This window comes from Eleutherodactylus coqui, chromosome 4 (genome assembly GCF_035609145.1).
Source record: "Eleutherodactylus coqui strain aEleCoq1 chromosome 4, aEleCoq1.hap1, whole genome shotgun sequence".
Lineage (NCBI taxonomy): Eukaryota > Metazoa > Chordata > Amphibia > Anura > Eleutherodactylidae > Eleutherodactylus > Eleutherodactylus coqui.
In genome coordinates, this window is record NC_089840.1 from 40234821 (window position 1) to 40357271 (window position 122451).

The 122451-nt window shown below is 43.6% G+C and overlaps 3 protein-coding genes across 11 annotated transcripts; 1 reads left to right on the forward strand and 2 right to left on the reverse strand.

The window, feature by feature from the left end:
- Positions 1-29747: 29747 nt before the first annotated feature.
- CFAP44 (cilia and flagella associated protein 44) lies at positions 29748-85394 on the reverse strand. 5 transcript variants are annotated; one of them, XM_066599313.1, is made up of 36 exons: positions 85358-85392; positions 83107-83205; positions 77439-77900; positions 76197-76286; positions 75956-76100; positions 75457-75619; positions 75044-75146; positions 74750-74966; positions 74525-74639; positions 74208-74372; positions 73965-74120; positions 72857-72904; positions 70678-70777; positions 68569-68663; positions 67016-67225; positions 64884-64994; positions 64504-64656; positions 60887-61114; positions 60148-60296; positions 57375-57654; positions 57176-57231; positions 55839-56001; positions 53018-53148; positions 48976-49169; positions 47893-48052; positions 45018-45195; positions 44287-44781; positions 42656-42859; positions 42385-42580; positions 39172-39282; positions 37755-37885; positions 37436-37552; positions 36056-36257; positions 35795-35955; positions 33959-34093; positions 29748-30085 (listed from the first exon to the last, which is right to left on the reverse strand). In XM_066599313.1, exons 1-36 carry the CDS (start codon positions 85386-85388, stop codon positions 29897-29899), a joined length of 5943 nt encoding a protein of 1980 aa, XP_066455410.1. In that variant the 5' UTR covers positions 85389-85392; the 3' UTR covers positions 29748-29896. The 5 variants fall into 5 exon arrangements, with proteins under 5 accessions (XP_066455410.1, XP_066455409.1, XP_066455411.1 ...); XM_066599312.1 differs by having other exon boundaries at positions 47893-48061; XM_066599314.1 differs by lacking the exon at positions 83107-83205 and having other exon boundaries at positions 47893-48061; positions 85358-85394.
- Positions 85395-85655: 261 nt separating this feature from the next.
- COX17 (cytochrome c oxidase copper chaperone COX17) lies at positions 85656-92929 on the forward strand. 3 transcript variants are annotated; one of them, XM_066599320.1, is made up of 4 exons: positions 85656-85732; positions 90334-90473; positions 91362-91472; positions 92765-92929. In XM_066599320.1, exons 2-3 carry the CDS (start codon positions 90355-90357, stop codon positions 91444-91446), a joined length of 204 nt encoding a protein of 67 aa, XP_066455417.1. In that variant the 5' UTR covers positions 85656-85732; positions 90334-90354; the 3' UTR covers positions 91447-91472; positions 92765-92929. The 3 variants fall into 3 exon arrangements, with proteins under 3 accessions (XP_066455417.1, XP_066455416.1, XP_066455415.1); XM_066599319.1 differs by having other exon boundaries at positions 85714-85732; positions 90285-90473; XM_066599318.1 differs by lacking the exon at positions 85656-85732 and adding an exon at positions 85776-85824.
- A 2005-nt stretch (positions 92930-94934) lies between these two features.
- SPICE1 (spindle and centriole associated protein 1) lies at positions 94935-110523 on the reverse strand. 3 transcript variants are annotated; one of them, XM_066599323.1, is made up of 18 exons: positions 110456-110523; positions 109365-109463; positions 108651-108698; positions 107143-107289; positions 106624-106726; positions 106334-106455; positions 105752-105867; positions 105453-105589; positions 103501-103638; positions 103081-103340; positions 102802-102933; positions 101888-102029; positions 101523-101702; positions 99691-100037; positions 97672-97840; positions 96303-96396; positions 96084-96147; positions 94935-95077 (listed from the first exon to the last, which is right to left on the reverse strand). In XM_066599323.1, the coding sequence occupies exons 2-18, from the start codon at positions 109461-109463 to the stop codon at positions 95027-95029; spliced, it is 2349 nt and encodes a 782-aa protein (XP_066455420.1). In that variant the 5' UTR covers positions 110456-110523; the 3' UTR covers positions 94935-95026. The 3 variants fall into 3 exon arrangements, with proteins under 3 accessions (XP_066455420.1, XP_066455418.1, XP_066455419.1); XM_066599321.1 differs by having other exon boundaries at positions 97672-97843; XM_066599322.1 differs by lacking the exon at positions 110456-110523 and adding an exon at positions 109534-109575 and having other exon boundaries at positions 97672-97843.
- Positions 110524-122451: the final 11928 nt, after the last annotated feature.

The following is a 122451-nucleotide window of genomic DNA, read 5'->3' on the forward strand; positions in this document are numbered from 1 at the left end:
TTATATTCTTGTACATAGGGGGCAGTATTATAGTAGTTATATTCAAGGACATAGGGGGCAGTATTATAGTAGTTATATTCTTGTACATAGGGGGCAGCATTATAGAAGATATATTCTTGTACAGAGGGGCACTATTATAGTAGTTATATTCTTGTACATAGGGGCACTATTATAGTAGTTATATTCTTGTACATAGGAGGCAGTATTATAGTAGTTATATTTAGGGACATAGGGGGCAGTATTATAGTAGTTATATTCTTGTACGTAGGAGCAGTATTATAGTAGTTATATTCTTGTACATAGGGAGCAGTATTATAGTAGTTATATTCTTGTACATAGGGGGCAGTATTATAGTAGTTATATTCTTGTACATAGGGGGCAGTATTATAGTAGTTATATTCTTGTACATAGGGGCAGTATTATAGTAGTTATATTCTTGTACATAGGGGCAGTATTATAGTAGTTATATTCTTGTACATAGGGGGCAGTATTATAGAAGTTATATTCTTGTACAGAGGGGCACTATTATAGTAGTTATATTCTTGTACATAGGGGCAGTATTATAGTAGTTACATTCTTGTACATAGACAACAGTAGTACAGTAGTTACATTCTTGTACATAGGGGGCACTATTATAGTAGCTACATTTGTGCACATAGGGGGCAGTATTATAGTAGTTATATTCCAGTACATAGGGGACAGTATTATAGTAGTTATATTCTTGTACATAGGAAGCGGTATTATAGTAGTTATATTCTTGCACATAGGGAGCAATATTATAGTAGTTATATTCTTGCACATAGGGGGCAGTATTAGAGTAGTTATATTCTTGAACATAGGGGGAAGTATTATAGTAGTTATACTCTTGTACATAGGGGGCAGTATTATAGTAGTTATATTCTTGTACATAGGGGCAGTATTATAGTAGCTATATTTTTGTACATAGGGGGCAGTATTATAGAAGTTATATTCCTGTACATAGGGGCAGTATTATAGTAGTTATGTTCTTGCACATAGGGAGCAGTGTTATAGTAGTTATATTCTTGTAAATAAGGAGCAGTATCATAATAGTTATATTCTTGTACATAGACAACAGTAGTACAGTAGTTACATTCTTGTACATGGGGGGCACTATTATAGTAGGTACATTTTTGCACATAGGGGGCAGTATTATAGTAGTTATATTCCTGTACATAGGGAACAGTATTATAGTAGTTATATTCTTGTACATAGGGGGCAGTATTATAGTAGTTATATTCTTGTACATAGGGGGCAGTATTATAGTAGTTATATTCTTGTACATAGGAGCAGTATTATAGTAGTTATATTCTTGTACATAGGGAGCAGTATTATAGTAGTTATATTCTTGTACATAGGGGGCAGTATTATAGTAGTTATATTCTTGTACATAGGGGGCAGTATTATAGTAGTTATATTTTTGTACATAGGGGCAGTATTATAGTAGTTATATTCTTGTACATAGCAGGCAGTATTATAGTAGTTATATTCTTGTACATAGGGGGCAGTATTATTGTAGTTATATTCTTGTACATGGGGGGCAGTATTATTGTAGTTATATTCTTGTACATAGGGGGCAGTATTATAGTAGTTATATTCAAGGACATAGGGGGCAGTATTATAGTAGTTATATTCTTGTACATAGGGGGCAGCATTATAGAAGATATATTCTTGTACAGAGGGGCACTATTATAGTAGTTATATTCTTGTACATAGGGGCACTATTATAGTAGTTATATTCTTGTACATAGGAGGCAGTATTATAGTAGTTATATTTAGGGACATAGGGGGCAGTATTATAGTAGTTATATTCTTGTACATAGGGGCAGAATTATAGTAGTTATATTCTTCTACATAGGGGGCAGTATTATAGAAGTTATATTCTTGTACAGAGGGGCACTATTATAGTAGTTATATTCTTGTACATAGGGGCAGTATTATACTAGTTACATTCTTGTACATAGACAACAGTAGTACAGTAGTTACATTCTTGTACATAGGGGGCACTATTATAGTAGCTACATTTGTGCACATAGGGGGCAGTATTATAGTAGTTATATTCCAGTACATAGGGGACAGTATTATAGTAGTTATATTCTTGTACATAGGAAGCGGTATTATAGTAGTTATATTCTTGCACATAGGGAGCAATATTATAGTAGTTATATTCTTGCACATAGGGAGCAGTATTAGAGTAGTTATATTCTTGAACATAGGGGGCAGTATTATAGTAGTTATACTCTTGTACATAGGGGGCAGTATTATAGTAGTTATATTCTTGTACATAGGGGAGAGTATTATAGTAGTTATATTCTTGTACATAGGGGCAGTATTATAGTAGTTATATTCTTGTACATAGGGGCAGTATTATAGTAGTTATATTCTTGTACATAAGGGGCAGTATTATAGTACTTATATTCTTGTAAATAGGGGGAAGTATTATTGTAGTTATATTCTTGTACATAGGGGGCAGTATTATTGTAGTTATATTCTTGTACATAGGGGGCAGTATTAGAGTAGTTATATTTTTCTACATAGGGGGCAGTATTATAGTAGTTATATTCTTGTACATAGGGGGCAGTATTATAGTAGTTATATTCTTGTACATACGGGAGAGTATTATAGCAGTTATATTCTTGTACATAAGGGGCAGTATTATAGTAGATATATTCTTGTACATAGGGGGCAGTATTATAGTAGTTATATTCTTGTACATAGGGGCACTATTATAGTAGTTATATTCTTGTACATAGGAGGCAGTATTATAGTAGTTATATTTAGGGACATAGGGGGCAGTATTATAGTAGTTATATTCTTGTACATAGGGGCAGAATTATAGTAGTTATATTCTTGTACATAGGGGGCAGTATTATAGAAGTTATATTCTTCTACAGAGGGGCACTATTATAGTAGTTATATTCTTGTACATAGGGGCAGTATTATAGTAGTTACATTCTTGTACATAGACAACAGTAGTACAGTAGTTACATTCTTGTACATAGGGGGCACTATTATAGTAGCTACATTTGTGCACATAGGGGGCAGTATTATAGTAGTTATATTCCAGTACATAGGGGACAGTATTATAGTAGTTATATTCTTGTACATAGGAAGCGGTATTATAGTAGTTATATTCTTGCACATAGGGAGCAATATTATAGTAGTTATATTCTTGCACATAGGGGGCAGTATTAGAGTAGTTATATTCTTGAACATAGGGGGCAGTATTATAGTAGTTATACTCTTGTACATAGGGGGCAGTATTATAGTAGTTATATTCTTGTACATAGGGGAGAGTATTATAGTAGTTATATTCTTGTACATAGGGGCAGTATTATAGTAGTTATATTCTTGTACATAGGGGGCAGTATTATAGTAGTTATATTCTTGTACATAAGGGGCAGTATTATAGTACTTATATTCTTGTAAATAGGGGGAAGTATTATTGTAGTTATATTCTTGTACATAGGGGGCAGTATTATTGTAGTTATATTCTTGTACATAGGGGGCAGTATTAGAGTAGTTATATTTTTCTACATAGGGGGCAGTATTATAGTAGTTATATTCTTGTACATAGGGGGCAGTATTATAGTAGTTATATACTTGTACATACGGGAGAGTATTATAGCAGTTATATTCTTGTACATAAGGGGCAGTATTATAGTAGATATATACTTGTACATAGGGGGCAGTATTATAGTAGTTATATTCTTGTACATAGGGGCAGTATTATAGTAGTTATATTCTTGTACATAGGGGCAGTATTATAGTAGTTTTAGGCTTGTGCAGAGGGAACAGCATTACAGTAGTAATAGTCTTGTACATAGGGGGCAGTATTATTTTAGGTTTATTCTTGTACATAGTTGGTAGTATTATACTAGTTATATTCTTGTATATAGGGAGCAGTATTATAGTAGTTATATTTTTATACATAGGGGGCAGTATTATAGTAGTTATGTTCTTGCACATAGGGAGCAGTGTTATAGTAGTTATATTCTTGTAAATAAGGAGCAGTATCATAATAGTTATATTCTTGTACATAGACAAGAGTAGTACAGTAGTTACATTCTTGTACATAGGGGGCACTATTATAGTAGTTAAATTTTTGCACATAGGGGGCAGTATTATAGTAGTTATATTCCTGTACATAGGGGACAGTATTATAGTAGTTATATTCTTGTACATAGGGAGCGGTATTATAGTAGTTATATTCTTGCACATAGGGAGCAATATTATAGTAGTTATATTCTTGCACATAGGGGGCAGTATTAGAGTAGTTATATTCTTGAACATAGAGGGCAGTATTATAGTAGTTATATTCTTGTACATAGGGGGCAGTATTATAGTAGTTATATTCTTGTACATAGGGGAGAGTATTATACTAGTTATATTCTTGTACATAGGGGCAGTATTATAGTAATTATATTCTTGTATATAGGGGGCAGTATTATAGTACTTATATTCTTGTAAATAGGGGGAAGTATTATTGTAGTTATATTCTTGTACATAGGGGGCAGTATTATTGTAGTTATATTCTTGTACAGAGGGGCACTATTATAGAAGTTATATTCTTGTACAGAGGGGCACTATTATAGTAGTTATATTCTTGTACATAGGGGCAGTATTATAGTAGTTATATTCTTGTACATAGGGGGCAGTATTATAGAAGTTATATTCTTGCACATAGGGGCAGTATTATAGTAGTTATATTCTTGTACATAGGGGGCAGTATTATAGTAGTTATATACTTGTACATACGGGAGAGTATTATAGCAGTTATATTCTTGTACATAAGGGGCAGTATTATAGTAGATATATACTTGTACATAGGGGGCAGTATTATAGTAGTTATATTCTTGTACATAGGGGCAGTATTATAGTAGTTATATTCTTGTACATAGGGGGCAGTATTATAGTAGTTATATACTTGTACATACGGGAGAGTATTATAGCAGTTATATTCTTGTACATAAGGGGCAGTATTATAGTAGATATATACTTGTACATAGGGGGCAGTATTATAGTAGTTATATTCTTGTACATAGGGGCAGTATTATAGTAGTTATATTCTTGTACATAGGGGCAGTATTATAGTAGTTTTAGGCTTGTGCAGAGGGAACAGCATTACAGTAGTAATAGTCTTGTACATAGGGGGCAGTATTATTTTAGGTTTATTCTTGTACATAGTTGGTAGTATTATACTAGTTATATTCTTGTATATAGGGAGCAGTATTATAGTAGTTATATTTTTATACATAGGGGGCAGTATTATAGTAGTTATGTTCTTGCACATAGGGAGCAGTGTTATAGTAGTTATATTCTTGTAAATAAGGAGCAGTATCATAATAGTTATATTCTTGTACATAGACAAGAGTAGTACAGTAGTTACATTCTTGTACATAGGGGGCACTATTATAGTAGTTAAATTTTTGCACATAGGGGGCAGTATTATAGTAGTTATATTCCTGTACATAGGGGACAGTATTATAGTAGTTATATTCTTGTACATAGGGAGCGGTATTATAGTAGTTATATTCTTGCACATAGGGAGCAATATTATAGTAGTTATATTCTTGCACATAGGGGGCAGTATTAGAGTAGTTATATTCTTGAACATAGAGGGCAGTATTATAGTAGTTATATTCTTGTACATAGGGGGCAGTATTATAGTAGTTATATTCTTGTACATAGGGGAGAGTATTATACTAGTTATATTCTTGTACATAGGGGCAGTATTATAGTAGTTATATTCTTGTATATAGGGGGCAGTATTATAGTACTTATATTCTTGTAAATAGGGGGAAGTATTATTGTAGTTATATTCTTGTACATAGGGGGCAGTATTATTGTAGTTATATTCTTGTACAGAGGGGCACTATTATAGAAGTTATATTCTTGTACAGAGGGGCACTATTATAGTAGTTATATTCTTGTACATAGGGGCAGTATTATAGTAGTTATATTCTTGTACATAGGGGGCAGTATTATAGAAGTTATATTCTTGCACATAGGGGCAGTATTATAGTAGTTATATTCTTGTTAATAAATAGCAGTATCATAGTAGTTATATTCTTGCACATAAAGAGCAGTATTATAGTAGTTTTAGGCTTGTGCAGAGGGAACAGCATTACAGTAGTAATAGTCTTGTACTTAGGGGGCAGTATTATTTTAGGTATATTCATGTACATAGTTGGTAGTATTATACTAGTTATATTCTTGTATATAGGGAGCAGTATTATAGTAGTTATGTTCTTGCACATAGGGAGCAGTGTTATAGTAGTTATATTCTTGTACATAAGGGGCAGTATTATAGTAGATATATACTTGTACATAGGGGGGCAGTATTATAGTAGTTATATTCTTGTACATAGGGGCAGTATTATAGTAGTTATATTCTTGTACATAGGGGCAGTATTATAGTAGTTTTAGGCTTGTGCAGAGGGAACAGCATTACAGTAGTAATAGTCTTGTACATAGGGGGCAGTATTATTTTAGGTTTATTCTTGTACATAGTTGGTAGTATTATACTAGTTATATTCTTGTATATAGGGAGCAGTATTATAGTAGTTATATTTTTATACATAGGGGGCAGTATTATAGTAGTTATGTTCTTGCACATAGGGAGCAGTGTTATAGTAGTTATATTCTTGTACATATGGGACAGTATTATAGTAGTTACATTCTTGTACATAGGGGCCAGTATTATAGTAGTTACATTTTTGCACATAGGGGGCAGTATTATAGTAGTTATATTCCTGTACATAGGAGGCTGTATTATAGTAGTTATATTCTTGTACATACGGGCAATATTATAGTAGTTATATTTTTCTACATAGGAGCAGTTTTATAGTAGTTATATTCTTGTACATAGAAGGCAGTGTTATAGTAGTTGTATTCTTATACATAGAAGGCAGTATTATAGTAGTTATATGCCTGTACATAGGGTGCAATATTATAGTAGTTATATTCCTGTACATAGGAGCAGTTTTATAGTAGTTATATTCTTGTACAGAGGGGCAGTATTATAGTAGTTATATTCTTGTACAGAGGGGCAGTATTATAGTAGTTATATTCTTGTACAGAGGGGGTAGTGTTACAGTAGTTATATTCTTGGACATAGGAGCAGTTTTATAGTAGTTATGTTCTTGGACACAGAGGAAGTATTATAGTAGTTATATTCTTGTACATAGGAGACAGTATTATAGTAGTTGTATTCTTGTACATAGGAGGCGGTATTATAGTAGTTACATTCTTGTACATAGAGGACAGTATTATAGTAGTTATATTCTTTTACGTAGGGGCAGTATTCTAGTAGTTATATTCTTGCACATAGGGGTAATATTATAGTAGTTATATTTTTGTACATAGGAGCAGTTTTATAGTAGTTATATTCTTGTACAGAGGAGGCAGTATTATAATAGTTATATTCTTGTACATAGGGGGCAGTATTATAGTAGTTATATTCTTGTGCATAGGAGAGAGTATTATAGTAGTTGTATTCTTATACATAGAAGGCAGTATTATAGTAGTTATATGCCTGTACATAGGGTGCAGTATTATAGTAGTTATATTCCTGTACATAGGAGCAGTTTTATAGTAGTTAAATTCTTGTACAGAGGTGCAGTATTTTAGTAGTTATATTATTGTACATAGGTGTAGTATTACAGTAGTTATATTCTTGTACATAGGAGGCAGTATTATAGTAGTTATATTCTTGTACATAGGGGGCAGTATTATAGTTGTTATATTCTTGTACATAGGGAACAGTATTATAGTAGTTATATTTTTGTACATAGGGGGCAGTATTAGGCCTTAGTCAGACGGGCGTTTTTTGCCGCGATTTGCGGATCGCATGACGGATGCGCATCCGCAAATCGCGTGACCGGTGCGCGCAAGTCGCCCGCAAATCGCCCGAAAATCTGCTCCTAGCCGCGTTTCATTAGAAACGGGCCGGAGCTGTCCAGCGCATTGCATTCAATGGAGACGGCAATACAGCCGTCTCCATTGAAAGCAATGCGCTGCGGGCGAGCCCGGGATGAATTGTCGGTAAGGGCTTAAATATATAAGCCCTTACCTGCAATCCATCCTAAAATGTGTTGAAATAAAAAAAAATTGCATTCTCACCTTCTGCCTGCAGCTCCGGGCAGCCGTCCTGCAGTGGGTGTGAAGGGGGTGTGAGTCAGACCTGCCCCCTGATTGGCTCAGCGCTGAGCCAATCAGAGGCATGCCTCACTCACACCCATTCATGAATTCATGAATGGATGTGAGTCAGACCTGCCCCTGATTGGCTCAGCGCTGAGAGGCAGCAGTCACTCACCCATTCATGAATTCATGAATGGGTGTGTGAGTGAAACCGGCCTCTGATTGGTCAGGCTGTGACCAATCAGAGCAGATCATTCAGCAGGCGGGGATTTTAAAGCCCCGCCGGCTGAATAGTGCCGAGAAGCAGTTCAGGAGAACTGACAGCGGCCGCGGCTGGACTCCGGCTGCAGCGGAAAGGTGAGTATACAATTTTTTTTTATTTTAACACATTTTAGCATGAATTGCAGGGAAGGGTTTATATATTTAACCCCTTCCCGACAATTAACCCCGCGCACGCCGGCAGCCCATTGCTTTCAATGGAGCGGCTGTATTGCCGCTCCATTGAATTCAATGGGCAAACATCGTTCTTCTCTGCCACAGCTGTTAGAGCTGTGGCAGAGAAGAATGATTTGTCTTCTATATGTTCTCAATGGGGTCGGCGCTGCTGCCGCCGGCCCCATTGAGCGCATATACAGAAGCGAACAGGAATCGCAGATCGCAGATAGGTGCGATCTGCGATTTTTTGTTCTATAATTTTTCGGACGAGCGCATAAAAAGCGCTCATGTGTCCGATACCATTGCGAAGCAATGGTTTTAAAAAATCGCGGGACGCATGCGCATGCGCAAATCGCGGCAAAAAACGCCCGTCTGACTAAGCCCTTATAGTAGTTATTTTCTTGTACATAGGGAGCAGTGTTATAGTAGTTATATTCTTGTACAGGGGGGAAGTATTATAGTAGTTATATTCTTGTACATAGGGGGTAGTATTACAGTAGTTATATTCTTGGACATAGGAGCAGTTTTATAGTAGTTATATTCTTGTACATAGGGGAAGTATTATAGTAGTTATATTCTTGTACATAGGAGACAGTAATGAAAACAAAGATCTGGTACCGTGTTAGCCAGTAGAGCAAAATTTAATTGTTCTCAGCAAGAGAAACGACGTAATCTTGTAGATATGATACCTTTTAATGGCTAACAAAAATACATGATGTAATAATAGCGAGCTTGCGAACCAACGCAGGGTTCTTCTTCAGGCTTATGGATTGGATCTGAAGAGGCATCCCTCTGACACACAAAAAGGAACTTCTCCCTGTAATGTAAGCAGCTGGAAGACCTGCTCACATATACTGACTGCGGACAGGATACGGATACCCAACACACAGCAGGACTATAAGATCCCAGGGACATTCACATGTTCCTCATACAATGTTGTGTACCTGATCATGTGCAGTAAATGTCCTGTTGGGGGTCTTTATGTTGGAGAAACAGGACAGAAACTGAAAGCTAGGATGAGATCTCATCGCCACACAATTGAACACAGGAAAAGAGAATTACCTGTGGCCGAGCACTTCTCTAACCATGGACATAACATAGGAGATATGAGAGTTTTGATAATGAAGGGTGGTTTCAAGTCACAAAACCACAGAAGAATTTGGGAATATAAATTGATAACAACCTTTGACACGCTGCATACTGGGTTAAATTGTTCCCCAGGATTTATGCGTGAATGGGAAGTGTGAGACATTTATTATACAGATAAGACCCCCATCAACAGTAATTCAGGGACCTTAAACTTTCACTCCCTTATCAGTGTTTAGCTAAAAATGTTTGTGTACCTCTTGTAGCATGCTGACCTCCCCCCCCCCCCTCCAACAGTAATTTAGGGACCATAAAACTTTCACTCCGCTATCAGTGCCTAGACAAAAAAAGTTTGTTTGCTGTTGCAGAATTCCTTTTAAGTGCGAACCAATCACATCCATATCTGTGCCTTGTCATAAGTATGTATGTTATAAGTGTGTATAAATATGCATGCCTCTTCAGATCCAATCCATAAGCCTGAAGAAGAACCCTGCATTGGTTCGCAAGCTCGCTATTATTATATCATGTATTTTTGTTAGCCATTAAAAGGTATCATATCTACAAGATTACGTCGTTTCTCTTGCTGAGAACAATCACATAGGAGACAGTATTATAGTAGTTGTATTCTTCTACATAGGAGGCGGTATTATAGTAGTTATATTCTTGTACATAGGGGACAGTATTATAGTAGTTATATTCTTGTACATAGGGGCAGTATTATTGTAGTTATATTCTTGTACATAGGGGGCAGTATTATAGTAGTTATATTCTTGTACATAGGAGGCGGTATTATAGTAGTTATATTCTTGTACATAGGGGACAGTATTATAGTAGTTATATTCTTGTACATAGGGGCAGTATTATTGTAGTTATATTCTTGTACATAGGGGGCAGTATTATAGTAGTTATATTCTTGTACATAGGAGGCAGTATTATAGTAGTTATATTCTTGTACATAGGAGGCAGTATTATAGTAGTTATATTCAGGGACATAGGGCGCAGTATTATAATAGTTATATTCTTGTACATAGGAGGCAGTATTATAGTAGTTATATTCTTGTACATAGGAGACAGTATTATAGTAGTTGTATTCTTGTACATAGAAGGCAGTATTATAGTAGTTATATTCCTGTACATAGGGTGCAGTATTATAGTAGTTATATTCCTGTACATAGGAGCAGTATTATAGTAGATATATTCTTGTACATAGGGGGTAGTATTACAGTAGTTATATTCTTGGACATAGGGGAAGTATTACAGTAGTTATATTCTTGTACATAGGAGGCAGTATTATAGTAGTTATATTCTTATACATAGGGGGCAGTATTATAGTAGTTATATTTTTGTACATAGGGGGCAGTATTATAGTAGTTATATTTTTGTACATAGGGGGCAGTATTATAGTAGTTATGTTCTTGTACATAGGGAGCAGTGTTATAGTAGTTATATTCTTGTACAGAGGGGCAGTATTATAGTAGTTATATTCTTGGACATAGGAGCAGGTTTATAGTAGTTATATTCTTGTACATAGGGGAAGTATTATAGTAGTTATATTCTTGTACATAGGAGACAGTATTAGGGCTTAGTCACACGGGCGTTTATTGCCGCGATTTGCGTTTGCGCATGCGTCCGGCGATTTTTTTAAACCATTGCTTTGCAATGGTATCGGACACATGAGCGCTTTTTATGCGCTAGTCCGATAAATTAGAGAACAGAAATCGCAGATCGCACCTATCTGCGATCTGTGATTCCTGTTCTCTTCTCTATATGCGCTCAACGGGATCGGCGGCAGCAGCGCCGACCCCATTGAGAACATACAGAAGACAAATCATTCTTCTCTGCCACAGCTGTAACAGCTGTGGCAGAGAAGAACGATGTTTGCCCATTGAATTCAATGGAGCCGGCAATACAGCCGACTCCATTGAAAGCAATGGGCTGCCGGCGTGCGCGGGATGAATTGTCGGGAAGGGGTTAAATATATAACCTCTTCCCTGCAATGCATCCTTAAATGTGAAAAAATAAAAAAAAAGGATGTACTCACCTGCTCCCGGCAGCTGGAGATCCCCGCGGCCGGCCTGCAGTGGGTGTGAAGGGGTGTGACTCAGACTGGCCCCTGATTGGCTCAGCCTGAGCCAATCAGAGGCAGATCTCAGTCACACCCATTCATGAATTCATGAATGGGTGTGACTGAGACTAGCCTCTGATTGGCTCAGTGCTGAGCCAATCAGGGGCAAGTCTGAGTCACACCTCCTTCACACCCACTGCAGGCCGGCCGCCGGGATCTCCAGCTACCGGGAGCAGGTGAGTACATCCTTTTTTTTTATTTTTTCACATTTAAGGATGCATTGCAGGGAAGGGGTTATATATTTAACCCCTTCCCGACAATTCATCCCACACTCGCCCGCAGCGCTTGCATTCAATGGAGCCGGCTGTATTGCCGGCTCCATTGAATGCAATGCGCTGGACAGCTCCGGCCCGTTTCTAATGAAGCGCGGCTAGGAGCAGATTTTCGGGCGATTTTTGGGCCGATTTTTCGGCGCCGGTCACGCGATTTGCGCATGCGCATCCGTCATGCGATGCGCAAATCGCGTGACAAAACGCCCGTGTGACTAAGGCCTTATAGTAGTTGTATTCTTCTACATAGGAGGCGGTATTGTAGTAGTTATATTCTTGTACATAGGGGACAGTATTATAGTAGTTATATTCTTGTACATAGGGGCAGTATTATTGTAGTTATATTCTTGTACATAGGGGAAGTATTATAGTAGTTATATTCTTGTACATAGGAGACAGTATTATAGTAGTTGTATTCTTCTACATAGGAGGCGGTATTGTAGTAGTTATATTCTTGTACATAGGGGACAGTATTATAGTAGTTATATTCTTGTACATAGGGGCAGTATTATTGTAGTTATATTCTTATACATAGCGGGCAGTATTATAGTAGTTTTATTCTTGTACATAGGGGGCAGTATTATAGTAGTTATATTCTTGTACATAGGAGGCAGTATTATAGTAGTTATATTCTTGTACGTAGGAGGCAGTATTATAGTAGTTATATTCTTGTACAGAGGGGCAGTATTATAGTAGTTATATTCTTGGACATAGGAGCAGTTTTATAGTAGTTATATTCTTGTACATAGGGGAAGTATTATAGTAGTTATATTCTTGCACATAGGAGACAGTATTATAGTAGTTGTATTCTTGTACATAGGAGGCGGTATTATAGTAGTTATATTCTTGTACATAGGGGACAGTATTATAGTAGTTATATTCTTGTACCTAGGGGAAGTATTATAGTAGTTATATTCTTGTACATAGGAGGCAGTATTATAGTAGTTATATTCTTGAACAGAGGGGCAGTATTATAGTAGTTATATTCTTGTACATAGGGGGTAGTACTACAGTAGTTATATTCTTGGACATAGGGGAAGTATTATAGTAGTTATATTCTTATACATAGGGGGCAGTATTATAGTAGTTATATTCTTGTACATAGGGAACAGTATTATAGTAGTTATATTTTTGTACATACGGAGCAGTGTTATAGTAGTTATATTCTTGTACAGAGGGGCAGTATTATAGTAGTTATATTCTTGGACATAGGAGCAGTTTTATAGTAGTTATATTCTTGTACATAGGGGAAGTATTATAGTAGTTATATTCTTGCACATAGGGGACAATATTATAGTAGTTATATTCTTGTACATAGGGGAAGTATTATTGTAGTTATATACTTGTACATAGGGGGCAGTATTATAGTAGTTATATTCTTGTACATAGGAGGCAGTATTATAGTAGTTATATTCTTGTACATAGGAGGCAGTATTATAGTAGTTATATTCAGGGACATAGGGGGCAGTATTATAATAGTTATATTCTTGTACATAGGAGGCAGTATTACAGTAGTTATATTCTTGTACATAGGAGACAGTATTATAGTAGTTGTATTCTTGTACATAGAAGGCAGTATTATAGTAGTTATATTCCTGTACATAGGGTGCAGTATTATAGTAGTTATATTCCTGTACATAGGAGCAGTTTTATAGTAGTTATATTCTTGAACAGAGGGGCAGTATTATAGTAGATATATTCTTGTACATAGGGGGCAGTATTATAGTAGTTATATTCTTGTACCTAGGGGGCAGTATTATAGTAGTTATATTCTTGTACATAGGGGGCAGTATTATAGTAGTTATATTCTTGTACATAGGGGGCAGTATTATAGTAGTTATATTCTTGTACATAGGAGGCAGTATTATAGTAGTTATATTCTTGGACATAGGGGAAGTATTATAGTAGTTATATTCTTGTACATAGGAGGCAGTATTATAGTAGTTATATTCTTATACATAGGGGGCAGTATTATAGTAGTTATATTTTTGTACATAGGGGGCAGTATTATAGTAGTTATATTTTTGTACATAGGGGGCAGTATTATAGTAGTTATGTTCTTGTACATAGGGAGCAGTGTTATAGTAGTTATATTCTTGTACAGAGGGGCAGTATTATAGTAGGTATATTCTTGGACATAGGAGCAGTTTTACAGTAGTTATATTCTTGTACATAGGGGAAGTATTATATTAGTTATATTCTTGTACATAGGGGCAGTATTATAGTAGTTATATTCTTGTACAGAGGGGCAGTATTATAGTAGTTATATTCCTGTACATAGGAGCAGTTTTATAGTAGTTATATTCTTGAACAGAGGGGCAGTATTATAGTAGTTATATTCTTGTACATAGGGGGTAGTATTACAGTAGTTATATTCTTGGACATAGGGGAAGTATTATAGTAGTTATATTCTTATACATAGGGGGCAGTATTATAGTAGTTATATTCTTGTACATAGGGAACAGTATTATAGTAGATATATTCTTGTACATAGGGAGCAGTGTTATAGTAGTTATATTCTTGTACAGAGGGGCAGTATTATAGTAGTTATATTCTTGGACATAGGAGCAGTTTTATAGTAGTTATATTCTTGTACATAGGGGAAGTATTATAGTAGTTATATTCTTGCACATAGGAGACAGTATTATAGTAGTTGTATTCTTGTACATAGGAGGCGGTATTATAGTAGTTATATTCTTGTACATAGGGGACAGTATTATAGTAGTTATATTCTTGTACCTAGGGGAAGTATTATTGTAGTTATATTCCTGTACATAGGAGCAGTTTTATAGTAGTTATATTCTTGAACAGAGGGGCAGTATTATAGTAGTTATATTCTTGTACATAGTGGGTAGTATTACAGTAGTTATATTCTTGGACATAGGGGAAGTATTATAGTAGTTATATTCTTATACATAGGGGGCAGTATTATAGTAGTTATATTCTTGTACATAGGGAACAGTATTATAGTAGTTATATTTTTGTACATAGGGAGCAGTGTTATAGTAGTTATATTCTTGTACAGAGGGGCAGTATTATAGTAGTTATATTCTTGGACATAGGAGCAGTTTTATAGTAGTTATATTCTTGTACATAGGGGAAGTATTATAGTAGTTATATTTTTGCACATAGGGGACAATATTATAGTAGTTATATTCTTGTACATAGGGGAAGTATTATTGTAGTTATATACTTGTACATAGGGGGCAGTATTATAGTAGTTATATTCTTGTACATAGGAGGCAGTATTATAGTAGTTATATTCTTGTACATAGGAGGCAGTATTATAGTAGTTATATTCAGGGACATAGGGGGCAGTATTATAATAGTTATATTCTTGTACATAGGAGGCAGTATTACAGTAGTTATATTCTTGTACATAGGAGACAGTATTATTGTAGTTGTATTCTTGTACATAGAAGGCAGTATTATAGTAGTTATATTCCTGTACATAGGGTGCAGTATTATAGTAGTTATATTCCTGTACATAGGAGCAGTTTTATAGTAGTTATATTCTTGAACAGAGGGGCAGTATTATAGTAGATATATTCTTGTACATAGGGGGCAGTATTATAGTAGTTATATTCTTATACATAGGGGGCAGTATTATAGTAGTTATATTTTTGTACATAGGGGGCAGTATTATAGTAGTTATATTTTTGTACATAGGGGGCAGTATTATAGTAGTTATGTTCTTGTACATAGGGAGCAGTGTTATAGTAGTTATATTCTTGTACAGAGGGGCAGTATTATAGTAGGTATATTCTTGGACATAGGAGCAGTTTTACAGTAGTTATATTCTTGTACATAGGAGACAGTATTATAGTAGTTGTATTCTTCTACATAGGAGGCGGTATTGTAGTAGTTATATTCTTGTACATAGGGGACAGTATTATAGTAGTTATATTCTTGTACATAGGGGCAGTATTATTGTAGTTATATTCTTATACATAGCGGGCAGTATTATAGTAGTTTTATTCTTGTACATAGGGGGCAGTATTATAGTAGTTATATTCTTGTACATAGGAGGCAGTATTATAGTAGTTATATTCTTGTACGTAGGAGGCAGTATTATAGTAGTTATATTCTTGTACAGAGGGGCAGTATTATAGTAGTTATATTCTTGGACATAGGAGCAGTTTTATAGTAGTTATATTCTTGTACATAGGGGAAGTATTATAGTAGTTATATTCTTGCACATAGGAGACAGTATTATAGTAGTTGTATTCTTGTACATAGGAGGCGGTATTATAGTAGTTATATTCTTGTACATAGGGGACAGTATTATAGTAGTTATATTCTTGTACCTAGGGGAAGTATTATAGTAGTTATATTCTTGTACATAGGAGGCAGTATTATAGTAGTTATATTCTTGAACAGAGGGGCAGTATTATAGTAGTTATATTCTTGTACATAGGGGGTAGTACTACAGTAGTTATATTCTTGGACATAGGGGAAGTATTATAGTAGTTATATTCTTATACATAGGGGGCAGTATTATAGTAGTTATATTCTTGTACATAGGGAACAGTATTATAGTAGTTATATTTTTGTACATACGGAGCAGTGTTATAGTAGTTATATTCTTGTACAGAGGGGCAGTATTATAGTAGTTATATTCTTGGACATAGGAGCAGTTTTATAGTAGTTATATTCTTGTACATAGGGGAAGTATTATAGTAGTTATATTCTTGCACATAGGGGACAATATTATAGTAGTTATATTCTTGTACATAGGGGAAGTATTATTGTAGTTATATACTTGTACATAGGGGGCAGTATTATAGTAGTTATATTCTTGTACATAGGAGGCAGTATTATAGTAGTTATATTCTTGTACATAGGAGGCAGTATTATAGTAGTTATATTCAGGGACATAGGGGGCAGTATTATAATAGTTATATTCTTGTACATAGGAGGCAGTATTACAGTAGTTATATTCTTGTACATAGGAGACAGTATTATAGTAGTTGTATTCTTGTACATAGAAGGCAGTATTATAGTAGTTATATTCCTGTACATAGGGTGCAGTATTATAGTAGTTATATTCCTGTACATAGGAGCAGTTTTATAGTAGTTATATTCTTGAACAGAGGGGCAGTATTATAGTAGATATATTCTTGTACATAGGGGGCAGTATTATAGTAGTTATATTCTTGTACCTAGGGGGCAGTATTATAGTAGTTATATTCTTGTACATAGGGGGCAGTATTATAGTAGTTATATTCTTGTACATAGGGGGCAGTATTATAGTAGTTATATTCTTGTACATAGGAGGCAGTATTATAGTAGTTATATTCTTGGACATAGGGGAAGTATTATAGTAGTTATATTCTTGTACATAGGAGGCAGTATTATAGTAGTTATATTCTTATACATAGGGGGCAGTATTATAGTAGTTATATTTTTGTACATAGGGGGCAGTATTATAGTAGTTATATTTTTGTACATAGGGGGCAGTATTATAGTAGTTATGTTCTTGTACATAGGGAGCAGTGTTATAGTAGTTATATTCTTGTACAGAGGGGCAGTATTATAGTAGGTATATTCTTGGACATAGGAGCAGTTTTACAGTAGTTATATTCTTGTACATAGGGGAAGTATTATATTAGTTATATTCTTGTACATAGGGGCAGTATTATAGTAGTTATATTCTTGTACAGAGGGGCAGTATTATAGTAGTTATATTCCTGTACATAGGAGCAGTTTTATAGTAGTTATATTCTTGAACAGAGGGGCAGTATTATAGTAGTTATATTCTTGTACATAGGGGGTAGTATTACAGTAGTTATATTCTTGGACATAGGGGAAGTATTATAGTAGTTATATTCTTATACATAGGGGGCAGTATTATAGTAGTTATATTCTTGTACATAGGGAACAGTATTATAGTAGATATATTCTTGTACATAGGGAGCAGTGTTATAGTAGTTATATTCTTGTACAGAGGGGCAGTATTATAGTAGTTATATTCTTGGACATAGGAGCAGTTTTATAGTAGTTATATTCTTGTACATAGGGGAAGTATTATAGTAGTTATATTCTTGCACATAGGAGACAGTATTATAGTAGTTGTATTCTTGTACATAGGAGGCGGTATTATAGTAGTTATATTCTTGTACATAGGGGACAGTATTATAGTAGTTATATTCTTGTACCTAGGGGAAGTATTATTGTAGTTATATTCCTGTACATAGGAGCAGTTTTATAGTAGTTATATTCTTGAACAGAGGGGCAGTATTATAGTAGTTATATTCTTGTACATAGTGGGTAGTATTACAGTAGTTATATTCTTGGACATAGGGGAAGTATTATAGTAGTTATATTCTTATACATAGGGGGCAGTATTATAGTAGTTATATTCTTGTACATAGGGAACAGTATTATAGTAGTTATATTTTTGTACATAGGGAGCAGTGTTATAGTAGTTATATTCTTGTACAGAGGGGCAGTATTATAGTAGTTATATTCTTGGACATAGGAGCAGTTTTATAGTAGTTATATTCTTGTACATAGGGGAAGTATTATAGTAGTTATATTTTTGCACATAGGGGACAATATTATAGTAGTTATATTCTTGTACATAGGGGAAGTATTATTGTAGTTATATACTTGTACATAGGGGGCAGTATTATAGTAGTTATATTCTTGTACATAGGAGGCAGTATTATAGTAGTTATATTCTTGTACATAGGAGGCAGTATTATAGTAGTTATATTCAGGGACATAGGGGGCAGTATTATAATAGTTATATTCTTGTACATAGGAGGCAGTATTACAGTAGTTATATTCTTGTACATAGGAGACAGTATTATTGTAGTTGTATTCTTGTACATAGAAGGCAGTATTATAGTAGTTATATTCCTGTACATAGGGTGCAGTATTATAGTAGTTATATTCCTGTACATAGGAGCAGTTTTATAGTAGTTATATTCTTGAACAGAGGGGCAGTATTATAGTAGATATATTCTTGTACATAGGGGGCAGTATTATAGTAGTTATATTCTTGTACCTAGGGGGCAGTATTATAGTAGTTATATTCTTGTACATAGGGGGCAGTATTATAGTAGTTATATTCTTGTACATAGGGGGCAGTATTATAGTAGTTATATTCTTGTACATAGGGGGCAGTATTATAGTAGTTATATTCTTGTACATAGGAGGCAGTATTATAGTAGTTATATTCTTGGACATAGGGGAAGTATTATAGTAGTTATATTCTTGTACATAGGAGGCAGTATTATAGTAGTTATATTCTTATACATAGGGGGCAGTATTATAGTAGTTATATTTTTGTACATAGGGGGCAGTATTATAGTAGTTATATTTTTGTACATAGGGGGCAGTATTATAGTAGTTATGTTCTTGTACATAGGGAGCAGTGTTATAGTAGTTATATTCTTGTACAGAGGGGCAGTATTATAGTAGTTATATTCTTGGACATAGGAGCAGTTTTATAGTAGTTATATTCTTGTACATAGGGGAAGTATTATATTAGTTATATTCTTGTACATAGGGGCAGTATTATAGTAGTTATATTCTTGTACAGAGGGGCAGTATTATAGTAGTTATATTCCTGTACATAGGAGCAGTTTTATAGTAGTTATATTCTTGAACAGAGGGGCAGTATTATAGTAGTTATATTCTTGTACATAGGGGGTAGTATTACAGTAGTTATATTCTTGGACATAGGGGAAGTATTATAGTAGTTATATTCTTATACATAGGGGGCAGTATTATAGTAGTTATATTCTTGTACATAGGGAACAGTATTATAGTAGATATATTCTTGTACATAGGGAGCAGTGTTATAGTAGTTATATTCTTGAACAGAGGGGCAGTATTATAGTAGTTATATTCTTGGACATAGGAGCAGTTTTATAGTAGTTATATTCTTGTACATAGGGGAAGTATTATAGTAGTTATATTCTTGCACATAGGAGACAGTATTATAGTAGTTGTATTCTTGCACATAGGAGGCGGTATTATAGTAGTTATATTCTTGTACATAGGGGACAGTATTATAGTACTTATATTCTTGTACCTAGGGGAAGTATTATTGTAGTTATATTCTTGTACATAGCAGACAGTATTATAGTAGTTATATTCTTGTACATAGGGGGCAGTATTATAGTAGTTATATTCTTGTATATAGGGGCAATATTATAGTAGTTATATTCTTGTACATAGGGGGCAATATTATAGTAGTTATATTCTTGTACATAGGGGGCAGTATTATAGTATTTATATTCTTGTACATAGGAGCAGTATTATAGTAGTTATATTCTTGTACATAGGGGCAGTATTATAGTAGTTATATTCTTGTACATACCGTAGTGGGCAGTATTATAGTAGTTATATTCTTGTACAGCGGGGGCACTATTATAGTAGTTATATTCTTGTCCATAGAGGGTAGTATTATAGTAGTTATATGCTTGTACATAGTGGGCAGTATTATAGTAGTTATATTCTTGTACAGCGGGGGCAGTATTATAGTAGTTATATTCGTGTACATTGGGGGCAGTATTATAGTAGTTATATTCTTGTACATAGGGGGCAGTATTATAGTAGTTATATTCTTTTACATAGGCGGTAGTATTATAGTAGTTATATTCTTGTACATAGGGGGTAGTATTTTAGTAGTTATATTCTTGTACAGCGGGGGAAGTATTATAGTAGTTATATTCGTGTACATTGCGGGCAGTATTATAGTAGTTATATTCTTGTACATAGGGGGCAGTATTATAGTAGTTATGTTCTTGAACATAAGGGGCAGTATTATGGTAGTTATATTCTTGTACATAGGAGGCAGTATTATAGTAGTTATATTCTTGTACATAGGGGCAATATTACAGTAGATATATTTTTGTACATAGGGACAGTATTATAGTAGTTTAATTCTTGTACATAGGGGACAGTATTATAGTAGTTATATTCTTTTACATAGGGGGTAGTATTATAGTAGTTATATTCTTGTACATAGGGGGTAGTATTTTAGTAGTTATATTCTTGTACGGCGTGGGAAGTATTATAGTAGTTATATTCGTGTACATTGCGGGCAGTAGTATAGTAGTTATATTCTTGTACATAGGGGGCAGTATTATAGTAGTTATATTCTTGAACATAGGGGCCAGTATTATAGTAGTTATATTCTTGTACATAGGAGGCAGTATTATAGTAGTTATGTTCTTGTACATAGGGGCAATATTACAGTAGATATATTTTTGTACATAGGGGGCAGTATTATAGTAGTTATATTCTTGTACATAGAGGGCAGTGTTATAGTAGTTATATTCTTGTACATAGGGGGCAGTATTATAGTAGTTATATTCTTGTACATAGGGGGCAGTATTATAGTAGTTATATTCTTGTACATAGGGGGCAGTATTATAGTAGTTATATTCCTGTACATAGGAGCAGTATTATAGTAGTTATATTTGTGTACATAGGAGCAGTATTATAGTAGTTATATTCTTGTACATAGGGGGCAGTATTATAGTAGTTATATTATTGTACATAGGGCAGTATTATAGTAGTTATATTCTTGTACATAGGAGGCAGTATTATAGTAGTTATATTCTTGTACATAGGAGGCAGTATTATAGTAGTTATATTCTTATACATAGGAGGCAATATTATAGTAGTTATATTCTTGTACATAGGAGGCAGTATTATAGTAGTTATATTCTTGTACATAGGGGGCAGTATTATAGTAGTTATATTCTTGTGCAGGGGGCAGTATTATGAGAGTTGCTTACCATGTATGATATATATCTACGCTTCACCTTAAGGTATGAATGGAGTGATGTGTAGAATAAGTACATTAAGTATTTGGATATATTCATGGTATGTGAATTCTTCCCTTTGGGATGGTGACAGTATCACAGATTGTAAAATTAGTTGTCTTTAGTTGCATGAACATGGCTGCCTATGTCATTACATTGATGGATGCTGAGCATTCGGACATTATATGGTGCAAGTGACGTGATTATATGGAAACATTTTTGTTGGCTGTGGACGCTCCCTGAAGAGTCATGAGGGGGTCTCCACTTGAGGCCATGTTTGCTCAGAGTATATTGAATCCAGCTTAGAGATGTAGTTAAGCAAACAGCTCTCCTGTAAAAGGATCACTAATGTCCTCAAGGTCTGGGGATGGAGCCCCCTCCTCGCTCATTCCAATTGCTGGAGGGGAGGGGGGGGGGTCACTGTGTGTTACAAAGGGAACCACATGGGGCTTATTCTTACTCAAAATACGCAACTTAACCCCTTCTACCGCTGGAGCATGAGAGGAACCGCTGTCTATAAAAACATATGGAAACTATTCACATCAGTTATTATACCACTGACCTCTGAGATCTGCAGAGCATTGCTCTGCTCCCTCCACCTCCTGACTGATCCATATTGATCTATTCTGCAGATTATTACACTGCTGACCTCAGATCTGTAGAACATTATTCTCCTGCCTCTATCTTTTGAGAGATACTTAGTGATATTTCTGCAGCTTATTTCTCCTTTATTTTTCTCAGACATTTCCAGCCATAATCTTCATTTTGCTGCAGATTTCGTTGCAGATTTTGGTGCAGATCTGCAGCAGATTTCACCCCTTCAGGGCTTAGTCACACGGGCGTTTATTGCCGCGATTTGCGCATGCGCATGCGTCCGGCGACTTTTTAAAACCATTGCTTTGCAATGGTATCGGACACATGAGCGCTTTTTATGCGCTCGTCCGATAAATTAGAGAACAGAAATCGCAGATCGCACCTATCTGCGATCTGCGATTCCTGTTCTCTTCTCTATATGCGCTCAACGGGGCCGGCGGCAGCAGCGCCGACCCCATTGAGAACATATAGAAGACAAATCATTCTTCTCTGCCACAGCTGGAACAGCTGTGGCAGAGAAGAACGATGTTTGCCCATTGAATTCAATGGAGCGGCAATACAGCCGCTCCATTGAAAGCAATGGGCTGCCGGCGTGCGCGGGGTTAATTGTCGGGAAGGGGTTAAATATATAACCCCTTACCTGCAATGCATCCTTAAATGTGAAAAAATAAAAAAAAAGGATGTTCTCACCTGCTCCCGGCAGCTGGAGATCCCGGCGGTCGGCCTGCAGTGGGTGTGAAGGAGGTGTGACTCAGGCTTGCCCCTGATTGGCTCAGCCTGAGCCAATCAGAGGCTGAGCTCAGTCACACCCATTCATGAATTCATGAATGGGTGTGACTGAGACTTGCTTCTGATTGGCTCAGCGCTGAGCCAATCAGGGGCAAGCCTGAGTCACACCTCCTTCACACCCACTGCAGGCCGACCGCCGGGATCTCCAGCTGCCGGGAGCAGGTGAGTACATCCTTTTTTTTTATTTTTTCACATTTAAGGATGCATTGCAGGTAAGGGGTTATATATTTAACCCCTTCCCGACAATTAACCCCGCGCACGCCCGCAGCGCTTGCATTCAATGGAGCCGCTGTATTGCCGGCTCCATTGAATGCAATGCGCTGGACAGCTCCGGCCCGTTTCTAATGAAACGCGGCTAGGAGCAGATTTTCGGGCGATTTTTGGGCCGATTTTTCGGCGCCGGTCACGCGATTTGCGCATGCGCATCCGTCATGCGATGCGCAAATCGCGTGAAAAAACGCCCGTGTGACTTAGGCCTCCTTAGTCACACGGGCGTTTTTTCACGCGATTTGCGCATCGCATGACGGATGCGCATGCGCAAATCGCGTGACCGGCGCCGAAAAATCGGCCCAAAAATCGCCCGAAAATCTGCTCCTAGCCGCGTTTCATTAGAAACGGGCCGGAGCTGTCCAGCGCATTGCATTCAATGGAGCCGGCAATACAGCGGCTCCATTGAATGCAAGCGCTGCGGGCGAGTGTGGGATGAATTGTCGGGGAGGGGTTAAATATATAACCCCTTTCCTGCAATGCATCCTTAAATGTGAAAAAATAAAAAAAAAGGATGTACTCACCAGCTCCCGGCAGCTGGAGATCCCGGCGGCCGGCCTGCAGTGGGTGTGAAGGAGGTGTGACTCAGACTTGCCCCTGATTGGCTCAGCGCTGAGCCAATCAGAAGCAAGTCTCAGTCACACCCATTCATTAATTCATGAATGGGTGTGACTGAGATCAGCCTCTGATTGGCTCAGGCTGAGCCAATCAGGGGCCAGTCTGAGTCACACCCCTTCACACCCACTGCAGGCCGGCCGCCGGGATCTCCAGCTGCCTGGAGCTGGTGAGTACATCCTTTTTTTTTATTTTTTCACATTTAAGGATGCATTGCAGGAAAGGGGTTATATATTTAACCCCTCCCCGACAATTCATCCCGCGCACGCCGGCAGCCCATTGCTTTCAATGGAGTCGGCTGTATTGCCGCTCCATTGAATTCAATGGGCAAACATCGTTCTTCTCTGCCACAGCTGTTACAGCTAGCAGAGAAGAATGATTTGTCTTCTGTATGTTCTCAATGGGGTCGGCGCTGCTGCCGCCGGCCCCATTGAGCGCATATAGAGAAGAGAACAGGAATCGCAGATCGCAGATAGGTGCGATCTGCGATTTCTGTTCTCTAATTTATCGGACGAGCGCATAAAAAGCGCTCATGTGTCCGATACCATTGCAAAGCAATGGTTTTAAAAAATCGCCGGACGCATGCGCATGCGCAAATCGCGGCAATAAACGCCCGTGTGACTAAGCCCTCAATCTGAATTTAAATAAAAGCGTGAAATCTGTTGCAGATCTGCGCCAAAATCTGTGACAACCTTTAGGCCACTGTCACACATGCTTTCAGAAAACACCACTAGAAATTGCAGCATTTGTACCACAATTTCGAGCAGCGCTTTTGAACACATGACACATCGATTGACAGCACTTTTTAACGCACCCCATCATTTTGATGGGTGATGAGGTGCGTGAAAAAGAACGCGCAAACGCAGAAGAATAGAACAGACAGGACTTGAAAATTGAGCGCATGTCTGCGATGCCCCATTACAATTAATGGGAACGTTGTACCGCGACTAGCGCAGTGTCCCAATCGCGGTGAAAAATGTCCGTGTGAGAGGAGCTTTATGCAATATTGACAGGATATATTATAAAAGTCTGATGAGTGCAGATCTTATATCTAAGGCTACCCACACACGGGCGAGCACAATATCGGACCAAGAAACTTGGCCCGATATTGCACTCGCCAACGTGCGTTTTCACGCTGATCACTTCTGTGGAGTAGTGATCCTTTGGCACGGCTTTCAACCGTGTTACATGATCGGCAAGTGTTTCAATTGTTTTCAATCACTCGCATGCGATGTGTTTTACTGTCCAATTAAAGACAATGTATGATGCGTTCCGAGTAACACGAAAAGATAGGACATGCCACGAAAACATCGCTCATGTACATGACTCCATTCAAAGAATAGGATTCATATTCGGGTGAGTTTTGTGCCTCTCACAATGCACCAAACTCTAGCGAGATTCTCGGCCGTGTGAAACTGGCCTATTTCAAGAAGTGAGCCCAATTACCCATAACTCGGCTGTAATTGGTGGTCAGGAGTTCTGGAAATACCAGAGCGGACTGTCTAACGCTGTTTCCATAATTCCCATTGAAGTGAATGGGAGTTATGAAAGCAGTGCAGCTCATTGTGCTATGTTGTCTCTGTAGCTCCCATTCACTTCTATGGAAGTTATGCAGTGGCTGTTTCCATACTTCTGGCCCCGGCGTACACAGGGGTGTTCTCATGTAGGCCAAGGTGAGAATACCCCCTTTAAGATCTGCAGAGCATTCTTTGCAGATGATAGCAGACAGAGGTTAGATTGTACAGAGCATCCCACAGGCAGGAGCCTCTTCTTCCTCGGCCTGCAGATTACTCATTTCCTCTAATAGGTTAAGTTACATAATGTGACCATAACCTGGTCAGAGCACTTGTCCACCTCACCGCAGCAACCTCAACCACAGCGCAAATTACCCTCTTGCTTCACGGCCCACCATTTACGCCTCCACTACAGAAGTGCTCTGTTCTCCCTCAGCTTTCTACCTGCCGGCAGCAGCAGAAGTTCTCGTGACAAAGAAAACCAGAAAGTGAAGTCAAGAAAGTGCAGAAAAAAACTTGTCACACAGCTTTCCTGTACTACCGAATGGCAAGTCTACCTTGGTATGCAGGAACTTTGGAGTGGGGATGAATCACTAGGTAGATTTGTGCTTCAGAAACCTATGAAAGCCAAGTGACAACCAATATGGCTGCAGTTTTTACCACAGTGCTTTCCTGGGACCCTGATTGAGAAATCTACACTGAGTGATCACAGCATTAGGGATAGCTGGCGAGTGACATCTTGTGATCAGTAACGCGGTACGACGTGATGGGCACATCATGATCTACTCTCAGATAATAAAATTACCCCTTCTCTGGTGACTTGAATTACTTTGACCGTGGGCAGATTGTTGGTGCCCGTAGGTGTGGTGCCAGTATTTCTGAAACAGTTGCACTTGTTGGCTGTTCCCGAGCAAGAATGTACCAAGACTGGATGAACTATGGACAGACATCCAATAGAGGATCACGCAGTGGTGGGCCACGTTTGGTTGATCCTAGAGGCGAGAATCAAATGTCACGCCTGGTATCTCAGCAATGATGTGCCACATTGGACCTACTAACCCAGCAATACCACAGTGAGGATTTCCACAATGACCATGCAGCATACCTTGCGAATTCTCCACACTGCCTTGGACCCTATACTTACTGTCCTATATAACCCCATTGACCATATTTGGGACATGCTGGAAAGGGCAGTGAGATCTGCTCCCACGGTCATGGGTCGAGTTGAGTGTGGAGGATGTTCGCCACCTCGTGGAATCTGTTCCCCAATGTTTGAAAGCTGTAATCAGCCAAAAAGGTGGACCAACCTGTTATTGAATATGTATTCCTTATGCAGTGATGTACAATCTTTCTTAAAAAAAAACACACAATCCCGTCCCTTTTTTCACACAGTCACCAGAGTCTGAGAGGGGCGCATTTTTGGGATGCAAGAAGCTGGATGGCCGTATCAACGAATTGCCGCTACCGGGCCGTTCTGACCAGACTGTTAGGAGGTGTTAGGACAAATGGATATGTAAGGGCACACAAGGTGACCGGGCTCAGGATCCCCGACAGACCACCAGTAGAGAGAATCATCTGATTTTCCAAGAAGTGCGAGCAGCTCTAACGTTGTCTGCCATCCAGAAACAGGCGGCACCATCTTTACAAGCCACTGTGTCTGTCTGAACAGGTGCTTGGCTGAAGGCAATTTAGCTTTACAATTGCCGTTATATGTACGGCCTTTGACACCCACCATCGGCCCTATTTGCGGTGTGTCGTGAACGATGAAACTGGACTACTATGAAGGGGAACTTGGTTGTCTTCAGCGATGAATCCAGGTTTAGTTTGGGCACTGACGACGGACGGACGTGTTCGAGTCTGGAGACGTTGGGGCGAACGGCTCAGTTCTGCCCCCTGCTAGTGTGATGGTCTGGGGGACCATCGCATACAACAGTCGGTCCCTCTAGTAGTGGTACGAAGGACAGTGACAGCTCAGCGATATGTTCAAGACATCCTGCAGCCACACGTGTTCTTCTCATGGCAGCTTCCAGCAGGATAATGCTCGGCCGCACACACAGGGGGTCACAGGAAGCCCCCACAACATTGTCACACTTCCATGGCACCCTGGTCTCCAGATTTATCGCCAACAGAACATGTATGCGACCATCTGGGAAGCCAACTTGGACAGCCTACAAAGTCTGTCGGATCTAGATGCTCAGTTCCAGCAAATGTGGGGTGATACGCCATAGTATACCATATGGAACCTGTATGTCTCCATGCCCGCCCGTACCACATCTTGTATCCAAACTAGAAAAACTTTTATTTGATTCCAACAACTCCTTCTAGGCACTTAATTTTTTGATAATGAGTGCAGTAGCCTGTCTCGTATTATTTAAAAAATGAACTGAATTCAATGGGATCTGTGCCCGCAATACCAACGCTGGGCCCTGCAAAGTATACGGCGCTGTCTGCTTCCATACACAGTGACAGCTGAACAACGTGGGTCTCAAGTGGCGGATCCCCAATGATCAACTACTGAGGCCTCGTGTGGTGCAGAGTGTTAAGGCAGCAGAATGCAGTGCTCAGCTGGGAACAGGAAAACAACAGTGAAACTTGGAATGCAGATTTTCCTGCACTGATACACTGTAACAAAGCATCAGCATTGTGATCTCATTGTGATAACCTGTGACTTCTAGCAGGATTTTGTGTGTATGAGATAGAAATCATGAAAATATTACTTTTGACACTATTTTTTTCCCTGCATTCAAGCTACGGATGCAGCAATCGTTAACATGACAGCCGCATCCTGATAACTTGATTTGCAGCGTTGTAGCACATTGATACTGTCACAGCTGATACTGGCATGGATATCAGCCAACTGAAAGACGCAGTGCAAAACTGAAAAACATGGAGGGAGCTCAACTTTAGGGTCACCGAGGGTCTTGAACGACTGAATGGCTAACAACAAGAAGTACATTGCAGTTCTGTTATCATTGTGCAGTACATGCCGGTTCGGGTTTGCCTCATCTGTACTTCCATCTCCCGCAGACTTTGTGAGTCCCTTCTTCTATGCCATAGTTATACGTTCTTTGCTGCCCTCTGCAGTGTGAAGTGTGCTGACAGCCAAATGGTTGGAGCGCCACCTGCTGTCTCAGAGGTAAAAAGACAGTTTTCTGTACTTTGGAAGTTTTTAAGCTAAGGAATTAAATTTCAAGTATTTGTCTGACATACCGCTACCTGTTCCCACTACTATATACAGAGTGGGGGTTCTCCTGCGATCCCTCAACTGGTAAGACAATTAACCAAAGTATCATTTAACCCAATGTTCTCCAAGTTCTGGCTCACTAGCTGCTGTGAAACTACAACTTCCAGCATGACTGCCAACTGCAGGAGGTCAAGGAATGCTGGGAGTTGTAGTTACCCTACAGCTGGAGAACAGCGCTTTAACCCTTCAGATGCCAGGGCATTTTTTTTTCTTTGTTTCGCTCTATACTCACTTTTTTTTGTTGTTGCATGAGACAACTCAAGTACACTGTGATGTCAGGACACCGTTAAATAATTATTTAACCCCTATTCCACCTTGACGCATGTAGAAGTCCTTGGTAGTAAACGGGTTAATGTAGCTGTCTAGTTCAGGGAGCAAGAAAGAGGAATCCTCGCGGCTGAACGGTTCCATGCCTGGATGGAACCGTGCAGGTCCAGACGGCCCTCATTGACTATAATGGGGTCTGCCTACTTTCCGACCATTTGATCAGAAGAATATGCGTTGCATGCAGCGCTTTTTCTTCCAGTATTCTCAACCGGATCTCTGACAAAGTCTCGGGCCAGAGGAGGTTCTGACGCAGATGTGAAAACGGGGATTGTCTCTAAACACCCCTCCAACTCCTACCCCCACCCCAAAAAAAAAGACTTTAAAAAAAAGAATAATAATGATAATAAGGGATAAGATTTAATTTCAGTGCAAAGTGCAAAGGATTTACATATCCTTGTGATTGCTAGCTCATTGATCACTAGTTCAGGGATATTTGATTTCCACGGCCCCAATTTATACAGCTCCCTATGGAAAAAAAGCGGCAACTTTTTGCAGTAATCCTGCAATATGACTGCGAGTTACAAGTGACGCGGTGGAGCCTGCGCAGGATTGTTTAATGTTACTCAGTAGCAGAAACACGTTGGATACAACCTGAATTTTCGGGGTACATTTGGACTTTAAGACAAGGTGTTCATAGCTGTGGAGCTTAAGAGAAGGTGCAAACAAATGGATGGTGGGGATAATGATCAGACCAGAGAGCCAGCGCTGTGGGCAGCGGGCGGGTGTGCGGGTGGCAGAATGTTCCCTCCTTTCTTGCTGAGCAGTAAAATCTCCTCTTTCAGACTGTCAATCTCTTGAGTTTGCATCTCAACCAGTTGGAGTAGCTTCTGCCTCTCCCGAATGTCAGCTTTCCGTGGGCCCTGAAATTCTTCACCCTGAGCAGCGACATCAGAGAGTCAGATTTTAGAAGAAAAGTACGCTTTTAATATACACTGATCTGCCAAAAGTCATGGGATAGCAATATGTATTATGAAGTGGTGTTGCCTTAGGTGATGAACGCCCACAGATGTATAAGTTGGGGACACCGGGCAGCGTGCTCATGGGAAGGAGACGTGGATAATTAGAGTTTGATCGAGGCCTGATATTGGGTACCAAATGGATGAGACGTTCCATTTCCAAAGTTGTGTGGGCATTTAACATTCCTCGATCCACAGTATCATGTGTGTTTCGCGTATACATCATAGAAGGCATTACCACCCTCAGTGAACAGCGCAGTGGTCATTCACAGGTGCTTAATGATGGCGACCGGCGGTGTCTGGCTAGAACTGTCTGTGTAGACAGACAAGCAACTGTGGCAGTAATCACATCCGTGGTCACTGCAGGAGATGCCACACATCCCACAGGTCACTGCTGCGTTCTTTTGCTTCCATCGACATGGGAGCAGAAGACCCAGCAGAGCGCTCCTGTTAATACCATGACTTTTGACACAGAGTCTCATCTGGGCTTGTGAGGTTGCTAACTGGACCCTAGAGGACTTGCAACATGTAGTGTGGTCCAATGAGCTATGGTACCAATTGTTTTGAGCTGATGGTAGGGTTTGTGTGTGCCACAGACCCCATAAAGCCACGGACCCCAGATGTTAAGAAGGCACTGTGCAGGCTGCTGGTAGTTCTATACTGGTGTGGGGTGTGCTGTAATGACTTGTGTTGGGTCCACTGGTCCGCCTAAACACGTCATTGACTGGTGCCGGCTACATTTCTCTGCTCTGGTAACCATTTGTAGCTCTTCATAGACTTCATGTACCCCACAATAATGTGATATTTCAGCAGGATAATGCACCGTGCCATCAGGCCCACGTTGTGCAGAATCGGTTCGAGAAGCATTGTGGGAGTTTCTATGAATGGTGTGACCTGCATGTTTACCTAACATGAGCCTAATTGAGCATTTATGGGATGTGTGGTCCATTAACACCCGGGATCCTGCACTACAAATACCATGGAGCTAGGTGTGGCTATCCAGATTGTATCACTCAACATCTCTCCAGATGTCTTCAATCTACTTGTGGAATCAATGCCGATGTAGAACGCGGCAATCCTGACTCACGCCTCACACACGCTTCATCCGACGGTGCTCTAGAAGTGCTGAACGGCTGTGGAGGAGGTCGCAAACGTCCGCGGACTTTCTCCACTACAAATTAATGCTCAAAACCTACAACCTCGCCCTCCAAGACGCCAAACAAGACTACTTCACCTCTGTCGTCTCCTCACTATCGCACAACCCTAAACGACTCTTTGATACTTTTCATTCCCTTCTCAGCCCTAAACCGCAGCCCCCGGTGACGGATCTCAGTGCTGAAGAGCTGGCTTCCTACTTCAAAAAGAAAATTGATGACATCCGTCAGGAAATAACTTCCCAATCCCAGACTAGCCCTGACCCTAGTCTTGATAGCACTGCATCTAGCTCCTGCTCACTGTCTGTACTCAGACCAACGACAGAGGAAGAAGTCTCCAAATTGCTCTTCTCTGCTCGCCCCACCACCTGCGCTAGCGACCCTCTCCCCTCACACCTCCTCCGATCCCTCTCCCCAGGGGTCATTTCCCATCTCACCACTATATTCAACCTCTCTCTGAGCTCTGGCATCTTTCCCTCTTCTTTCAAACACGCCACCATATCCCCACTGCTAAAGAAGCTGACTCTTGATGCAACTGATGCTGCTAACTACCGACCCATCTCTAATCTCCCCTTCATCTCCAAACTACTAGACGCCTGGTTTACTCCCACCTTGTAAGCCATCTATCAGAGAACTCTCTCCTCGACCCCCCCCACAGTCTGGCTTCCGACCCCAATACTCGACAGAAACTGCCCTTACAAGGGTATCCAATGACCTACTGACAGCCAAATCGAGGGGCGATTACTCCCTACTGATCCTCCTTGACCTCTCCGCAGCATTTGACACTGTTGACCACAAACTCCTCCTCAGTATGCTTCACTCCATCGGCCTAAAGGACACTGCTCTCTCCTGGTTTTCCTCCTACCTATCTGACCGCTCTTTCAGCGTTTCCTTTGCTGGCTCTACCTCTTGTCCTCTTCCCCTTGCTGTTAGGGTCCCCCAGGGCTCGGTCATCGGCCCCCTCCTTTTCTCTATCTACGCAGCCCCTATTGGCCAAACCATCAGGAGATTTGGTCTCCAAGACCACCTCTATGCTGACGACACCCAGCTATACACCTCTTCCCGTGACATCTCTGCACCTTTCCTCCAAAACATCACCGACTGTCTGTCCGCTGTCTCAAACACCATGTCCTCTCTCTACCTAAAACTTAACCTCTCTAAAACTGACCTACTGGTATTTCCACCCTCCACTAACCGACCTCATCCTGACATCTCTATCTCAGTGTGTGGTGCCACCATAACTCCTAGACAATACACCCGCTGCCTTGGGGTTACTCCCTACATCCAATCTCTGGCTCGAACATGTCAGCTGCACCTCAAGAACATCGCAAGAATCCGCTCTTTTCTCACTGTAGACACGCTAAAAACGCTTATTGTTGACCTCATCCACTCACGGTCCGATTATTGCAACTCGTTGCTGATCGGCCTCCCCTGCACCAGACTCTACCCTCTCCAGTCCATCCTGAATGCGGCAGCCAGGCTCATCTTCCTGTCCACCCGATACTCGAACGCCTCTGCCCTGTGCCAGTCACTGCACTGGCTGCCCGTTAAATACAGAATTAAATTTAAACTCGTTACCTTCATCCACAAAGCCCTCCACAGCACAGCACCACCCTATATTGCCTCCCTCACCTCAATCCTTCACCCAACCCGGGCTCTCCGCTCTGCTAACGAAACTAGACTGTGCACCCCTCTAATTCAAACTTCTCATTCCCACCTCCAAGACTTCTCCAGAGCAGCACCGGTCCTCTGGAATGCACTACCAAAGGCTACCCGGGCAATCCAGGACTTGCAGAACATCAGGCATGCTCTAAAAATGCACCTCTTCAGGGAGGCTTACCGCATTCCCTAAACAAACCCCTCTATACGCCACCTGATAACATGCTCCCTGACCTACTGACTGCAATTCCTGCTAGCCATCATAAACCGCTCCTGCAGTCATACTGATTCTGCTGTCACACGGCCAAATATCTGACCATTGTCTGTGTATAGTATCCCTCACTCTCCACCTCGCCATACCGGGCACATCTCCAGCCCCTTTACCTTCTGTATCACCCCATTAATTGTAGTATGTAAGCTCGTTGGAGCAGGACCCTCACCCCTATTGTTTCCATCAACTGATTACTATGTATGTTGGTTCTGCAATTTTTGTATTTTTTGTCTTTCTTTATTCCCCCTGTCTATGTAAGCGCTGCGGAATATGTTGGCGCTATACAGATAAAGATTATTATTATTACGTTAACTTGCTGGACTTAACTGGGCTAGAGGAAGGGTCATACTTATTAATTCCTGTCCCTTTTGGCACATCCGTGTATATGGTTTGTTTGAAAGATTTGGACATTCCTTAGGAGGTCCAGAGTTAACAATCTCACCTGGGTCTTGTTGCATGAGGAGACCCAAAGGCCCCTCTGCCACTCAAGAAGATACCAGTATTTTATATGGCATATGGTAGGTGAGGGTCCTGGTACAGATCAGCAGCTTCAACTAACATCTCTGTTCTAACCACTGTTATCTTAGAGTATTTGGGGCTGGAGCAGAGCTGTTAGTTGAGGGGGCCGCAGATGAGAAGAAAGTGACACAATATTGATCTCCTGTGTATATTTACAGAGTGGAGTTTTGGTTTTGCCCTAAGACTTACCACCACAGTTTGTCGGGCATCCAGTTTGGCTTCTATACTCTTCTTCTCTGTCAGCAGTTCGTTCAACCTTTCCATCTTCTTTGTCTGATCGCATGTGATTTCCATCAGGTTCCTCTTGGTCTCCATCACCTTGAGCTTTTGAAAGCAGAATAGAAGAATATGGCGCGAATAGGATGGGTTTCCCACAGTCTGCAGGAATGGGGCTATTTTGTTGAATTCCTAGACAATCTCTTTAAAGGGAGCCACTTTAAAGTCATCACCTATGAGCACTAAGCTGTGGTGCTCATGGGGCAGGTCCTAAGGAGTCTGGGTTGTACTTTTTATACTTACCTAGCTCTTCATTCCCACGCTGTCATTTGTGAAAGTCCATGCGTGGACAGTACAGTGGACTCATCTCTGCAAGCTGTGAGCATGCACATACATTGCTTTCTATGACAGCATGGGAAAGGAAAGCTGAGGAAGTATGCACTCCCCAGGACCTGCCCTATGAGCACTATAACTTAACTTATGGTGCTCATAGGTGATGACTGGTTCCCTTTAATGATTGGGCAGAGCGCTTCTGACTTGCTCCCAAGCTGTGTAGCTGTACAGTAGTTGCTCCTTCCTCTCTATCCCCTCTCTGCACTCATCATTATAATCAGTGCAGAGACAACGCTGGAGCCAGGAGATGTAACCTCTGGACTCCAGGTATGCTGCATTAACCCTTTTTACTGTGTTAGAATTAAGCAATGTACTGACCTAGATCAGCAGAGATCCTTACGTTAAGGCCTTCACTGTCCTACACGGTCAGGTATACCGATATTGACTTTTTCCTTGTCCTAGACTACTAGGGATACCTAAACTCACCCATTCACTGACCTAGACCACCAGAGATGCAGATAGTAACCTTGGCAGTACTAGATCACAACTTCTGTTTAATACTTTTGGATGTAATGTGGGTCTGTATATCAAGCTGCTTTAAAGCTAACTATTAGGAGGCTGTAGGTTAATATTTACTTGATGCAGTTCTGTATCACAGGGATTAGAGGGAAGAGCACCAAGGTCCCAGACTGTCCAGACTAATGGTCTTTTTACATGGGCTGATCAGGCCCGAATGTTCCTCTAAACATTAATTCGCCCAACAATCAAGCTGTGTAAAAGGACCAAAGGTCAGCTGACGAATGAGGGAAGACTCGTTTGTTAGCTGATCGTTCAGTTACAGCGAGCATAAAAATGCTCACTGATTGGTTGTAAATTTCCCTGTGCGAATAGAGATCACTCATCCTATAAGCCGATTCTTGGTCTGTGTGAAGGAGAGTTAAACGAGCGCCATTCGATATGCTTTTGAATCAGCGCTCATTAGATTGAGCTGACGACTCAGGGAATATTGGGGGATACCTCTCATATAACAAACAAACTTTTCCAATGTCCAAATGGGGCAATAAAAACTGTTCCATGGAAAGATTCAAATTCTGGTAAATATATGCCTGCATATATACAATTTAACACTGAACTTTATTTAATATTTTCCTTCTTCCTATGCTGAGATCTGATTCCTTGGCTCAAAGACTGAGGCTGCACTACTGAGTGATTCTGATGGTGTGCCCCCGTGTCTCATCATCCACATCTGCCACTTTTCAATTCAAGTAATGTGGATGGTGATTTGGACCCACACAAAGTCTTCATGACAGCCCTAAGTCTGACAGAAATCAGAAGAGGACATGGTATCAGAATCTCTCAGTAATGCAACCTCAGGCCTTAAGTTGGTAACGACAAGAAAAAAAGACCTCAGCACGTCAGTAAGAAATTATTTGTTTTTTAATCCTCACTGAGACCTTTTGTAAGGTTCATCCTCACCTCCCACTGTGTGATCTCACGGTCCATCTCATCTTGCCTCTGTGCGGACTTCATCTTCAGCTCCTCCAGGCTGGTGTTCACAGACAGGGTCTGGAGAGTTTCTAGGTCCACCAATCGGCCAAACTTCATCATCATCTGCTGGCGACATATCTCCTCCAGACCTGGGGTACAGTGACAACATATTACCGCCATATAAAACTAGAGTGTGATTTACCAGTGGAGTCGTGGGTGGCCCTCACTGCCGGTCCCTTGGTTACTCACTCTGTATTTTAGCCTCCATTTCTTTCTTTTCCCGGATAAGTTGCTTGTGCTGCTCCTTGGCCTTTTTATACAACTCTCGCTGCTCCACCTTCTCCATCTGTAGCTCCCTGATACGATGCTGTAGACTCTCCAGGGAATGGTTGGTAAAGACAAGGGCCTGGGACAAGTCACTGGGAATCTCTCCATTGATGACATAATCAACCTGTACGAGATAAATAACAGGTCACCCCAAGAGTCTCCCAATAAGAGGAGAAGGAGCTTTAGATTCAAACTGTGTCTGCTGCACCCCAATAATATAAGGTATAATACACAGAGCACATACAGCGTTACTTAGGACGCAGATCAGAGACTACTGTTGTAGTGTGGTGTACAGCAGATACCTGCAGAATGACGTCCAACAGGTATGTGTGGTGTGGTGTCCATCAGATAGGAGGTACATTCAAGTTCTAAGGTCTCCTCATTTTTTTCTCAGGAATAGGAGCAGATTCTGCATGGTTGCATCCAAAATTTTAGAAGACGTCGGCATTCTTCAGGGAAGTGAGACAGATGGCAGCATCATCCATTACACAGAACACACATGACAGCGGTTGGCGTTGGATGGGTTTTGTAGTACTTAGAATGGCAACATTCACATTCTAAGAACAGCGTATAATCATCCGTTTTCTTCACATTCGAGGAATGACAACCATTAACATTCGTCATTTGAGTAAGACCTGCGATGAAGGTGCCATGTATGTCAAAAATGTACATTCATTGATGCAACAGTTTAAAGAAGGCCAAACGTCATGTCCGAAAGAACCAAAGGAGCCTCAGCCACGCACCAGCTGGTCCTACAACGTGATCGCGCAAGTAGAGTAAGTGCCTATGGAGGACCGCCAATTGACGGAAAGAGATTGCCTGCAAAGTTGTCATTAAGCCGGATTCATGCACACCATCTTACATGATGACCTGAAGATACGGAAAGTTTCCTCCAGGTGGGTGCTGAGAATGTTGACCGACGATCACGTCTTGACACATAATGATGGCATGAACGGTCCCTTCATTCCATTGATTGTCACAATGGTTGAGATGTGAATGAAGGACGCTCTCCATGGTTGCACGTTTTCTAGTCGTGCCGCTCTTGCATCACTGATTTTCCAGTGGACAAAACAGAACCCTAAAGAAGCATTCACAGTGACCATGCAATCATGGCATCGACATTGTGAAAAATGTGTACGTCAAGAGGGAGATTAGGTTCAGAAGTGACAAGACATTTAACTCTCTGGGTAGTAGTTTTTCAGAAAAAAATTAGAAGACCTTAGAACTTTGTATGTGCCCTGTGGTGTCCAACTTATGTCCAGTGTCCGGCAAGTGGATGTAATGTCCAGCTCTGCGCGTTACCTGGTGGAGCTTTAGAGGAACCACCACGTACAGCTCGTTGAGCTTCTGCTGCTTCTCCCGCTGGAAGGCTTCTAGTTCAGCCTCCGCTGTCTTCAGGTTCCCTTCCACTATCTTAACCTGCAGAGACAACCAGATGTAAAATCCATCACACAGAAGCTAAGTAATTTTGCCTTATTTACTATGTTCCGCGTTACATCATATCTTATACTCCAGTCACATCCAGAGCTGAATACAAAAGTCTACTGGCTACCAGTTTGAATAATGAAGGGCATTCTGTGAGATCTCCCCCATTAAGATCAGACCACATCCAAGGAGTCACCTTCTTGGTCAATGAATCACATTCCTTCTTCAGATTTTCCATCATCCTTTTCTCTTCCATCAGTGCCTCCTCAATATCCAGTCTTTTCTCTCTTAGTTCTAAGACGTTATCAAACAATTTGGGATCACAGTCTGAAAGAAAGAAAGAGACACAAAATGTTTATTATAATGTATCAATGCAGGAAAGTGAATCATCCTGAGGATGATTGTTGTTTGTCTATTGTTTAGATCAGAATATTTTCTAGATTACGTTTGATACAAATGTAACAAATTCTCAGGTGTTGGAAAGTACAATCAAAAGCCCATCAATAGGGAGAACACGGAGGGCTGTTTGGCTACAACGATATGCCATCAGCTATGGGCAAGAGGGTCAATTAGACATATCACTGGCTTCAGGCAGCAGGGCTCATGGTGACAACTCACATGGGTAACGGTCACCATAGGGTGATCCCAATTTTAGTTGCAAGTGTTAAGCTGTTTTAGAGCGACCCTCTGGGCCTGGACAAACAAGTATGGCCGAACTGCTTCTCTGACTACCTGATGCACATTGTAAATGAGTATGCATTGATAGTCTAAGGCCTCCCTCACACAGGCGTTTGTAGTAAATGCATCGTTTTTTGTGATTTCAGCACAGCTGATAACGCAGCCAAAGAAACTGAAAAAAATAAAATAAAATACTCACCTAGTAGGTGCCGTCTGCTGTCCCTGCAGGCTCCCAGGCACTTGTCTGTGGCTGCAGAGCATCTCTTGCTGGTAACGGGGTTTCAAGACCATGCCTCCAGCACTAGATTGCTCTGATTGGCTGAACCGATAGCCATTTATTAATTGAATGGCTGTGATTAGCGCATCCAGCACTGGTTGCAATTGGCGCTGGATTAGCCAATCAGAGCAATCTCTTGCTGGAGGCGGGGTCTTCAAATCCCATCACTAGTAAAAGATCGTCTGACAAGTGCCCTAAGCCCCGGAAAGCAGTGCCAGTGACCTGCACAGCGCCAGAATCGTGAAGCATACTTTTTTCTGTGCCGCCCTTTCAGCAGCGCTGCTAACGTTGCCCATTCATTTCAATGGGTGATGCAGGGCTGAAACGGCCAAAGATAGGACATGCATCACTGTCAAAGCACAGAGTTTTGACGCTTGTGTGAACAGCCCCATTGAAATGAATGGAAGCGTTGTACAGCATTTAGCGCTGAGCTCAAAAGGCAGCGCTAAACACTGTAAAAAATGTCTATGTGAGGCAGGCCTAAGACACTTCTGGCCAGCACTACTTACTATCACAGCAGGTGTATTGTCCTAGACCAATGATACATACTAATGCACAGTGAGCATCAGGTAGTCAGAGAAGCTGGTATGTCCATCCGTGTTTGTCCAGGCCCGAGGGGCGCTTTCAATTATGTAAAAGACAATCAGACAATACTCACTGTCTGGGCAAACAGAATCATCAAAAACGCCTTCTTCAGACTCGGACTCCTCATCGTCACTCTCATACATGGACTCTTCATCCGAATCGTCATCACTGTCCTCGTCTTCCTCTAAGAAAACAAATAATGCTTTTGTAAGTAAAGTGAAATTCCCATCATGATCAGTCAAAGTCCATAAAACACCAAACACCCCAACGGATATTAAGCTATATCTTTAAAGGAACCTGTCACTTGTTTTCACCCCATTAAATCATCCTTAGTGCACTCTTATAAACGAAGCCACCTTCCTAAACATGTCCATTGCTCCCATATACCTTGGGAAACATACTTTCTAAAACTCCAGCACCCTATGTTAATGAAGGCTGTACAGTCGAATGGACGTGCCCAGACCCTCCCAGCCGCAGGAAGAGTTCTTTGTATCCCTCCGCCTTTGATTGACACGAATGACGTCCCCTATTTTTCCACAGGCTTGTGAAGATGCTAATGTCCTATTAGTTAGAGCAGGACCCTTGCATGTGTAGAAGAGGCTAACGAGATTGCCCACGACAGGCCTGGCTCCTCCACTGTACGGTGGAAATAGTTGTGTGCAAAGTATCTAATATAAAGAAGCCTACAGGCTTTTTCTTGCACCACGCTTTGCCCCCTTTGGTGGATGATTTTGGTGTCATTAGATTTGGTACATCCTCACCGCCGCCATAAAATCATAAAGTCTGAGTCTGATACATTGAGTGACCGATCAGGCCTGGTCAAAGTTCCTATGTTAAGTCTAGTGGCGCTATTGTGCTTCAGCCAACAGCGCCGCTAGGAAGAGTCATGCATTGCTTTGCGACGTTTATATCAAACTGTTGCCATGTCCCTAAAGCGTAGAAGACCGTGCCGCGGACGGCGAACAGTTCAAGCCGGATCCTCATAACCATAAACATTTATAACCATCTTTCCAAACATTTTATGTTCGTGTCAGCCTAGTGATTTATAAGTACTGCTTGTTGGTATTAGATCTGTACAGTACAGTATGGACATTGTTTGCTGCCATTATTAGGTGCATGGATGCGTGTGCAATCTGTAAATTTATAGAAACATTGCATTTTTCCAGTATTTTTATTCACCAATTCTGGTCCTTTCCACCACAAAAATAAGTTGGACACAATCTCTAGAAATGAGAAAGTCTACGGGCTCTGTTCCACGGAACAATTATCGCTAAAAACAATCGTTGGATCGTGGGATGTGAATGTTAAACATTTGCTTCTCGTTCATCGTCCATTTTATGAAGGCGTGAAAATAATCGTTCGCACGTGTGAACAGCGATCATTTAGTCACTCGCTGGTACGCTGAATGCGAACGACTGAACGATATGCAAGCAGTTTGTCTGCCTGTATAAACTGGACAATTTGTCGCTCGTGCAAACGATTTATCGCTCCGTGTAAATGGAGCCTACGGATGGCCTTACACGGGACGATCACTCAATTAATCGATCAAAAGAGCAAATGCACATAGCAGTTGTTCAGTGTAAACACAGCCATTAACCCCTTAATGACATGGCCTATTTTGGGCATAAGGGCGCAAGGATTTTTGGCGGATTTTCATCTCCATTTTTCAAAAACAATAACTTTTTTATTTTTCCGTGGCGCAGCCGTATAAGGCCTTGTTGTTTGTGTGGCGTTTTTTATTGCTGCCATTTTTGGGTACATAAAACTATATTGTAAAACTTTTATTAATTTTTTATGATTGCAGGGAGAGAAAACACATCAATTTTTTTCTGCGGGTCGGTACGATTACAGTGATAACAAAATTCTTCTTTCTTTTTGGTTTTTCCATTTTTCCGCAATAAAACCCTTTTTTAGAATTTTTTTTTCCCTAAATCGATGCATTTAAAGTCCTATAACTTTTTTTACTTTTCCATGGACACAGCTCTGTAAGGGCTTATTGTTTGTGAGATGAGCTGTAGTTTTTGGTACCATTTTGGGGTACATACTAGAGATGTGCGAACGTACTCGGTAAGGCCGATTTCGCAATCGAGCACTGCGATTTTCGAGTACTTCACTACTCGGGTGAAAAGATTTGGGGGGCGCCATGGGTGAGCGGGGGGTTGCATAGGGGAGTGGGGGGGAGAGGGAGAGAGCTCCCACCTGTTCCACGCTGCTACCCCCCCTGCTCCACCACGCCTCCCCCCGCCCCCCCGGCGACCCCCGAATCTTTTCACCCGAGTAGTGAAGTACTCGAAAATCGCGGTGCTCGATTGCGAAATCGGCCTTACTGAGTACGTTCGCTCATCTCTAGTACATACAGATTTTTTGATCACTATTATTGCTTTTTTTGGGAGGCAAAATAAAAAAAATAAGCATTTTGCCCACTTTTTTAAGGGTTTTTTAAAAGCTTTTTGCAGGATAAACAGTGTGTTCAATTTAATGTACGCGTTGTTACAGATATGACGATACCAAATATGTGGGATTTTAATTTTTATCTTTTTTTTTTTTTTTTTTTACACTATTTATGTCCCTGTAGGGGGACTTGTACAATAGCAGCTTTGATCACTATGATAAGGCATTGCAGGACTTCTGTCCTGCAATGCCTTATCGCTTGTATTAGCGATCATAGGACGCCTGTAGCTGTCGTCCTTTTGCCATGGCAACCCGTCGAACTATCCGTTTCATCTACATAGATCACAGCAGGAAAGGGGTTAACAGCGGAGGTCGCTGTCCCAATGCACCCCCGCTGTTGAAGCAGGTGGCCGGCTATCAGTGATAGCCGTCTCCTGCTGTCGGACAGCACAGGATCTCTTCAGTTCTTGCACTATCAACAGGACGTAAGTGTATGTCCTGTTGCATTAGGTACCCCTCTGCCAGCATGTAGATTTACGTCTTATGGCGTTAATGGGTTAATGGGGTGATTACCAATAATTCGCTCACATAAGTCGCTAGTCATTTTATTTCAGTTCACCCTAAAAAATAGTTGCTGGTTGATCAAAAGTAGTCTGGTGTAAAGTCACAGCTGTATTTGAATGACTTATGAATGACTTTGCATGGAGATTCCCTCTATGAACGATATCTCGGTGAACAACTAATGAGCAACCATTGATTTGTGTAAAAGCTTTCATTTGGTGTGTCGTTCATACACTTCAGTGACTTTTCTGAGCGACTATCTGAACAATGGTTGCATAGTATAAAGGTACGCTAATGTCCAACCAGAGAGAGGAGACACAAGCTGGACACCAACCTTCATCTCCACGCACCTCCTTCTTCTTCACCCGCTTGATCTTCTTTTTAAAGACTTTGGTGAGAAATGTGGCAAATTTGTTGCCCTCTCCCAGAGACGTCTGGAAGGCAGAATGTAATGCCTTCTCCCTCTCCTGCAGCCTCAAGACTTCCTTCCTCTTGGTCTCCAACTGCTGGAAAAAATCTTCAGACTTCCTCTACAAGAAAAGACAAAGAACAACACTGTGATGTTTAGATCATCACAACTTCTCTCTGGGCACTAGTAGACCTACCTTTATTTCATCCAACTCTGTGATTCGGTCATTGACTTTCTCCTGCAAGATGTCCTCTCGCTTCTCAAATTCCTTCAGCAGGAGAAGCTCTTCAAAAAGTGTGATGTGCTGCAAGTCAGCCATCTTCATCTGCACATCCAGCTGCATCTTCCTATGTCGTACAATGCGGAGCTCCGCGTCAAAATCTATGGCCAGTTTGTTCATCTGTTATAAGGTGGAAGGAGGAAAGACTGAGGATTTCCACTTGGACCAATGAGAGGAGTAAAGTGGAAGGATAGAATATGACTACTATGTATACAAAATGGAAGTGGTACTGTACATCCACTGCCAACCAATGCAACACCGCCATAGCATTTCTTACTGCAATTGCCAGTTATCCTGAGTCAAGGGCATGTCAGCCCTGGAGCATGGGTAAAGAGTTTTCATGTTTATGCAACTTTGCTTTTCTTGTACCGTGTACATCATAGCTGCAGTCATAATTCTATAGCTTCAGAGCTGTACTCTTCCAGCCTCCCCTTATTCAGTGTCGGCACAAAGTTTCCTTTGCATTTGCATTCTAGGAATTGTTATCTTTACATCAGGCACTGTACAGTCATCTGATGTAGGAAGAACTAAAGGCCCATTTACACACAAAGATAATCTTTCAAACAATTGAAAGTTTTAGCGATCTTTTTGCATAAAGTGTTAATGGCCACTGATGACCATTAACACTTTATCATCTTCATTTGCATGTAAAAGGGCCTCCAGGAGCTGTCTGCAGAGCCCAGTGTGTGATTAATCACACGCCCAGCTGTGCACACAGCTGCATTATTCTCCTGATTGGTGCCAGCAGAATACAATGTGAACTGCCAGCTCCCCATGGAGATAACAGCCTGCAGTCTACTGAGAGATAAAGGTGTTTGCTTTATCTCCAGTAGCTGAATGATGGATTTTTAAGTTCACCTTAAAGTCATTGCTCAAAGGAAAAGTGCCCGATGCCCGTGTTTACATGTAACGATTATCGCTCAAGTTCAGTCGTTTAAAACGAATTTTGAGCGATAATCGTTGCGTTTAAATGGGCCTTAACTGAGCCACATAAGGTTAATGCCATGCAGACCATGCAGTTAAACTCTGGGAAGATTTCCGTGGACAGCTCTAGTGCTGAAATGTGCAGAGCCATGAGCTGTCATCTGAAATCTTGGGGGTTTTAATTGCATTGTTGACTCATTTAAAAAACCTGCCCTGTGAGGCATGACATGGTAATAATAAACCTGCCACCAAAGGGGTTCTCAGAGACTTTAACACTGAGGGCCATCAATGTTTAATTGTGGGGGATCCAACCTCCGGGATCACCAAAAGAGTAGCAGACTATGCAGTACCAGGCATAGTGAAAACCAATGACTAGGATAAATACATATACAGTACCTGTAATTGGACTGATGGGGTACATATGTACTCTTGCAATTCTTCCCTGGTGTAAAAACCATTGACCAACACAAAGGATCTCCCTAGAAGTGGAGTAAGTATAGTGCAGGCAGAGTCTATGCGACCAATAATGGGGTGGTGGGTGCACTGATTTGCCTTTCACTACAGTAGGGCTCACTATAATAGATACTGCTGTCATATTCTGTGTTCCTCCCTCTATATGTTACCTGTTGGATAAGATTCTCCTGCATGTATAAATTCTTCATTTCCTCTCTCCGCAGGGCCTCTCTCTCCAGGTCAGACAGCTCCGTATTTTGTACATTGCGATTCTGGGAAGACGCCATCCGGTAAGAACTCGTAGTGCCCGTGGTGGACGGTCTGGAATGCGGCTCTGATTGCTTTTCTGTTGTTTGCTGTTTTCCTCCAAAAGTGTCAAAGGCACCAAAACCTCCTCCCTCCGTTGCTGGTTGTGCCTGGATCCGGTTCTCTTGCTCCAGCTGGAACTTGCGGAGTGTCTCGCTGTCGTACTGGAACTTCTTCTCTGGCGTCTCGTCAGCGAGCACTAAAGGGACTCTCGGGATGGGGAGGTGTTTGGATGGGTCCAATGCCTCCTGGATAATTCTCACCTCTCGGCCCAGACTCTTCATCTTTTCTATTGTTTCTAGCTTGAGATCGCGCAGCGCCATGATGGAACGGTTCATGGATGATTTATGCTCATGTATCTTTAAAAGGAAACACAAATCACGGTTATATGGAACCTTTAATGCAAATTCTATACAGTCATCAGTAATACATCAATAATCTGATACTGATCCATGTTAATCACTGAGTAGCGGTGTCAAGAGATCCGTGAAGGGCTTACAGTATCAGATTTGTATGACCTGTTTGACCTCTACTCATGTCCTATGAACACAGTCACACCCCGGGCTTTATATGTTTGTGTTACACACAGATATACCATGCTTTCTAACATTGCCAGCTCCTTCCGCTTTCTTTCCGCATTGATTCGCAGGTGCTCGGGGACAGTGTAATCCTTGGCGGTCTTCAGTTTAAAGTCTCCCATATTCTCCTTGGCATTTTTGATGGCCAGAACATCATCTGGGTCCTCGTAGTCCTCGCTGGGCTTAGTTTTGTACCTGGAAACAAACAGCAGAAATGCTGTTACATGTAAAGTAGGGAATATGGGTACATTTACAGAAAGGTGCAAAGAGAGGTATATGCAGTGTCCCTGGATGTAAAGGTACCCATACACCTTCACAAGTGTCGGATGAACAGTCTGACAGTATTTCCTCCAGCCCTGCCATACACAGGAATGTTCAAATGTCTATGGAGGTAATGGCCCTTTTACACTAAACGATTCGTTCATCATGCAGTTTCTGCAGGCATAAAAATCAAATGATGATTGGCCTGTGTAAACATGAATAACGGCCTGTTTACTGTGGAGTGAGGTGGGCGGCCGGAGCAATCCCTGGCCCGCTCTGCCAGCATTCACTGAGTGATGCTCATTCCTATGCGGAAGCGCCCAACAGCCATCCCTGTTGGTTGCTAAAAAACGTCTCTGATCCTTCTTCCGGAATCCTCTGCCAGGGAAGTGTTGAGCTGCACCCATACAGATCAGACAGTCCGACCAGGATATTATTAAGGGGTTCGGATGATAAAAGTCCAATGCATGCAGTGTTCCTAAATATACAGTACTCTTCTGTGCATGTCGTGCTCCTGGTATGAAGTAGTCTTCAGTGCGTACAGCTCCTGCTATGAAGTAGTCTTCAGTGCGTGCAGTGCTCCTGGTATGAAGTAGTCTTTAGTGCGTGCAGTGCTCCTGGTATGAAGTAGTCTTTAGAGCGTGCAGTGCTGCTTGTATGAAGTAGTCTTCAGTCCGTGCAGTGCTCCTGGTATGAAGTAGTCTTCCGTCCGTGCAGTGCTCCTGGTATGAAGTAGTCTTTAGTGCGTGCAGTGCTCCTGGTATGAAGTAGTCTTTAGTGCGTGCAGTGCTCCTGGTATGAAGTAGTCTTTAGTGCGTGCAGTGCTCCTGGTATGAAGTAGTCTTCAGTGCGTGCAGTGCTCCTGGTATGAAGTAGTCTTCAGTGCGTGCAGTGCTCCTGGTATGAAGTAGTCTTTAGTGCGTGCAGTGCTCCTGGTATGAAGTAGTCTTTAGTGCGTGCAGTGCTCCTGGTATGAAGTAGTCTTCAGTGCGTGCAGTGCTCCTGGTATGAAGTAGTCTTCAGTGCGTGCAGTGCTCCTGGTATGAAGTAGTCTTCAGTGCGTGCAGTGCTCCTGGTATGAAGTAGTCTTTAGAGCGTGCAGTGCTGCTTGTATGAAGTAGTCTTCAGTGTGAGCAGTGCTGCTTGTATGAAGTAGTCTTCAGTCCGTGCAGTGCTCCTGGTATGAAGTAGTCTTTAGAGCGTGCAGTGCTCCTGGTATGAAGTAGTCTTCAGTGCGTGCAGTGCTCCTGGTATGAAGTAGTCTTCAGTGCGTGCAGTGCTCCTGGTATGAAGTAGTCTTTAGAGCGTGCAGTGCTGCTTGTATGAAGTAGTCTTCAGTGCGTGCAGTGCTCCTGGTATGAAGTAGTCTTCAGTGCGTGCAGTGCTCCTGGTATGAAGTAGTCTTTAGATCGTGCAGTGCTGCTTGTATGAAGTAGTCTTCAGTGTGAGCAGTGCTGCTTGTATGAAGTAGTCTTCAGTGCGTGCAGTGCTCCTGGTATGAAGTAGTCTTTAGAGCGTGCAGTGCTGCTTGTATGAAGTAGTCTTCAGTGCGTGCAGTGCTCCTGGTATGAAGTAGTCTTCAGTGCGTGCAGTGCTCCTGGTATGAAGTAGTTTTCAGTGCGTGCAGTGCTCCTAGTATGAAGTAGTCTTTAATGCGTGCAGTGCTCCTGGTATGAAGTAGTCTTCAGTGCGTGCAGTGCTCCTGGTATGAAGTAGTCTTCAGTGCGTGCTGTGCTCCTGGTATGAAGTAGTTTTCAGTGCGTGCAGTGCTCCTGGTATAAAGTAGTCTTCAGTGCGTGCAGTGCTCCTGGTATAAAGTAGTCTTCAGTGCGTGCAGTGCTCCTGGTATGAAGTAGTCTTCAGTGCGTGCAGTGCTCCTGGTATGAAGTAGTCTTCAGTGCGTGCAGTGCTCCTGGTATGAAGTAGTCTTCAGTGCGTGCAGTGCTCCTGGTATGTAGTAGTCTTCAGTGCGTGCAGTGCTCCTGGTATAAAGTACTCTTCAGTGCGTGCAGTGCTCCTGGTATGAAGTAGTCTTCAGTGCGTGCAGTGCTTCTAGATATAACCTCTTTTTTTTATTAATCAGCTAATTTTTTATGATTCTTTTTGCAGAAGAACAAACCATTACAAAATAACTTCCCCCGACATACAACAACACAGCCCGCACTCAGATGTGTACTGCACACACACAAGGTTATGAAAAGCATCCAACATAAAGGGTTCACACAAGCAAATGATGGCATAGTCGTTGGCTTTAAAATACAGCCAGTTTTCACACACAGATAAATCATTTACATTTTTCTTTCCTCAATCGCGCCGTTGTTTAGGGCATTGTAGGGAGCGTGAACTACTGACCGGTCGCTGTTTACACGTAATGAACTGTGAACGATGGTTTTTATGCCTGCATAAAATGAATGATAAGCATACAGATTTATTGTTTGTCGTTTAATCCTTGGCTGTCTTTACGCTTAATGATTATCGTTCAAATTCGCACAATCCAACGATTTTTTTGAATGATAATGATTCTGTGTAAAAGGGCCTAAAACCACAGAACTCGGGAGCGTCCGTATCACACGGTCATAAAGACCCAAGCAGAGAACGGAACCTCTCCTGGATACAAGCTCTAACACTTACAGCTTATCCCATTCCTGCTTTCTTTGTAGGATTTTGGATTTTGCCTTTTCTGCTTTCTCAATGATCTTCTGGATTCTTTCCACACGTCCCTCCATGCGTCTGCCCCCCCACCGCTGTCTGTGCTTCTGCCCCTGTCCCATAGCACTAAGGTCGTCCGCTCCTGTAGTGGCTGCAACGAGATGGGACACAAGGAATGATCGTTGACCATAAAGATCACAGAGTATATTGTAGGCCTAGTAACAGTCCAGTTACCTCCAGCAATCTCCCGATTGATCACCTACCTAACAGCAGATTATCCTCAGTAATTTGCCAAGTGATAAACTACCCAAGACTAGACTGATCCCAGTAATCTCAGCTGTGGTAACCTGCCTGAGAACAGATCATGGTCACTGATCTCCCCTATGGTAATCTACCTGAGAACAGATCATGGTCACTGATCTCCCCTATGGTAACCTGCCTGAGAACAGATCATGGTCACTGATCTCTCATATGGTAACCTACCTGAGAACAGATCACAGTCACTGATTTTCCCTATGGTAACCTGCCTGAGAACAGATCACAATCACTAATCTCCCCTATGGTAACCTACCTGAGAACAGATCACGGTCACTGATCTCCCCTAAGGTAAACTACCTGAAAACAGATCACTGTCATGGATCTTCCCTGTGGTAACCTGCCTGAGATTGGATAACAGTCACTGATCTCCCCTATGGTAACCTACCTGAGAACAGATCACTGTCACTGATCTTCCCCATGATAACCTGCCTTAGAACAGATCATGGTCACTGACCTTCCCTATGGTAACCTGCCTGAGAACAGATTATGGTCACTGATCTTCCCTATGGTAACCTACCTGAGAACAGATTATGGTCACTGATATCTCCTCTGGTAACCTGCCTGAGAACAGATCACGGTCACTGATCTTCCCTATGGTAACCTACCTACAGATCACGGTCACTAATCTTCCCTATGGTAACCTATCTGTATAGTCTCTGTGCCTACCTAGTTGAGTATACATAATCTCTATAACACCCTTCTTTATCCTCCCTACTGTATTGCCCCAATACTATAGATGATGCTCACCTGATTCTCGACTCTCTTTAGTGACATCTGCCTCTTTCTGATAAAGATCGTAGCGGGTCATCCTTCTCTTCCCATCCATCCCCTGCACTTTACAGTACTTCTCGGAGAGTAAGAGGAGGCGGTACGTGGACACCTGATGCTCGCTGTTGATTGCGCGGACGATCACTGTGTCAAATTCCACCTTATCCCGGAACCTGGAACATAAAAGTCCAACATGACAGATCAAAGAGAGCACATTCCTACCTCCCATGTTCTGGTCAGTCACTGGTGACTTTTCTTCACTCTAATGCACACATTTGACCAGCAGGGGTCTCACCACCTATATAGTCTACGATTTTTTTAAATGGTTTTTATTCAATTTTTTTCTTGGAGCTGCGATGACCAAGCACAATTCTGGTGGTGTGTTTTTTTTCTGACAGTGTTCACTGTTTGAGATAAATAATGCTTTATTTTAATAGATTGGACATATATGGACGCGACAATACCAAATATATCTTTTTTATGTTAAAAATGAGAAAAGGCTTTTTTTGTAAATGTTTTAATATATTTTACTTCTGTAATAATTATAAATACTTTAACTTTTTTTTGTAGTCCCAATAGGATACTTGAACTAGCGCAATACTGCAGCACACATGCTGCTGGCATTCTATTAAGTCTTGCTACAGGTAGGGCTTAATAGGCATAAATACAAAGAAAACCCGGTGGCCTACACAGCTGCCAAGATACACGAATGGCCAGCCATGATTTCATTGTAGGCGAGCCATTTCAAGTGACTGAGGAAGCTCCTTTGAAGTGCCGCTGTCAGACCTGACAGCAGCATCTAAATGGTGAATGACTGAGATTAGAGCTATCTCTAATGGAGGCCCTTGCCGCCAGGTGTCAGCTGTCAAAGACAACTGACAGCTGCCGTGTATGCATATCTGATATCCCCAAGGGCTTTAACCCCTTAACGACGGCCCCATCGGGAAACTACGTCCTGGCCGGCTGGGCTTTATTCCTAGAGGACGTAGTTTTATGCATCCTCTAGGAATGACAGCCCTGCAGGCTCAGGACGTGATAGCTCCATGCTGCCGGTTACCGGAGGTAGCCGACAGCATGGAGCTGTCATCCCGGGCCGCGGGACCCCACCCCCGATAACGCGATCACCGGTATCCACCGGATACCGGCGATCGCGTTAAACTCAATGAAAAGTTAAAAACAATTAAAGTTTCAGCTCCCCTTACGGATCGGATCCGTAAGGGGAGCTGAGAGTACTCACCCCCGGTCCTCCGCAGCGTCCGGATCCTTCGGTCTTCTCCCCAGCACTGCCGCCAGCATCTGCGCATGCGCGCCAGCCGAATTACGTCACGCGCATGCGCAGAGAGCCGGGAGGCCCGGGAAATTTAAAAACTCCCTGCTCCCGGCTAGAATGAGTAGCCGAGAGCTGGGAGCTGTCACCGGGAGCCGCTGTATGCGGCTCCCGGTCACATGATCGCTGCTATCCAATGGATAGCAGCGATCATGTAAAAGTAAAAAAAAAGTTTAAAAAGTGTAAAAAAAGAAGATAAAAAGTTTGTTTCATCTCCCCTCATGGATATGATCCATGAGGGGAGATGAAATTAGGTACCTTAAGCCCCCAGATTTAACCGCAGACCTTGCCCGGCTTTTGCGCACGCGTCCGTCGCCAAAATGGCTACTAAATGGCTACTAAATGTAGCCAAGAGCCTGGAGATTTCATGGGCGGCCACGGTACGCGTTTCCCAGTCACGTGATCGCCATTATCCAATGGATAACGGCGATCACGTAAAAGTAAAAAAAAGCTCAATTTTCACCTCCCGTCACGGATCGGATCCGTGAAGGGAGGTGAAATTACTTAAATAAGGCCACCAGCGAGGTTCCCTGACGGGATCCTTATCCACGGACCTTCCCCCAGTTTTGGCGCATGCGCCCGTCGCCAAAATGGTGGACGCAAGCGAAGAAGCTGGGGAGGGCAAGAGAAAATTTAAAATCTCCTTGCTCCTGGCTACTAAAGGTAGCCAAGAGCTTAGAGATGTCACGGGGGGCCGCGGTGAGCGGTCTTCGGTCACGTGATCGCCATTATCCAGTGGATAATGGCGGTCACGTAAAAGTCAAAAGACAGTTAAAGTTTGACGCTCCGTTCAGTTTGGGCCCCGTTGTGCATCCAGACAGAAGATTAGGGCCACAATGCATATGTTTCTGAACACGGGACAAATGGGGGTATACATTTTGGGCTGAACGTCTTCATTCCTATGTATGCTGTACAAAAAAAACTATTTTTAAAATTACATAATTGCCAAAAAAACAAAAATCGTAATTTTTTCCTTCTGCTTTGCTTCAATTCATTTAAAACCGGTGGGGTCAAAATACGCAGTACACCGCTAGATGAATGCGTTAAGGGGTCTAGTTTTTAAAATGGGGTCATTTGTGGGGGTCCTCTGTCGTTTTGGTCGCTCACGGGTTCTATAAGTGGGCAATGGGGCCTGAAACACCTTCAACCAAAATGTCTGTTCAGAAAACCACCCGCTGCTCCTTCCAGTTTGGGCCCCGTTGTGCATACGGACAGAAGATTAGGCCCACAATGGGTATGTTTCTGAACACGGGACAAACGGGGATATCCATTTTTGGGTGAAAGCCTCCATTTATATGTCTGCTGTCCAAAAAAAAATGTTTTTAAAATCACATAATTGATAAAAAAAACAAAAATCGTAATTTTTTCCTTCTGCTTTGCTTTGCTTCATTCAAAAACTGTTGGGTAAAAATTTGCAGTACACCCCTAGATTAATGCGCTAAGAGGTCTAGTTTCCAAAATGAGGTCATTTGTGGGGGTTCTCTATCGTTTTGGCCGCTCGAGGGCTCTACAAGTGACCAATGGGGCCTAAAGCGCCTTCAAGCAAAATGTCTGATCTGAAAGCCACTGGCTGCTCCTTTCGGTTTTGGCCCCGTTGTACATACGGACAGAAGATTAGGGCCATAATGGGTATGTTTCTGAACACGGGACAAACGGGGGTATGCATTTTGAGGTGTAAATCCTCGTTTTCATGTGCACTATAGAAAAAAATTCTGTGTTAAAAATTACGTATTTGCAAAAATATGAAATTGTATTTTTTTTACTCTAAATTGCATTAATTCCTGAAAAGAAACTGTGGGGTCAAAATACTCCTGACCCCCCTCAGTGAATACACTAAGGGGTGTAGTTTTTAAAATGGGGTCATTTGTGGGGTTATCTATAATTCTGACACCTATGAGAATTTACAATCTTGGCTTGGTGCCGGAAAATAAAGTGTTCCTCAAAATGCTGAAAAGTAATGTTAAATTTGTACGTGTCCTAAATGGTTAAAAAAAAACGAAAGTTTTTCAAACGTGCGTCCAGAATAAAGTGAACAGATGGAAATATATATCTGAGCAAAAATTTGTACAGTATGTTTGCACATATTTGGGATATTACAGTTGAAAACGTGAAAAAATGACAATTTTTTCAAAATTTTCCCATTTTTGGGGTTTTTAATAAATATACACAAATTCTATGGGTCTATTTTTACCACCTAAATGAAGTACAACATGTGGCGAAAAAACAATGTCAGAATCACTTGGATATGTAAAGCCTTCACGGAGTTATGATATGTTAAGTGACACATATCAGATTTCCAAAATTTGGCTCTGTCACTAAGGCGCAAACAGGCTTCGTCACTAAGGGGTTAATAGATTTTTTGGGACTTATTTGTTGACGACCTATCCTTATGACCACTGATGATCTGCTATAGATAGGTCACCAAAAGTATTGGACCGGAAAACCACTGTTGAAAATTTGCCTACTTATTCCAAAATTTGGACTACAATTAAATATGTAATTAACTTCCCCTATCCAGCAGCATTCTTATAGTAGACCCCACTGGTTATTACAAGATATCTGCAATGATTCTCAGTGTGAAGAAAGTTTTCCCCTGTAGAATGAAGCCCCCTTGTTCTCAGGATCAGTGGTTGAACCCAGACCCTTTAATAGCCCTGAACATATTTATATCATAAAGGCTAGGTTTCCACTTGCCGAGCCTGCAGCTTCTTCAGGCCTATGCTGTGCTTCTCCTGTTCCCAGGCCAGCTCTTTCAGCACGGTGCGGATCCTCTCGGACGTCTGTCGTTCCATTTCTTCTCGGATCCTATGATCCATCTCAAACTCCTGGAAAGAGGAACAAAAAGTTGTAGAGTTTTTTGTACTCCAACAAGTTTCAGCATTCTGGTCATATCAGTCTCTGACGTTGTAAGTGGGTGGACTAGCTCCACCTGGTTGCAACCAACCAGCGGTGACGTAGCGATTGTATAGCATTTGCTTGGCATGCATTTACACTGAGCAATAATTGGGTAGTTTGATCATTCGTTGGACCAGAACTGCGCCTCTAGTCAGCCTGTCTGCCGCTGCTTTCCTTTCAACAAATCGTTACGACGTCTGTTTATACCACGATTTATAGGTCCACGTGAAAGATCCAATCAGCAATAATCTAACTATTTAAAACTGATCGTTCCGCCGCTGCCAGCGTTTAAACCTAACAATTATTATGCAAACCACTCGATCTAACGATTATTCGCACAATAACTGCTGTGGAAAAGGGCTTTTAGTGAGCCTCGTGTGGCTCAGAGTGTAAAGCTCTCGCTCACGACCTGAAGGTTCAATCCCCGCTTGGTTCAGGTAGCCGGCTCAAGGTTGACTTCCATCCTTCCAAGGTGGTAAAATGAGTACCCAGCTTGCTGGGAGGTAAACGATGACTGGGGAAGGCAATGGCAAACCACCCCACACAGTATGCCAAGAAAATGTCATGATGGGGTGTCATCCTAGGAGCCGGTCATGTATGGAGCTCTTGGTATCAGCACATATACTGCACAGCAGGGAACTGAGACTGTTAAATGAAGTAGAATGATTGTATAACCAAAATGTTACATCTTTCTGATACTGAGGTATTAAAACACAAAGTGTATTTCCAAGATCTCTGATCGCAGGATGTTAATGGGCGGTCCAATCAGCCTTTTTTTCAGTCCATGTGCAAGTAGCCTAAAGGGACCGTTCACTTGGGTGGGATTTTATGCGCAAAAATCTGCACAGATCTGCGTGGATTTTGATGTGGAACGAATCGCTTAAATCAGCTTGCAATTCTGCATCAAAATCGCTAGCTGCATTCCTGGCTGAAATATTCCGCCCGTGTAAAAAGGTCCCTAAGGCTAATTTCACATGGGCGTGTGCGACATCAGGCCGTGAAACTAAGCCCGACATCGAGCTCGCCCCCATGCGGTGTCTCCACGGACATTTTTGTGTTAAAAACGTCTTGCAACACTTCAGTGAAGTAGCGATCCTCCGCCGCAACTTTTAGCCCCCACAGAGGATCAAGGAGTGTTTCCCATTGTTTTCAATAAGAAGCCTCAATGCTTCTCTGGCCCCACTGAAAACAATGGGCGATACAAGGTGTTCCGAGAGAACACCCAAAGATTAGACGTGCACAATTTTTTTCCCATGCCGCAATGCAGGAAAAAAAATCACTTATCTGTATTACCTCATTCAAAAGAATGGGGCTCATATTTGTGTTTCGATACGCCACTGTCTCTTGTTGATAAAAGTTATATTTTTGGGTATTATATTTAGTCCCTACTGCTTTGGTGACTTCCTGAAAGCCGCAGCATGTCTATTTATCTTGCGGAAACTGCGCATATCTGCTGCGGATTTTCTCCATAGAGATCAATGGGAAACAGAAAATCTGCACCAAAAAAAAGTTTTGTTGCGGATTTTGAAGCGCTTTCACTGCGGAAACACGCTGAATCAGCATTTGTTGATGTTTGAAAATAAAGCTTGCCACTGTGGCCTCAGGAACAGGAACTACCGCTAGCATATAACTAGAACAATACATTCCACAGCAGAAAGTCCACACATTAAAAGTACATGTACAAAAACCACATCATTGATTCCCGCAGCTTGCACTAAATCCTCGCCCTGCCATCAGCACGGGGCAACAAAAGTCTGAATTAAGCTGACCAGGTGATGTTTTTCGGCTGCTCAGTGATCCAATTTCTGTGCTCCTTTGCCCACTGAAGTCTCACCTCTCTGTTTCTATTAGGGCTCCCTCACACGGGCGCATGGGGCTGCATGTTATGTGCACAGTGTTACATGCGTAACACGCAGTACACACAGTAAATATGCATGTAGCATTCGTATTTCCTGCATATGTTAAATCCCCATAGCCTAGATTATGAACCAAAATAGGACATGCTGTGTTTTTTTTTTTCAAGCGTGCAAATATGAGTGGCCCAATAGAAATCAATGGGCTTTTAGCACCCCGTATTACACGCGTGAAAAATATGCCAGCCACATATGTGTGAGTGGGGCCTTACAGAGCAATGGCGCTGGAACTGATCTGAACATTTGGACACTTTAGTTGGAGCGTAAGCATTAAATTTGGCTGCAATTTGATTGACTGTTCAGTGTGTGTCCATCAGAACAGTTCTTGATATCCTCCTCTGACCCCTTTTGTCAACGAGTTGTTTACATCTACAAAATCTCCTTTCGCTGGATGTTTTCCTCGATCTCGCTATACTCTCCACACTGCTGCATGCGAAAACCCTACAAGGTTGGCCGTGTATGAAATTCTGGCCTCGGCTAGTCTAGCACCGGCGACCAGGCATCGTTGGAAGTCACTGGATTTTCCCATTCTAATGAGATTTCACACTAAAACTGATCCACGGAAAATGTACTTACTTGACTATATGCTGCACTCCGGGGTGTCAGGTCTAATTTCAATGCAGAGGTGTCTTTAACAAAATAGCCATTCAGTGTAATTGGCTGCCATGCAGAGGAGTCATCTCTGGTCTCTGACCCCTGATACGTACCACTCTGCTGAGCTGCATGTGAGGCGGTAGCGCCATGTTCTTTTTCAGTAGTTGCTTGAACTCCTTCCTTAGCATCTCAAGCTCTCGTCTCCTGCCGACCTTCTTGCTTTCCGCTTGCTTCATCAGAAGGTCGTGCTCTCGTTTCTGCTTAGCATTTTCTATACTGAAAGGAATTGCATCGATAGTGATTTTAGTACATCTAAGTCACCAATAGTCACATAATACGCAGAGCACTACGGACTCTTTCACGCGGAGGCATAAATACGCAGTGAAGAAAACTCATTGATCTCTATGGGTTTATTCACCTGTGCGAACTTACACTGCGTATTTTGGTCACGTAAAAAAAAAAATGCAGCCTGTCCTATTTTATGCATATTTTGGTGTGCAGTGGGGTTCCTGATCAGTTGTATGCCACAGGATGACAAGTCAAATCGATGGGTTTCCTTATTGATTATAGTGGGTGAAGGTCATCCAGTGCAAAAACATGGGGATAAGAAGAGGGCGTCTCAGGCGATTAGTCCAAGGCCTCTTTCACACAAGCGTTTGATCGCAGCTATTTTGCCGTGATAAAACACCAACCAGAAATCACAACCATCTGAAGCATTAAATCCCAATGCATCCGTTCAGATGGGCGATTTTCCGGTGCATAAAATCGGCCAGCAAGAAAGATAGCGCATAAGGTGCGCATTCTGGCCAGCCGCTTTTACGCGCAGTCGGAAAAGATAGGACTTGTCCTATCTTTTTGACGGAATATGTAGCCGGTTTCCATAGACTTCTATGGGAGCCTATGAGAGCCGTCAGACAAGGGGAGGGGGGAAGGAGGTAAGAGGGTGTTTAGCAGAGGCTTGCGTTGCTAAAATCCCTTCCCCTCCGCTTGCCGGCAGCTCCCATAGGCTTCTACGGGAGCTTCTATTGCTGCGATCAGCTGGCAAAGGGAGGGGAAGTGAGGGGTAAAGACTTTAGCAGCGTTAAAGTCTCTCACCCTGGCCAACGTAAATGCAGGTTGCGGTGTATATACGCTGCACGCAGGCTGTCTGAATGGGTGAGAAAACAAGAGATTTAGGCGCGACTTGGTCGCGGCTTTCTCTTGTCCATGCGATTTTCGCGGCTGAAAAATCGCAGTGCTTGTGTGAAAGAGCCCTAAGCTTGTACGAGGCATTAGCATCTACTGGATATATCCAACTGTGGGCAATTACATACTGTTGTCACATGGCCTAGTTTGGGGATTACGATACCATGATCTAATAAGTCATTTCTATCATGACAAAGAAATATTATATTGTATTGTGATATAAAAAGGAATCTGCATTATAATAGTACATTACATGGGACTTCACCTGTAAGCATCTGGATCCTCAATATCCTCCACAGGCTTCTCTTCATTCAAGCTGAGCTGCAGATACCAAAGTATGTATGAGACATCTGATAATTTGCAAAATCCCCATTATACTCTTGCGCTCGGGCACTATACAGAAGTGAGCGCTGTATTTTATCTACAGTCTGATTTGCTGAGAGGAACCATGTGATGTTACCTACCCTAGGAGAAGGCACTTTAGCTTTCTTCACTTTTAGGTCCCTATTGATGTCCTCCATGGAGAGAATGCTGAAGGTGAAGATATTGCCGTCGGCTCCGCAGGTCAGAAGATACTGGTTATCAAAGCTGGAGCTGATGGCTTGGATGGCTCCATACTGGTTATCATGGACCCCGAGAGACCAGTAATTGCTTATAGATTTAAGTAAAGGGTCGTCGGGCTGGAGAGGGTAGACCCGGATGGCTCCATCCTGCATCCCACAGAACAACAGCTGCCTGTTGGAGCTATGGATGAGAAAGACATAAAGACCTCAAAACCATCCTAGTATTACAGACCAAGCTCAATAAGTATGTATTTATGACCATCTGACTGTGAGATAATGAGGGTTTCAGCAGAAAGATCATCTAGCCACCAAAGGAACCTGCCTCCAGTTTGGAGAACCGCTTAATACCCTGAATTCTAATGCAAGATGTCAAGGACTATGGTGTTATGGAGATGCATTTTAATGCAGCACAGTCTATAGACCAACGCACCTGAGGTGCCAATAATAACCACTATGCTATAGATACTGGACATCTCAGCATATAGTATACACTGAACAATCACTGCAGTAGCAACACCTGCTCAATAATGGGTTGGTCCACCTTTTTGGTCAACCTGTTGAAAGAGGACACTGTGGTCGGGGAAGACTTTCTGAAGATGTGGGTGCAGATGGTCAGCTAACAGGTTCCTATAGCATTCACCATGCACGTATTGTGGTATAATGACCAACAGTCCTAGGTCATGCCATGAAAATGCTCCCCAGGCCATCACACTGCCACCACTGGTCTGTTGAACCCCAACTGTGCACCTACAGAATACAGCTTCATGCTGTTTATGCCAGATGCGGGCCCAGCCATTGGTGTGGTTCAGTAATAAATGGGACTCATCACTCCAGACGACCTTCTGCTATGTGTTCAAGGTCCATTGACATCTTTATGCGAGGCGTTGTTGGCGATGACATGGAGTTATCAGGTTTTTAGCTATTGAACCCCAGCTGATGCATGGTACATTGCATGAGCACCGTTGGAAATTTGTCTATCTTCCCTGCTGTTATACTGTTAGATCTGTTGGTCCACTGTGGCAAATTGTTGCTGAGATACCAGATGTGTCACCTGACATTCGCTTTTAGCATAAAACACACGTGGCCTGCCGCCAGATGATCTTCTATCAGATGTTTGTCCATGGTTCATCCAGTCTTGGTACACTCTTAATACCGGGGTTTGGGAACAGCCAACAAGTGTGACTGTTTCAGAAATGCTGGGACCACACCTCCGGGCACCAACTATCTGCCTACGATCAAAGTCACTCATGTCACTGTGATTACCCATGACTGCCAGATGTTGCCTTCGGCTAAGAACAAGAGGTCAGCACATTATCTGAGGGCAGATCGTGACACGGCCATCACATGGTACCGCGTCACTGATTACAAGCTGTGATTGTTCTCAGTAAGAGAAACCAAGTAATCAAGTTTTCGGGTCTTCTATCGACCCTTCATCAGGCTAAGGCCCCCTGTCCATGACAGTGTTTTCGCCGACGGTAAACCACTGGCGAATCACGCCGGCCGATGATTCCCATAGCGTTGCTATGGAAAGCGCCAACACCTGTCCATGAGCGGAGAATCATTGCGATTCTCCGCGGCCAGCCTATCTATCAGATAGGGCTGACCAGCGGAGATTCGGCGGCAGCTTCTGCTCCTGGGCGGCGGCTCCTGCGGCAGAGATCTGCCACGGGACTTTGCAACGCCCATGGACAGGGGGCCTACATAAAACTGGTTTGGATGGGGCATATATATAACATAAAAATGCAGAGAGAACACCCCTCTTGATCTAAAAACAAATGTTCACACACAGAAATTTGAGAATGTTTTGCACTAAAAACTTACAACACCAGACAAATGAGTTGAGAGATAAATACTTAATCAGTCCACTGAGCTCAGGAATGTTACAGTTTTATGATGTGTGTTATCTCCCTTTTAACCTGCACATAGAAGGAGATGGAACAATACCTCTGCAGCACCACCTACTGGATGGCAACATTCTTACAAATCATTTTCAAAATTTTTATGAAGTTTAAAAAAAAAAAGCAAAAAAAAAAAAAAAACAATGGACATCCCTCTTGACCTCCTTCAGACCTTTCATATTCTCCAGTTATGGTTTTGAACATTTTTGCGGTCAGGGACACAGCATGCAGCAGATGGTAGTTATCATACTGAAGGGCAGCTTCAAATCGCAGCATCACAGAAGAATTTGAGAGTATAAATTTATGGCCATGTTCGATGCCCTCAAGAATGGAATGAACCTCGGCCTGGGATTCTTGCATAAGTGGAGAATAAGAAAGGTATGAAGGAGGTCAGGAGGGATGTCCTCTTCCCAATTATTAGCTTTTTTTGTTTGCTTGTTTTTTTAAACTTCATAAAAATTCAGAAATTAATTTGTAAGAATGTTTCCATCCAATAGGTGGTGCTGCAGATATCTCGTGCCAGCTGTTCCTAATGCAGTGATCGTTCAGTGTACATTTTTGGTGTACAAAATACCAGGACAGCACGCTTTACGTATTGTACATACACTGCTGCACCTAATATCAGGGGAAATAGGTCAGAAATAAAGAAAAATATAGCATATGCAATAAGTCATTATTTCACAACCAGAAAGTTTGGAGGTTTCCCCATGGTAAAAGGCAGAACCTCTTTGGGTTGGGAAACGTGATATGTATGGAGATAAAGTGAAGTTCTCTACCTGAAGTGCATTTTGTGGATGGGATTGTTACTGGTGTTATCGACTGACAGAGCGCTCTCTGGTTCATCCCTCCTCAACGTTGGATCCCCAGGCTGTCCTTCAGCATCCGAAAACTTACAGAGGTAGAGGAACCCTGAGTCATAGCCGTCCTGATAACGGGAAGGATAAAATTAACACATTAGAGAGCGTTTATAAAAGTGTCGTAACGTTGAGAGATTTTAAGTGCCAAAAATGGCTGAGCACTAGAGATGAGCGAGCACCAAAATGCTCGGGTGCTCGTTATTCGAGTCAAGCTTTTCGTAATATTCGAGAGCTCTATTTGAGTAACAAACCCCATTGAAGTGAATGGGAGACCCAAGCATTTTTGCAATGGACCTGCCAGGTGCCGAACCTTTTTTTTTTATTTCTTTCTCTCTCTCTCGAAATGGTAATGCGGTGAAGGGTCAAAACAGGGAGGGGTCGAAGACGGTGTGGTAGTCGCTCGAGTAACGAGCACAATCGAGTATGCTAATACTCGAACAAGCCTCAAGCTTGGACGAGCATCTTCGCTCACCTCTACTGAGCACCATATTCAGAAAAATTGCACTTGGCTGTGTGTGAGTTTGGTGCATTATGTCTTCATACAGCCATTAAAAATCATTAAACAAGGTCAGAGGGAGAGAATAGAGTCCTGGAGCAGAAGGACGATAATAGGGGTGATGATGATGATAATGATGATGATATGACACATGATACATACCAGGGATAACCAGAACTTCCCAGGACTGGCATAGAACCCACACAGGATGGGACTTGGTTCTTCTGGAACAAATAGCTCCGGTAGCTTCTCCTCTTCATCATCTGTGATTGGCGGAAGGTCCTCCTCTGACAGTTCCACTCCCAGCTTCTTCTGTTCTTGTATCCAGGCTTCCCGCTCCTTCTTCTTCTGCTCCAGGTTCTTTCTTATGCGCTCCACTTGCTCCTCCCTCTGGAATGCAGACAAGATGAAATTGTAAGCAAATAAAATCTAATAACCCAATGGCGATATTTACAATGATCCATTAAACTTCAACAACAAGCTCTGTGATGTCAACACGCTGGTGTAGGGGCAATGAGCGGTGCCAAGAACCCCGTTATAGAATCCAGTGGCCCGACCACTTCGATTGGCAGCTCTGAGGCTGCAGCATTAGGCTCTGCCCCCTGCAGGGACTGTGTGAGCATGCAGTAAGAGAGACCAGCAGCCATAGCCATGCTTCTTAAAGGGACTGTAGTGCCAGGATTTATAGCACTAGCAGAGCTGTGTAAAAAACGCCACCATTGGCTAAGTGACATGGCAAGAGTGGGGAGTGGAAGGAGTGCAGAGAACAGCGGGCTAAGTCTGCCACCTCCAAAGGTTCTAGAAGCTACTAGGATCCTATAAAAAATAATTGCAGCTGCGTCACAGCAGCCAGTGATGAAACACAGCTGAGTGGGAGGAGCAGCTGTGAGCAGCGGTACAGAGGAAGTGGCGGAGGCCGTTCCCTATCCGAGTTCACATGCTGAGCATGGATGGGGAGCACTGACGAGAGGAAGTGTGGCCTGGGGGTGCTAGATAGAGAGAGGTGCTGGCCCTTGGAGGGAATGAGTGATTTCTGGATCAATGAAATAGGTCATTATGGCAGATGAGGAACCCTAGGGGTGTTAGTTTATTTTTGCTATGGACATATGGGATTATAAAGTTGGATATAGTAATGCAGGTTTGGTACATTGAGAAAGGATAACCATGGATCCTAGATTTTTCAAACTGGATCAACCTGTCAAGATGTATGGCCATCAATTTCTTGTAAAGAAGTATGCAAATTGATACCGTACATTAAATGAGTGAATCAAAAGGGAGTTGTTTTTTCCCACTGCTGTGCTATATGAATACTGGCGGCTATGGTGATATATTGCAGGAGTTTGAATGGAGCGTTGTGAATACCACTAGCTTTATTACCCAGTAACAGAATAAAGGTGTTAAGTCTTGGGGAGGTGCCCACTACTGAAGCCATGAGGCGAGCTACTTTTTTTTCAGAATACGTGAGCTACTGGGCAGGACAACCAAATGTGAAGTTGTGATCCAACACTTTCACAACCTATGAAACATAAATTAGAGACTTCAGGATGAATGGCATGGATTCGGGTTGGGGCAAGGTATGATCTATGCAATATTTTCGGTGATGGTTCTGTTATGGTAACTTGCCAGCCATTCCTGCTTAATCCTTCACAACAATGATGCCATCTCTCCAACATCAGAGTGAAGTTCAGGTCTTCTTCCCATTGGAGCATATATGGTAATAGGGCATATAGGGTAATAAGTTTGTTAGTTTGCCAGCACATAAATAAGGGGGCATCTAACCGCTGGATTAGAAAAAAGGAGAATAAGTGGAGATGGGCCTGAGTGAGGGAATAGTTGACTCACACTTGACACCAGTGTAGCATAAAATAGAAAGAGAAAGGTGCAGTGGGCTGAAAATGAGTTGGAAAGGCTTTACTAGTCCAAAGAAGGGAACAAAATGGAAATTGACCTCGCTAAGCTTTTGAACATGGAAAGGGGTATTACAGAAGAGAATTTCTGACTTGGACTGCTTAATTTTAAGTCAAGAGGCTACACTTAAATTTTTCGAGGAGCACTATTAAGTTAGGGAGGGAGGTAAAGTTTGGTAAGGGTTAAAAGAAGATCACCGCAAAAAGGCTGTGTTTTATATTATTATTGTCAATGGCGAAAGTATATGGGAATCAGGGTAGCACCCCTACAGACATGAATGGTGTGACAATAAGTAATATAATGTAGTGGACTTACCCTGGTACTCAGTGAGGTCACTGGAGTGCCCCACCGGTACCTCCAAGTCCAGGAAAGCCTGTAAGAGTGGCGGTCCTCGGTCCCAATCCTTAGTAGAGAGCAGCTCAGATCTTTGTGTCCCCCCAATATGGGGGACCCAATGGTGTATATTCCAAGGATAAAAGAAGAAAAAATGATCCAAGCGCTTCCCAGGAGAGAAGTAGATCCACTCAGAAGTTATTTTGTCAATTGTGTGTCAGACTGTTGTCCCGTGGGAGCCGCCATCTTGGGGCGGAGTTTCACATGGGAGGGTCAATACGTGTGACATCAATGCGTCTTGATTGCAGATAATAAAATGATGGTAATATAATTAGTAAGATCGATACCCAATAAAAGATCCTATAGGATAACTCGGATGATTATTAACTTCAGAGTGGATCTACTTCTCTCCCGGGAAGCGCTTGGATCATTTTTTCTTCCTTTATCCTTGGATTATTGTCAATGGGGACGTCAAATATATTGGGATTATCATGGATGGCAATAGCTTAAGGCTCCACTGCGAGGCCAATAATTGTCAGTGAGAGGGGGCATCCCTCTTGGGGGCCACTTAAGATGTGTACCGGGGTGGGTTGAGTAGAAAGTATTTTAAGGTATGCTTAAGGGTTAGAATAGAGTGCCGAAATAATGTTCAAGAAGAGACCACCAAACCCCATTTTTTTTTAAGTGTCAATTGTAAATAAGACCAGGACGGTCGCGGTGTCCCAGAGACATTCGCAACATGGATTAGATTTAGGATTTTTCCTACATAGTCCGGCGCTTGCCTACCTGAATTGAAGCCTACTTGGTCGTGGTTGACCAGTGAGGTCAATAGTTTATAAACTCTCGCAGCAATTATAGCCATGAAGACTTTGAGATCAACATTAAGGAGAGAGATGAGCCTGTAATTAGAGGTCAGGGTGTGCTCTTTTCCAAGTTTGGATATAGTTGTGATAAGAGCTTATAGGAAACCATCATGCAGGATATAGTTAAACAGGTCCACCAAGTAGGGTTGTAAGGTTGGGGTGAACTTCTTATAGTATAGGGTCATGAGACCGTCTGGGCGTTGCCCCTTTTGAGACATTAGATGGGCCAGTCTACATCTTCTGTGGTTATATCTGATTGAAGGGTTATTAAGGCAGAACTCGATATACGCGGAAGACTAAGTGGTGAGAGGAAGTCAAGTTCAGAAGATTTGGTAGCGGAGTAAGAAGCTGTATAAAGTTTTTGATAGTATAAATGATCCATAGACTTTAGCAATATGTGAGACTCTACTATGCAATGACCTCCAAATATATTATCCTTCGTTATGACACTTGCATTCGTTTAACAATGCAACATAGAAGTCAGTGACCATTGCAAAGTTTTGACTGTCTTCATTGCTGTCCATGGTAATTTCAAAAGCGTTCACTACCACCGAAGTCCAACTGCACCAATACTTTCTATGACTGCCCTAGAAGAAGTATATATGGCGCAGATGGGTTCAGGAAACAACAGGTCTCCAGACAGGATATAATATGTATACCTTGCTGTGTTTTTACCTCAATCTTTGACTTGATACTACTGAATCTGAAGTAACTTAGGGGAAGATTGGAGACTTCATAGGTGGAAATTGGGTCCATCTTCACAGCGGCAGGGGCTGGGATCTGCACCGCGAATCCATTCTCACAGAGAACCAGCAGAGTGCTTTGTTCCTGCAACCAGATACAATAAGAAGAAAATGCAAAGGGAACCAAAAATAGCAATGACAAATATTGATATGTATCTATCGTATATCGGAAGATCAGATTGGGCTAACATTTTTGCCTTAAAGCAGCTCTGGCTTATGAGATATAAACATCTATGGGATTGAGTTTATATAGATCTATACAATGAGAATATAGAAATCGAATGGCAGTATTCATTCCAGACTGCTACTCACATGGGACGGGGGGGACCAGTGTAACTCCCTGACAGGTCCTGGAAGACGCACAAATCCAATCGGTTCGTAGGATTCTCCAACGGCAAAGAAAAAGACAGTTCTGTCCAAACTCTATAAGGTAATCAGGAGGTATAGATAATCATTATCACATTATATATATATATACTCGAGTATAAGCCTAGTTCTTCTGCACATTTTTTTATGCTGAAAAAGCCCCCCTCGGCTTATACTCGAGTGAGGTAAAAAAAACCTGCAATACTCACCTCTCAGCCGGCGTCTGTGTCCCCGATGCGATGGTCTTCCCGGCGGTGCGGCAAGCTGCTTGAGAATTTTCCCCGCTGTCATCTCCCTGCTCAGCTTTGAATTCCCAAGCCATCAGCGCTGTGTAAGTAAGCGCTGTGATTGGATCGAGCGCCAACCAATCACAGCCAGCGCTGATGGTGGGGGAATTCAAAGCCGAGCAAGGAGATGAGGCTCTTTTACACGCAACGATTATCGCTCAAAATTCACCCAAACGGCTAAAAATGAGCGATAATCGTTACATATGATTGCGGGCATCGTGCAGTTATCGTTTGAACAATGGATTTCAGTTGACTTAAAATCCATTGTTCAGTCGCTGAAAGACCGAGCAAATACATTCCATTTGAATGCATTTCACTCATCTTTCAAAAGACTGAAGGATGTTCTCCCTGTGACATGTTTACACTAGCCACGAGGAGAACAATACAATCTGTTTGCACAGCTGGGAGTATGTTTAAACACACGCTGGGCTTTGCAAACAGCGTCCCTTTACATGCAAATGAAGATGATAAATGTTAATTGACTTTAACACTTTATGCAAATAGATCACTAAATCTTTAAATCTTTCAGTCAGTCATTTGAAAGATTATCTTTGCTTGTAAAAGGGCCTTAAGGCCCATTTACACTGAAAGATGATCGTTCAAAAAAAAAAAAATCGCTCAAACGATAGTTTAAGTGACAGTTTTGAGCGATCATCTTTGCATAACTCTTAAGTAGCTAATTAGCTACTTAAAGAGTTAAATAAAGGTGGAGCAGGACACCGCTTACAGCTCCGAGAACAGCTGCTTTGTTCTCGGAGCTATTGCTGAGGGATACCAGCTGAAAGAATACTATCAGCTGGTATCCCGTGGAGAACTCAGCTCGGCGCAGATAAAAGTCATCGCTGATTTTTAGCTTGCTAAAAATCAGCGATGAACGAATGGTGCTCAAAAAATGCACGATGGCTGCGCACTTAGACACAACGCTTATCGCTCAAAAGATGGCTTTTGAACAAATTTTGAGCGATAATCGTTGTCTAAATGGGCCTTCACTGCTGTCCTCTGCTCGGTTTATTGTCTGTACACATCCACGGGATTCATTGTGTCAAATGAATTGTTTGATGTAAGAAAAAAACTGCTACATCCCCCACAATGCAGTGTAGCAAAGCACAATGTATTAAAAGGGTTTTACAGGCAAATACTATTGATGACCTATCCTCAGGATAGGCCTCCAGTAGAGATGAGTGAGCATGCTCGGTAAAGCCTGATGCTCAATCGAGCATTGATATTTTCGACTGATTATTCGACCGAGCGCCATGGGGGGGGGGGGGGGGGGGGGTAGAGAGAGAGAGAGTGTGAGAGTGAATGAGAGAGAGAGAGAGAGAGAGGGGCTTAAACGAGCATGCTCGCTTATCTCTAGTCTCCAGTATAGGCCATCAATAGTTGATCAGCAGGGGTCCACCATTTGGGACCCCTGCCAATCAGCTGATTTGGAGTGTGCTGTCAGCACCACAACACATAGGGGTACGGAGCAAAAGCAGAGATACTCTGACCCCTGTGTAGTGGGCAGAGCTTGTAACTGCAGGTGCAGATCCTGTTAAAATCAATGAGAACTGCGCATGCAATTACGAGCGCCTGCCACCACACAGGGGGCAAAGCTAAGTACTGCCACTCAATATCCCTGTAAGTGGTGGTGCTAAGAGCAGGCACTCAATCAGCTGATCAGCAGGGGGCCCGAATGGTGGACCCCCGCCAATCAATAATCTATATTGATAGTATTTGCCTAGAAAACCCCTTGAAATGATCTTAGCTAAACTGTTTAGCATGTGTCAGCGGTGCAGTTCCAGACTTTACCCCAGTGGCGAGGATCTCTCCATTGCGCTCATATGCCAAAGCCGTAACAGGAGCGTTGTGCGGTTTGAAAGCTTGTCTCAGATTTATTGCGGCATCTTGGGTACCGCTCCGTCCCATCACGAGCCTCATGCCTGTGGCATTGTATACCTCCAGAATGCGGACAACCCCGTCTTCAAATCCCATTGCAAATAAGCCGCCTTTTGGATTAACCTGTGGAACAGAGAAGGGTGGATCGATGCAAGCCAAAATCTGGCGCAATGCAGAGAATTACCGCTACAATTTTTCCTTCAATGGAATCAGACCCGCACTGCGCTGCCAAGGAGGCATCACAATCGTACTATGAGCCTGTGGCTTAAGGCCATTTTACGTGGGCCGAAAATCAAGCATGAATATTCACATGAACGCTCGCTTGCCCGACTGTTGACCCGTGTAAAACTGCACCAGATTAGCCGATGAACAAGTGAATGTTTATCCATCAGCTGATGACATCTCTGGTGCTGCGGAAAACAAATGATCCTTGTTAGCTGCACATGAGGGATATTCTGCCGACATCAATGATTCTCTATGTGGGACGAAGAACTGCATGAAAAATTCTCTGAATCGGCCCATGTAAAGGCAAGGTAGATGAACGCTAATCTTGATGATCAACACTCGTCTACTAGAGCAAATTGCTCCATGTCAAAGGACCTTATGCTAGATTCACATAGGCGATCACAATTTTGTTGTGGCAAAATCGCGTCTTTGTTCCTGCGATTTTTGGGTATCAGCAATCTCGCATCACATTGCTGCCTTTTTTATCACAAAAGTTAATAGGACTTTTTAATGTTAAAATCACAACGCAAGTTTGTTGTGTTGCGATGCGCTAAAAAGGAGGCTCCATAGGGAAACATGGGAGATGATTAAAACAAAAAACGCACATCGCAGAAAGATTGAGCATGCTGCGTTTTTTTTTTGTTCTCCCAACATCGATTCAGTAAAAACATTGCAGGTGGGAAGGAAACCATTGTAAATCGCTGATTTCATAATCTCCTTTTCTACTGACTCTAGCACCAAGCGAAAATCGTGCAATTTTCTCATCCGTGTGAAACCATCCTTAGGGTATATTCACACATGGCAGATTTATTGCAGCATTTCTGTGAATGTACCATTCACATGCATGAGGCTTGTGGATAGCCATGCACCGGCTGCTGAAGCAACAACACCATTCAAAACTACCGAACAGTTACAGAAAGTTCTGCAAAATGTCCTTCCTAACTACAGAGAAATCTCCTTATCTTGAATGGATTGGAGGTCCCTGCAGCATCACGTGCTGGACAAATCTGAAAGTTAGGGCTTTTTGTTTTCTTGGGGTCTCCTTTTCTCATCATTGTAGATAGGCTAACAGTAATTCTGGGGGGTGGAAACACCCCAACAATCTCCTCTGTGGGCGATTGCTAATGAGGCTGACAATTTGTAATCACCAGAATCATATTTTCCCTTTTTGGATGGAATAAATAAAGTTTTGAGGGCCCAGCAGACTTTAAAAAGGATAGAACAATGTAGAAGGAACTGACCATGCGAGGAGCCCACGTCAGTGCGGTGCCGCCTTGCTTAAACTTCATGTCCACAAGAGGAGCCATCCCAACAAAGTCATAGATCCTCAGAGATCCTGGAGGAGAAAGAGCAGCACTGACCGTTAGCAATAACCTGACTGCACAGACTAATATAACCCTCAGAACTGACAGAACTGCAAAAACGGTAGTGACATTCATGCACCAAAAATTCTTAACTCGACAAGATCTATTATACCATTCCTCATTGTTGCTACCTGAGACACAGCATAGAAAATATATCCTCGGCCGTACAGATGATGATCCAGCAGAAAGTGTATTTTCTATCAAAGGTGCAGCAAACATAGCAGTTGCTATAGAGCCCAGAAGCTTAAAGGACTCAGCCCCACTACCAAATTACCAAAGGTAAACTAACTTGCATCCTTAAAGAGTCCTATTAGAGTATGTGAACATCATAGAGCTGGGTTCTCTGCTTGGGACCCTCTTCCATGAGTCAGAACAGAGAGACGCTTTATAAAACTGATCCCGTTCTGGCGGACTTTGAGCCTCCTTTTTTTACGGGATGGCTATTCATCTGCATGTAATACTGCATTTCCCTTGTGGTGGATGCTGGAAAGAAAATACTTGGCTGGCGCGGCTTTCCCCAGCAAACTCAGTTGCTTGCTGAGGGTGATGAGAGTGGGGCGCTGGGCGGACATCTGATCACCCTGGGCCCCCCATTCTGAAAGGAGATGTCTCTGATAGGACAACCCATTTAAGGGGGAGAACATCTGATCACCTAGGGACCCGCATTCTGAAAGGCGATGTCTCTGATGGGACAACCCCTTTAAGGGGGCGAACATCTGATCACCCCGGGCCCCGCATTCTGAAAAGAGATGTCTCTGATGGGACAACCCCTTTAAAGGTGCATTGATATGTAGCGGATTTGCTGCGGATTTTCCTCAGTGGATAATCTGCATAAAAATCTCTGTGAAATTCCACACCAATGGTGCGAATTTTAACGCAGATCCGCCGCAGACTTCATCCTCTAAATTGGAAGGGTGAAATCTTTTGTGGATCTGCAGCAATATACTTGTCAAAATCTGCACCAAATAGTTTGGATTTTGATACAAATTTTGGTGCAGTTACACACTAAAATGCACTGCGTAAAAATACTGCAGATTTTGGTGCAGATCCACACCCTAATTCGTCACTTTGAACGTACCCTAAGACACATGGATCAAGTGCACAACTCCAAGTAGCTATTGAGCTAATCATTTGGGGAGGGGTACTTGAAGCTCCAGGACCCCAATGCAGAATCTGTAACATGGCCTACCAACTGTGACACATTATTTATACTACTGATCTCTTGCCCCCTTCAAGCTCTAAGGCCTTGGTGTGACCATAGTGTTTATACCACCTAATGTCATTGGGAGGAGATGAAGGGCAGTGATCACTATACTAGTCCTGGAAAGGTGAAGGAATCCAAATGGTGGAAGAGAAGAGAGGACTTGGGAGTGCAAGGAAAGGAGAGGAAAAAAACAAGGAAGGGACCCAGGAGACAGAGTAAAGACAGTAATAAGTCCACAAATAGCAGTCTTTTTGCCACAGATTTGGCTGATAATTCACGATATTTCACTGTAAATTAGTGCATCAAAAATCCACACCATTTCTGCGGGATGGGAATTCATCATAATGGTAACCAGAGATGAGCGAGCATGCTCGTTTAAGCCTGATGCTCGATCAAGCATTGATATTGTCGAGTAACTGATTACTCTACCGATCATCTCCATCTCTCTCTCCTTCTCCAATTTACCCAAGCATCGCATGGTTCTCGGTCAAGTAATCAGTTACTAGACAATATCAACGCTCGATCGAGCATCAGGCTTAAACGAGCGTGCTCGCTCATCTCTGATGGTAACCCCAATTCTTGAATTCATTTGCTACTGATTGTGGCACTGAGTGCAGCCCGATTCCAAGTCTTACTCTTTGGGCTCCATGTTACTCCCCTGAGGAGTCATGCTATGGCTTCAGCATAGCTAGGGAGTGGAAAGGTATCCTCTAGTTAGGAGGTGACCATTCACATCTGTCCTGCCCTCTGAACATAGTATGTGTGTGATATGGGGAACTTACTGTCCAGAGATGTAGTCGCCATGATAAATGTTGAAGGAGACACATCCAACGCATTGATCTTTCCAGAGTGAAAGGAGAAGATGCATTCGGGGTCTTGTGTCTACAGAAATAAGACATTGTAATTTCAATGCTGAACCGGGAAATAAAGATCATTTTAGATGGCCAGATTATCACGTCCGAACATTTTTCCAAACTCTCAATAGCGGGCCATGTAAAGGGACCAACAATCAATTTTGTTCAGTTTGTTCGGTTTCAGCAAGCATGAAAACACTCGATCGGTGGAGCATCTGCCATGTGAACAGGAAAATGTACAGCCGGCCCAAACTGGATGAAACCTCGTACTACGGTAGCAATTGTTCATTCCCACAAGCTAATTCTCGGGCCATGTAAAATAAAATGAAATGAGCGCCAATTGACATGCATGTTGTTCGGTGCTCATTAACCCCTTGAGTGGCGGGTTTCCTACCACCCTGTCGTGCCCACCAGGGCAGGTTTTTTAAAATGGTCTAATCATTGAATTTCAACTAATTTTGCAGTTGCGTCTCAAGAGCCATAACTTTTTCATTTTTCCATTGACACGGCCATATAAGGGCTTGTTTTCTGCGGGACAAGTTGTGATTTTTTAAACAGGAGGGAGGAAAAAAAGAAATGGGGAAAAAAGAAAAAAAGGGGCCATGTCATTAAGGGGTTAAATAATGTATTAAAGGGGTTGTCCCGCGCCGAAACGGGTTTTTTTTTTGTTTTTTTTTTAACCCCCCCCTTCCCCGTTCGGCGCGAGACAACCCCGATGCAGGAGTTAAAAAAACAAACCGGGTAGTACTTACCCGAATCCCGGCGGTCCGGCGTCTTCATACTCACCTGCTGAAGATGGCCGCCGGGATCCTCTCTCTCTCTGTGGACCGCAGGGCTTCTGTGCGGTCCATTGCCGATTCCAGCCTCCTGATTGGCTGGAATCGGCACGTGACGGGGCGGAGCTACACGGAGCCGGCATTCTGCATGAGCGGCCCCATTGAAGACAGCAGAAGACCCGGACTGCGCAAGCGCGGCTAATTTGGCCATTAGAGGCCGAAAATTAGTCGGCTCCATGAGAACGAGGACGCCAGCAACGGAGCAGGTAAGTATAAAACTTTTGATAACTTCTGTATGGCTCATAATTAATGCACAATGTACATTACAAAGTGCATTAATATGGCCATACAGAAGTGTATAGACCCACTTGCTGCCGCGGGACAACCCCTTTAACTTCCTTCTCTGGGTCATTACGACGCACGGATACCACATGTGTGATTGTATTTTTGATTTTTTACAAAGTAAAGGGAGACAAGTGTTTTTATAATTTTTTTCTTTAATAATTTTGTAACTTTTTTTTTTTTTTTTAACTTTTTTTTTTTTTTTTTTTGTCCCTTTAGGGGACTTCCACAGGGACCCATCAGGACCCCCTGATCACATTCCGGGGGTCTGATGGTGACAGCCCTTTACATGCTGCAGTGACAGCCCTTTACATGCTGCAGTCACATAGACTGCAGCATGTAAAGGGTTAACACAGCAGAGATCGGAGGTTTTCTCTGATCTCTGCTGTAAGAGCTAGTACCTAGCTGTCCTCTGACAGCTAACAACCAGCTCTCCCTGCCACAGAGACCATCGGCTTGCTTCTGACAAGCCGATGGTCTCTATGGCAACCTGTAAACAAACCAGTGCAGGAGATTGCCGACATGTCGGCAATATCTTCTGCTGGTTTTTCAAAGCCCTTGCTTTATTCTTTGTGGGTCTGTGCAGGCAGAGCACACTGTCATAGCTTGTGGCATTGTGCTCCGCAGCTCCCATAGTGATACATAGCCCGGAAATCTTCCGGGCTATGTCACTATGAGCAGTGGAGCTCGTCCCGGAAAATTTCCGGGCGTGCCACTCAAGGGGTTAAATTGGGCTGAGAACTCAGCTCATCAGAATGGACCTTAAATCCCTTCTCTGACACCAACTATGACAACACAGTACTAGCAAACCGTAGTGGTCTTCATCTACTGTCCTAGCAGTCTGCCATGGACTGGTGTACCACCTATACACAACCAGTTGACTTTTTAGGAAGGATATCTGATTAATTGGATATTGGCCGTTTCCTGCACATTGTAGATAATGGAACTATAATCACTGCAGTTTACAGAAAGTGAAGAATAAGACTTACTATATTGGAAAAGGATAGATCCAACTTCCATATTCCTCCACTGGCATCCTGAATGACAAAGAAAGTAAGACAACGAATACTAACACTAACCCGCAGAAGTAGACTTATGTTACTGGCCCAAAGTACTGATGAGCGAAGTTTTCAAATGTTCAGTTTGGCCAGTTTGCAGAATTTGGGCAAAAAGTTCAGTTCGGTCCGAATTAGTTCGAACCGAACCCAAACTTCACTGCTACCTCCAAAACAACAGAAAAAGGAGGAGGGGGGAGAAAAGGAGAAGCAGGAGAGGAAGAAAAAAGAAGAATGAGAAGAAGAAATATTGCCATTTTAATGGATTCGGCCGAGACGAACCGCCTGAGATTCGTGATTGCGCCGAACCAAACTTTTAGCAAAGTTTGACCTGAAACAGGATTCGACTGTTTTGGTTCACTCAACACTAGTCCAGAGATATAAAGAGCCTTTACTCTCCAACTGCAGGATAAGAACGATTGCCATAGAGCATCCCTTTAGCACAGTCCCTTGAAAGGTGTCGTTATGTTGCTTTAGGAGCAATGGGGTTCCTTTGCTTATAGGGCCTCCATGCAGCTGCAGAGGCTACATATATGATATGTGCTAACAGGCTTAGTGAGGCCAGAGTACCACTGGGGATTATATATTAGGATGCTCGCTTTAGAGTATGTCCACATGTACCATAAGCCTTGAGGATTTACAGAGCAGAGCATGCAAAAAATCTCATCTACATGCTGAAGAAGAAACCACTGCATAAATCGACCTGTGGTGAAGATCTTAAGTCTGCAGCAGATCAATATATGCAATGCAAAGAGTGAAGAGCCACAGCATTTCTACTCTGAAATCGCTGACAAAAATGACACAATTTGATGCAGCTTTTGCAATTGTGGTTGTTCTGCAAATTTGCTACAGATTTTCCACTGCAGAATGCCTGCAGCTGATCTGCCACGTGTAGCTGTGCTCTGGGTTCCTGGGTTCAAATCCGAATAGGGGCAATACCTGCATAGAGTGAATTTGTGCTTTCTCTGGATACTCCATCACTTTCACACACTACAAAAACAAATTGGCCCATAGCCAATAATGTGGCAAGAGTCTGGCCTACCTGAGCAAACCACACCGGAGAGTCCCCATCCATGGTCTTCACCATATATCGGAGGTTTACATTCTTTCCAACAAGAAGTTCGTTCATAGGTTCCATCTCTAAAAGACCAGTGTCATCCACAGAGTCTGCAGTATCCACTGTTTCAAAATCCCAAACCTGAAGGAAAGCGATAAAAAGCAGGACTATAATCAACAAATCTTAATTTTCTTCTCACAGTCAGATATATACAAGAAGCACACCTACCCTGACAAAGCCATCCACGCCAATGGTGATAAGTTCTCCTTCATCCAGGACGAACTGATGAATAGGACCGCTATGACATGCTCTTTGACCTTTTCTACATATCTCCACCTTGATGAGACCACCTTCCCATAGCAGCAGGTTGCCCCACTCTGACCCGGATATCACCTGCAGGACAAGGGTGGACTCTTATGACGTGCCCATTGCGGTGCCTATCGTTTCACTGTGTTTTTTGATAATTTTTTATGTTTTTAGCATAGTGAATTATACGTAAAGTCTGAGCATGTGACTTTTATAGTATAAAAAGTTCACAAATCTACCTTTCCATCTGGCAACTCCACATATCCTTCTATGTCTGTCAGTGTCGTCTTTCCAAATCTTCCAAGTTCTCCTTGCAGTTTCAAGCCGGTGAATGTGCGAGCCATCTTCCAAAATCTACACAAAAAAAGGTAGATGCCAGGCAATATTAAATATGTTCCGTATGACTTGAGGAGGTGCAAAACAAACATGGTCAAATTGTGAGACAAAAGGACAGCACATGTCACCTGATGTGTCCCGTCCCACAAGTAGTAAGTTGTTCCTCATTTTCTGGCGAAAAGGTGACTTGAAACACATCTTGAGAAAATGCCTTGGATCTCAGCATAATATTTTCCTGCTTCCAGTCCCAAATAGTTAGCATATAATCAGGGCTGCTGCCCACACTGGCAAGAAGTGTTCCCGACGTATTGAAGTCTATGAAGGCGTAGGCTTCCTCTGTGCCCCCTGAACCAGAGAAAATTGACTGTGAATAATCAGATTTATAGATTTCTATGACTAATAAAACTGAGCTGATGTCTCACCTCTGAGGATCCGATGTGGCTTTAGAGATGGGAACTCATACAGGATAATATTTGGTTTGTGTCCCTTTTCTGCTACTGCAAAATAGCTCCTGTTGGGATGAACCTAGAGGTAAAGAAGGGGTTAACACTTTGATAGTCTTTTTTTTCAGGTCTCTATTATATATTAAACTAATAATAACATCTGTCTTGACCTCTGAACAAAAGTCTATGTCTGTGACACTAGGACATTTGGTCTAGACGTAGTTTTATATTCATCTGTTATTTTAACCTTTTTGGCATTGAGTTGGTGCCCATGGCGGTACATACAAAATGCTCAATGCAAATTTATATAAAATACTTACTATTCCCTATGTACATGTTTAGAAGATTTTAGCTACTGAAGAAAGGCAACAGCAAAAGGACAGAAAACTTACCGCAACAGCTCCGATGCCCTGACCACTGCTGCTCCTCAGATATTGTTGTTCATGAGTCTTAAGTCCTAGGATGATGACCATAGCACCAGCTACAAAAAGCAAGGTTTGGTCATCCAGCAAGTGGAGATTTGCCCGTTTTGTACAGTCATAGCCAAAAGAATACCTGAGACATATTAAGGAATGACAACTTCTGAAAGTACTTTCTGATGGTCGGGTGGAAGTGTTGAGCTTCTAATCATGTATAATGCATTAGATGTGGGGGTTCATGTTTTTCTTCCATTTTCCATCCCTTAGTTCACTTTGCTGTGCTATATAGATACATTAACATTATTTATCCTACATACATTTTTGTTTTACATTTATCTGCCATTTTTAAACTTTTGGCATTTCGTTGGTGCCCATTGTGGTACCTACAAATCATTCAGTGCAAATTGGTAGATTATTCTTATTATTGTTTCTTAGCATTTTTGGAAAATCTTAGCTACAGGAAGAAGGATACAGAAGACGAAGGACCCCACTGGGAATCCCTGAGTCAGGGGAGATGTATGGCTGAGAGCAGATAGTATCATAGTCATAGAAAAAGTCATCTGGGATCTTCTTGGTCTCCTCCATTTCTTCTACATCACTTTCATGTTTTTGGTGTGCTACAAAAGAAGATTCCATGAGATGACTAATCCATATGCAGATAGAAGAATCTCAAATAGGAAACTTATGCTATAGAAAACAGGCTCTGTACTGACTATTCATGGATGATTCTTCTGCAGGTGCATCTTGCTTTTTCTCCATATCGGGGTATGAGACTTCAGCAGCAGCATCCTCTGAAGGCTCGTCTACAGGAAAATATAGAAATTACAAGCATGCAGCAGCCAATCTTATACGATATGTAGACAAAACATTAAGGGCTCATGCCGACGGCCATGACGGACTCTGCCAGCGGAATATCGCAGCGGCGCCCCCCAAAATCCCCATACTTACCACTCCGGATCCGCTGTACCGTGTCCCGCATGGAGGGCCGGCGCGTAGTACAGCGCGTGATGCGCCGGCAGTGTCAGATGACGTGGCTGGCGGTGGGCAGGGCCAAGTATTCACGCGATACTTCCGCTGTGCTACAGCGGAAGTATAGCGTGATGGCCGGCTTCCATTGACTGCAATGGAAGCTGGCCGTGCGTATTCCCACTGCAAATACAGCATGCCGCGTTTTCTTTCATGCTGTGGAATTCTGCAGCGTGAACATTGAGCTATTAGGCTCAATAGAACCTAACAGCTTCGTGGTGATGCCGCGGATTTCCGCCGCGTAAAACAAGGCAGAAATCCGTCCGTGGGCATTAGCTCTTAAATTGAATTTCCAGCTTTTGTCATCCTGTTATTTTTCGGTCCAATATATTACACTGATTAGTTTCTGAATTCATCTGTACAGCAGTCTGAGCTCTATTTTTCTAATACACTGCTCCAAATCTACTACATGTGTATAACATCTATGTGTATAACATCGCTCACTCTCCACCTCGCCATACCGTGCACATCTCCAGCCCCTTTACCTTCTGTATCAGCCCACTATTCGTAGTATGTAAGCTCGTTGGAGCAGGACCCTCACCCCTATTGTTTCCATCAATTGATTACTATGTAACCGTGGTTCTGTAATGTTTGTACTTTTGTCTTTCTGTATCTCCCCTGTCTATGTAAGCGCTGCGGAATATGTTGGCGCTATACAAATAAAGTTTATTATTATTTATTATTACTACATTGCAAGCAGACAGAATGCTAGCATGTAATTCTGTCAGTCACCACTAGAGGGAGCTTACTGAATATTGTGCCATTAGTGAACTCAATGTGTGCAGTGAGCGCCCTCTAGTGGTTGGTCCAGGCTGCCTGGATTTTATAATTTATCTCTATGCCTATGTAGGGGATTTGAAGCTTTGTATCACAAAAGTATGGCAGTATTAGAATTACAAGTAAGTTTGCAAAAAGTGTAAGTTACATACTAGGCGGTTCAAAATCGTCTGGAGGAGCCAAATGACTACGGTCATCAGTAGTGTCCATGGTGCTCGGGACAGCTTCTTCTGTGCTTTCCACTGCAGCACTACCTCCATCCTCCACAGCGGGTGCTCTCCTCACAATCTGGGCTCCTGGTTCATCACTGCTGCTGGGACACTCCTCTGTGAGCTCCACCACATCTTCAGCCTCCTCTCCTTCTTCTCCACCACCACCAGCTTTTGGTGAGGTGAGGACTATCCCATCCACTCCCGTAGTATGCTGCTCATCACTGATGGTCTGATCACTGGTGGTCTGATCACTGGTGGCTTCAGGTAACAGGTGGCGCTCGTCTGTGTGAGGGGCTGAGTTATTAGCTGTGGAGGTGTCCAGTGTGTCTCCCTCTTGTACATGTACAGGCGTCATGTTCTCCTGTTCTACATTCTCTTGTGGCTCATCATGTACAGGGTCAGCTGTGGGAATACAGAGAGTATATGAGCCATGTGGACCCCAAGTCTTAGCGTGTCATTATCCTGCTCCCAAGAGTCAGTGTGTCATCATCTTGTGGCCAAGTGTCAGGGCATCATTCCCTCGTATACCAAGTGTTATTTCCTGTTGTACCCAAAAGTGTTGGTGTGTTATGTTCCTTTTCCCCAAATTTCAGTATTGTATTGTCCTGTACCTCAACTATCAGTGTATCATTGTCCTGTACCCCAAGTATCCGCGTGTGATTGTTCTGTACCCCAAGTATCAGTGTGTGATTGTTCTGTACCCCAAGTATCAGTGTATCATTGTCCTGTACCCCAAGTATCCGCGTGTGATTGTTCTGTACCTCAAGTATCAGTGCATCATTTTCTTGCACCCCAAGTGTCAGCGTGTCATTGTCGTGTACCCCACGTATCCGTGTGTGATCGTTCTGTACCCCAAGTGTCAGTGTGTCATTGTCCTGTACCCCAAGTGTCAGTGTGTCATTGTCCTGTACCCCAAGTGTCAGTGTGTCATTGTCCTGTACCCCAAGTGTCAGTGCCTCATTGTCCTGTACCCCAAGTATCAGTGTGTCATTGTCCTGTACCCCAAGTGTCAGTGCCTCATTGTCCTGTACCCCAAGTATCAGTGCATCATTGTCCTGCACCCCAAGTGTCAGTGTATCATTGTTCTGTACCCCAAGTATCAGTGTGTCATTGTCCTGTACCTCAAGTATCAGTGCATCATTGTCCTGTACCCCTAGTATCAGTGTGTCATTGTCCTGTACCCCTAGTATCAGTGTGTCATTGTCCTGTACCCCAAGTGTGAGCGTATGATTGTTCTGTACCCCAAGTGTCAGCGTGTCATTATCCTGTACCCCAAGTATGAGCGTGTGATTGTTCTGTACCCCAAGTGTCAGCGTGTCATTATCCTGTACCCCAAGTATCAGTGTGTCATTATCCTGTACCTCAACTATCGGTGTATCATTGTTCTGTACCCCAAGTATCAGTGTGTCATTGTCCTGTACCCCAAGTGTCAGTGCGTCATTGTCCTGTACCTCAACTATCGGTGTATCATTGTTCTGTACCCCAAGTATCAGTGTGTCATTGTCCTGTACCCCAAGTGTCAGTGCGTCATTGTCCTGTACCTCAACTATCGGTGTATCATTGTCCTGTACCCCAAGTGTCAGTGTCATTGTCCTGTACCTCAAGTATCAGTGCATCATTGTCCTGTACCCCAAGTGTCAGTGTGTCATTGTCCTGTACCCCTAGTATCAGTGTATCATTGTCCTGTACCCCAAGTATCAGTGTGTCATTGTCCTGTACCCCTAGTATCAGTGTGTCATTGTCCTGTACCCCAAGTGTCAGCCTATGATTGCTCTGTACCCCAAGTGTCAGCGTATCATTGTCCTGTACCCCTAGTATCAGTGTGTCAATGTCTTGTACCCCAAGTATCAGTGAGTCATTGTTCTGTACCCCAAGTATCAGTGCATCATTGTCCTGTACCCCAAGTGTCAGTGTCTTTGTCCTGTACCCCAAGTATCAGTGCATCATTGTCCTGTACCCCTAGTATCAGTGTGTCATTGTCCTGTACCCCAAGTATCAGTGTGTCATTGTCCTGTACCCCTAGTACCAGTGTGTCATTGTCCTGTACCCCAAGTGTCAGTGTGTCATTATCCTGTACCCCAAGTATCAGCGTGTGATTGTTCTGTACCCCTAGTATCAGTGTGTCATTGTCCTGTACCCCAAGTGTCAGCCTATGATTGCTCTGTACCCCAAGTGTCAGCGTATCATTGTCCTTTACCCCTAGTATCAGTATGTCAATGTCTTGTACCCCAAGTATCAGTGAGTCATTGTTCTGTACCCCAAGTATCAGTGCATCATTGTCCTGTACCCCAAGTGTCAGTGTCATTGTCCTGTACCCCAAGTGTCAGTGTCATTGTCCTGTACCCCAAGTATCAGTGTGTCATTGTCCTGTACCCCAAGTGTCAGTGTGTCATTGTCCTGTACCCCAAGTGTCAGTGTGTCATTGTCCTGTAGCCCAAGTGTCAGTGTGTCATTGTCCTGTACCCCAAGTGTCAGTGCCTCATTGTCCTGTACCCCAAGTATCAGTGCATCATTGTCCTGTACCTCTAGTATCAGTGTGTCAATGTCCTGTACCCCAAGTATCAGTGCATCATTGTCCTGCACCCCAAGTGTCAGTGTATCATTGTTCTGTACCCCAAGTATCAGTGTGTCATTGTCCTGTACCTCAAGTATCAGTGCATCATTGTCCTGTACCCCTAGTATCAGTGTGTCATTGTCCTGTACCCCTAGTATCAGTGTGTCATTGTCCTGTACCCCAAGTGTGAGCGTATGATTGTTCTGTACCCCAAGTGTCAGCGTGTCATTATCCTGTACCCCAAGTATGAGCGTGTGATTGTTCTGTACCCCAAGTGTCAGCGTGTCATTATCCTGTACCCCAAGTATCAGTGTGTCATTATCCTGTACCTCAACTATCGGTGTATCATTGTTCTGTACCCCAAGTATCAGTGTGTCATTGTCCTGTACCCCAAGTGTCAGTGCGTCATTGTCCTGTACCTCAACTATCGGTGTATCATTGTTCTGTACCCCAAGTATCAGTGTGTCATTGTCCTGTACCCCAAGTGTCAGTGCGTCATTGTCCTGTACCTCAACTATCGGTGTATCATTGTCCTGTACCCCAAGTGTCAGTGTCATTGTCCTGTACCTCAAGTATCAGTGCATCATTGTCCTGTACCCCAAGTGTCAGTGTGTCATTGTCCTGTACCCCTAGTATCAGTGTATCATTGTCCTGTACCCCAAGTATCAGTGTGTCATTGTCCTGTACCCCTAGTATCAGTGTGTCATTGTCCTGTACCCCAAGTGTCAGCCTATGATTGCACTGTACCCCAAGTGTCAGCGTATCATTGTCCTGTACCCCTAGTATCAGTGTGTCAATGTCTTGTACCCCAAGTATCAGTGAGTCATTGTTCTGTACCCCAAGTATCAGTGCATCATTGTCCTGTACCCCAAGTGTCAGTGTCTTTGTCCTGTACCCCAAGTATCAGTGCATCATTGTCCTGTACCCCTAGTATCAGTGTGTCATTGTCCTGTACCCCAAGTATCAGTGTGTCATTGTCCTGTACCCCTAGTACCAGTGTGTCATTGTCCTGTACCCCAAGTGTCAGTGTGTCATTATCCTGTACCCCAAGTATCAGCGTGTGATTGTTCTGTACCCCTAGTATCAGTGTGTCATTGTCCTGTACCCCAAGTGTCAGCCTATGATTGCTCTGTACCCCAAGTGTCAGCGTATCATTGTCCTTTACCCCTAGTATCAGTATGTCAATGTCTTGTACCCCAAGTATCAGTGAGTCATTGTTCTGTACCCCAAGTATCAGTGCATCATTGTCCTGTACCCCAAGTGTCAGTGTCATTGTCCTGTACCCCAAGTGTCAGTGTCATTGTCCTGTACCCCAAGTATCAGTGTGTCATTGTCCTGTACCCCTAGTACCAGTGTGTCATTGTCCTGTACCCCAAGTGTCAGTGTGTCATTATCCTGTACCCCAAGTATCAGCGTGTGATTGTTCTGTACCCCAAGTGTCAGTGTGTCATTGTCCTGTACCCCTAGTACCAGTGTGTCATTGTCCTGTACCCCAAGTGTCAGTGTGTCATTATCCTGTACCCCAAGTATCAGCGTGTGATTGTTCTGTACCCCAAGTGTCAGTGTGTCATTGTCCTGTACCTCAACTATCGGTGTATCATTGTTCTGTACCCTTAGTATCAGTGTGTCATTGTCCTGTACCCCAAGTGTCAGCCTATGATTGCTCTGTACCCCAAGTGTCAGCGTATCATTGTCCTTTACCCCTAGTATCAGTATGTCAATGTCTTGTACCCCAAGTATCAGTGAGTCATTGTTCTGTACCCCAAGTATCAGTGCATCATTGTCCTGTACCCCAAGTGTCAGTGTCATTGTCCTGTACCCCAAGTGTCAGTGTCATTGTCCTGTACCCCAAGTATCAGTGTGTCATTGTCCTGTACCCCTAGTACCAGTGTGTCATTGTCCTGTACCCCAAGTGTCAGTGTGTCATTATCCTGTACCCCAAGTATCAGCGTGTGATTGTTCTGTACCCCAAGTGTCAGTGTGTCATTGTCCTGTACCTCAACTATCGGTGTATCATTGTTCTGTACCCCAAGTATCAGTGTGTCATTGTGCTGTACCCCAAGTCTCAGTGCGTCATTGTCCTGTACCCCAAGTGTCAGTGCGTCATTGTCCTGTACCTCAACTATCGGTGTATCATTGTCCTGTACCCCAAGTGTTAGTGCATCATTGTCCTGTACCCCTAGTATCAGTGCATCATTGTCCTGTACCCCTAGTATCAGTGTATCATTGTCCTGTACCCCAAGTATCAGTGCATCATTGTCCTGTACCCCTAGTATCAGTGTGTCATTGTCCTGTACCCCTAGTATCAGTGTGTCAATGTTTTGTACCCCAAGTATCAGTGATTCATTGTATGTACCCCAAGTGTCAGTGCATCATTGTCCTGTACCCCAAGTGTCAGTGTGTCATTGTCCTGTACCCCTAGTATCAGTGTGTCATTGTCCTGTACCCCTAGTATCAGTGTGTCATTGTCCTGTACCCCTAGTATCAGTGTGTCAATGTTTTGTACCCCAAGTATCAGTGAGTCATTGTTCTGTACCCCAAGTGTCAGTGCATCATTGTCCTGTACCCCAAGTGTCAGTGTGTCATTGTCCTGTACCCCTAGTATCAGTGTCATTATCCTGTACCCCTAGTATCAGTGTGTCATTGTCCTGTACCCCAAGTATCAGTGTGTCATTGTCCTGTACCCCTAGTATCAGTGCATCATTGTCCTGTACCCCAAGTGTCAGTGTGTCAGGGTCAGATACTCCAATCGTGGGGGAGTCACTGCTGTGTATTTAGTGAAGGAAGAGTCGGACTGATAGAATAAGTTTCTTTACATCACTCCATTATTCCTCGGTTACCCATTTCACCAATACCAGTATGCTGGGAATTACTATATAAGCGATTCTATATTCTCCGGTGTAATAACACAGAGATGAGAGCAGAAAGAAATACTGATGAAGGCAGCCATCGTGAAGCCCTCCTGAAGGTATCTGCCGCCCCCTCCTAAGCTGGCGGATGTTGCTGTATCTCCAGCCTGCACAGTTGATCTTAGTTCAGTAATCGCACTCGTACCCCGCTCCTCCGCTGTTGGTCCTGCGCTCTCGTTGTCTACGGCTGGGGCAGTCGGCTCCCTCCCTCCATGACCCGCATGTTCTTCAGAAGTGTCCATATCTGCAAATATTGTACATATAAAGGTGATGATGATGATGATGATGATGATGATGATGATGATGATGAAGAAATGTAGTCGGCAGGATTTCCTCAGGGAGGCGCAGGTTATGACACCCGGAGCGCTCTCCTGTTTGTATCGTCTGCTGGGACCTCCGGTTTTGAGGATTGGAGTAGACACAGCGAGCCGGCGTTTGACAATATTCCTAGTATCTTTCTTATGAGACGTTTTGGAATGTTTTTTATATTACCGCATGTTTATTTCTCACAGATGATACTAAGTGAACCCAAAGATCAAGAGCGACCGAACCAATTAGGTAGTCTAATGGGTCAGAAGAACCAATCATATTTAGTCCCACTGACATTCTAATAATCGTCAAAGGGGTTGACCAGTTGTAAACTATTGGCGGCCTATTCTTAGGATAGGTCATCAACAGCAGATAGGCGGGGGTCTATCGCCCGGGACCCCTGAGATCAGTAGGTCATCTAACCGGTGTGCTTGTGTACTGAGCTAATTTCTGCAGGAAGCAGACAGCTCCGTTCTTACTGCAGTGGCCAGGCTAGGTATTGCAGGCAAAGTTCCCATTTATTTCAATAAAAACTTGGCCTGCAAAACCAAGCCTGGCCACTGCAGTAAGAACGGAGCTGTCTGCTTCCTGCAGAAATCACCTCAGTGCATCAAACGTAGCACAATCCCAGCAAACAGCTGATTAGTGGGGGTCCCAAATGACAGACCCCTGCCAGTCTACAACTGGGGGCCTACGCTGAGCCAGCAATAGTTTACAACTGTTCAACTCTTTTAATGATAATTGCTGTCTAAGTACGCTTCAGGGTCCGGACGCACGTAGTGGCGCTGTGCTGTGAAGAACATCGAGTTAATATGCACTTTTACCACAAATCAGAGGGGTCTTCAAATGATTGTTAACCCCTTCTCTCCAGGGCACGTACCTGTACGCCCTATGTACGCAGGGTTAATATGGCGCACATGTGGAAGCTAAACACGCCCCATCCACGGCCGGTGTCAGCTGTCTTTGCCAACTGATACACTGTCAGAACAGCAAAGATGGAGTTCACCCTTTAAATGGCGCTGTCAATTCTGAAAGTGGCATTTAAATGTCCCGATCGAAAATCACGGGTACTGCCTCCCCCTCCCCCACCAATAAGATCACGGGGTGGTGGCTGGGAGTCATGGCGGCCAGGAAACTTCTGAAAGACCCCAGGGCTGCCATGTATTTCGTCCTGTAAGGGGCCCTTCACACTTTCGATAAAATCAAGCAATGCGAGAGTGAAAACGCAGAATTATGAAACCAACGATTTTCAATGACTTCATTCCCATTTGTGACGTTGCGATAAAAAATATTGCAGCCTGCCGTATCTTTCTGCGTTTTGCGACTTTTTCTTTTTAATCGCCCATATTTCACTATGGAGCCTCCTTTTTATCGCAGCGCGATGCACAAAATTGCGATTTCCGAGCGATGTGATGCGTTTTTAACCTTAAAAAATTCCTATTGACTTTTGCGCTAAAAAAGAAAAAAAATGCACAATTTTAAGGCGGGCGGCAGAGACACGAGGTTATTATCAGGAAAAAGCATTGCTAACGATCAAAAATCGCAAAGACGATGACGCGATTTTTTTGCAGCAGCAAAATCGCAATCGCCAGTGTGGAGGCGCCCTAAGCCGTGCGTGCAGCTCGACTTAAATGATTGCCTGCAGGAATACCATATACTGCAAAACAATGGCGAGTTCAAGGCCCCCTGTGGGAAGCCAAGAGAAGGAAAAGTGAAAAGAGGTTTTTATTAGTTTAACGTATTTATAGTAAGGACAAAAAAAAACATATTTGGCCCGGCTGCGTCCGTAAGTCTGATCTATCAAAATAACGCAGGATTTATCCCGCACGGTGATCTTAGTCAGAAAAAAAAAGCACAAAGCCAGAAATGTACGTTATTAGGTCAATCGTGTCTGCAGGAAAAAATGTAAGAAAGCTGACCAGGCGGTCGTATTTACTCAAAAGGTGTACAATTAGAAACCACCGAAAAAAGCCCTCACCGCGCAAAAATAAACAGTTATGGCGGTCAGACGTTGGAGGCAGAAAATATATTTTTTCCTTGTAAAGTATTACAACAAGGCGTTTATCAGGAGCCTCTTTTCTCTTTACCTGTCCCCTCTGCTTCCCCCGTGTCCGCCATCTTTGTTGCCACGGTTGCTAGGATACTAGGTACCCGGCGTCTCAGTATCACCCTAGCTACCGCGTGATTGAAGACCGTGCAGCTCACCAAACCACGCCCCCGGCTTCCTGGTATTAGACGGTTGAGTAATCAGTGGGCGGTTCTTTTAGTAAATTAGCGCCAGGGCTGCACTTACAGGTACGGCCACTAGATGCTGCTGTGGAAATACCGCGCTGCTGGAATGCCTGCGTACGTAAAACAAGAAACTACATTTCCCGATATCCTTAGCGAGTGCCCTACGGTTCCCAGTATTCCCTGCGAGCGCCTGCGCAGTACAGCGGTGTCCTGGTTGCCTTATATAACACGTGAGTATTAGAGGTGTGGGGGTGTATTCTGTATATACTGTTATATGGGACGTGGGGGGAGGGGGATATCGGAGCCGCTGGTCGCATCGGAGGTAATATGGCTGACCATCTGGATTTCGTCTTGACTATATGGTCATGCAGCCTTCTAATGATACAGATATTAGTACTTCCTAGACGCATGCAGCGCTCCTCCAGTGTATAAAACCTCATCGATGTATTATGAAAAGTTCTGCAACTTTTATATCTTAGTTCCTCATTGATTTCAAGATCTCTGCTTGCTTTCATCGAATTGGAATGTTCTTTATAGTTAGAGGCTGAATACTTCTCAGAGCTGCGGGTTTGTTACAATTGTGTCCAGTCTAGACATTCTCCTTCTACACTGATACATTGTAACAAACCCTCAGCTAGAGACATTAATGGAACTTCTGTAATTAGTTACATGCATGAAATGTGGCAGATAGCGGTAAGGACTCGCTCACATCTGCGCTCTCCGGGTTTCCAGTCTGCTGTTCCGTGAGAGGAGCGGCAAGACAGAAAAAACTTCTGTTTAGGCCCCCTGCACACGAGCGGAAATTCCACGACTGGATTTCCCGCGGAATTTCCGCTGCTGGAAGCCTTTATGGGTTTTCTTAACAAACGCAATCCTATGCAGACGGCCGCGATTTGGCCGCGCGAAATATCACGCAGCAAACAAACCGCGGCGCGCTCTATTTCTGTGCGGGGCTTGCAGAGCCCTGCACAGAAATGTCACTTACCCGGCTCCGGTCTGCGCATGCGCCGGCTGCCTGGCAAGCCAGCACATCAAACAGCCGGAGCCGGCGGGTGCGGGTGAGTACGCGCTTGTCCCTGTAGGCGCTCGGGTCAGGTCCCGTGGTGAGAATTCTCGCCGCCGGATCCGACCCGCCTGTCTGCAGGCGGCCTTACTTCCATCCAGTTCAGTGGGATTCTCTCCGCTTCCTTTCTGCTCCGGCTGCTGATTCTATTTTGTCTCTTTCAGCTTCAGAGATTACTTGGAAATTTCCATTTTCTTGTATGGGGCGGCTCCTCAGTGACCGTGGCTCAGTGGTTAGCACTGTTGCCTTGCGGTGTTTGAGTCCCAGGTTCAAATCTTGGCAATGGCAGCATCAACTTTGAAAAACTCCATACAGACATCACCCTCGGGCAGAATTGAACCTACAACTCCAGAACTGCAGGGCGGCAGCAGTAAGGACTGAGCCACCAGCTTGTTCTCTCTTCTCTGGAGGAGAACACAAAGGGAACGTACAAACTCCGTGCAGATGTTGTCTTTGGTCAAAATTGCACCTAAAACCTCAGCGCCCATTTATACGGGACGAATGTCAGGCAGATGATGCCCGGCACTCGTCCTCACATACACTCGCTACCGTACTGCTACACAGGAGCTAGTAGCGTTGACTCTTACAGAGCAGCCAGCAGGGAGGCATGACAGCTGTAGAAGATTTCTCTCCCCGCTCTCCCCGCCCCTCTCCATTGACATAACACAGCGACCGTTCAGTACTGAACAGCTGCTATTTACACTGAACGATGAGCGATCAGCGTTCAGGATTTTATGCAGCATAAACGATGGACAATAAGCTGATCGCTCAGTGTAAATAGCAGCTGTTCAGTACTGAACGGCTGCTATGTTATGTCAATGGAGAGGGTCGGGGAGAGCGAGGAGTGAAATCTCCTCCAGCCTCCCTGCTGAGAGCCAGCGATACTCGCTCTTGTGCAGCAGCACAGGAGTGAGTACATGTGGAGACGAGTGTCAGGCATCATCTGCTTGACAGTCGTCCCTTGTAAGTGGGGCTTTAGTCACCATGCTCTTATGTCTCCTCCAGAGTAGATGGTGAAGGAAAAGGAGGTGAATAAGATCTTCCTCCCCTTCTTCTGTTGATGGCTCAGTGTTCGGCACTATTACCTTATAACATCGGGGTTGTAGGTTCACATCTGACTCTGGACAACAACTGCATGGAGGTTGTATGTTCTCATTGTAATTCATCTTCTTGTCCTCTGGAGTAGCAAAAAAAAAAAAAAAACACCTGGTGGCTCAGTGGTTAGCACTGTTGCCTTACAACACAGGAATTGTAGGTTCAAATCTGACCAGGGGTGACATCTATATGGAACTTTTCAAAGTTGGGAATGGAAATAAACTGATAGAAATGGTCTTTTTTCACAGATTTATCTGCTACATTTGTTAAAGAATGGTAACTATAATTTCTGTTTGGTTCATTTTTAATGTGGCTTCACTATCGGTTTCATTTAACCCCTTGAGTGGCGGGTTTCCTACCACCCTGTCAGACCCACCAGGGCAGGTTTTTTAAAATGATCTAATCATTGAATTTCAACTAATTTTGAAGTTGCGTCTCAAGAGCCATAACTTTTTCATTTTTCCATTGACATGGCCATATGAGGGCTTGTTTTTTGCGGGACAAGTTGTGATTTTTTAAAGAGGGGGGGAGGAAAAAAAGAAATGGGGGGGAAAAAAGAAAAAAAGGGGCCATGTCATTAAGGGGTTAAATAATGTATTAACTTCCTTCTCTGGGTCATTACGACGTATGGATACCAGATGTGTGATTTGTATTTTTGATTTTTTACAAAGTAAAGGGAGACAAGTGTTTTTTATTATTTTTTTATAATTTTTTTACTTTTTTTTTTGTCCCTTTAGGGGACTTCCACAGGGACCCATCAGGACCCCTGATCACATTCTGGGGGTCCGATGGTGACAGCCCTTTACATGCTGCAGTGACAGCCCTTTACATGCTGCAGTCACATAGACTGCAGCATGTAAAGGGTTAACACAGCAGAGATCGGAGGTTTTCTCTGATTTCTGCTGTAAGAGCTAGCACCTAGCTGTCCTCTGACAGCCAAGCACCAAGCTCTCCCTGCCACAGAGACCATCGGCTTATGGTCTCTATGGCAACCTGTAAACAAAGCAGGAGATTGCCGGCATATCGGCAATATCTTCTGCTGGTTTTTCAAAGCCCTTGCTTTGTTCTCTGTGGGTCTGTGCAGGCAGAGCACACTGTCACAGCTTGTGGCATTGTGCTCTGCAGCTCCCATAGTGATACATAGCCCGGAAATCCTCCGGGCTATGTCGCTATGAGCAGTGGAGCCCGTCCCGGAAAATTTCCGGGCGTGCCACTCAAGGGGTTAAAAGATAAATAGATCTTTTATAAATGGAAAGCAAAACGCTGATGTGAACGATCCCCAAAAGTTATTTCTACAGTAGTGGAAAATCCGTATCCAATTCCCTTCCAGAAATAGTGTCAAAATTTGAACAGATTTTGTGCGCCTCTTCATTTGAAAGGGTGAATTGGGTGAAATCTGCAGTGGATCTGCATCAAAACCATGTGAACTTTTTTTTTTTTTCTTTTAAAGGGATTTTCCTTGATAAGATTTTTTTTTTTTTAAACACGTACAAATAATTAGTAGAGGCCTTTTTCATCGCAGGTCTCCACAGCTCCAGCGCCATCTCCCCACTAGGTCTGCTTACAGGCTGCTGCCAACTGCTGATTGGCTAGAGCAGCCCATGGAGAGGCAGCGCTGGAGCTGCGGGGAACCGGGACGGGTGAGTGTAACCTGTTTATTATGAGGAGCTAAAAGAAAATCTAGTAACAATTTGTCTGTTTTTATTCGGAAGCAGAAATTGTATTGCGGTTAGTAGAAAAATGTGGGTGATATGAGGGCGCCGCTGTACAGGGAGCCCATGCTGCCTCCAGCCGTGACATTGTAGAGTCATGCTGAAGGTCACAAGGATTAAGTCAGACGGTACAAGACATCTGTAGAGGAACAGGAGAGGTGAGAAGTAGCCTGAGATCAGATGGCAGCCACGAGGCTTTGGGGCATGGTGCCAGCAGTAGAGACGGGCACAGGTTAGGTGCAACCACGAGGCTTTGGGGCATGGTGCCAGCAGTAGAGACGGGCACAGGTTAGGTGCAGCCACGAGGCTTTGGGGCATGGTGCCAGCAGTAGAGACGGGCACAGGTTAGGTGCAGCCACGTCCTCATTGATATTTAGGATTAACATGCAGCAGCCTGTATATAGCAAACAGTATATGGTCCCCCCCCCCCCCCCTTCCCCGGATTGGCGCACGACGCAACTTCCTGTGTTTACAGGAGAGGAGAAACACGACGGAACAGAGAAGCTGCTTTTAGATCATATGAACATCACTAATCTCTCTCCTCTCCTGATACACTGGCCAGCCGAGGATTGTTAGACTGCATACAATTGTAACAAACCCTCAGCAAAAGTTTTCTGTGCCAACTTCAGAATTCTTGTTCCAATCGCCTTTTAGGGCATACTTGATAGGTGATAGAGGTTAATCTTGGGGTACACCTTTAAGCTTTTATATAAACTACAGAACCCCTTTAAACCCAGTGGGAGCCTTGTAGTTCCGGCCCCAATCCGCCATTGAATTACATTGCAACATGGCTGTCTCCTGTTCCACTGAGTGCCGTCTGTGTCCTGATATCGGTGTAGTTCCCTCTTCACACCACTAGGGTCGCTCTGCTATGGCTGCCTTGTATTACATGTATTAAAGTTTATATTGCAGTGCTCTGCAGTTGAGGGTCTTTTTGACCATGTGCCGTTTTCCCTCTAAGTCCTCCACAAAAAGTCCCATCATGTCCGGTCTTTCTGCTGCAAGCTGTGAGTCGACCCCTGTGAGCTCTGAGACCCCAGAGAAGAAGCCCCTGAAGCCGTGCTGTGCCTGTCCAGAGACCAAGAAAGTGCGGGATGCCTGGTGAGTGAGCGGAATAAGTTGGCCACAATACACCGACAAGATCCAGCCCCCCCATGTACACTAGGGATAGTGATGGCGCCTCAGTAGGCAATGGTGTAAATATATGATCAGTGGAGGTCCATGGCGTCTGGGATTGTCGCATGTGCAGTAGGAATGGGTGAATCTGCCCACAACAGGGGTAGATGTGCTGATCTCGGATGTCGTGACACATGCAAGAGACTTTAACCACCGCTGTGATGACGTGGAGAACATCTTCACCTCTCTTGCCGAGAGAAGGGCGGTGTTGGGGGAGTTATGAAGGTTCCTGAGACTGTCTGGCCCCTATGGCATGAGAAAATCAGTCTTCACTTGCAGTTGTTTGGCTCATTGAGGACAACAAAGTCCTTTTGAAATACACGTTCCATCTGCGTTTAAATCGTATAGACTGACTACAGAGGGAAAAGGCTTGTACCAAGATATAAAGTTATCCACAGGATAGGGGTACTAAAGGTCCCCGCATGAATGGAGCAGGGACGTACATGCGTGCAGCTGCTCCATTCATTACAGCGACAGTGCCGGAACTTGCCAAATATGAGCACTCAGCAATCTATGGCACTGCAGTGACTGGAGCAGCGGCACGCACCCTCCACCCTCCGATCCACTCAAGCAGGGACCTTCGGAATCAGTGTGGCCCCAGCGGTCACATCCTGTGGATACAGAATAACGTCATATCGTTTAGTTTTACGTCAGCGCTGTCAGTCATTCTGCCGTTCCGTGCCCTGTTAACAATTGGCGCAACACAGCAGACAGACAGCCCCTGCATCGCCACCCCTCATATGTTCAAGTCACCCGGCTGCTTTCTGATGCTACCACTGGAATAATATTCATGGCTGATCCGTCTTTCCCCAGCATCATTGAGAAGGGAGAAGAGCACTGCCAGGATCTGATCGAGGCCCACAAGGATTGTATGAGAGCCCTCGGCTTCAGAGTGTGACCACAGCGGGCAGGTCTGGGCGTTCGGTAAGACGTCTGCACTATGGCTTCATTCATACGGAGGGGGGGGGAAACACTTGGGATTTGCAGCAGCAGGAGTAGCTGTGGGAATATGCAGCATTCACAGTACAGTATAGTGGGTGGGATGTTCTCCTCTTTCTGCTGTAGCCATTTTTCCCCCTCCGTTTTTTTTTTTCTGGCGACATCGCTACATGAGGGCTTGTTTCTTGCAGGACGAGTTGTATTTTTCAATGGGACCATTTAACGTAGCATAAAATGTATTGGAAAACTTAAAAATTTTGGGAGAAGTTGGAAGAAAAAAACCCCCACAATTGCAACTTTTTGGGGGGTTGTTTTCATAGCATATACAATGCCGTTAAAATAAAAAAATATTAAAGGGTTTTTAAAGAGAAATCCTTTCCCCAAGTCATTGCATAGAAAAAAAGTTTCCATAAAAGTGCAGTTTAAGATATCTCAGTATTAGGCTTTATTCACAAAAGCGTAAATCGGCTGCAGTTTTCATGGCGGCCGATATACGCTACCATCTAATACATCACATCAGAGGGTCGTATTCCCGCGGCATAAAGGCACCCGGCTAGCCAATATAGCGCCGGGCACTTTTACGTCAGCCAGGAAAGATATAGTTCTGGAACTATCTTCCTGGCCGGAATGCATCGGCGGCTGCATAGACTCCCATGGGACTGGTAAACTTCCTCCCCTTCTCTGCTCCTCTTGCCGGCTGTTTGCAAGTTGCTAAGCTCCCGCCCCCTCCCATTGCTGGCTACCGGCAAAGGGCGGAGAGGGGGTGGGAGCTTAGCACACTACCTCCCGCCTCCTCCCTTTGCTGAGAGCCGGTGAGGGGGAGGCAGCTTAGCTGAGATATGTCTCCTCCCTCCCGCCCAATGGCATTGCAGGCCCAGGCCGCCTGAACGGGGGCACGAACATTAACTTTGCGCCCTCATTCACCTGTTTTTCATCACCGGTGGGCGAACGTAAAACTGCTGATGCCCGTGTGACGAAGTCCTTAATCATGCACACTAAATGCCAGCAGAAAAAAATAATGCAATGCTAGAATTGTTTTTTTTTGGCTATACCGTCTCCAAGAAAAAAATTGAATAGAAAGTGATCAATAAGTTGTATGTCCCGAAATAGCTGTCAGCTAGTGGATACCCACCATGTAAGGAGCGGGCTCTGCTCCTGGCACCTGTATATGAGCATGATGGGAAGGGCTATTACACATGCAGACTACTCGTCCCCCCCCACTAGGGGCAGCGCTCACATAACATACCCCTCCATTACAGCGTGCCTTGTTCTTTCAGGGTGTGTGTGCTGCTGGGAGAAGTTAACTTATTTCTTGATGTGAGAATATTGCTGGAGACCCGGAAGGGGAAGATGAGTGGAGATTTCAGCTACATGTATATCAGACCTTCCTGCAAATCTAATAAAGTTTATTTTTAAATTATAATAAAAGTTCAGGAAATCTCCGTTGTCTGTTTCCTGGCGTCTCATAGCAGCAGATTCAGAGTTGTTCTCTCGCAGTCCAGATTCTCTGTTCTCTCCCCGCCCCTACATCACGGCTGACTTATCACCACACTGGAACAAGTTTTCTAACTTGCCGCAAGGCGTTGTACAATCCTACGATGTTGAAACCGCTACGCTGACATCCATGCCCAACGGATCATGCGATAATGGAAAGCTCCTGCTCAATCGGTCCAGTTACTGCAGCTGAGCAACATGCTGTGGGTTTTAATTCCTATCTCTTTGTAAGATCTCTGCTTGTCATCAGTAAATGAACATTCTTGGGGTTTAAGGTGGGCTAGGTCTGCATTAAGAGCACAAATTATGCCCGCCTGGATCACTAGTAAACAATACTGTGTTGTAAACAGTCGGGACGTCAGCCTGCTGTATTGTAGCCGGAGAGAAATTAGTGCAACTTGCTAAGTGTTGTATAGACTGATACACTGTAACAAAGCCTCAGCTGTAGGGGTGAGAAGGCCTGGAAAAAGTATAGATTATTTTCCTTTCCAATGATAAACCATATGGTAAAGTTCCCTGCTGCAAGCACAGAGTCGTGACCATCTCCTAGGGTGACGTCTAGAGATGAGCGAGTATACTCGCTAAGGCATATTACTCGAGCGAGTAGTGCCTTAGCCGAGTATCTCCCCGCTCGTCTCTAAAGATTCAGGAGCCGGCGCGGGTGACAGGTGAGTTGCAGCGGGGAGAGAGATCTCCCCTCAATTGTGAATGAATTGGTGTTGGATTTTCAACTAAAATCTATATAATTTTAGATTATAACAGATTAGGTGTCTGAGCGTGCTTAACGCGAGTATATTGACAAAATTCAGTTACAGCAGAGCTGAGTGGGACCGGGTGGACATTGTCACATCACCATGGGAACTCCGCATATATCTCAGTAAGGATGGACAAAATGACTGCGAGTGTCCTCCCGAGACTTCAAAGTCCCACGCATGCCTAGATCCTCTGGATCAACACAGTAGGATAGACAGGCTGGACATTGTCTTCATTCGGCCTTACATACTATGTTACTATGTTAGAAGAGAAACCTGCTGAGACACTGATGTGACGGGAGCATAGTGGGAGATTTGCACTAGGCCCTGTACAATCCACATCAGTGTCGGGTTAGGCAAGATAACCGCCGCTAATCTCACGGACGCCCGAAATCTCACGCATGCGCATTTTGCAGTTATACAAACTAGCGCTTAATGGCGGCTGTAGTCGCAGTGTGGAGTGTCACAGGTGCTAGAAGTCTCTTCTTTGGATTGCCATTTACATGCCAGCCTATGGTAAGCATGAGAAATGTGTTTTCACATGTGTGAGAGATTTTATGTAATTGTGATATGTTGATTGGTTATTTGTTTCTATTTAAAACATGAGCTAAGATGGTGTATGTTATACCAGCGTGAGAAAGCCCCCAGGGGGTGGGTCGAAACGTCGCTGTCTTTGACCATGGAATTAAAAAAAAAAAAAAAGCCTACTTTTTGAAAATATCTGGCTAACTTGGAATTCTTCACCTTTGATGCTGCTTTTATCATTGATTTGAGTAGAAGTTAGACATGATGGAAGTAGTCTTTCCTGCTGTTGGCTTCAACTTCGTTCATGGTCGGTTTTACATGGCCTGAAATAGCGGTCCGTTTCTACAGAGAACATCCGTAACAGAATACAGCAACAAGCAGGTGGAGATTTTTATCATCTACCAGCGATTGACCCGAGGATCATTTCTATTGCACACACCGTCCTTCTGAGCGGTTTCACGTGGGCGATAAAAATCACGGGATGCGAGAGCACGTGAAAACACAATTATGAAACCCCTGCTTTTCAATGCTTTCCTTCACACGTGATATCAAGCTCGCCCATGTGAAACCAGCCTTACACAGATTTTGCTGTGGAGAAATCCGCCATGTAGGAAGCTCCCCTTTTGCTGTACACCAACAGCTGCAGATAGTCCTACAGCAATTAACAGCCAGGGGAAAAAAAACAAAACTGATTTTATTAAGAAACTGTAGTATAAATTAATTACATACAAGTATAAAACACTGATGAGACGGGTCAGAATCACAGAGTTAGGAGATGTGGGTGGAAAGTGCAAACCAGCCCTCCTCCTTGTCCTTAACCTATGGAAGAAAGAGAGAGCAGTCAGCGTACAGCTGGTACCTGTAGATCACAAATACAGCATCGCAGTAGATACAGACTATCAGTTCTCCTGGCTTGATCCAGTTTACTGCCACTTTTGCCCATGTGCAAGCCAGGCATAATGCACTACAATACACAGCTATTGCAGTGCATTATTAAAGCAGTCAGTAGACTGCAGTTGTAAATATAGTGTACATTAAAAAAAATAAAAAATGCTGCTACACAAGGTTTGAAAAAAAAAAAAAATAAAGTGAGTTTAATTACCGTTCCATTTTACATTCTCAGTCTAACTGCTGCTCTAATGGAATTTGAAAACTCTACACACAGCAATTATAACTCAAAAGCCATAATTTGAGCAATAATCGTGAGTAAATCTTTCACTCTTCGGCTGAACGATGATTTTTAGGTGAGCATAAAATCCATCATTCAGCTGGTGGTAAGATAAGAGACCATAGGCTGTTTGCTGTCCATGGTGCTGTATTCTCCATGGTAGTGCTGATTACATTGTATTCAGCAGAAAGCCCACAGCAGAACAGGAAGGAGCTGAATGCAGAGAACAGACCAACTGCTGTTCTCTGCATACAAGTCCTAGAGGCTCATTTACATGCAAATGAAGGTGATAAGTTGCTAATAGACATTAGTGTTCATTAGCAGCTTATGCAAACCAGTCACTTAAAACATATCTTTTGAACAATTATCTTTGTGTGTAAATGGGCCTTTACACTATCTTTATCAATGCATAGGTCTTCATCCCACCCCCACAAAAAATAAAATTGATACATTTTTTCATTAGAATGGTGGTCCCACTTCTAGTTGCAATACACAGGCAGAAGATGCAGCCATTTGAGTGGGCCCTAGGGTGAAGCCGTGCAGGAACACCGCTGAGTTAAGAGGAGAATTTAAGTCCATTTCTTGAGAATACCCCCCTACCCCATCTGTTCTCTACACGCAGCCTTGTAATGAAGGATTTCAGTCCTCTATACCTACCTGTACTCTCCCTCCTCTGGACGAGCTGGTCACTGATGAATTGGACCTCCGAGATGCACTCGACCTAGAAAAGATTGAAAATAGGAATTCTGCTGCAGCGCATTTTAGGAGATGTGTTTACCCCAACCAGTGTCCGGTGCAAGAAAACTTCTCTCAGAGTGCAGGTTTACTCCAAAAATTAACTGAGCAAGAGAGACCGAAAAATCCATCTAACCTTACCTGCGACCACTGGCTGGGGATGGTGTCTCCCCTATAGAGGAATCGGTGAGCTGCAGCATTGGGAGCACCGCATCGATCTGTCGCACTCTTCTTCCTAGAAACACATGGTGGGATAAGTTACATGGCGGCTAGGAACAGACTTATCACAGTGAGCAGATACAGAAGAGGGTATAACTACACTATGCCCACCTGAGTGCGTGCCCTCACACTAGGAGTCTAAGGGCAACAGTCGCCTTCAGCAGATGTTCACAGAGAAATCTCCACGTGGAATCCGCCCAAAAAACCGCAGCAGAATCTTTGGCTATTGTGCCGAGGATTCACACGCGACTTTAACATTGTCAATGAGCAAGATTAGAATTTCCAACATATTTCTGTACGAAGCGACAAGAAGTAGCGATAGGTCACCAAGTGGATCTGCACGCAAATGCTTAAGGAAGTCTGCACGCAAATTTTGTCCATTACTAGGGTAAAGGCCGTGCTCACAAAATGCTGTTTTTGCAGCATTTTACTGTTATTTCAAAGACATGTTATAGCGTTTAATGCACCCATCACAGTGCTGGGTGATGAGGTGCGTTAAAACGCTCAAATTGCATTGTTAGAAATGGCGCGTTCGAGCACAGCCCAGCAAAGCCCCACTGAAATCAATGGAGGAGTTTTACCCGGTGGTGTTTGAACTGCCATACTACTAACAGTAAAAAGCGGGCTGTGCGAGAGCCGCTCAATTCTGTTCGCAGATCTGTGGCAAAAACCACAACAGAATAGCCACGGATTTCTTCCACAGTTTTACGGGTAGGTTCAGTGCATTAAATTCTGTGGCGAAACCCGCCGTGTGATTACTGCCAATAGATGGAATTATAACATAGCATATAATATGGAATTGCTGGTTATGTAGTTCCTTTATATTCGTCTAAATTCGAGTTGAGTCCGAGAGTCTTGGGCGCAACTCACATCAGACAGGAACTAGACACACATCCATGCGCGGTCCGATCTGCTGGAACACTCCGTGTGCTACTCTTGTCTGTGATGTGGATGAGACTAGGACACGCAGAGACTTTTTTTTTCATATGGACCAAATGTCCGTGTGAAAGAGCCCCTGTGTGTAATAGCCTCATAGGGAACACATCTGTGTGCGGTCCGTGAGATACATGAGCAGCGCAGTTTGAATAAGGCCTTAGTGTGCATTCACAGTATATGAGCTGTGCGGTGCCCATACCAAGTCACTCAGCTCTGTGCCCCCGCTGCCAGCCTTCAGCTAATATTTTACATAACAGCACACAGACCTTCCTGTTGAAGCAACTGTTAGGAATGCAACAGACCCCACACAAATAATGAAGTGAAGGCGTAGCTTATCCCCTGCTGGGCGCAGTACCTGGCTCCTCCTGCTGTGGCGTGATGGGCGAGATGGCGGGTGAAACAACCAGGTTCTGTTTCTGCTGCTCGATGAGTCTCAGCAGTTTATCCCGAGCCTCCACGCTCTGCCGGTTCAGCTCCGTGATCCTCATCTCTAGAGTGACTGGACTTTGTATACATGATACCTCCTGCTGGAGAGAGATGGGAATGACACCAAGCTTAATCACTGGGAACAAACAATCAGCTTCAAAAAGTGTTTTCATTTCCTAAACATGATGATTTGCCACCTCTGTTTGCAGTCTTCCAATAGGAACCTTCACGGTTTACCTAACCCCTTCCCATTGCAGTCTTTTTTTTTTTTTTTTAAATTAATTCCCCCCCATCCCATTTAATTTTTTTAAATTTTTCCAGATACAAGAACTTTTTTAAAAGTATCTTAAAAATTTCTTAGCGAGACGTAACGGAAGTTAGTAATTGCACTATTTTGGTGGGCTTTGTTTTTATAGCATTAACGGTCCAGTAAAAATAGCATTTTTCCCTAATTCTATGGGTCCGTACGATTGCAGTGATACCAAAAATAATATTTTTTTTCTAATGCAGTACTAATTAAAATATAAAATAACACAAAAATCAATCAATAAATGATTTTTGTTGCCATTTTTCGACCCATTGTTTTATTTTTACCTTGATGGGGTTGTGGGAGGCGACTTGTAGTTTGTACTGCCACCATTTTTGGGATACATATGACTTCTTGATTGATTTTTAATTCAGTTTTTTCTTGGAGACAGGGTCACTAAGTAAACACAGTTCTGGCATTGCGTACAGCATTTTTTCCCCGACAGTGTTCACTGTGCGAGATTAATATATTCGACATTTACAGATGAATTGCTACCAATTTAACAGTTTTTTGATCTGATGACTGGAAAAAGTTTGTTTTTCTTGAATCTTTGAAGAAAAAAAAAAAAAGTATTCATTTGTAAGTCCCCATAGGGAACCTAAATTTGCAATTGTTTAATCGCTTTTACAAAATACTGTAATACTATGGTATTGCATTTTATCAGGCATTCATGGCAGCCCTGAGCGTCAGAGGGCCCCAGCTGTCATGAGACCCAAATGGGGGAAAGAAGGGGAGAGAGGGGGCGATCGTGGCTTTTCAATCCCAATTGGGACATTTAAATGCCACCATCAGTCAAAAGTGGCAGTAACATTTAAAGGCTTAATTGAGGTGCTCAGTGTTACCTCCGATCTTGGCTTTTGCAGGCAGGTGTCGGCTGTCAGCAGACACCCGCCGTGTATTGAGCAGGCCTGGCTTATGAGCTCGCTCACACAATGACACCCACCGTACATGTATGGCACACATTGGAAAGGGGACAATAAGATACAAATCTGTCCTGGCCATCCATGGCTTATTTCAGCTAGCAGACATCTTTACATGTGTGTCCATCACATCACCAGGACAGATTTGTATCTCTGGAAGTAAACATGGAAGGTTTCAATTTACTGACCTCAAGCAGAAATCTGTAAAATTTTGAGGAATTGACGCATGAAGTACATCAACAACTGGACCATTTCTCATTTTACAAAGAACAATATTTGTTGAAGGTGTACTACCCTTTTAAGATCACAGTTCTCCTAATCAATTCGAAGAGTTATGGAAACCGGGCGCCACTCATCACCTGCCTATTACTATCCCTACAGTGAAGCATGGTGGCGGCAGCATCATACGGTGAGTGGGGGGGGGGGGGGAGGCTGTAATTGCTGACAAATGTGCTTCAACTAAGTGCCGAGTACAGGGTGGAAATACTTATGTCAATGCAAAATGTTACTTTTTTATGGTTTTAAAAATTAACAAAGATTTCTAACATTTTGTTTTCACTTTGTCATTATGGGGTACTGAGTGCAGAATAATGGGCATTTTTTTCTTAAATTCGCACAAGGCCAAAAAAAAAAAAAAAAAAGGGAAAGGGTCTGATGACTTTCCCAATGCATGCTAGGATTGTGTGATCAGCAGCACTTTCCTTCATCCATTTGCAGTTACCTTATTTTCTGCTGCCAGTTGTGAAGCCTCCATGCTGTTGCCAGCTCTGCCCATCTTATCACCCAGCTGCTTGAGCTGAGCCTTCAGTGCGTTGTTCTGACAGGTCAGTTCAGCCATGAGGGACACTATATCATTATCAGTGGTCATGGTGGCGTTGGGTCCATTTGGCACCTGGCACTCAGTATGGTGGGAACCGACTGATGAGTCTCTCGGAGGAGCAGTGACATAAGGTGAACGCTGAGTGCAAGATAGTAAGCTCCGCCTCTGGGCAGCTGGGTAGGAACGGGCGGCATCAGGGAAGTCTTTACCAGATGAGGAAGATGACATTTCATGGCTGATGAGAAGCGCTGCAATAGATGAAAGATATCACAAGGGAAATTAGACATCTGAGAAACGTGTGCAGAAAAGTAATGGATTAGAAAGAATTGCACCCGGTATCTCTAATCATTCCGACTCGGAGAATATATTTTATCGTGCCAGCCAATCCACAGAGGACGCTGTAAGGGCGAAAGCCAAGAAAATAACGGTAGAATTTTTCTCTAGATATTTTTCCATGGACACGGCCATACGAGGGCTTGGGGTTTTTTTACGTGGCGAACTGTAGATTTTATTGGTTCAGTTTTTGGGTGTATATAATGTATTTTTAGAAAAAAAAAAAAAAGAAAAATTTGAGACCAGGAGAGAGAACACAAAATTCTGCCATTTTTTTAAACAGCGTTATTCATAGAGCATAAATGATATGATGATTTTTTTCCGTGGGTCGGTACACTTACAACACAAATATTTTTTAGGTTTTTCCACAATAAAATCCTATTTTTAAAAAAATTATTTACACATTGCGGCATTCAAAAGCCCATAATTTTTCTACTTTTCCATGGTTGGAGCTCTGTGAGGGCTTGCTTTTTGCGTGACGAGCTGTAGTTTTTGTTAGTACCATTTTTATTTATTTTTACAGTTTTTGCCGTGTGGGATAAATAGTGTGTTCAATTTATTGTACAGGTCGTTATGGATCCGAAGATACCAAATATGTGGGATTTTTTAAAGGTTTAAAAAAACACACAAAAGTGCACAAAAACAGTCTTTCCCAAAACCATTTTTATTTTTTTTAAATCCCTGTAAAGAAATTGAAGCATAACAGCTATGATAATGCATTGCAGGACTTCTGTACTTACAATAGCAATCATAGGCAATGGTAAGCCAGGATGCCAGTATCTGGTGACCTGTTGCCGTGGCAACCCATCATCCCTCCGCGATTACATTGATCGCGGCATGTAGGGGGTTAACTGCGAGGGATTTCGGTTCTTCTGTATCCATGCTGTTGCAGAGGGAGACCAGCTATCGGTAACAAACGGCTCCCGCTACGGGCTCGGCTTCTGATCCTGCGCTATCCATATGATGCAAGTTTACGTCCTGGTGTGTCAAGTACCACTCAGTCAGGACGTAAACTTACATCCTGTGGCATTAAAACCGCAAGTAGCATTAAAAGGAGTTTATAGCCTTATCCTCGATAGCCACAGAAAATACAAGGACTTTATTAGTCTGACCCCCCACAGATCCCAAGAACCAGGGTCCCAAAGGTCCTCACATGAACAGGGACAATGTGTGTATCCTCTGCTCCAGTCATGCAGGGATCTTCAGGACCCACCGCTATCAGAATCTAAGTGATCGCACCCCCAACAATATGAAGTTATTCCCTATTCTGTGGATAACTTTATAACTTGGCACAACCCCCTTAAAAGGGTTAATAAGAGCCATTCCAATAGTTACATAAACCACTACAGCTGCAGGATAATGGTTTCCTTTATACACCACATGTGACTATAAATACTTACACGAGGACTGGTCCCCAAAATGCGACCGAGTTTCCTGTCTGGGAGGAGATAACATGATGGCGGGCTGGAAGTTCACCAGAGGACTCACATCCACAAACGATGTCATCTGCGTAATGCTGGACACATCATAACCAGAGTGAGGCGCTGCCGAGTCTCTGTGCTCTTGTACATTTTGTGAACCTGCAAGCAACAGATACTCATATATTTCTCTGCTCCTGTTAAACGACCCAGTGGTGGCAAATTTACCATTCAGGACACTAGAAAAGCTGAGTGACAAATCCTGTGGGAACTCGAATGGCAGCCATATTGGTTGTCAGTCAGCTTTCCCAGAAGCAGACAGAATTAGGACATCAGCTTTAACTTACCACGTTCTGTCATGAAACCCACCACATGGGCAGAGCCGGTGTTGGTTGGGGCTTTGGTCTGCTCTGGGCTGGACATGGGAAGACTAGTCCTCGCCTCTCCAGGAGAAGCCTGTGACTGGTCCGACCCTAGACGTTGACTGCCCTATGGAAGATGGAAGCCCAGCAATGAGACCATGTAATGCAACAGATCCCAGCTACCACTGTGTGAAGCATGTGCCACTAGAGACCTCAGTACTCTCCACCTGTAAAGTATAATGGCGTTGTCTAGTCTGGACATCCCATCTTCATGTAGCGGGGGTCCCCCTGGGACTAGCAGATTACAGTAGTCGTGGCCCACTGTAATAGTGACATCAATTAAATGCTGGGTCCTTGAGAGCAAGACTTCTCTACTTTTGTGTTAAAAAGTGGGGAGGGGGGGCTCAATTTGTGGCATTTTACAAGGCGTGTTTGAACCTTTGAAGTTGTTTTCTAAGATAGAACACAGATTTCATATCCATATAGTAGCCCATCAGTGGATGCCACAAAACGAAGGGCTTGCTGCACTTGCAATACCCAACACAATGCAGTCCTTGTAGCTGTATACGGCACTGTAGCTCAGCATTCAAGTAAATGTAGCTGAGGTGCAGTACCATACAAAGCCACAGAAGATAAGAGGCGCAGTGTTGGGTACTTCAGTGAAGGTATGGTGGTGCTCCGACAAGCACAGCAGCCCCTTTATACTCTAGGCTGGTGGGTTTTTCAGGATTCAGAACCGCCCCCTGCCAATAAGACACTAATAGCCTATCCAGTCTGGTTAGTTTTGGATCATTTCTTGGCACTCCACAGCAACCAATGAGGCCCCCCAACATATAGAGGATGTGCAGTATAAAGTCTGTAACATCTACTGATAGATATAAGACAGTAACTGACATTACCGGGGACAGTGAGAGGCCATCTTTTATAGCAAGAATTTCCGCAGTTAGGGCGTCTATCAGTAGCCGCTGTTCACCGAGCTCATCCTTCAGCCGCTGCCTCTCCAGAGACTCCTGGCGCAGCTGGCGGTCACTCTGTAGAAGAGTCGGAAGACAACGGTCAGTGATACAGATCATCAGTGGACCTACCTGACCTCCATAGGGAAGTATGTTTGTCTTACTGAAGAAGTAAACCCAACAGAACCAAATCCAAGCCCGGCCCATTCACCCACCCAATCTTACCTCCTTAAGGTAGGACACCAGTCGCCTTATAGAACTGACCAGGGACAGAGTGAAGCCAGTTAGTCCCTGAGGGTGTGGCATGGTGGGCACTTCCCGGCCAGTCTCCCTCTCGTAGGTCTCCAGTTCTCTCTCCACCTCGCGGATCATCTGGTTGAGGATATCCAGGCTGGACTGACTACACTCCGACAGCTCGTGTGTAGAGGTGGCCGGGGGCGCTGCTCTCTGACTGCTGGCAACGTGGGAAGGTCTCTTCTTCTTTCCTTCAGTAGAACAAGCAAGACCCAGTTAAAATTTGTACTAGTTTCTATTTCTATTGCCCTGCTGTGTAATAGGATATGAGTTTTGGGATTGGACTGGAGAAAAAGGTGGTGGTGGTGGTGGAATACGGTTTTATATTTGAGGGTTCAGCATTGCACCTACCTTTACTCTGGAGCTTATAGTGGCGTTTGGGCTGCGAGTTCAATATGCACCCGTTAACAAAACTGGTTTCAGACTCCTCTTGTTCCTCCTCGGTAAGGCGCGTTTTAACCTTGTTCACTGCTGTGGTGGCGTTTAATGCTGTAGAGAGAAGGACAAGTGAGAAACGTAACATTGTAGGCGACTACTACACTATATAGCAGGTAACGGCTCGGCTCACAACACGGCCGACACAATTCTGTTTCCCTGCAGGGTATGCGTCAGAAGAAAAGAATTCACTGGGAAAGAGGGAACTTAAGAAGTATGAAGCCCTTTCACAGAGAAAAGTAGCCTAAAAACATAATTCTTTATTAGTATATATGCTAAAAACTTTGGGCTAAGGACCAAGACGACGAACAGACAGACAAGAATTCGTGTATCAATGTGAGTTACACTTAGATGTTTCAGACTTTAAAACAACAGAAAAATGAAAAAAAGTGTAAAACATCCACCTCTTATTAGTTTGTGGGTAATTAGACTCTCAGCATCTAACGATAACAGAGATGCGATCCTAGTAACCCACTTGGTCCTCTCACACCTGGATGGACCCCTGATGTGGAGCTTTCTGTAACAAGTGGTCCTCTCACCGCCCAGAAGGACCCTAGGGCACGACGATCTTATATTACGCCTGTTTGATAGATTAATCCTGCTAAAACTGACCAGCATCTATAATTCTTCAGTAGGGGCAAAGATTAAGGAACTTATTCATGGAGACCTGACAAAAAGTTAAAGTCTGGTTGAGAAACACCCTAATCTAGGGGGACAAGTCCACCAGACTAAATGAGGAGGTACAAGGTGGTTCAACGCATCAGGAACCAGGCGGTCTAAGGTCATACTATAGGGGAGCTTGATGTAACTCACACCCCTATCTATCCAAATCCCCAGACCTACATCACTGGTCTAGGGCATCACTCCAGGATAAAACAGCTCCAATGTAGAGGAAGGTTTATGCTGCAAGATCCCTGGATATTACTGTATTGCTTCCCTATTCTTGGATAACTAGCAACAATGACCCTCGAAGACTGCCATACTGCAGCATCGCCACAATATCCCTGGATGCTACTATATTGCTGCAAAATTCTTGATTCTCAGGTTACAATGACCTCAGATACCTACAATAAAGAGAAACCCTACAGCTGCCGTCTTTTCTGGATTCTCATCTATTCGCCTGAACAGGGTGCAATCCCCTGCTGCAATCAAAAATAAAGGAGATAGAGAGAGCAGAGTAGCATAGCCGCCAGCCCTGTTGGTGGAGTGGCGGCTGCATCACGGCATGCTCTATTTCACCGGGTATCACGCAGTGTGAGCCCTATAATGGTCTATGGGCAGCGTATGCAACGCTGTTCATATGTAATACATTGCATGGAGCAGGGAATTAAAGAAAAAAAATAAAAGACAAAGTTACACTGCAGATGACCCGCGTGCCTGTGATACACGGTCATGTGTAGTGCACTCGTTGCCATATGCGGTCTCTGCCGGCTCGCACAGACCGGCAAAATGCTTCATGACCTTCGTATGAATGAGCCCTAAGCAGGAGTCGTTTAATGTTAGAATAACTCCCGTTTACTATAAATGGAGGCAGGTGGCCGTAAGATCTCCAGTCCACTCCACCTCCATTCCTTAACAGACTATCACTCCCATGGAAAAGCACAAGAGCGATAGTCGTGGGACAGTCATCCCATGTGAACATATTTTAACTCTTCCTTCTGCCACCTTTTATTTTCTGCAAGTTATCAAGAAAGTACGCAGGGAGTTGAGTGTAAGACGACAGACTACACAGGATGTGTGTGCGTGTAACCATGGAGACACATACATCTGCATAGGACCTGTATACACAGAACAGTAGATTTTTCATGAAGAAACGTGGAAAAAAGTTGCTCCATTGCAATAATCAGCTGTTGTCCAAATGTTCTTACCAATCTGTCCATTCGGTGGGTGACCGGCACCCTTGGGTGTTACAAGGGGGTTCTCCACATTCAGCACTTTATCTCTGGTCCTGGAGCACAGTTCAGATGTGAGAGGAGAACTCTCTCCATTCAATATCTGGCGAACCCTAAAAAGTGATTAGCAATCATCAAAAAAAAAAAATTACTCAGAATGCAGAGTCTTCACTACATATCCCAAGTGGCTACTTAACACAACCCAGGACCCCCGGGGCTCCCCCATCTGACGGCATCACAGTCTTGTGATTCTAAGTAGCGCAGGGCTGGCTCACTTGTCTGTGTGAAGGCTGGGCTGGAAGCTGATGGAGACCTCTACGTTATCATCCTCCTCCTCCTCCTCCTCCTCGTCCTGGTCCTGAGACTGAGTATCTTCCACTTCATTCAGAGCCTAAGAAAAAAAAAAAGGGGAAGGTCACGCCCTTCCTTAAAATCATCGTTTAGAGTGCGTTCACACATAGCGGAAATGCTGCTGATTTTTCGGATTGGAAAACCCTCACCATTGTTGCAGATGTGAAGCAGACTTCATCCCTTCTATTGAAAGGGTGAAATCAGATGCAGATCCGCACCGCAGTACTGCGGAATTTCACGAACGGCAATAGCCTACTGAAGCCCGTAATTGGCTGAGCTGTCCACTAGTACAACAAACACATGACAGCTGCAGAATCTTCCGGAATTGGAGTGGCAGTAACAGGATGTCAGCACTGAGCTTGAGGCCAATTAAGGAGAGTATGGCTTATTTCTCTTTCTATACCCTTCGCTGTCCGTCATACAGTTTTCAGTCCCAGAAAATCCCTTAAACTTCTGCATCTGTGATTAGAAGGCTCTTCAGAGCGTGCAATCCCTGGTCCTATTACCTGAGAGTCCATGATACTCTCGCTGAGGATGGACAGGCGGGTAGGGGGGTCCTTCCTATGAGCTTTGGGACCACGTGAAGTTTCCAAGTGACAGGATGGAGCCATGGTCACATTTGGAAAACCTGAGGGAGAAGAGAGAGATAAAGATACATGAAGGTATCATATGGGCAGGTGAGCTAACAATCTAATGTGTACAAGGGCAACTCAATACTCAGTTCTGGCGAACCAGGGCTGGACTATAAGCATGCGCATGATCACAAATACATAACAGGCATTAAAGGCATCATTACCTGTGTGCCTGCGAGGAGCATCTCCAAAGAGATCCTTCACAACAGCCATGGCCCTGTCTGAGCGCTCCAAGACGTCTTTCATCTGGTACTGATCTGAGAGTATCTGTTGAGAGAAACAACCCCGGCTCAGTTACATAGTAGAGTTACTAGACTTCACCCAAACTCCAGATAGGGCTGCAATTCTAATTTAAAGGGACAACCCAATGACAAAATAATACCCCACCACTCATTATAGGTCTCCATAGACACTCCAAAGTACAGGAAAACCATTTGGGCAGAACGGTATATTACTACACTGGGGGACTGGAGGGACTGATAGCGGTATCAACTAGTTCTTTAGAAGAGACCTAAAAAAATGTCCTAGCCTAATGTACCCCATCTTTACAGGTCAGACTAACATTTGAACCCCATTTCACTGTTTACATATATAATTCATCTAACAAGTTGACTATACGCCAGAGCTGCACTCACTATTCTGCTGGTGGAGTTACTGTGTACATACATTACAGCCTGTATTACCTCCATCATCAGGGCCAACCGTTTGTCCTCTAAGGGGTCCGGCGTGCCGCCATTTTGCCTCCTCCATTCATTCTTTAGCAATTTATTTTTCAGCTCCCATTGGGCCAGGCTCTGATTTTTTGACTTGTGGATCTCATGGCGATGCACCTACAGGGGATGAAATACAGCATACAGGAAAATGAGCATGTGCTCCGAAATGACGCAGGATTGAGCAGAGTCACCCACACGGGGCCAGAGAAGTTGAAATCATGGAAGTCAGTCACATGTATGAAAGATTTTCAGCAACAAATCTACCGCTTGCGAATATCATTTAAGGGCCACTTACACGGACCAAAAAAAATGGTCACAAAAGGTCGTCCGAATATTCGTATGCCTGATCATCGGACCATGTAAAAAGCTGATTGGCTACACATCTGCCTGGGCAATAGGATCCTTAAAGAGTTTGTTGAGTATTACATTAATGAAGCTTAAAGGGGTATTTCAGGCATGTACTATTGATGACCTATGCTCAGGACAGGGCAACAAGAGCTGGAAGTCCAATCAGCTATTCATTACGGTCAGGGCTGGAAGTGTAATAGGAAGCATCGCTCCTATTAATTTCAATGGGATTGAAGCCAGCCAGCATTACACTTTCGGCCCTGACCACCGATCAGGATATCCAACCCTGCTGTGCTGACAGCCAATTGTTGGGTACCCCAAATGGCAGACTCCCACTGATCAACTATTGATGGCCTATCCCGAGGCTAGATCAGTAAATGGCTGGGATACCCCTTTAATTGTTGTATAAGGAAAAGTTCAAAGACTTTCTAATAGATTGTGAAATGAATTTATGAGTACTCATGCCAAACTTCAGCTCAGAACAGCCAGAGATAGGACACATTTATTAAGAGGCCTGTGCCTCTTAAAGGGACACCCTGGCAAAAACACATTTTTCTATCCCTGCCCCCCACTACCTTCCACCCACTCTGGTGGCCTCTTCTGTGTATTACAGCCCCTTTCTGCAGTGCTGCCCCCTATTTGATGTTTATCAGGCACCACCTTGATGGTAAGAGTGAAACCAAAATCATTCACCGTCCATCCCATGATGTATCAGCACAGCATTAACTAGAGACTATACCATTTCTGCCCGCCGGGTGGACAGTTTAATTATCATTTCAATAAATAAATAAAACTTCAACCCATAAGTATACAGTCAGGGGGATGAGCTGTGATCTCCTCTATTATACCTGTATGACAGGAGTTTCTGTGTCCCCCTCTAGGCAGTTTCTGTGGTAGGGGTAATGCAACAGCATACCACTGAGAACCTGACTAGAAACTAAATATATAACCCCAAGCAGATCTGAGCTGGTCAGAATTGACCATCTGAGGAGGCCAGGAGTATCAGAGAGAAAGGACCAAAGTAACATTAGCTGACTAAAATTATATATATATATTAAAGGGCACGGACAGAACTTGTGTGGGAAGATCAGCCAAGTAAATCTGGCTCAGTGTCTTATATCAGTACTCACCAGCTCCTCAGGAGTCGCACGATGAATGTTGAGATCATGGACTGAACTCTGAAAGACGAAAGAGAAACCTGATGAGAACCCAAACATCCTGCGATCCACAGATATGAGGCTTACAGTCACCGAAATGCAGAACGTATAGAACTACAGGGGACATCAGAACTGGTGCCAAGTGTGGCAGTTACCCAAAGCAACCAATCAGATCAGCAATGAACGCAGCAACCTGATTGGCTGCTTTAGGGAGCTGCTCCCCTTTCATCATATCCACCACTGTCTAAATCAGCAAATATAACAATAATCCAGGAACGTATGGGCCGCTGAGGTGCTGGATTATCAGTCATCCTGTAAATCCATATAATCACCATCGTATCACCTGGAGATGAAGGGGAAATTCACCAACACACGAAGGCAGTGATATATACGCTACATCTTACTGGTGTCCTGACCAATGAAATGGTGGATGTAAATAGCCAGACAACAGCCCCCCAGCACACCGCTGACCACCTGCTGGATGGGGAACACAAGGGTCAGGGTTTGGGGGAAGGGGGGTTGACTGGTCATAGGTGAAGACTCAGAAGGTAATGAAATCACATGGTGAAGGTGGCTACACTGGAAAACATTCAATCACAGCTCATATTGACAGTCGGGCACCACTGTGGGCGGAGACTGTGGTGTCATTGTGTCTCGGGCACCACCAGTGACCTCTGATGAACTCACATCCCAGGCCTGGCGCAACGGCGTCTTCTTCTTTTTGCTGGCTGCACCTTTCTTTACTCCAGATCGGCCGTTAAAAGGGTGACAGTATCGTACCGACATCTGAGGGAAGAGGGGAGGAGGGTGAAAATCTGTATAGAGGGTCGCCCCCCAATTCCAAAACCCCCATTACCTGCCAGCAAGAACCACTGAATTCAGACACCTCATGACCCACCATCAACCCTGCCCCCGAGCCCCTCTACCCATTTCCAGGCCCCCTGTCCACCGCCAGTCAGCCCTCTCCCACCCCCCAGCAAGTCAGTGCGCCGCCCACGATTCTAGCCCCCTCGTCACCTGCCAGCGACACTGTACTACTAATTCCAGCTACCAGCAAACCCCCCTCCCGATTCCAGCCCCCCTGTCAGCGAGTCAGCACCCCACTCCAATTCCAAACCTCTTATTACCATCCACCACCAGTCAGCCCTCTACCGTCCGCCAGCAACTGTCAGCACCCCCCGCCAGCCCCCTTGTCAGTGACAGTTAACTCCCCCCACAGTTCCAGCCCCCAAGTCAGCTGCCAGCAAACCCCCCACCCTGCAATTCCAGCCGCCCCAAACTCCAAACCTCTCATTATATGCCAGCAAGAACCATTGATTTCAGGCACCTTATGACCCACCATCAACCTTGCCCCCCAACCCAATTCCAGACCCCTAATCACCAGCCAGTGACCCCCGAGCCCCCCCATCTACCGCCAGTCGGCCCTCTCCCACCCCCTAGCAACAGTCAGCGCCCACCCCCCTTGTCAGCTGCCATCGACTGTCCCTGTCCCAGTCTCAGTCTCAGTCACCACCACCATCCCCTTCCTGAGTCGGATCCCCTCAACACCCCCATGACTCTAGACCCTTATCACTGACACCCGATTCCACAGCCCTCATGACCCACCAATGCCATGACCCAGACCTCTGGTTACCCATCAGTGACCACCTGACTCCTCATCCCCCATAACCCACCACAGACCCTCCCCCTGATCCTAAACCCACTGCCGCCACAAGCCGCCCGCAGACTCCTTATGAGCCGTCAGTAACACCCGCTGACGGACCGGACGCCGCTGTCACCTCGGAGCTGTGAGAACCTCTCTGGATTGAACGTTACCGCCGCTGCGGCCTCCAATCGGCGTCGGAGATCCGGAGTGTACGTCACTTCCGGGTGCGTCTCTATGACAACGGCTAACAGCCTGCGCTGACAGTTTATAGCTGAGGCCGAGGAGCGGCGGTGGGGCGGGAGGAGACCTGTAGTGATAGCACCCCCAGCGGCAGTGTGTCCACAAACCCCTTCTGCACTGTGCTGTGTGAATACGAATGTGCGGTTTACAAAGCGAACAGACTCGGGGCTGATGGGAATTGTAGTTTTTAGCCGTTACATAGCAGTCACGTGTGCAGCTCTGTAGTCCCGCCCAGATAATACAGGGGATAAGCAATCAATTAGGGCTCACTCACATGGGCAGATACTGTCTGCCGCTAGAGCTAAAAGTCCATTGATTTACATTGGGCCATTCAGACCTGTATTTTTATGTTGGTGAAAAAAAACACTGAATAACCTATTTTGGCGCATATTATACCCGTTATAGGCTATGGATGCTGAAAATACGCAGTCAATACATGCAGTCACATGTATTTGCTGCATAATGCGTAATACGCAGACAACATAGCCCATGGGAGTGAATCCTTAGGCTACATTCACGAGCGCGAGTTTTGTGCGTTGCAAGACGGACAAAACCCGAGCAAATATGAACTACGTTTTCTTTAATGGAGTTATTCACATGAACGATCTCTTTCCTCACAGCGATGCTGCAAGGTTAGAGATCGCTGCAGGGCCTATGTTTTGGCGTTCTCTCGGAACGCATCGCCCATTGTTTTCAGCGGGACCTGTGATGACATCACCTGCCGCTTAATGTGACGTTTTCCATTGAAATGAATAGGGCACACTTGCGATCCTCTAACGCACGTGAAACACGGGCCTGAGGATCGCCATTTCACAGTGACGAATGAAAAACGCCTGGCATCTGCGTGTGAATATCGTGCTCGCCCGTGTGAATTAAGCCTTAGACTACCTACACAAGCCGAGCGCGATATCCGGCCTGATATCACGCTCGTGAACGTGCGATGTAGCTCTGGATGCCAGGCATTTTTATGTCAAAAACGCCTCCCAGCGCTTCTGTGAGGTTGCGATCCTTTCATCCGTGTCGCAGGATTGTTTTCAATGGTAAACTTTGCATTGCGCTCTCGTGCGCATCGCACGCCGTGTCATGTGCTTTCCTGTTTTATGGAAAACAATACGCAATGTGTTCCAAAGAACGCGCAATGATATAGCACACCGCGGCGCGGGAAAGAATTGCTCGTGTTTATGACTATTCAGAAGAATGGGATTTATATTCGTGCAAGACTTTCTCAGCCGTGTGAAAGCGGCCTTAGGCTGGGTTCACACAGGGCAGATTTGCCGCCGAAATTCTGTCCGGAATTTTGCCACAGCAAATCCGCCTGCGGCCGCTAATCCCGGGATTAGCCAGCCTTGTGGACGAGATTTCTCAGAAATCTCGTTCACACGGGACGGCGACTCCGCCACGGCAAAGCAGGCAGAAGCCGGCGCTGCGGCGCGGATTCGCCAGCCGCAGCATGTTAATTTTTTTTCTTCTTCCGGCGCGGAAGAGCAAGCGGCCAGGCCGCTTTAAAACCCACGGCGAAGTGCCACAGGTTTTGAAGCAGCGCTTCTGGCGGAAATCTTGCGGTTTTTCGCTGCGGCAAAACCGCGAGATTTCCGGCATGTGAGAACCCAGGCTAAGGCTAATTTCACATGGGCAAGTAGGATATCGGGCAGTGAAACTCGGCCCAATATTGCGCTCACCAATGTGCGATGTCACTGCAGATGTGAGGCGTTTTTGTGTTAAACCGCCTCGCATCACTTCAAGAAAATAGCGGATGACGGAGTGCTTTCCATTGTTTTCAATGGGTAAACCTTGAATTGGATTCGTGCGATGCTGTGCCCGCTCCATTGATGCAATGAGATGGGACATTTTTTTTCCGTGCCGCGATATGGGCCAAAAAATCTCTCAAGTGTTTGACCCCATTCAAAACAAGGGGCTCATATTCATGCAAGATTTTCTCAGCCGTGTGAAAACGGCCTTAGGGCTCATTCACACGGACGTATTGTCACCGCGTATTACGTACGCATATTTCCTGTGCATAACACGTGGTGAATGGAGGCGATGAAAGTCTATGGACTTTCATTCTTCCATTCACACCTGCGTTGGAACTGCGAGGGAACTTCCGTAAAAAAACGCAGGAGAAATAAATCGCAGCATGCTCTCTTTCTCAGAGTTTCATACGGAGCCCTTGAAGGACTGCGTATTGAAACGCTGCCCCTTCGCAATGCCTGCGAATGGACAGCATGTAATACGCAGCCCCGCTCTGCACAGAGCGGGGAATCTTGACATCAGAATCCTGTCCACGATCCCTGCTGGCACAGCGTAGGGGCTGCGAGACTCGCAGCGTTGTACTCATACGCCCATGTGAGTGAGCCCTTAGGCTGGGTTCACACAGGGTGGATTTGCCCCAGAATTTACCTGTGTCAAATCCACCTGCGGCCGCTAATCCCAGGCTTAGCCAGCCATGTGGACGAGATTTGTCAAAAATCTCATCCATACAGGGCGGACAATCCGTCATCAGCCGGTGCTGCGGCGCGGATTCCCCGGACACAGCATGTCATTTCTCTTTTTCTTTTCCGTTGCGGCCTATCTCCTCTCTATGGGAGAGCCGGCCACAACGGAAAAGTATGTGGCAAAGCCGCTCCAAAACCCACGGCTATGTGCCGCGGGCTTTGAAGCTGCGCTTATCCCGCGGAAATCAAACAGTTTTTTGCTATGGCAAAATCGCAAGATTTCTGCAGTGAAAGCATCCCGTGGGAATCCAGCATTAGGCTGACAGCTAGTTCTCCACCCCCCTCCACCTCTGCAATACTGAGGAAATCCTGAAAACATGACCTGTTGGGGGTCCTGAGAACTGGAGTTTGGAAACCCTGCATCAGATGAGTGCATGGCCACCTTAAAGGGGATGTCTGGTTTCCGGACAACATTCCCCTTATACTACCAACCTGTGCTAAACCAAAGAATCAGCAATTAGCATCCTCGGCCTCTGCAATCCAGCGCTGCAGCTGATAAATATGACGTGTCCGCTGCAGCGCCACTTCCCGCATCCTGGGCGCCAGGATACCAGGAGTTCATAATAGTGACACTGCGGCCTCCGATTAGTTGCAGTGCTCACATAATATCGGATGACATCATTTTTGGCAACCGATAGCCGGGCTACAGCACTGGATCGCGGCGGAGGGGATGGTTTAATAATACTGGTTTTTCTTACAGTTGGTGATATAAATAGAATGTTGTCCGTTATCCAGGGAACCCATGTAAGGATGTATTTAAACAGGCAATTTTCCCATCTAAGTTTCGCGCTTTGCGAGACGCACAAAGCTCGTATGGAAGTAGAGCCCATTGTTCTCAATGGGACTACTTACATGAACCGTTTTCCTCTTGCAGCGATGCTGCAAGAAAGAAAAACATGCAGTATGTCCTATTTTTCTGCAAGATCACAAAAAGTTCGCCAATTATTTGCAAAGGTCAAGTTACATAGGACAAGCTGTCGGGAAACAATGCCCGGCAATTCGTCCCAGTAATGCTCGCTCCTGTGCTGTTACATGGGAGCGAGTATCGCTGGCAGCGCTCGCCAGGCTCCCAGAATGGAGGCGGAGCAGGCCGGAGAGTGTTCTTCCCTTTCACACCTCCATTCACAGGGCTATCAGAAAAGTTGTGACTGTTTCAAAGCTGCAATTTGGGTGTTAAGGTGACTCCGTGCTCACAAGCGGAAGAAAAATTGCAGCGTGGTCTATTTTGCCGCGGATTCCTCGCCAATGACCTCTATTGACTTCAATGGAGGCCATCCAACCTGCAGCTCATGTGCAATTAACATTGCGTATGGGCCACGGATATCTGCATCATCACTAAGCAACAGTCATCCGCAATACAAGAAAATAAGATACGCGGGGCCTGAGACACCACATGCTGATCTGACTGGCCAGTATTGCTCTTGTCGGTCCGGGGCACCCACGACTCCCTCCTGTCAAGTCCCGCCCACTTTTCAACAAAGTATTGGTGCTGGCGCAGAAAAGAGATGTTTTTTTGTTTTTTTTTACAAATATCACCACTCAGATGCTGGGAGCCATGAAGTTAGAAGAATGACACCTGGCCGCTGTGGCCTCTAATTGGCTACGGCGGTCAGATGGTTTCTGTTTCACAAAAAAGGCCGGGAGGACAGCAGGACTGCAGCACTGGACCACCGAAGTTGAGGATGGGTAAGAACCACAGCTTTTATTGTTTCCACACATTTTGATCCATACCTAAAAAAAATGGTATAGCATCTGGACAACCCCTTTAGTCCCACAGCGCTTCTTCCCCTGAATTGGGACACCCCTGTACACATTAGATGGCCGACTCCTCCCACCAGAATCAGTGCAGTATGTTTGGCTGATATTCATCTGATTTGTGGATCACCTTAAGAGGTGCCGATGTTGACCTCTTCTTTAATCCCAGAACCCACTGACCCGTGTTTTAGCATCAATGAGGTGTGTAATTAAGGAGGTCTCTACATGAGGGATTACTGTATATTACAATTAGCAGGTCTGTGCCTGCATGGAACATGAGCTGCTGTGATTGTTATCAATCTTACACACAAAGACGTTGCTGTGAACGGCCGCCAAGTTACTAAGCCAATGACAATGAGCGCCTTTACAGAGAGAAGAATCACGGAGATCGCAGTTGAGGGCCCTGGACTTGTTGTTGTAATATTTTCATAAAAGATCAAATATCAAAATTATCAGCATAAAGAAAAGTCAAGAGGTCTCCGGACTGAAATCTAGAATCAAGTGATAAAGAGAATGACATAGACATAAAGTATCTAATCCTTTCATATGTGATACTATCTGCTGACATGCTGTATCTAATCCAGATGTATGCGATAATATATGTTGAGCAGCTATATGTAATTCTTTCATGTGTGATGTGTTCCACCCCTCGTTAGGAGTATCATACTGCCATAAAATATAATTACCATAATACTGCCCTATATATACAAAACTATAACCACTATAATACTGCCCCCTATGTACAAGAATATAACTACTATAATACTGCCCCCTATGTACAAGAATATAAGTACTATAATACTGCTCCTATGTACAAGAATATAACTGCTACAATACTACCCCATATGTACAAGAATATAACTACTATAATACTGCCTCCTATGTACAAGAATATAACTACTATAATACTGCCCCCTATGTACAAGAATATAACTACTATAATACTGCCTCCTATGTACAAGAATATAGCTACTATAATACTGCTCCCTATGTACAAGAATATAGCTACTATAATACTGCTCCCTATGTACAAGAATATAGCTACTATAATACTGCCCCCTATGTACAAGAATATAACTACCATAATACTGCCCCCTATGTACAAGAATATAGCTACTATAATATTGCTCCTATGTACAAGAACATAACTACTATAATACTGCTCCCTATGTACGAGAATATAACTACTATAATATTGCTCCTATGTACAAGAACATAACTACTATAATACTGCTCCCTATGTACAAGAATATAACTACTATAATACTGTCCCCTATGTACAAGAATATAACTACGGTACTACAATACTGCTCCTATGTACAAGAATATAGCTACTATAATACTGCCCCCTATGTGCAAGAATATAACTACTATAATACTGCTCCCTATGTACAAGAATATAACTACTATAATACTTCTCCCTACGTACAAGAATATAACTACTTTAATACTGCCCCCTATGTGCAAGAATATAACTACTATAATACTGCTCCCTATGTACAAGAATATAGCTACTATAATACTGCCCCCTATGTACAAGAATATAACTACTATAATACTGCTCCCTATGTACAAGAATAACTACTATAACACTGCCTCCTATGTCCAAGAATATAACTACTGTAATACTACCCCCTATGTACAAGAATATAACTACTATAATACTGCCTTTATGTACAAGAATATAACTACTATAATACTGCCCCCTATGTACAAGAATAACTACTATATTACTGCCTCCTATGTACAGGAATATAACTACTATAATACTGCCTCCTATGTACAATAATATAACTACTATAATACTGCCCCCTATGTACAAGAATAACTACTATAATACTGCCTTCTTTGTACAAGAATATAACTAATATAATACTGACGACCGTGTACAAGAATATAACTACTGTTTCCAATGCGGTGGTTGCTGGTCCTCCCGGTGAGGTGGTGTGCGGAGTCCTACGGTCGGGGCACGTCCCCCCCGCCTTGTTGTTCGGCTGCCGGGGGAGCGGCTGCCTGGCTGGCGTGGTGCTGGTGGCGCGCGCACCTGTGAGTGCAGCTGCCGTGCATGAGCTCCATTTTATTTTGTTCTGTTGGGAGTTGGCTGCCTCCCTCTCTCTGCCCCTGGGTGGAGGCTTTTGTTTAAAGGTCGGGCAGATACTTGCAATCACTGCCAGTTATTGGTTTCCCTCAGTGTGCTAGCTAGTCTGCCTCTGTTGGTCTCCTGCCTCTGTCATCTTGTCTGCTATACTTTACCATTATCCGCCAGGTTTTTCCATCTGCCTCAGTTCTGCTTAGTATTGATCGTGTTATTTCCATCTGCCTTTTCTGTCGGTATTCTACCCTTTCCATCCAGGTACGCCAGCGTCCCTTTTTCGGTCCCTAGTTAGAGTAGGGACCGCCGCCAAGTTGCCCGCCTGGGGTTAGCCAGGAATGGAGGCAAGCAGGCAGGGACAGGGGTTGTGGGTGAGATCTAGGGCACCCGGGCTGGCGTATCAAGGGTAGTATACCGTAACCTAATAACTGGCCATAAAAATTGCTCTCCAATGGATTCCATGAGTACCCTCGCAAGTCAGTTGCAGGATTTAGTGGTCGTGATCCAAGACCTGTCCGGTCTTATGGTGGCCCAGGAGCAGCAGGAGTTAGTGCATGTTTCTACTGCCGCTTCTATTCCCGAGCCCAAGTGTCCTCTTCCTGAGGTATTTTAAGGGGAGAGGAGCAAGTTTTTTGCTTTTCAGCAGGCATGTAGATTGTATTTTCAGATGCGGCCCTGCTCCTCCGACTCAGAATCCCAGAAAGTTGGATTGATTATGTCCTTACTTCGGGGTCCCCCCCCCCCCCCAGACATGGGCCTACTCCTTGCCCGAGAGTTCGGCTTGCCTGCAGTCAGTTAATTTGGTTTTTCAGGAACTTGGAGTTATTTTTGATGAGCCGGACCGTACGTGGTTGGCGGTCTCTCATCTCATGTCTCTACGTCAGGCGCAGCAGTGGGTAGAGGACTATTGCTCTAAATTTAGACAGTATGCAGGTGACACCGCTTGGAACGATAGCACCCTTAAATATGTGGTTTTGTTGGGTCTGTCTGACGCTCTCAAGGATCTACTCATTTCTCATCTCACTCCCGTGACACTCAATGAGGCGATGGAATTGGCGATCAAAGCAGACAGGGGGATGAGATCTAGAAAAGAGGAACGTCAGGCGCGTAAGGCTAGGGAATCCGGCAGACCTGCTCCCACTTCTCCCATGCCAACTTTTGGTGCCGAGCCTATGGAAGTGGACCAGCTAAGTCTCGAGGAACGGCGACAGTTCCGGATGACTCATCGTCTCTGTCTCTATTGTGGGAAAGCCAGACATCGAGTAGCGACCTGTCCTCAGAAGCATCTACAACATCAGTCCGAACTGGCGGAAAACTTCAGATCCTAGGCGATTTTTGGGAGGATCGCCTAGGATGACAGGTACTCCCTAAGTGCCTTGGTGCCTTGTCAGATTGACTTCCAAAATTTCACTCGGTCCTCTCAAGCTTTTATTGATTCGGGCGCTGCCGCCAATTTGATTAGTTTAAGTTTTATCAGACCTCTGATGACTGAATTCTCAGCGTTAAATGTTCCCATTCGTTTCACTAGTATTGATTCTATCCCTCAGTCTGCAGGTGTTGTACAATGGAGGACTCCCATGTTACAGTTCACTGTGGGTGTTCTCCATTCTGAGAATCTGTCGTTCTTGATAATGGAAAGAATGTCCGTTGATGTAGTGCTTGGTATGCCCTGGTTGGCACTGCACAATCCCCGATTTGATTAGTCCACTCGGGAATTGACACATTGGGGGTCGTCCTGTCATAGTCACTTAGCTACTATATCCATGTGTTCAGCAGATACCATTCTTATTCCTGAGTATTTGTCTGATTTTCATGACATATTTTCCAAGAAACAGTCTGAGACTTTGCCTCCCCATAGGGAGTGGGATTGTGGTATTGATTTGATCCCCAACAGTCCCATCCCTAAGGGAGCCATTTTCAATGTGTCTGGGTGTGAGCACAAAGCCCTTAGGTCCTATATCTCAGAGTCTCTGGTCAAACGACATATCAGGCCGTCCAGGTCACCTGCCGGGGCAGGTCTCTTCTTTGTGGAGAAGAAGGATGGGACATTGAGGCCTTGTGTGAATTATCGGGCCTTGAATAAAATTACAGTGAAGAACCAGTGCTCCTTGCCGCTGATTCCCGATTTATTGAGTCAGGTGGTAGGGACCCACTGGTTTTCCAAATTGGACTTAAGGGGACTTACAATTTAATTCGCACCCGATAGGGAGATGAGTGTAAGACCGCGTTCAACACCTCGTTCGGACATTTTGAATGTCTAGTCATGCCCTTTGGACTCGGTAATGCCCCTGCAGTGTTCCAGGGATTTATGAACGCGGTCTTCCACGACTTCCTGGTCATATATCTCGATGACATTCTGGTGTACTCCCCAGACTGGGATTCACATGTGCGGCACCTGAGGTTGGTTCTGACCCGTTTGCATGAGTACCAACTTTTTGTCAAGTCAGAGAAATGCATTTTTGGTACTAAACAAGTGTCTTTGCTTGGTTATGTGATTTCACCCACAAAGATTCGAATGGAGTCTGATAAAGTGGCAGCAATCTCCCAATGGGTCAGACCAGATAACCTGAAAGCTCTCCAGCGGTTTTTAGGTTTCGCAAATTTTTGCCGTAAATTCATTAAGAATTATTCTGTTATTGCTCAACGCCTGACCGATCTTACCAAGAAGGGGGCCGACTTGGTAAGATGGTTACCAGAGGCCCTAGAGGCTTTTAGTCGTCTCAAAAGGGTGTTTACTGCTGCCCCGGTGCTAGTACAGCCTGACACGCGGCGACCGTTCTTCATTGAGGTTGATGCGCCTGAGGTGGGGGCGGGGGCTGTATTGTCTCAGGAAGTCAGTGGGAGATCTGGGTATAGTCCATGTGCGTTCTTCTCGCGAAAGTTTAGTTTGGCAGAACGTAACTACGAGAACATTGTATCGGATCGCGGTGTTCAGTTTGCTCTGCAATTCTGGCGAGCCTTCTGTAGGAACCTGGGAACATCGCTTTCCTTCTCGTCAGCATTCCACCCGCAAACTAGTGGTCAAACTGAGCAGAAGAACCAGGATTCAGTGCTATATGTACGGTTGTTTGCTAGTGAAAAGGCTCATCAGTGGGCAGAGTTCCTGCCGTTGGCAGAGTTTGCGCTAAACAACCGCACTTGTTCTTCCACTGGGGTATCTCCATTCCTTTACGTATACGGCCAGCATCCTCGCTTCCTTGCAGCTATTTCTACTCTGTCTGCCTGTCCTGCAGCTGACGTCGCCACAGATGCGCTGCAGGGGGTATGGAAAGAAGAACAGAAGAACCTGGAAGCTACGGGGGCTCGTATGCAGTTGCGTAGTGGGAGGAGTCTGTCAGTATCTGAACCTTACAGGGTGGGACAGAAGGTCTGTTTGTCTTCTAGAAATCTCAAATTGAAGTTTCCGTCTTTGAAACAGGCGCCGCGTTACGTGGGTCCCTTTGTCATCATGCGTGTAGTAAACCCGCTTGCTTATGAACTTGATTTGCCAGCTACATGGAGGGTTCATAGGGTTTTTCATAAGTCATTATTGAAACCTTTTGTCCCTTCGGTGAGGGGACAGTATTATAGTAGTTATATTCTTGTACATGGGGGGCAGTATTATAGTAGTTATATTCTTGTACATAGAGGGCAGTATTATAGTAGTTATATTCTTGTACATGGGGGGCAGTATTATAGTAGTTATATTCTTGTACATAGGGAGCAGTATTATAGTAGTTTTATTTTTGTACATAGAGAGGCAGTATTATAGTAGTTATATTCTTGTACATAGGAGCAGTATTATAGTAGTTATATTCTTGTACATAGGGAGCAGTATTATAGTAGTTATATTTTTGTACATAGAGAGGCAGTATTATAGTAGTTATATTCTTGTACATAGGGGCAGTATTATAGTAGTTATATTCTTGTACATAGGAGCAGTATTATGGTAGTTATATTCTTGTACATAGGGGGCAGTATTATAGTAGTTATATTCGTACATAGGAGGCAGTATTATAGTAGTTATATTCATGTACATAGGGAGCAGTATTATAGTAGTTATATTCTTGTACATAGGGGGCAGTATTATAGTAGTTATATTCGTACATAGGGGGCAGTATTATAATAGTTATATTCTTGTACATAGAAGCAGTATTATGGTAGTTATATTCTTGTACATAGGGGGCAGTATTATAATAGTTATATTCTTGTACATAGAAGCAGTATTATAGTAGTTATATTCTTATACATAGAAGCAGTATTATGGTAGTTATATTCTTGTACATAGGGGGCAGTATTATAATAGTTATATTCTTGTACATAGAAGCAGTATTATAGTAGTTATATTCTTATACATAGAAGCAGTATTATGGTAGTTATATTCTTGTACATAGGGGGCAGTATTATAATAGTCATATTCTTGTACATAGAAGCAGTATTATAGTAGTTATATTCTTGTACATAGGGGGCAGTATTATAATAGTTATATTCTTGTACATAGAAGCAGTATTATAGTAGTCATATTCTTGTACATAGGGGGCAGTATTATAGTAGTTATATTCTTGTACATAGGGAGCAGTATTATAGTAGTCATATTCTTGTACATAGGGGGCAGTATTATAGTAGTTATATTCCTGTACATAGGGGGCAGTATTATAGTAGTTATATACTTGTACTTAGGGGGCAGTATTTTAGTAGTTATATTCCTGTACATACGGGGCAGTATTGTAGTCGTTATATACTTGTACTTAGGGGGCAGTATTATAGTAGTTATATTCTTGTACACAGGAGGCAGTATTATAGTAGTTATTTGCTTGTACATAGGGGGCAGTATTATAGTAGTTATATTCTTGTACATAGGAGGCAGTATTATAGTAGTTATATTCTTGTACATAGGAGCAGGATTATATTAGTTATATTCTTGTACATAGGGGCAATATTATAGTAGTTATATTCTTGTACATAGGAGCAGTATTATAGTAGTTATATTCTTGTACATAGGAGCAGTATTTTAGTAACTATATTCTTGTACATAGGGGGTAGTATTATAGTAGTTATATTCTTGTACATAGGAGCAGTATTATAGTAGTTATATTCTTGTACTTAGGGCGCAGTATTATAGTAGCTATATTCTTGTACATAGGAGCAGTATTATAGCAGTTATATTCTTGTACATAGGGGGGCAGTATTAGAGTAATTATATTGTTTTACATACATGGGGTGAGTATTAAAGTATCATATTTCCCCAAAAATAAGACAGGGTCTTATATTAATTTTTGCTCCAAATTATTTTTTATTTTACATGTATAGCTGCCTGAACACTATTTAAAAATCATGCTAGGGCTTATTTTTAGTGAAACAGGGTAAGTTTATTAATGTCTAGTGTCTTTCTTCACAGAATCAGTCTCTCTATGTATATACAATGAAAAGATCTGATGTTTCCACTTTCTTATGGGACGTTATTAGAGATGAGCGAGCATACTCGTCCGAGCTTGATGCTCGTTCGAGTATTAGGGTGCTCGAGATGCTCGTTACTCGAGACGAGCACCACGTGGTACTCGTCTCGATTAA

Coding starts and splice junctions, on each gene's coding strand:
- CFAP44 (XM_066599312.1), bottom strand. CDS start 85,388: ATGGCGGACACGGGGGAAGCAGAGGGGACAG. Junction 64,657..64,883: donor ACTGGTCCCCCCCGTCCCAT/GTGAGTAGCAGT, acceptor ATCTGGTTGCAG/GAACAAAGCACTCTGCTGGT. Junction 34,094..35,794: donor GTGAGATCACACAGTGGGAG/GTGAGGATGAAC, acceptor TGCTTTCAAAAG/CTCAAGGTGATGGAGACCAA.
- COX17 (XM_066599318.1), top strand. CDS start 85,777: ATGGGACGTGGGGGGAGGGGGATATCGGAGCCGCTGGTCGCATCGGAG. Junction 85,825..90,333: donor AGCCGCTGGTCGCATCGGAG/GTAATATGGCTG, acceptor TTTCCCTCTAAG/TCCTCCACAAAAAGTCCCAT. Junction 90,474..91,361: donor AAGAAAGTGCGGGATGCCTG/GTGAGTGAGCGG, acceptor GTCTTTCCCCAG/CATCATTGAGAAGGGAGAAG.
- SPICE1 (XM_066599321.1), bottom strand. CDS start 109,463: ATGTCGGTACGATACTGTCACCCTTTTAACGGCCGATCTGGAGTAAAG. Junction 102,934..103,080: donor TGGTGTCCTACCTTAAGGAG/GTAAGATTGGGT, acceptor ACTCTTCTACAG/AGTGACCGCCAGCTGCGCCA. Junction 97,844..99,690: donor AACTGGCAGCAGAAAATAAG/GTAACTGCAAAT, acceptor ATCTCTCTCCAG/CAGGAGGTATCATGTATACA.